General features: G+C 49.7%; 2 protein-coding genes and 1 long non-coding RNA gene across 3 annotated transcripts; all 3 read right to left on the minus strand.

The window, feature by feature from the left end:
- Positions 1 to 56,115: 56,115 nt before the first annotated feature.
- LOC132354979 (uncharacterized) lies at positions 56,116 to 60,679 on the minus strand. Its single transcript, XR_009499483.1, has 3 exons — positions 59,305 to 60,679; positions 57,429 to 57,539; positions 56,116 to 57,227 (listed from the first exon to the last, which is right to left on the minus strand). It is a non-coding gene; the product is annotated as an uncharacterized LOC132354979 (long non-coding RNA).
- Positions 60,680 to 62,289: 1,610 nt separating this feature from the next.
- On the minus strand, positions 62,290 to 67,908 carry MRPS23 (mitochondrial ribosomal protein S23). The gene is made up of 5 exons (XM_059908003.1): positions 67,752 to 67,908; positions 66,767 to 66,937; positions 64,578 to 64,655; positions 64,138 to 64,264; positions 62,290 to 63,776 (listed from the first exon to the last, which is right to left on the minus strand). The coding sequence occupies exons 1-5, from the start codon at positions 67,793 to 67,795 to the stop codon at positions 63,624 to 63,626; spliced, it is 573 nt and encodes a 190-aa protein (XP_059763986.1). The 5' UTR covers positions 67,796 to 67,908; the 3' UTR covers positions 62,290 to 63,623.
- A 9,309-nt stretch (positions 67,909 to 77,217) lies between these two features.
- Positions 77,218 to 97,800, minus strand: CUEDC1 (CUE domain containing 1; the record flags this gene model as incomplete). Its single annotated transcript, XM_059907075.1, has 10 exons — positions 77,218 to 78,784; positions 80,996 to 81,066; positions 81,907 to 81,965; positions 83,062 to 83,155; positions 83,999 to 84,070; positions 85,691 to 85,774; positions 86,714 to 86,906; positions 87,594 to 87,720; positions 92,670 to 92,797; positions 97,489 to 97,800. Coding segments are annotated over 9 exons (1,137 nt in total), but the record flags the coding sequence as incomplete, so codon positions are not given.
- Positions 97,801 to 143,103: the final 45,303 nt, after the last annotated feature.

A 143,103-nucleotide genomic window follows, 5' to 3' on the forward strand; every position in this document is an offset into this window, starting at 1 on the left:
ACTGTATAGTACAGGGAACTATGCTCAATATCTTGTAATAACCTATAAGGGTGAAGAATCGGAAAAGGAATATATATATATAAAAAATTAAATCACTTTGCTGTACACTTGAAACTAACACAACATTGTAAATTAACTATACTTCAATAAAAGAAAACAAAAACGATAAAAACAAAACAAAAGACTGCTAACAATACCTACCTCAGGAGATTGCTGTGAAGATTAAAAGTGACATACAATAGAGCCTGCCACATGGCAAGTGCTCAAAAATTTATCATTATATGTCATCATATTTTATTTCCTCCTCAAAGGTGCCTCATATTGAGACACAACATTGTACGACGTTGAATCTGGAAGGAACCATAGAAACCATTCTAGTTTGTCATACAAAAAAACTGAGGTACAGGGATGGAGAAAAGTTTATTTCCTGCAAGGGGCCCACGGGGGGGGGGGGGGGGGGAAATGCCTTCCCACAGGTGCAGCTCATTTTCCCACCTGCCTAGGCCTGGGCGGACCACTTTAGTTTCCCACTGTGACCTCATTGGAAACAAGAAAAGTTTCTCCTATAAAAGGTTGTAAAGCAAAGCCATCCGAGCCTTCAGGCTCCCAGATCCTTCAACAACGTCAGCAGCGTCAACACCAGAGAGAGTCCCTAGCCCGTGTTCATCACAGAGCGATTTCTGAGACAACTCAGGCCCTATTTGTCCACTGCAAGTTTGCAACCAGCTTCATTTTTAAAAAGGATTGCTCCCCGGGGCAGTTTGTGATCATGAGTGAGAGGGTGAGGCTCAAAGTAATTTCGGTGTTTGGGGAAAGACACTGAGCATTACGGTCAGGATCATTGATCAGCTGTGAAAATTGAACACTTGAACACGTTAACTGCTGACAGAACTTGACAGCTATCATGCCTGCCTTTATTAGGTGATTAATTAAAGGCTGCTAGACGCGCCGGTGTGGCGTGGAACCCGTATTTGGTGCAAGAGACAGAGATTTGGACACAGAGCTTGACTCCTCTAAGGCTGTGAGCTAGTTTCTAAAACTCTCTGAATCTCCAGTTACTCGAGAGTGAAATAAAACCAACTTCGTAGCACTTGGTGAGAATTAAACAGAAAATGCAGGCACTGGGAGCTGGGCGCTCCCTTCCACCTCACCGCGTTCCCTGCAGAAACAGAGCTGCTGCTTCCAGGAAGCCAGGGACGCGTCCCCCGTCCCCCGTCCCCGGTGGACAGGCGTTCCCAGAGCAGCTAGTGTGCAGACCCTTGTAAGTGCTGGATGAATCAGCTCACAGCCACGTTCAGGTTTGTGTCAAACGAGAGGAGAGAACAGTGAGCACATTCATACTTTATGCTTCTGTCCGAGCTTCTGATCCAAAGGCCAGTGGCGGATGTGTTTAACTGAGTTTCCACCCTGCTCAGAGCTGACCTGGGATCTGAAGTTGGAGAAGCGGCTGAGTGTCGGTTCAGGCACGCTGTTTTTGATTTATTGACCTTTCTGCAACTTTCCACCATCCGGAAGCAATCTGCAGAGGGGAAGGAGCCTGGAGGTGCCTCCCTAAGCATCCGGCCGGGCATGAGGGGCTGGGCCTTAGAACACATGCCAGAGGGGACATGCCCTGCAGCCCAGTGGACCTCTGGCTCATTTTTCTTGCTCTGGGGAAGAGTTCCCACAAAGGACCATCTACCCAAGGAGTACAAAGATGATTGATTCCACCGCTAAGTGGGAATCAAGAGAGGATGGGCCTGGAGTCTGCAACCTGAACTAGAGAGAATCAGGGCAGCTAGTGTGGTTTTTGTTTTGGTTTTTTTATGTAGTTAATTTTATTTATTTATTTATTTATTTTAGACAATATCATTAATCACTTTATTTTTCTTATTTTAAAAAATTAACATGCAATAAAATTGACTTTTCTGTGTGTATTTGTATGAATTTTGATGGTATGTGTAAATTTGTGTGACCACACCACAATCAGGATATACATCAGTTCCATCAGCCCAAAAGCCACCTGGAGTTGCCCCTCCGTAGTCACACCCTTCCCCAAACCTATCCCTGGCAACCACTGATCTGCTCTCCATTGCTCTAGTTTTGTCTTTTCAAGAATGTCATATAAAAGGGATCACGTGGGGCTTCCCTGGTGGCGCAGTGGTTAAGAATCCGCCTGCCAGTGCAGGGGACACGGGTTCAAGCCCTGGTCCGGGAAGATCCCACATGCCGCGGAGCAACTAAGCCCGTGCGCCACAACTACTGAGCCTGCACTCTAGAGCCCGAGAGCCACAACTACTGAAGACCACACCTAGAGCCCGTGCTCCGCAACAAGAGAAGCCACCTCAAAGAGAAGCCAGCGCACCGCAACAAAGAGAAGCCCCTGCTCGTCACAACTAGAGAAAGCCCGCGCGCCGCAATGAAGACCCAACGCAGCCAAAAATAAAAAAACAAAAGATAAAATAAAATAAATTTTAAAAAAAAAGGGATCACGTAGTACGTAACCCTCTAAGACTGAGCACAGCCGGTGTTGATCGAGCATCTACTATGAGCTAAGCATGTTGCTTAAAGCTCTCACCAGCATCTCATCCAGTCTTCACATCAGCTCCACGAGGTAGTAATGATTATCATCATAGCTGAGAACACTGAGAAGTTAGGCCTGTTGCCCAGGGCCTCATGGCTTCCATGGCACAGAGCTCAGACGTGAAAGTGCGGCACCCAACTCCTACCTGCTGGCCTCACGGCCTCCCCAAACACATCTGATGCCTTCGATGCTCTGACGGGAGCATCCCAGCAGCCATGCCTGCAACCCATCCCACCTAAGGGCAAAGCCTTCCTTCTGCCTGGCGGACAGCCTTACAAGCAGAGGCCCCTGCATGCTACTTGGGGCCCTTCCCTGCACACTGGGATACTGCAGGTCACCTGGGTCTGGGTTCTAACCCTGCACGATCAACACACGGGTCCGAGAGTACGAATGTAATTCCCGGGCCCTGTCCCGGCTGGGGAGGGGGATGGACAGTCTTTCTTCTCATCCCCCCAACCCTCCACCCCTCCACCCCCAGCCTGCTGGGCTGTTTGTTGGAACCAAGGAGAGATGAGTTTCCGTGCTGCGTCCTTGGCTTCTTTTCCTTACAAAGGCTCTTCCCTAACGTTCTATTTAGGTTTGGGGCTAAGAAGAAAGCAGAGGAATGGCTGAGGCCTAAAGTAAGTATATTAGCGACGAGGGGAGAAACTCCCGGCTCGTAGAAGCAAATGAAGAATCTGTAAGATTTTAGCCTCCTGAAATTGTGGCGCTTTCCCCTGTATGCTTAATGCAAGCTGACAGCCCACATTGTTCCTCCAAGACAAGGTAGCAGAGCCGAGGGACCCCGGCACCGGAGCCGAGGAGGGGGTGGAGGCAGGGGGTGAAAAATAGAGAGGGCCGGGGTGGGGGGGTGACTCTTAATCGGGGGGCCTGGCAGGAGACCCTGGGAACGGCAGCCCACTGACAGTGGAGACCAGGAGCTCCAGATGGCTTTTTGTCTAGATGCAATAAAAAATGTAATCTGACAGGCCCTGGGATGGGACTCGGGAAACAAAAGTCTGCGGGGCGGGGGAGTGGGAGTGGGAGTGGGAGTGGGCCGGGTTAAAAGGATCAGAGTCTGAGAAAGACAAAAAGAAGCGACCGTCTCTTCAAGCAATTATGGCCTTTGCAAATGACATTTAATTCCAGGAGTGCGCAGCAGGGACAAAGCCAGTTGTTTTCTGGCCTCAGCAAGGGGAGAGGAATGGGAAATGCACTGGACATTTAGCCTCTGAAGAAAGGTTATAACTTTGCCAATTAACTACGATGTGAGCTCTTTGTATCCATACCCACCCCCCACCCCAGTCATTAGGGAGTGATATAAAGATATAGGGCTTCCTGGTGCAGTTTAATTGCTCATAGACGGAGAAATGATGAGCTCCGTCGCAGACGTCCTGTAGGAGACCAGCTGCCGTATTAATGGGGCTTCTCAGAGGGGGACACAACCCCACCTGCTTCACCGGGAACATACAGATGCCCAGGGAAACAGTGGCACTTCTGTGGCTTCTGATGGGGCTGTCACTTTTTATTAAGTAATCTCTGCCTTTCAAATCACCGCATGTTTTCTTCCCAAAGGTCTGGGGTGCTGTGTGGGCCCAGCACACGGCAGGCTCCCGATAAATATTAGACAGTGGCTGCTGGCGATGCCTCCAGATGTCATGGTGGGAAACCTTGTCACCCAGACCCCACTCTAGGACTATGGCATGGTCACCATGGCTGGAAAACAGGAAATTTGAGGTATGACGTTTCAAGGGTTCTTCTAAGGCAGGAAAATGAGGCAGGAGAGAGAGTGAATATTAGCAAGAGCCTATTAGACGAAAATGCTAAAGCTGGGAGATGCACAGTTCTGGTGAAGATGGGAAACAGACACGCTAACGCGGAGGCTTTTTCAAAAACCATGTGTCACTATTGATCAAAATGCTAATATCCATACCCAGCAATGCCTGGAGTCCACCCTACAGCAATATGACTGAGGTATGCAAGGTGGTAGGCATAGGGTGTTCATGGCAACACCGTTCATAAAACCTGAGAAACAACCTTACCTGTCCATCATTAGAGAAATCAGTGGTTCATCCGTGCAATGGGACACTCTGCAGTTATTTCAAAATAATGAAGGGAATCTATACCTACTGACGTGGAAAGACCTTTAAGACATTGTTTGTTAAGAGGAAAAAAGAACTGGTCAAAAAGTAATGCCTAAGCATGATAGCATATACGTTTGTTTTAAAAACCCTAGATACCGAAATGTGGGTGCATGAGCAAATATATGTATGTAAATGCAGACAGTGGTTACCTTGGGAGGGTTTAGGCAAAAGGAATGGTGGGGGAGGAGATCTTTAACATTTCACTTTTTAATTTTTATAATGCAAACATCTGTATTGCTCACGTAGTTTAAAAATTAAAATACAAATTTGACAAACATCAATGTTTTTAAAGCACGTTTCAGAGTCCCAGCAATGCCTCTCTCTTGGTGTCTGCCTTCAGGCAAAGTATCCCATTTCTCCACTGGGGACTGGAGGTAGTAACAGTACCTACCCCTCGGGGTTGTTGAAAGATTTAGATGAGATACACATAAAGAGCTCAGCTCCTGTCACATACTCAGCCTCAATGGAGAGTAGCCGTTAGCGTCATAAGCCAAAGGTTTCTCTGATGGGAGAGAGCAACAGAGGAGCCCAAACTGCCTCTTGAGCAAAGTCTCAAAGTCTCCAGGAGCTGGGGACATCGCCAAGCTGAGGAAAAAGGGTTCACCGACTTCCTCTTTGTCTCCGGGCCAACAGGTCTCAGTGATTCTCCTTAGCCCCCTGTCTCCCAAACTCAAGCGATGCAACAGGAGTTGAAAGGCTGGGTCCCCAGGCCAGTGTTAGCTAAGGGTTCCCATTGGCCTTTGGTAATGATGAAGTAGGTGACAGCCAGGGTACCTCTCTTTTCAAGGGCTTTTAGGGCAACTTAGGTCCACGGGCCTCAAGGGGCTTCACTCTCATTTAGTGTGTCTTCCTGTCCCCAAAAGAATATTATCTTGGAAAAGCCACCATGAGAGCCATCAACTGAGCAGACAGAAGGAGTTGACTCTCATAGTTTGTGCTTATTAAAAGTATGTTGAAGGACTGAGTGAAATACAGAGAGAAAGTCCTACGATTCACCCCTAAGAAAACAAGTGTGTCCCTGGCTCTCCTCACATCAGGCCCCTCGGAGTGGACGGGGAGAGAGATGCACGGCAGCCCCTAGGATTGCCACTGTTTTCAGAGGCAATGATCCAGAAAAGGCAACAGTTCTTCTAGAGAACTGGCTCAGGCAGAATGTGACTCTGAGTCTCTAGGCCAGCACTGTTCAAGAGAAGTACAGTGAGAGGCATACATGTGATTTAAAATCATTTAGTCGTGATAAAAGAAATGTTCACATATTAAGATACAGGAAAGTCATTCTGGCTTCTGCACTTAACTTGAATTTGATGCTAACTAAAATAGCCTGTTTGTGGCCTATCAAACATACATTGTAGGGCTTCCCTGGTGGCGCAGTGGTTGAGAATCTGCCTGCCAATGCAGGGGACACGGGTTCAAGCCCTGGTCTGGGAAGATCCCACATGCCGCAGAGCAACTGGGCCCGTGAGCCACAACTACTGAGCCTGCACGTCTGGAGCCTGTGCCCCTCAACAAGAGAGGCCGCGACAGTGAGAGGCCCGCGCACCGCGATGAAGAGTGGCCCCCGCTTGCTGCAACTAGAGAAAGCCCTCGCACAGAAACGAAGACCCAACACAGCCAAAAATAAATAAATAAATAAATAAATTTATTTTAAAAAAAAATACATTGTATATCTGCTTTAATTATTAAAGAAAAAGGCACACTGACCAGAAGTAAATAATGTCCACGTTAAAAATACAGATTAAATGCCCCTCTTCCTGGGATGCCCGTGCTGGTCCTCCTTTGATGATAAGACTTCCCTCCCAGGTGCCAAGGCAATACTGACTTGCTCTGTACGTGCTGGTCTGTTTTTTTTGAAACCTTGAAGAAATGTATCCCTGACTTGTTTAATGTTCTTTGTTCTGACAAGATACAAAACAGTGCTGAAAATCATGCTTCTCCAGAGCAGTTTCCCAGAGTAATCTGGGAAGCTGCCTTCCAGGCTGTGGTCCTCAATTTGGCTCAGATCAAAGTTTTTTCTAGTCTTATTATTGATTGTTTATTGTAGCCACACTATGAAAAGGAAAAAGATGCAGGTGAAATTAATTTTACTAATATATCTTATTTAGCCCAACATATATAAAATACTATTTCCTTTTCGAGTCTATAGATAGTGTCTACTATTAACAATAGTGAACTGTATATTTGAAAGTTGCTAAGAGAATAGATCTTAAAAGTTCTCATCACAAGAAAAAAAATGTGTCACTATGTGTGGTAATGGATGCTACCTAGACTTACTGTGGTGATCATCTCACAATAAATATGTATATCAAATCATTATGTTGTATACCGAAGATTAATACAGTGGTAACGGCGATTATAACTCAATGAAAAAAATGTTTACTAGAAAACGATTGAGATATTTTATATTCTCCTTTTTCATACTAAGTCTGCAAAAATTTGCTGTGTATTTTCTTCTCACAGCACATCTCAACTAGGACTAAGCACATTTCAAGCTTAGTGGAATGGACCAGGAAGCTCAGAAAAGAAATCCGTGCAATTTGGTGGGTGGAAGGCACCTTCATGTGAGGGCAGCCAGCAACAGAAGGCCAGGCCAGACACTGGGTGAGCCCATAGCTTTAGGAACGGATGCAAATGAGCCACGAAGAGCTGCATCCACACCACGGGACAGAGAGAACCCGTGAAGGAGCAGAGAAGCAGCCCAGGGGGTATGAGGCTGTGTCAGCCCTAAAGAAGGCCTGGCCAGCTCTCTGGGCAAGAGCAACTTCCAAATGCCAGCAAGGGGCTCTTCCTTGAGTCAGAGGACCCAGCCCTGTGAGTCCTTGAGCTCTGCTAGGGAAGGACACTGCTGAGTTTGCTTCTTTTTCTGCGTCTAGGCCACCACCTGCAGCACAAGCCTTTATTTGGTCATTCTGAGCCCAAGTGAACACTGCAAGCTTGAGACAGCAATGCAAAGTGAATCGGCATTTAAGAGACGGCCACCACAGGGACCCTAGCTACAAATCCCTGCCCCGCCACTTACTAGCATGTGACTCAAGGAAAGTTGCTCTCTGAGCCCCTGGTTATAAATCGAGGAGGCTAATTGTGCCTATTGCCAACAGGGCAGTTGTCTCATTGTGGGAAATGGCACAAGTCAAGTCTTCCACAAACTGCCTGGCACACAGAATGTCCTCCGCCAATGGCAGCTACATGCAGGCAATCTGCAGTTTCCTGCATTATCCACGTGACCTTGGAGCTGCAGGCAGCCTTTGCAGTCAGCTGGCTGAGAAACAGGAAGAAGGGAGGCCCACTGACTTGCCCAAGCTCCCACAGCTAACCCCTGGCTCCCTTTCTCCCAGCCAGTGCGTTTTCCATGACTTGTTAGAGGACATTTCTGTGGCGTGGGTAAGGTGGGATTCTTCTCGCTTTCTCTTTAGTTTTTCAGTCCTGGTTGTTGCTGTTTGTTTTGGCTTCTAACCAAGAGTTAGAGCAGAGCTTTAAGAAGCTGACATCTACCCATCATTTCTGTTGGTCAAGGTCACCCTCAGAGGGACCCAGACTGTTCAGGGAGACCTGAGGGGACCCAGGGTGCTGGCTGAGCAGCTCAAAAGCCAAGACTGTACAAAGAGTACAGTCTCCACAGGTATGTGGAGTGAGGTCTTAGTCGACAGAAAGGTGGGAAGAGACGCCGGGGTGGGGACGTTTGCAGGATGCTGGGCTGGGCTGCTCGGCCTCCTGGTCCGTAAGGCCTTGTGGGCCGCTGCTTGCTTTGAGGACTCTGTGTGAGCCCAGAAGCCCTGCATCTTCATACCGCCCTGTCCAGAAGAGGGCGGGGGCCTCACTTCCAGGGGCAGGGAGTAGGCAGACCATAGGCAGTGAGGCCACTACAGCAGACCCTTGTGAGGCCGGGAAGAACGTGTTATCTTCCCCTGAATCTGTGTCCTGGAAGCAGCCTAGAAAGTCATCTGGTCCAGACATTTCGTTTTGCAGGAGACAAGACCGGGGCAGAAAGATGCTAAGAAATATGCTCAAAGTCACACAGCCAGAGAGCGGCTGCACAGGTTTTATGCAGCTGATTAAAGAAGGTGGTGGGTGGAGGTGCAGAAGGAAGAGGCCAAGCACAAGGGAGAGGGAAGAAAATGCTTCTTCAGGGGAAGGGACTGCAGGGGCCTGCTCGTGCCACCAGCACAGGGAAGTGGCCCAAGCTCTAGTCCGGCTCATTCAGAACAGTGGGATTGTCGACAAGATGGATGTCTGACTGGACAGGATTCTGGAGTCTCTTACACAGACCAGGAGGCCAGATCCCACAGGGCAGACTCCAGAGGTCCAGCTTCAGTGAAAACAGTTCAATGATTACTAGTTACATATCAGTTAACTTTGGGGAAACAACAGTCTTAAGCACTCATACAACTCCCTTCCTTGGAGGGAGGACTTACATCCCCAAGTCATCTGGGGAGGATGGACTCATACAAATTAGATTGCAGTGGGTAGGACTCAGATTGGAAGAGAAGTAGACAGCCTCAGATGTCACAACTGAGATGCCCAGGGGTCCAAAGGATCAGCAGTCTGTTCCTCCAGGGCTTCAAGGACAGGGCAGGCAAGGGTCTTTGGAGAAAGTATGAAGGCTGCAGACCTTAGGATAGATCTGATGGCCTCTTAGAGTTTCTCTTATCCCGAAGAGTGTTGGTCGAATGGCTGAATGACTCAGTTACTAGAAAACCATCACTGATCCATTCTTCTCAGCCAAGATTCACAGAACCAAGGCCAGGGCCTGCCACTGGGCTGGCAGGTCCCTTCCAACTTGGAACTTGCCCAGCACTGGGGGCAAGGGAGTGAGGGGGGAGTGGGACCCCACAGCCTCTTCCCAGCACTCTGTCTTCCTCTCCACCTGAAGGGAGAGGGGGTGATGGCTCTGAGCAACCCCCACAGTCGTACAGCGAGAGCGTTAATTAATGTGGCTGACATGCTCAGAGATCCCTAAATGAGGGCGTTAGCCCAGGGCCACCATTATTAGAGTGATGATGGCTATTAGTATTACACTATTGTTATTATGTTTGCTCTCTCAACCCTTAAATCACACTCCATCTCGCGATCGCTTGCGCATTTTATGTAATTATAGCTTATATAGGTAACAAATGGATATTTCTGCAAGCCTGGGAGAGAGCCTTCTGCATACATTAATTTGCTTGATTAGTTCTCTATTCGGTAGGCTTTGTTCCCCCAAGCCCCCCTTTCCTGCCCAGCTTCAGGAAAAATTAATGAGTTTTAACACCTTGCAAAAGTGGGCTGTGCCATGGGAATACCTCCAGTGTACTCTGGGTTTTAAATCCACACATTCAGAGGCTTCCTAAAGGTTAGGCAAAGGTTAACAAACAATTAATATGTTGAATCAGTGTGCTAAGTCTGTTTACCCAATCTTTGCGATCTAAAGGCCGTTAGCCATCAGCCTCAACATCTTAGATTGATCTCTCTCTTTCCTAACCCACCCCCACTCTGTCCACTGGATGATCTGGGCGAAAAGGAAAGAAAAAATCTGAATTGAGAGCACCAAATATCTCTGGAAAGTTGGAGTTGTGCTGCTACCTAAGGTTCAAAGCTTCGGGGGTCCTGATAGACTTGATCAAGTGAGTTGAAATTTTTGAGAAGACAATGCAAGTGGGAGGCACCTCTGCCTTTTTAACAAAGAGCAGAACGTGAGTTAGTCTTATAAACAACGCCATGCTGAGTTCCTGTGTGGATCTCCTCCCTTGTTAACAGGGAGAAGGAGGTGGAGGAGAGGTGTGAGGTTGCACCCACGTTGGGAGACTAATAGGAAAGTGGCCCTCCTGCCACTCTGTCCTCTAAGGAGAAAACACTGCAGAGTAGTCAGGGTCCAGAACGTTCCTTCCTTAGGAGGCAAGAGGAAGAGGGTAAGGGACAGTCAAATGTAATCCAGGTGGTCGCCCTAGGGGTCTCCTAATTCCACAAAGAAACTCATTGCTCCCATGTTTAGGATGCTGCTGTTGATGATGATGATAATGAAAACCATGACACCAGTGAAGACAATGACCTTGATCGGCAAGATTTATCATTGGAATCTAGGGTCCATGAGAAAAGCGACATATTGTCCATTCCAGCCTAGCCCCTTGAAAAGAAGCTGTTTTGCCCACACAATCCACCCTTAACCCCAACAGAAACAGTCTCCCATGTTGACCTAGACCCCTTCTGCTTTGCCTGTTCCCAGCTTCTCTGCTTGCCAATCACCTTGTCCCCCTACCTAAAACCCCTTTTTGGATGCATTCCTACACACAGAGTACCAGCATTGGCCCTTGGGGTGCTTTCTTAGATGTGACATTTGTTCTGGGGATCTGGCCTCTGGGGAGCTGGTGTCTCCAAAGGACCCAAAAAAGAAATACCCAAAGGACACCAGCTTACAACTGTTCCAGTCAATCACGACCTAGCTGGCCCCTTAGCCCTCTCCCCCATTCTTCTTCCACACTGGTGAGGCAGAGGCAGTCCACCAAGTGGGGGAGGAGAAGGGCCAGGGAGAAAACAGAGAAGGGGCTGACCCCACTCTGTGCCCACAGGACTAGCTTAGGGAGGGGAGAAGTCACCAGCTGCATGAGAGTTTGCTATAAGCCTGGACTTGACATTTGATTACCGGAAGAAATGAGACTCCTCGTTAATACCTGGGAGTATCCAAAAAGCAAAAGAAAAGGAAAAGGAATCCACAGAGCCAGTGCAGGGGCAGTGGGGGAAGAAGAAAATTGCTTTCTGCTTTCACCCCACCAAACCCAGCTCATTCCATCACCTGGTGATTCCATATTTTCCATTTTTTTATATTTAACTAGGCTGGACTTAGAGAGTGAAAATAAATTCTGTGTTTTAAAAGGAAAGAAAAGAGCTTTGCCCTCTAAATTTCAAAGTGTTAAGATTGATGAGAAAGTGTCCAGAGAGGAGCCCGGATGGACCAGGAGAGGAAGGAGATGAGATGTGCTCTTGCGGAAGTAGGTTTCTCTGAGGTTTTGTGTCTAAATAAGCCTACAGAATTCAGCAAAGACAAGTAAAGTGGCAAGCTCTGAGTATACGCAAGCCACCCTGAACCGTGGGATCCAGGGGTGTGGTCAGAATAGCCGGCATTTTAGAATATTAAAATACTCTTTTAGCATAAGCACATTCTTTTTGGCAAATTCCTTAGAAATGCACACTCAGCCTGCTCCCAGGTTCCTTAGAAGAGAGCTCTCAAGGAGAGAACTCTTTGTAGCCAGAATGACTTGTTCATGAACCCCAAGACGCCCAGGTCTTCTGTCTACAAGTCAAGGTCTCCAAGGCCATGTTTCATGTCCAAAGAAAGAAAATAGTTTTATTATTTAAAGAAATGTCAGGATGATGATGGGAAAGAAGAAGAATAGAGAAGCAGTTCCATGCCCTCTGAGTCATTCAAGTGTTTTATGCATTGATTTTATCCTTAAAAATAGAGGGGGGAATTAGGTTACGTTTGAGGGGGAACTACTGAAACCGTAAGCTCTGGCTTGCCCAGCGGCCAGCTCCCGATGGAGTGTATGTATTGATCGAGGGGGCGGCAGATGGGGGAGAAGATACTGTGAAGACTGATCCAAGGCCACTGGCTCTGCAGAGGTTGCCCGTGGGGCTCAGTACACGTGTTACCTGGGCCTGTTCATGCAGCAATTGTCCTCGGGAAAGAGCAGGCCGGCTCCAAGCTGCCTGGGCCTGGTGGATGGAACCACTTAGCCTCACTCCTGCCCATGAAAGAGACATCCCCCTTGCTGCTGATGGCAAGGAGTGAGCCCGTGCTCCGAGGACCTCTACTCCCCTCCCGAGCCTGAAAGCCCAATTCAGGAGACACAGTCGCCCCTGTTGGATGCTGATGGTTTAACTTGAGCTCCTTCCATCCTAGATTTTACTCTCAGTTTGGGAGGATAAGAGAGGGAGACCTTCTGCAAAGATGATGCTTCCCACTCAGAAGTGGAAACGAGCATTTCAGCCTCCTGCACCCCAGGTTGGTGCAAGAAGGAGGGTGGGCAGATCACCTGCAAGGAGATGGGGAAAGATGCCACCACACCTTCGCCGAGAAGTGCTTCTGCCCCCAGACCCTGCCTGTGCTGGTAGAGGGACAGACTATTCACCAGAAGGGAGTAGTCCTGGCCCCAGATGGATGGGACTGTGCTCACAGCTGTCACCAGCGCCCCAGCCACTCCCGAGGGGCGCACATCCAAGCCTGAACCTTGGCGTGTGGATGTGCCTTCACTATGCTCTCTTTCCCCTTCCCTGTGGCTGGCACCACGGTAGCCCAGCCTCAACACTGTAGCCAGAACCAAGGCCTGATGGCAGGAACTTGGGTCCCTCTAACTGTGTGGAAGTCTCACCTCAAACTGTGACATCACAGAGAAGTAAACTCCTATCTTATACAAGCCACTCAATTACCACTGGGTCTCTTGGTTACAGCAGCCAAGCCTTGCTTCTAACCAATACACCCCTCACGCTGATCACCCAGGAATGCGGCAGCTCTTGCCCCCTTCACACATCCTGGGAGGAAGGACAAGAGAAAGGTCTCTTGGAGGCAGAAACCACAACGCAGGGAAGCGTTTTCTCTGAGACATAACCTAAGTGAGACCAGAGGCGAAGAATCAAACCCCAAACCCCTCTTATTTCTCCTCCGTTCTTAATTATAATCCCATTTGTGAGTCAAACCCTGTCATTCTGTCTCCCTTAATGGCTAGTTTCTATTCTGGGACTCTCTCCACCCTATCATCTTTTGCAATATTCAGGAGCTCAGGCGATGAAGGGGGAAGGCCGCTCCCTGACTGCCGTCCTTCTCTATCTTTTTAAATATTTCAGTTGCTCCCCATCCTTATTTTTGCATTTCGATTTCCTGCGGTACAGGATATTTATCTTGGTCGCTCAATCAAGTTTTGCCCAGCATTCCTCCCTTATCTTTCCTGCTCCGGGCTGGCTGAAAATACCTACATTATCTCTGCAGCTGAGGTGCCAACTGGAGGGAACTCTACAGATGGTCTTGATAGGGAGACATCTGGGGGAATCTGGGAAGTGCTGCACTTGTCAGAGGACAAGGGCAGAGTGTGTGACCTTGGCAGGGACTTTCTCTCAAGGTCAACCAACCTCCCTGCGCAGGCCTCTCCCAAAGGCGTTGCTGAGGATTCCCCTCCCGTGTGGTTCAGTTCGGAACCAAACCTTCCATCGAGTCTTTGTCCTCCCCCGGAATGGGTTTACTGATGCCCTCACCCCTTCACCTAGCCTCAGATGGCCTTGACCATGAGTTCCTTGGCCTTGAGTTCCTGAGCCTCAGAGGTCCCACAGATGATACCAAGCCTCCATTTTTTTTAAATTTTTAATATCTGACAGTTTCTTTTTTTTTTTTTAATTTTTGGCTGTGTTGGGTCTTCATTGCTGGGCGCGGGCTTCCTCTAGTTGCGGCAAGCAGGGGCTACTCCTCGTTGCGGTGCATGGCTTTCTCATTGCGGTGGCTTCTCTCGTTGCAGAGCACAGGCTCTAGGAGTGCGGCCTTCAGTAGTTGTGGCATGCGTGCTCAGTAGTTGTGGCTCGCAGGCTCTAGAGCGCAGGCTCAGTAGTTGTGGCACACGGGCTTAGTTGCTCCATGGCATGTGGGATATTCCTGGACCAGAGATCAAACCCGTGTCTCCTGCATTGGCAGGTGGATTCTTAACCACTGCACCACCAGGGAAGTCCCCCAAGTCGCCATTTTTACATTAATGGGAGATAAGTAGATCTCTCCCAATGGAATCCTAAAACCATGATTTGAGGGAACAGCTCTATCTTTGCTGTCTGGAATCCCAAGGCTCTTCAACTGGAGAATCTCTCCTTTGACTATGCTGGTCCCCCTCAGGAAGACCAAAGCATAGACGTGATAAAAGATGCAAATCTGTTCTTTTAAAGGTGATAGCCTGATCCCGCAACACATCTCTGAGTAGCCGGCCTTACTGAACCACTCTAAGCCCTCACAGGTTTGGTGACATATGGACTTTGCGTGTTGTTCATGTGATGGGAAAGTGCATGCATGTGCCTCAAGTGGGCCTCAGGCTGGGTCAGATTAGACTTAATTTCCACCAAACCGTAACCTCGCTTTTGGGTGCTGGACAGTGGAAAGGAAGGAGGGTGCAAGTCATTGTCAAGCAGCCTTACTGACGGTCAGTCAACCCAGGTGGATCTGTAACACATAAGCAAAGGTCCTTTGTTTCAGGTTCATGGTGTATCATCTGATCTTTTCAGGGTCCACAGATAATTTTGGGTCCAGCTCCTCAGAGGACACAAGGCCTCCAGCCTCAGCTCTTGGCTTTTTGTGGCCACCCTCTCAAAGCTGATAAGGAAAACCTTTCCATCCCCCTTGAGGCTCTTTCTTCTCCTTTTAGCCCATTGCCCTCCCCCTCCTTCTGGGTTCCACTTCTGTTCAGTCCCTGGCACGTATTTCAATCACTGGGTTCCACTGCATTTGATGACTCTGGGACCGAGAGACAGGGTACGAGACACAAGCTTGGATCCTGGCAGATGGACTCTGCTTAGCAAATCTCTTGTGTGTTATAAGAGCAGCTCTGGTTTCTTCTCCGAGGCTTTAACACTTAGGAACTGCATTTATCTTCCTGTAAGAGAGACCTGATCAACGTGGCCTAAACAAGATAGAGATTTATATTTCTCTCGTGTTATTAAAAAAAAAAAAAAAAGCATCAAAAATGAGGCAGCCCAGAGCTGATCTGGTAGCTTCCAGGCTCCTTCTAGGCTTCTGTTCCACCATCCTCAGCACATGGCTTCCCCAGGCAGCTTCACTGCGGCTGCTGGAGCTCCAGGCATCATGTTTGCATTCCAGGCACCAGGAAAGAGAAATAGCCAAAGAGCTTCCACTTACATCCCATTGACCACACGTAGCTGCGAGGGAGACTGGAAACTCATTTGTCAGCTGGACATGTTGTCCAGGATCCTGATACTAAGGAAGATTAGAATGGAGAGAGAATAGAGGGTCTGCTACAGAGACAGTCAGAGCAGTGGTCAATAGAGGAGGTGCTGGAATCAGATGCCACAAGTTCAAATGCTTTGCTCCAGCTGTGAGAGCCTCGGCAAGTTACCTAATCTCTTTGTCTTTCTCTGTCCTCCTGTATATAATGGGAGTAACCGTAGTACGTTAGTAATACTATTATTGTTTGATTACTCGGAGTCAACAGTGCTCTGGTGCATGGGAAGTGCTGGGTATTATTATTCCTCTGCCTGTAGTTACATTACTGATGCTCCGACTGTTACCCTGCCTGGTATGCACCTTGCCTGTCTGACCACAGAGAAGGAATTGTGCTTGGGGTCAGCTGAGAGTGAGGGGGTAGAAAACTCTGAAATGCATCTCTTTAATTTCTCATTCCCAGGGCCGAAGGAACTCAAGGCACCCTTCACTTGCCTCTCTCTCCTCCCACTAGTAGGGCAGAGGTGCAGGGAATACAAGGAAGTCAGGCAAAAGGATGCCTCCCCACCCTTTCTATGCATCTCGAGCCCTAAGTTCAGTATTAAAAATGTCAGCCCCCCCACCTAGTCAGAGTCAAGCCCCTAATCGTGCATAAGCCCATTCTGGGGGCTTGGGGCATCCATCTGACCCTTGCTCCAAGGAATTTACAGTCTAGAACAGGGGTCAGCAAACTACTGCCTGTGGGCCAAATCCAGCCCAACAACTGTTTTGATAAATAAAGTTTTATTGGTACAGAGCCAACATAGCATTTCATCTTCCATATCATCTGTGGCTGCTTTTGCATTACGACAGCAGAGCTGAGTAGCTGCAACAGACACACATACCCCACAAGCCTAAAATTCTTACTATCTGGACTTCTCCAGAAAAAGTTTGCCAACCTCTACCCTAGGAGGAGAAAAGAAACATATTTGTAAAGATACCAGCACGTGTACATAATCAAATATACTTTGAATCAATGTACGTAAAGATACAGAAATAGGCCTGGAAGAACTCAAAGCCAACAGCTAGAACTGGGTACCTACATGGAGACCAGGGCAAGAGCAGAATGAGGATATGGTCCAAGACAACATTAGTCTGATCTGTAACATTTCGTTTTACGAGGAGAATAGACTTGGGTAGTTAAAAACTAATTTTTAACAGAGTACATTGACGGCTGGAAAGAGTGTGCCATGTTTAACACTCAGAGATTCTTAATAAAGTATAAATTAATATAGCACTTTTGGAAATCAATTTGGCAAAATATATCAAGAGCCGTAAACGTGCTCGTATTCTTGGCCTCATAATTTCACTTCTGGGAATCCATCCTAAGGCTATAAATTAAAATGTCGAAAATCTTTATGCACAAATGTGAGCTGACTTATAGTAGCAAAAGGCTAGAGCCATTTAGTCAGTCATATCAGAGTTAAACAAATTATGATACAGCTGTATGATAGAATATCATATAGTAATTAAAATGATGTTCACAAAGAGTTTATAAGTAACTTGGGGAAATGGGAATTGAATGAATAGGACACAAACTTGAGTGTAGTTTCATCACAGCTGTATTAAAAAAAAATCAACATTACCACCTGGGCATCCCCAAATGGCAGAGTAGTTGTCTTTGGAGGAGTGGATGATTCACGTTTCTCTTCTTTATGCTCACATATATATCTTTTTATTCTAGAACGTGTTGGTTTTATTTTCATTATGGGGACATGTATATCATCTTAAGCTACTGGGGCTTTTGAAAGCTTCATTGTGAGCCAAGTGGATCAGAGCTTCCATGGGAGCAGAGGGGAGGAAGTGGGAGTTAATCACCTCGCTTCTATAGAGTCAGGAAAGCAAAGGAGAGGAAGGGGAGAGATTTACACTCCACTCCACCAAACGGACAGGTCAAAAGCGTGCCCTGTGGATGCAGCTCAACCAGATGCCACCTTCCCCTGCCCCGTCCTCTGCTGCTGAGGGCCTGGTGGGTGGGGGCTTAAGCCTCTTCCCACTCCATGGGCTGAGGTTTCCATTTCTTCCAGGAAGAGGAGTCACGCTCATCAAGCATCACCTCCATGGGTACCAGCAGAGAGGGAGGCAGAGGATGGACAGGAGACCTCGGGTGGGGAAGGGGAGGGCCTGTTCGTTTTCCTTCAAGGGGCCTCTAAGGCACAGAGATCCCTGCCTTCTGGATGTTTTCCTCTGGCTCAGACCCTCTGCCCAGTTCGGAGACTCCCAGGCACACTCCTCCTAGTGTTCTGTTTTCTCTCAGCGGTAACTACATCTGTTTGGGCCTCTCTGCCCTTATCCTAAAAAAAGACAGGAAAATAACACCAAAGCTGAGTCCTCAGTCCATGCACAGTTTTAGGAGGGCTCCAAGGGACCAGGTCTTCTTCTTTTTTTTAACATCTTTATTGGAGTATAATTGCTTTACTATGGTGTGTTAGTTTCTGCTTTATAACAAAGTGAATCAGCTATACATATACATATATCCCCATATCTCCTCCCTCTTGCGTCTCCCTCCCACCCTCCCTATCTCACCCCTCTAGGTGGGACCAAGTCTTCTGGAAGGCAGAAAATTAGGCACCCATACGGGAAACCCCTCAGAAAACATTTATAACCTGGGTCCCTCCTGCAAATTACAATCCCCCCGCTTTGGAATCAGATGAAACAGGCCTCAAATCCTAGCTTTCCCTGACTTAGCTACATGACCTTGGGCAAGAGATCTACACTCTGGGCCCCAATTGCTTTGTCTGTAGATTAGGGTAGGGGATGATCTTCCAATGAGTGTTGTTGTAAACATCACAAATAATTTTTTTTAATGTGTCCCAGGCAACAATTGCCATATAGTGGGTGCTCATAAAAGATCATTCTTATTTATCAAATTACATTTTCTAGGTACCCTGAAGATGTGAGGGGGCAGTGCCCTGGACTTAGGTACTAATCTAGAAAGGATGGTTAGTCCTGTACCTTTTCCAAAGCAAAAAAGAATCATGAATTCGTCTAATAATATCCAATGTACTCAGCCTTCAAGAAGCAACTCGAGGGGCTTCCCTTCCCTGGTGGCGCAGTGTTTAAGAATCCGCCTGCCAACGCAGGGGACACGGGTTTGATCCCTGGTCCGGGAAGATCCCACATGCCACAGAGCAACTAGGCCCGTGCGCCACAACTACTGAGCCTGCGCTCTAGAGCCCACGAGCCACAACTACTGACACCCACGTGCCACAAATACTGAAGCCTGCACTCTAGAGCCCGTGCTCTGCAACAAGAGAAGCCACCACAATGAGAAGCCCGTGCACCACAAGGAAGAGTAGCCCCCGCTCGCCACAACTAGAGAAAGCCCGTGCACAGCAACGAAGACCCAACGCAGACAAAAATAAATAAATAAAATAAATAAATTTATTTATTAAAATAACACATTATTAAAAAAAAAGAAGCAACTGGAATAATGCAGGCCTGCACCCCACCTCCCACCCCCACCACTGCCCCAGCACAGCCCTTCCTGAGCACAAGGGTCTGAAACACTCCCTCTCTCCCTTGGACCAGGAGAGCAATTACCGTCAGAGCCATTCATTTGGTAATTAATCACCTAGGGACCTGTGACATCTCTTCTACTGTGGTTGGAAGTGTTGCTCACCCCATTCCCTGGTGCTGCACTTCCCACGTGTCTGTATCTCCTCTCTTCAACTAGACTACAAGCCCCTCAAAGACGAAGCTGCTTCCTCTACATCTTGCTCTGTTTCTCTCTTCAGTCGGAATTGATACTTATCTGTCGCACACTGGATTTTTGTGTTTCTTTAGGTTTAGCCCACAGAAAGTACAGCTGTACTTGGCTGGTGCAGGGTGGAATATTTGCAGCTCTAAACACGTCAGAACAGCTCTGCGATGGGCTACTTCCACAGGGGAGACGCCAGGAATCTGCAGGTAGGGGCTTTCTATGCCCCTCCAAGCGTGGCTTCCTGATTCTGAGGCAGAAGGCTAGGGTGAGGTTGGCGGGGCACAAAGCCAGTGCTGCCAGATCAAGGGCTAGATTTGTGTCTGGGGCGATGCCAGGACACAGCTTGCTTCCTGCCACCCACAGCTGCTTCTGCGGGTCCCGGGGAGCGGCTGCCCCAGGGAAGCCGGACTTAATCAGTAAGCGTGGGGGGAAAGGGGCCACGCGGCCAAGCCAAATCTGGAATCGTTCCGAAAAGGGAGCGTCCGGTTCCTCCTCCTCCTCCCTCTCGTCTCTGCTCCCTGGTCTGGGCTCGTGAGTCCCAGAGGGGGCTGAGGAGTGCCACCCCCAGCGGGAGCAGCTGTGTCACCACCTCCCTCCGCGTCTGGGGCGCCTCTGGTCAGGGCAGGAGCTGTCACGTGCAGCTGACAGCTGTGGTCGCACCAGGGCTCAGGCGCCCACCACATGGCTTCCTTTCTCATCCTGGCCCTCCCCTGGTCTGGCTCCTCCTCCCCTGCCACCAGGGCAGCAAATGGCCAGTGGGGTCCTTGGAGACGTGGCGGAGGAGGGTGGGGAAGGGTTAACAGCACCTGCTCCCTCGTCACCCTTCTTCCTGTGACATTCACTTCAAAGTCACAGGAGGGTGCCTCCCTTTCTTTGTTGCATCCCTGCAGATAGGGCAATCTGTCTTTCCCAACTGGGAATTCATACTTCAGCGGTGCTGGTGGTGGGATCTCAGAAAGGAACCTGGGAAAGAAAGAGGGTATTTGTTGAGTGCCAGCCAAGTATCAGAGGGACACCACCCCAGGCTGGACAAGACACCCATTAGCTGGAGTCCAGGGCAGAGCTGAGGACCTCAGCGTGCTGGTCCCCTCCTCTCTGCCCTCACTCTTTTAACATCAACACCGCCCAGCCAAGGGCCAGCACCTCCCACCTCCATCCCACCCCTGCCCCAGGACCCTTCACCGGGGCAGAGGTTTTTCAAGAATCTCCCCAAAGAGGTTCTTCCTGATCCTGTGAAATGGCGTATAGCAGCAGCAGCAGTGAAGGAGCCGCGGAGGAGGAAAGCCCGGCTGGTCGGGGACGGTGGGTTTTCCTCTCCGCATCTCCGCAGTCTGGAGCGGTGGCCCGTTTTGTTCACCTCTCGTGACGGGAGAGCGCCCCCTGCTGCCCGAGCCCAGCCGGTGTCGCACAGCCCGGAGCGCGTTAGCACCGAGAAGGGCGGCATCCGGGCAGAGCGGGTCATCCGGGGAGCTGCACAGTAGGCGTGGCAGGAGGAGGATGCCAGCTTTTCGTACCGACGTCCGCCTGTAGCGGCCAAGGCCTGGACCAGCCCCTCTTGGGCGGCAGTTGTCTAGGGCAGCGTGATTAAGAGTAGGGGATCTGGGGCTTCCCTGGTGGCGCAGCGGTTGAGAATCTGCCTGCCAATGCAGGGGACGCGGGTTCGAGCCCTGGTCTGGGAGGATCCCACATGCCGCGGAGCAACTGGGCCCGTGAGCCACAGCTACTGAGCCTGCGCGTCTGGAGCCTGTGCTCCGCAACAAGAGAGGCCGCGACGGTGAGAGGCCCGCGCACCGCGATGAAGAGTGGCCCCCGCTCGCCGCAACTGGAGAAAGCCCTCGCGCAGAAACGAAGACCCAACACAGCCATAAATGAATGAATAAATAAATAAATGAATAAATTAAAAAAAAAAAAAAAAAGAGTATGGGATCTGGTTCAGAACCTGGCGCGGCGACACACTGCCTGCCAACCCTGGACATGTGGTTTAACCTCTGAAGCTTCAGTTCCTTCATCGTTAAACTGAGATAATCAATAGTATGTATATCACAGAGATGTTTAAGGAGATAATTAATGTAAAGCACATAGCTTTCAATAACCGTAACTATTATTATTGATTCAGCTGACACCTCTACAACTACGTCATAAGAGAATAACTGACAAGATCCCATGGACAAAAGCCAGGGGATTTGGGGGTTTTGTTTTGTTTTGTTTTGTTTCAAAGCATTTTCATCATTAAATGGATCTGATCTAGCTCCATGGGCATATTTGAGGGAAACAACTTTGCCTAAAGGGGAAATAAATGCCAGAGACATTCGCAGGAACATCAACCACAAACAATTACTAAACACATTGATCAACGCTCCAAGCTGTGCAATAAAGAAACAGGAAAAAAGTTATGTTTGGGGAGACTCTGGCCTGCATTGTCAATTTTTTCCTCCTGGCTGGATTATATCCACTAACTACAGACGTGCTAAAACATCTCCCATAGAGAAAAAAAACCTGACTCCACATCCCCCCCGAAGCTAGCCTCCCCCCAAGATTTTTCCTTCCCGATATAGACAAACTTCTGGAAGTGCGCTCAGTGGTTCTATTTCCTCTCCCTTCTGTTAGCTCTTGAACCCACTCAATCAGGTGTTGTGCCCACCGCTCACTCCACTTTATCTGCCCTTGTCCTGGTCACCAGTGACCCTCATACGGCTCAACAAGTGGCCCATCCTCATCACCCCGCCCATTAGTAACATTGCCATAGCTGATGGACCACTCCCTGCCCCTTGGAACACTTCCTTCCTTCCACCACCCCTGGTTCTCCTACCTCCCTGGCCAGTCCTTCTCAGTTGTCTTTGGCTGGATGCTCATCTTCTCAGCCTCTAAATGTTGGGGCTTCCTGGGCTCAGTGTCTTTATTTACACTTACTTTCTAGGGGACAGCTACCAGCCCCTTGCTTTAACTACTATACACTGGTGATGCCCATCTTTATGTTCCCTCTCCCTGAACTCCAGATCTGCACAGCCAGTGGTCTCTTCACCATCTCCACCTGGAGGTCCTGTAGTCACCTAACTTGACATGTCCAAGTGGAACCCTTGATCCCCTCTTCTCCCGCTTTCCCATCTGAATAAATGGCAACTTCATGCTTTTAGTTGCTCAGGAGAAACACTGTGGCCCTCCTTGTGGTCTCTCTTTCATCCATCAGCAAATACAGTCCGTTTCACCTCTGAATGTATCCAGATGTATCCAGAATCTGACCCCTTCTTGAATTCTCCCCTGCTAACTCCATTCCAAGCCACAATCATCTCCTGGCTGGTCTCCCAGTCTCTACTCCAAATATTTCCACATAGCAGCGGACAGAGTCCTTTATAACAAAAGTTAAATCATGTCACTCCTTTGCTGAAAACTCTCCAAAGTTCTCCCTCCTCACTAAGAATAGAAGACAATGGTCCACGGGGCTACACATGACCATGCCCCTGGCTTCTCTTCTGACTTCATCTCCTTCCCCGAGTTCACTTCACTTGGACCACACTGGCCTCTTGGCTATTGCTGGAGTATGAGGAGCATGGTTCTGCCTCAAGGCCTTTACACTTACTGTTCTCTCTCCCTGGAAGGCTCTGACCCCAGGCCACCACAGAGCTCCTTCCCTCAGTTCATTCAGCCCCTGCTCATCTTAGCAGAGAGGCCTTCCCCGATGACTCTAAATAAGACAGAAACCCCACCCACCCCTTCCTCCTTACTTTGATGTATTCATTGCCTTTATCACCACTTGACATATAAATTTAATAGCTGTTTTCTGTTTCCTCCAACTAGATACTAGCTCCATGGAGCAAGGACTTTGTTTTGTTCACTGCTATATCCCCACTTCCTAGTTCAGTGGCTGGCACATAATAGCTGCTCAGTAAATATGTGTTGACTGCAGAAATGAATTCGTCCACACCAGCTACCCCTCCCTGTGATTAGGAGGCAAAAGACCCAAGGTTAACCTCAGCCCTGATTCCAGAGATAGATTCACAGCCCTGGGCTTTGTCTGTCACCAGTAACCTCCTAGAGAGGCTTTTATCTAGAACAGGAGCAATAACACCTTGGTCTTCTCAGTCTCAAACATATTGATTATGTAAGGCTCGAAGATTCTAAGACAATATGGCCTCTTTCACTTCTGGGTTGGTCAATTAGATTTCTTTTTTTTTCCCTTTTTTCCATCCTAAGAACAGGGACAAACGTGTGAAATAATCCACCCCGGATTTTCTTCTGCTGTATCATGTCATCAGTCTCTGTCCTTCATTGTCCCAATGATACACTCAAAGAAATGAACATTTTGGATAATGCCAACTGGCTTACCTTCTCTGGCTTCAAATTTAATCCCTCTCCTTGGCTTTGACCTTATACTTTCATTCAACAAACCTGTGGCCGTATAGACAACTATATAAAAGACAATTACCATTCATGTGTGAAACACTAAATATAGAGCTTTACAAGGTGCAAGGAAACCTAGAGGAAGATTACTGAGCGGGGGTGGGGGGTGGGGGAGGCTGGGGAAGGGGGTGATATAAAAGGTGGATCGGGGGGGTGCTGAAGTGGCTCATCAGTTGGGAAGTCAATGCAATAGTGCAGGCAAGCCACGGGCAGGGCAGGGGTGGGAGGTGGAGCTGCTGCTGCGGGATGGACCGGACGGAAGAGAGATCACAGGAGTAACGGGAGGGGAGGCAGAGGCGCGAGTCCAGGGAGGCTTCCAGGTTTGGGGCCTGGATGACTGGACAGCCAGGAAGATGGTTTGGCAGCCCTTCCTCCTTCCTCTCCCACACCTTCGGGCTCCATTTAATTGTCTTCAGTTTATGCACAGACCCAACCTATAGGCCTCATCACATACCCATTCTGTACCTCAGTTTCCTCATCCATAAATGGGGACAATAATAGTCATTTCCACGTAAGTCTGTAGTGAGGAATAAACAGTTAATCGACGTAAAGGGTTTTGGGAGGATCTGGGACATAATGAGCACTCAGGGAGTGTTAGCGACAGTCACCACCGTCATCGTTATCATTGCCATCGTCACTGTCGGTAGCAGCAACATCACCGTCGCTGGTCTCCCAACCTCCTACCCTGAACCACTGTGCTCTTTTCTATCTCAAGGAGCCATCACTATGTTCTTGGACCTTCTTCTCTAGACCGATGCACAGTCTAACATCTTTTTCCAGCTTCATTTTTCTGGCATTTTCAAGACGCCCAAATTTCTGTCCTGGAGAAACTTTTTGCCCCAACTTTCACTCATTGTCAAAGTAAGTTGAATTAAAGTTAAGGATCCCTCCCTCAGCCCCACAGCATTCCCTTCATTCTGCAGCCACGGCCACTTTCCTTCTCCCTTGGGCAGAACGAAACAATATAATCAGGACAGAAACTTCATACCTGGGACAGGCGGGCAGGCGGGTGCTGCCGACCACCTGACGGCTCCGGTTGAAACCTGCCTGTTTGGTTTTCTGCTGTCTAAATGCTCACAGATGTCTGTCTGCTTGCCTCTGTTATGTGCCTTCCAAAAGAGGGGGAAGATCAGATACTTGTAAATATTTTAATCTCTCTTTTTTCTTTCTCTCTTCGTATCAAAAGAAGCAGGGGGTGGTGAGGGGATGTGTTCCTCCTTCCGGGTGGAGTTGAAGTTGGCAAAACCTGAAAACAACTTCATTTCCTATCCTTGGGGGATAGGAATGGTGAATTAGCTGACCAGGGAATTAAGAGTGAGCTCTTAACCCCCTCCTCCTGCTCTATAGACTCTGAGAAGCATTAGAAGAAACGCAAACTAGGGAATCACCAGCATGGACCCAGACTGAAGTAAGGCCCAGGCAGGGTCCAGCATGGGCAGGTGGTTTCTGAATTGCTGCAGGAACTTTAGATAAGGGAATTGCCCCGAGGAGGAAAGGGCAGAATGACCACTGGTGGCCTAAGATGAGACTGGGAGAAGGACAAGGACAGACGACAAGCATATATGCAACACGAGGCTGCTTCACAGCGTCTTTCAGAAAGAACCAGAAGGCTTAAAATAGGCAGGGATATTGTCACAGGCGTCAGAACCTTTAAAGTTTATATCTGAGCAGGAAAATATTTATTCTAGAAGGTGTGGTATATGGGACAAAGTCACTCCAGATTTAAAGACTCAAATCAGGACTCCTGTGGGAGTGTAAATTCATGCAAAATCTTCTTTTTTTTTTTTTCATGCAAAATCTTTGAAAAGCAAATTGGCTAAATGATTCAAGAACCATAAAAATATTCAACATCTTTGACTCAGAAATCCCATTTCTGGGGTTGGATCCTAAGGAAATTGCTCCAAATACAGGAAAAAAAAAAAAAAAAGATGTTTGCTATGGTGTTATTTATAATAGCAAAAACAAAACAGCAAAAACGGAAGCATCCCGTCTGCCCATTTACAGGGGAAGAGTGAGAGAAATCTTCTGGAGGAACCATCTGGCAGCATGCCTCTTATGAAAAGCACATGATAACATGGAAGCATTTTATAACAAGTTTGGAAATGACAGTTACATAGAAAATTGTGTAGACTAAACTTTCGACCATCATCACAAAATGATGGGGACTGTGGATTTTTTTTTAAAAACTAGTGGAATAAAATAGACAAAAATGTATTTATGCTTGTGATTTGGTTATGGGACCGTGACTAGATTTTTTCCTTTTTTTTTTTTGTCTGTTTTTTTCCCCCAAGAGTTTTTAAAGGAGTGTTTCATTTTTAAAATGGAAAATAATTATTGGTCTTCAAGTGAGAAAACCCATCAAGAGTTTTTGCCTTACCATCTAAATGAAAAGCTTCACATGGAAGCCATCTTTCCAGAATTTTTTTCATTCCATTGTTAGTGGTGTTAAATTCTGCCACTCCAGGCATATTAACGCATCTTTACTCCCTCAAAATGCCCACATTGCCTTACCTTCCACCTCCAAGCAGGGAGGATATTGGGTGGGGCAGAAGCAATTATGGTGTACACAGTGCAATATAGACCTGCTTACAAAAAAAGACCCAGAAGAAGTTAAGATAAAATCTTGCACTGGGTGACCTGATTTGCCTGAAACACCGCATTCTCCTGGTCAGATCCTGCAGAAGTACCACCTTCTGTGTTTCAGGCTAGCAGCCTGCAGATATGGGGGAATGGCAGAAATGGAGAAGGAGGAGGGTCTGAGTATGAGAAATCATTCCCTTCAGGCCTGCGGAAACAGTCCAAGACCTGTGTACCAGGAGCAGCAGGAGGAACCTGGGCTGGGCCCCCAACATTACTCAGAAGACCCCTCCCAGCAGCTGCTGGCAGGGAATCACTAGGCCGTTATGAGACAGGGAGCCCCAGCGGTGCCATGTGAGCCCCTGCTCTGAGTTCCTGTTTGCAACAGGACCAAGGCTGATACCCTCGGTCAAAGAAGAATCATCAAGTCACCCAGGGGCCCCAGGGTGAGTGGGCTCCTGGCAGGGGGGATTGTTGCTTAAAGGGCACTTTTTTGCATCCTGCTTGAGATAGCCTGTAAGACTTGCCTCTTAATTATGACTGTCCTATTTGTGAAAGTGAAAGGAACTTGTTAATAAATGCATAAGGAAATAAACAAAAAGGGTGCCGCCCTCAGAAGGCCCTCACTTTGTCAGAATCACCCCTGGTTTGGCAGCTTCCACATGGCTTGGAGGGTCCTGGGTCTTTGAACCCTCTGACTTTCTCCCTGCCCACATCCCTCCCATCCTGAACACCCATCCCACCTCTGTTCATGTACCTTTTGTTCAGCCAATCAAAGAGCTGGAATTTTTTTAAAAACAAACTTATAAGGAAACATTTCAGAGTATAATCAACCCTATGTACCCTTTTCCCAGATTCAATAGTTGTTAACTCATGGTCAATCTTATTTCATCTGCACTCCCACCATCTCCTCCTTCTCCATCAATTATTTTGAAGCAAATTCGAAATGTGACATCATTTCATCCATAAAGAATTCATCTGTAAAAGATAAAGTCTCTTCAAAACCATTGTCACTACACCATGCTCAACCTAAAAAAGTTAACAATAATTCTTCAAAATCATCAAATATTCAAGGCAGTGTTTAATTTTTCCTGATTATATCATACTTTTTTTGTCTGTTTGAATCAGGATCCAAATAAGGTCCTTATAATTGTGAATGATTGTCATGTCTCAAGACAAGAGCTGAATTCTGAACTCTGAAACCACAAAATCCAAATTTGGGACAGGTAGCAGATGACGTTCTTAACGGGTGCCAGTCATCAAAGCCAAGCATTCATTCATTAACTCATTCAACAAATATTTATCAAGGACCTCAGGTGTACCAGGCCTGTGCACTCCACTAGGATATAATGGTGGCTATGATCATTTCTAGAATCTGCACCATAGAGGGAGTCTGGTGAGGAAGGCAGACCTTGGTCAAATGTGGTATTTAAAAGGTTGAGAAGTGCTATGAGGAAAGGTCCTACAGGCACCAGTAATCTGGAATTTAAATAATTCGAAAGGACAGAATTAAGATCAACAGATGAAATGTTGGGGAACCAGATTTGGGCGCAGTAGAGGGAAGAATTCAAAAATCACTGAGCATGAAAAGAAGCAAGAACATGCAGTCCAGAGTGAAGAGCAAAACCAAGTACCAGAAACAGATCCAGAAATGACACAGATGATAGAATTAGTAGACAGCGTGCTAAAATAGCTATTACTCAATATGTTCAAGAAGGTAGATGAAAACATGATCATGATAAGGATGGACATGGAAAAAATTTTTTTTAAAAAGACCCAGGTCAAACTTTGCTAACACTAAGCAAAAGAAAGCAGGAGTTGCTATAAAATATCAAAGTGTATTTCAGAGCAAGGATATTTGCAGGGATAAGAGAAGCGTCATTTTATAATGATAAAGGAGTAAATTCATCAAGAGAACATAATATTCATAAAATATTGTCATGGCCAGAAAGTTCATTCGGGCTTTTCTGGAACATGAAAAATCCGAACGAGCTTTTTGACCAACCCTATATTTATACACCAAATAACAGAGCTTCAAGACACATGAAGCATAATGTCATTATTCACAGGCAACATAATTGAGTACATAGAAAATCCAAAAATATATAGAGAAGAAGGATTAAAATTAATAAACAATTTACCAAAGTCACTGAATAAAGGATCAACATACAATCTTTTCTACTTTAGCCATTCTGATGGGTGTATAGTGGTACCACATTGTAGTTTTAATTTGCATTTCCAGGGTGACATTTTAATATATTTATTGACTATTCAGAAATTTCCTGTACAAGTCCTGTGTCCATTTTTCTACTGGGTTGTCTGTCTTTTTTCTTTATTGATTTGTAGGAGTTCCTTATGTATTCTGTATATGAGTCCTTTGATAGATATACACATGGCAAATATTTTCTTCCACTCTCTGTGGTTTGCCTTTTCACTTTTGGTCCAGTTGTAAATTTACTACATCTTTTTGCTTTGCTTTGTGATTCTGGAACTGAACTCTGAAGATGATATTTCTCCTTTGACAGATGGCTTGATGATATGCTTTGTCAGTGGAAGAGACTGGAGGCTCGTTGCAAGGCTGGAAGAAGAGGTACTTTATGCCTTCTGTTGTTCTGTTTTCACATGGAGCTGCAAATGGAGCAGTGTACATGGGTCCCGGCAGTTAACCACAGCAGTGGGCTGCCCTTGTAGTTCAGGGACAAGTACTCTCCAGCCATTTCCTTTGCTGCTGCTGCAGCAGACAGGGCATTCCCGTGGCAACCATGCCTCCTCCTCAGAGGTCTGGATCTCACCCTCTCAGGGCTCCCCTTCTAAGTTTTAAGCTCTTTTCTTTTTCACTTTTCCCTTGGACCCGGGTTAGTAGCTGCTTCCTGTAGTTACTACCTTTATTATATCTTAGCATTCTCCTCACCTTTTAAAATAGTGAACCACCCTTTTCCTTTTCTATATATTATATTTTTATATTAAATTTTCCTGTTCATATTGTTGGTATAATTTGTCTCCCGACTGGATTCTGACTTACACTCTCTTGATAATAGCATTTGGTGAATAAAAGTTCTTAATCTTAATGTGCTTTGACAGCTTTGTTGACAATCAATTGGTCCAACACGTGTTGGTCTAGTTCTGAACTTTCCATTATGTTCCATTGATCTACATAGCTGTCTTTATACCAGTACTACACTGCCTTGATTCTCGTGGCTGTATACTAAGGTGTGAAATCAGATAGTATTAGTTTTACAACTTCATTCTTTTTCAAATTTGTTGTGGCTATTTTAGGTCCTTTGAATTTTCATATAAATTTTAGAAACAGCTTGCCAATTTCTATAAAAATGTCTTCTGGGATTTTAATTGGGATTGTGTTGAATCTATCGATCATTCTGGGTTGAATTAACATCTGAACAATATTGAGTCTTCTGATCCAAGCCCGATGAACTCGGGCTGCCATAAAAAAACACTATACACTGGGTGGCTTAAACAACAGAAATTTCTCACAGTTCTGGAGGCTGGGAAGCCCAAGGTGCCAATTAGGTAGTTTCATTCTGAGGCCTTTTCTCTTAGCTTATAGACAGCTGTCATCTGGCTATGTGCTTACATGACTTCTTTCTGCATATACCAGAGAGAGAGAGAGAGAGCGCTCTGGTGTCTCTTCTCATGTGGACACTAATCCTATCAGATCAGGGCTCTCTAAGCTTATGACCTCATTTAATCTTGACTACCTCCTAGGAGGTCCCATCTACAAATACAGTCACATTGGGGGTTAGAGCTTCAACATATGGATTTGGAGGGTGGGGGGGGGGGAAACAATTTAGTCCATAGCAAACATCATATATCTTCCATTTATTTAATTCTTCTTTGATCTCTCTCAACAATTTAAAAAATTTTTCAGTGTCTGCACATCTTTCGTTAAATATATCCCTATGTATTTAATAGTTTTGATGTTATTATAGATTATGTTTTTAAAGATTTCAGTTTCCAATTGTTTGTTGCTAGTATATAAACATACAATTTGGGAATTCCCTGGCAGTCCAGTGGTTAGGACTCGACACTTTTACTGCCGTGGCCCTAGGTGCAATCCCTGGTTGGGGAACTAAAATCCTGCAAGTTGCGCACCGCAGACGAAAAACACCCATACAATTTATAATATTTTTTTATATAATAGACCTTGTATCCTGAAACCTTCCTAAACTCACTTATTAGTTCTCAGAGCTTTTCTTAGTGTTTTCTATATAAAAATCAGGTCATCTGTGAGCAAAGATGGCTTTATTTCTACTTTTCCATCTGTATGCATGTTTTTCTTTTTGTTTGTTTGGTTTCCCTTATTGCACATGCTAGAACCTCCAGTACAGTGTTGAACAGATGTGGTGAGAGAATTCATCCTTGCCTTTTTCCCTATATTAGGGAGAAAGTATTCAATATTTTACCATTAAGTATGATGTTAGCTATAGGTTTTTCTTAGGTGCCTTTTACCAGGTTGAGGAAGTTTCCTTCTGTTCATAGTTTCTTTTTTTTCTTTCTTTTTCTTTTTAATGGTATCAATTGTTTATTGCTACAATAATGCTGTGTAACAAGGAACCACAGAACCTCAGTGATACACAACAATGCTCATTGCTCACCTGTGTGGGGTCAGATGGAGGCCAGCTAGGCAACCCTGCTGGTCTTAGTGAGGCTCATTCACACACTTGGGGGTAGTTGCCTGTTGGCTAATCTAGACTGGCCTTGGCTTGCTCCAGACTTTTTTTTTTTTTAATTGAAGTATAGATGATTTACAATGTTGTGTTAGTTTCAAGTGTACAGCAAAGTGATTCACTTTTATATATATATATAAACTGTGTATGTGTGTGTGTGTGTGTGTACTCTTTTTCAGTTTCTTTTACATTATAGGCTATTGCAAGATATTGAATATAGTTCCCTGTGCTATACAGTAGGTCCTTTTTGCTTAGTTTATATATAGCAGTGTGTATTTGTTAATCCCAAACTCTAATTTATCCCTCCCTCCTATTCATAGTTTCTTAAGAATATCGATCATAAATGGCGAATTTTTGTCAAATGCATTTTTCTATTGAGATGATTGTATAGTTTTTCTCCTTTACTCTGTTAATAAGGTTAATTACATTAATTGATTTTAAAATATTAAACCAACCATGAGTCCCTGGGATAAACCCCAGTAGGTCATGATGTATTATCCTTTTTTTTTTTTTTTTTTTTTTTTTTTTTTTTATTTTATTTTTTTTTTTTTTAAATTCTTTTTTTTTTTTTAAATTAACTAATTTATTTATTTATTTATTTTTGGCTGTGTTGGGTCTTCGTTTCTGTGCGAGGGCTTTCTCTAGTTGTGGCAAGTGGGGGGCCACTCTTCATCGCGGTGCGCGGGCCTCTCACTGTCGTGGCCTCTCTTGTTGCGGAGCACAGGCTCCAGACGCGCAGGCTCAGTAGTTGTGGCTCACGGGCCTAGCTGCTCCGTGGCATGTGGGATCTTCCCAGACCAGGGCTCGAACCCACGTCCCCTGCATTGGCAGGCAGATTCTCAACCACTGCGCCACCAGGGAAGCCCGTATTATCCTTTTTATATGTTTCTGGATTTGATTTCTTAACGTTTTTGTTTTGTTAAGAATTTTTGCATCGATATTCATGAGGGATACTGTTCTATAGTTTTCTTTCCTTGTAATGTCTTTGGTTTGGGTATCAGGTGTTATCTTTATAAGATGAGTTATGAAGTCTTCTCTATTTTGGAGAAAAATTGTATAACATTGGTATTATTTCTTCCCTACTGTTTGATATAATTCACCAATTAAGCCGTGTGGGCCTTGAGTTTTCTTTATAGAAAGGTTTCTCAAATTATAACTTAAATTTCTTTAATAGAAATAAGGTTATTTGGATTTTCTATTTCTTTTTGAGTCAGTTTTGGTAATTTGTGTCTTTAAAGAAGTTTGTAAATCTCTCTTTTGTTGTTGAATTTCTTGGTGTAAATCTGTTTATATAATTTCCTTTTTATCCTTTACTGTCTCTAGGCTGTATAGTGATGTCTGCTCTTTCATTCTTCGTATCAGTAACTTGTGTCTTCTCAGTTTTTTTCTTGATCATTCTAGCTAGAGGTTTACCACTTTTATTCATTATTTTTTGAAATAGCTTTTATATCCATTCATTTTCTCTACCATTTCTTTTCTATGGCATTTATTTCTGCACTCATCTTTATAATTTCTTCCTTCCACTTATTTTGAGTTTATTTTGCTTTTCTTTTTCTTCTTCTTAAAGTGGAGACTTAAGTCATTCATTTTAAACCTTTCTTCTTTTCTAATATAAGCCTTTAAAACTCTAAGTTTTTCTCTAAGCTTTGTTACAATTGCATTCCAGATATCCTATATTGCTTTCATTATCATTCACTTCAAAATAGATGTGATTTCTTCTCTGATCTAAAAATTATCTAATTGTTGTTTAATTATCAAATATTGGGGTGATATTTTAGATATCTCCGTATTATTGAAATCTGTTTTAATTCCACTGTGGTCGGAGAACACATTCTACATCATGTCAATCCCTTTAAGGTTATTGAACCTTATTTATGGCCCAGTACATGGTCTATCTTGGTGAAGATCCCTGTGCACCTGAAAAGATAATCCATTCTGCCATTGGTCAGGACAGTGTTCTATAAATATGAATTGACAGTGGTTGGCGGTGTTGCTCAAGTTTCTAGAGCGTTACTGATTTTCTATTTTTTCTATCAACTACTGATCATTGCCAATTATTAGTTCTGTAAGTTTTTGGTTCATATATTTTGAAACTGTTATGAGATGCCTTCAGATTTAGAATTGTTAATGTCTTCTGTTGTTAAACTATGTTTTCGCCATACAGCTAAAGTAAAAAACAAAAGACAATAACCAAAAATAGTTGTCACATTTTTTTCATAAATTCCAATTTTTAAATAAATAGTCATAGAACTGAGTAAAAACAGAGAAGAATCAAAATCAAGCATAACCCCACCTCTAGAGAGATAAAGCAACATGATCATTTTAGAACATCTTTCAATACATTTTCCATGAATATGATAATATCTTTTTATAACCAAATAATCATGAACATTTTTCCATATCATTATTATTCTTCAATGTTATTTTTAGCAGCTGTATAATATTCCACATGGATGACCATAATGAAATTTACTTCACATTACATTTACATTAATCTCTTTAATTTTAATCTTATAGCTATCCATTCATTGGAATGTCCTTTCCAACTTTTTTCCTTTGTTCTATTGCCTTTCCTCTCAGTTTAGGGTAATCCACAGATTTACTTGGATAAGTTCACCATCTGCCTCTAAGATGTAGATATAAATGTTTCACAACGCAGGCTCCAGGTGGAGCCCCGCGGTCTGCCCCTAGAGCTAGTCCTCCAACAAACAGCCATTCATTCCATACTCTTCTGTAATGGTTCTTCAACCAACAATGCATCCACCCAAGTGTACTATCACCTTGCTCGTCCAACACCATTCTAAATACCTTGTTGTGGAAGCTAATTCATTTCACTGGTTTTTTGTTAAGGTTGTGCCCTTAGAGAGCCGTTTGTGTACCACACTTGTTGGCATCTGTTACGGACTCCATTGAAACCGATACCTTTCACCAGCTCCGCATGCCCACCGCCCCCTCTGTGTACTTTGCTGCAAATGGCTTGCACTGATGAATTTCAGAAGATTGACCTTGGGCGCTAAAGCAGCTTCATTCTGGGAATTTTACATTTTCCCCTGGGCAGCCTCTAGCCAATAGCTAACTGATCTGAGAACATAAAAGCCCAGCTCTTGGGCTTCCCTGGTGGCACAGTGGTTAAGAATCCGCCTGCCAATGCAGGGGACACAGGTTCAAGCCCTGGTCCAGGAAGATCCCATATGCCTCGGAGCAACTAAGCCCGTACGCCGCAACGACTGAGCCTGTGCTCTAGAGCCCACAAGCCACAACTACTGAAGCCCGCGTGCCACAGCTACTGAAGCCTGTGCGCCTAGAGCCTGTGCTCCGCAGCAAGAGAAGCCACCGCAATGAGAAGCCTGTGCACCTCAACAAAGAGTAGCCCCCGCTCACCGCAACTAGAGAAAGCCCGCGCACAGCAACGAAGACCCAACGCAGCCAAAAATAAATAAATTAAATAAATAATTTTTTTTTAAAATTCAAAAAAAAAAAAAGCCCAGCTCTTTTGATTCAAGGTGGTAAGCTCTGAGTTCCCCGTGGGATCAGGCTGAGTTTGGGACCTGAAATCTGACTTTCATTTGGTTTCCTCCCCTTTCCTATTCTGCTTCTCCTGTTCCCCTACAGGTTTCTCCTGAGAGCAGTCCCTTTATAAATCACTTGCACCCAAATCTGTGGCTCAGGGTCTTCTTTTAGTAGAACCCAACCGAAGACAGCATGCAAATGCCACCCAAAGCATTACTCGAAGTAAGTTCCCCCCAACCAGCTCTCACCCACACTACTAACCCCCACCTTAAAAACCTCAAAAAACTGGTGTGCTGAACTTCAAAACAGCTTGACATCTGACATCTGTGCTTGTACTAAAAGAATCGTAGGGGGTTTTATTCCCTTTATAGAAGAATTCACAGTGGAGTTCTAAATATAGGGAATTCCATTTGTGTGTTTAAAATAAAATTACAAAATTTTACCCAAAAAATTGACCTTTTACGGAAAAAATGTATCCTATATAAAGCAGTGCCCCGTATAGCAACCCAATAATTGAGACTGAAATCCCTCTCTGTGAAAGTGGCTTTCTCCTGGGGCCCCCCGGTAAGTTTCTGACTCTTTTCCTTAACCCTCTCCGTGGTACACTGAAGGGAGTTGCCATGGTGACCGTAGGCCAGTGACCTCCGGAGTAGCTCAGATTCACAAGAAAGGGCTTCTGCCGGCTTTACTAAGAAGCAGGGAGCTGAGATGCAAATGGCATTCTCCTTGATCAATTGGGACAGAGATTTAACGAGTTTAGCCTTGGAGACCTGAGGAAAGTGCTCAAACAACTTCAGAGGTACCTGAGCTGACGCTGGGCTCACCCTGCTACCCAGGGGTAGAAGAGTTAGCAATACACATTGTCCAGAGCCTAGTTCAGACAGATGTGTGCACTCAAAGGAAGGCATCCTCAGGGAAGCGGGGCTGGGACTGAATGGTTCTAATTAATTTATTATTGGAGTTCACTGGTACAAAGAGAGGGTCACTACATATGTAAATGATGCTGTTTTAAATCCCAGGATCTAAACGCACTTAACCAAGGAAATGAAAGCTATCTCACGTTTGTTAAATTAGCTCATTTGAATAGAAGAGAAGCCAAGGAGGGACAAATAGGCCCGCACTCAGGAACCTGCCTGCATGAATCATTCCTCACCCCCTTAACAGAGACCCTGCTGATCTCTCTCCTTAGTACTTTAAAAAAAATGTTATTAATATTTGCAATTACGAAAAGAGTATGTGCTCATTGTAAGGAGGCTTCCATAACTTTCCTGGCGATGATTTAAACAGACACGGCCATTCCCCATTAAGTCTCCCCAACTCCCCCACAGGCTGTAACACTGTTCCTGCCGCTTAACCTTACATCACGGTATCATGGGGATTCCCCCAGGTCAAATATATGGCTCTAATTCATTCTTCAATACCTCCATAATATTCTACACTAGTCTGTCCTATAATTTTCTATAATACTATAATTTATTCAACATTCACCTATTGATGGACAATTCTGATTTTATCCAGCTATTGTTACTATATATATAGTAACAATCTTGTACATTTCCCCAACTACAAGTGGAGCATATTTTCAAATGTTTATCAGCCATTGGTGTTCTCTCATCTGTAAAATGCTTGCTCCTGTCCTTTGTCCATTTTTTTTTTTAAGTTTTGGCTTTTCCTTATCAGGTATGTATTAAGGATATTATTCATTGTCTGTCATAGGTATTATTATTAGCCTTTTGACTTAGTGAGACTTGATCATTTTGGTCCCTTCCTTCCTTGTCAGTTTCACTTGTGAATGTCAGCTTTTACCATTTTTTCCAAGCTCATGGGCAAAGGTGTGGGACTAGGAAAAAGCATATCATGACTACAGACCAGAGAGGAAACTCAAGTGACCAGAGCAGTGAGCCTGTGCTGGGAGGCTGGGGAAACCAAGCTGGACAACATTTAGCATCTATAATACTCACATCTGGTAGAGACAGAGAGATGAGTAGTTTTTCCAGAATTCAATCAATTTCTGTTCTGCTTTAAATATTCCTCCTTCTCTTAGAATAGGATGCTTTTCCCAGATCCCTTTATCTAGCTCACTCCTACTCATCCTTCAAAACTCCACCCAGACATCACCTCCTCTGAAAAGCCTTCCTTGATCCACCCACAAGCTGACCCAGAAGCCCCTCCTATGTGTGATTCTGTTCTAGCTCTTGTCGGACCACATCATAACCCATCAATCTCCCCCTCTAGACTGAGTGCCCCTTTAGAGCAGGACTCCCTTTGGAGCTCATGTCCATCCCCAGGGTCTGGTACCTTTGTGAGTGCCCCATTTGTTCAAAGAATGGCTTGAACAAATTTAGCAAACTTTTCTTCACTGCCACCATTCCAGGTGCTATGGGAGTGACAGAAGAATTATAACACATGATCTCTGATCTCAGAGTGACTGAAATCTAGCTGAGACATAAGAACGCACTAAAATTGAGATAATAGCACATGAAAGTGATCACACTTAGGTGGAACATCGTGTAATTGAGACTATAAGTGTTTTAGAAGCCCTGGGCTGGGGTGAGAGGGTGCAGGGAAGAGTCAGGGAGGACCTGGCACTTGATCTGGATTTTGACGGGTTGGGGGGATTGGGGTAGGGAGTAAGAAGAAACAAGGGCAACCAGGTAGGGGCAGCAATGGGCAAAGGTGTAAACTGGGAAAGTGCACTTGGTGATTATGAAGCAGTGCAGACGCTAAAGTGACCAGGGCAGAGAGTTTGTGCTGGGAGGAGGAGGAAAACAAGTAGGATAGTATCTAGCTTCCCAGAAAGGAATTTCTGGATTATTATGAATATACATGCTGCCTCCCCCAGTCTTGCTGGCTGATTATGGCTCTCTGCCATGTACTCTAAAGATGTGGTCACGTGTCTCTCTCACTAAATGGTAAGCTCCTGGTTTGGACCGTGGTTTGCAGAATAATGGCCCCCCACCAAAAGATGTCCATGTCCTAGACCCCAAACCTATGAATATGGTGCATTACCTGGCAAAGGCGAATTGAGGCGGCAGATGGAATTAAGGTTGCTAATCAGCTGACTTGAAACAAGGAGAATAGCCTGGATTATCACATGAGTCCTTAGAAGAGGTCCAGGGAGGCAGGAGAGGAGGGTCAGAAGGAGCTGGGACCACGGAAGAAGGTCAGAGAGACACAAGGTGAGAAGGATTCAGCCCACTGTTGCTGGCTTTGAAGATGGAGGAAGGAGGGCAGGCTCTCTAAGGTGGAAAAGGAAAGGAAACCAACTCTCCCTAGTGCTTCCAGAAAGAAACACAACGCTACTGACATCTTGATTCTACTCAGTGAGACCCATTCCAGACTTCCCACTCCAGAACTGTAAATAAAAAATATGTATTGTTTAAGCCACTAAGTTGGAGACAATTTGTTGCAGCAGCAATAGGAAACTAACTCGAGAGGGACCGTGTCTTATCTGTATTTACATACACACATAACCTGGCTCTGTTTACTGTGGTGCCCACAAAATGCTTACTTAATGCGACTGCATAAAGAGTTCCTCCTGACACCTGACTCCTGTCCCTCCCAGAAAACACAAAGCAAACTCTATCAACAACACCCCTGGGCTCAGAGCCACTTGCTCTAAGTCCGTTTGTTCCTCAGCACAGATTTTGTTTTTGCTATTATAAATAACACCAAAGCAAACATCTTTCTTCTGTTTCGAAATAATTTGCTTATCCTAAGCAGAATTCCTGAGTCAGATGATGGACATTTTTTATGGCTCTTGACCCATTTTTAACCAACTTACTTTCCAGAGAGTTCGAGCTAATTTACACGTCCACTTGTAATTAAACACCACCCTCTACCACAACTGGACCCAGCGGGGCCCTCATGCACAGCCTCCTACCTGCACATTAAACTTGTTCCTGCTCTGATATCAACTGTATAAGTTCTTGCCCCAGAGACTCAAGGGGGCCTCCCACACTGAGCAGAGATCCTGGCCATTTTGCTACGGTGGCAAGAGTGACTTCTCAGCAGCCATGAGAAACACTCCTTAGGGATAATGCTGGTCCAGGAGGGAGGAACTGGACACATCCTTAGCTTATTTTTAGTCAGCAATGACAACAAAAGATTTTTTTAAGAGTTACAAGAAATGATCTGCCTGTGTTTGGGAAGCTGGTAATTTTCCAATGTCCCCAAATAGGTAGCCTGGGAATTGCGGCTGACTGACCCAGAGGGAGAAGCTAGTTGATTTAAAGGTCTGGTTCTTTCTTCCCCTTTGCAACCTACTGGGTGTTGTGTTTGGGGTTTGATTTTGTTTTTAACAAGTCTTTTGTTGACTATGCTAATAAAAGCATCGCGGAAGCAAGAACAAGATTAGTCATTTTTCCACCCACTTCCATCCACAGGACAGGGACAGACCTGCAGGCTGCATCTTCCCTTAGGAATGACTATCTCCCAGCTTTAGGGAAGAAAAAAAATCCCGTAAAGCAAACTTTGCTTGCCTCTGCTTCCTCACTCACAAAAGTCTTCCTGGGCTTGGGTGTGGGGATAGCATTCAAGCCTGGGGAGGCCACCAGGGAGGGGCGGGGCCACCAAGGCCTCCTAGAGAGTTTAGAATCAGAGGCTCCCGGGAAGGGGGCCATTCCTGTCTCAGGCTCTCTGAGGTGGGCAGGCCACCTGGTGGCTCTCCCCTCCCTTTTCTGTTCGCCCTCTGCTCTTTGCACCCCACTCGGCTGCTATCTCTGGTGTGTCCATGTGAAACAGGGCCCTTGAAGCCTGGCCTAGGAGGGCAGATGACTGTCCAACTGCACCAGAGCCACAGCCTGGGACTGTGTCAGGCCCAAAAGTACCTTGGTTTTGCCTGCATGTGCTTGATCCAAAGAATGGGAAAAACCTTTGGAGTCTGGAGATCTCCGTTGTAGTCTCGGCCCCTCCCCAGGTTCCCCTCGTGACTTTGGGCCTCAGGTTGCCTCTCTGTGAAATGGCCAGATAATCCTGCTTCCCAGGGAGCAAGCACATGCCCTGGGAGAAAAGAGCAGCAAATGTTTATAAATCCATCACTGATGTGGCTGCGGAAACAGCTGACAGAGCAAAGCCCGGGGTCCCAGACCCTCCCCGGGGCCTCTTCCTCCCACTGCCCCCAACCGGCACCCCAACAGAGCGGCCGACCTCCAGCCTCAGGTGGGCCCCAGGCCACTTCCCAGGCTGTGAATTTCCTCTGGCACTTTGAGGCTTCCCCAGGAGGATTCATGAGACCGCAGCAGGAAATGAGGAACATATTTTTAAATCAGAAGGGGAAGCAATGCCTTTGTGTCAGATAAGTGGCCTGGATCCAGGGCTATGAGACAGTGGCGCATTTCCCCTCGCAGGCAGCAGGTGCTCTTCTAGATGTGGTTATGGCAACAAAATAAATGATGGATAATTGCTTTTGTGACAACTTGCCAATTAAATTAGACTCAGCAGAATAACATAATGACAATTTGTTATGCTCCGGTGGGCACTAACATACCAATCATAATTAAATGCTATGACTGAAATAGAATATCGCTCCACGCAGGAATATATAACCCCAATTCCCTCTCCGCGAAACATTATAGGTTGAGGCTTGATTTTAATTTCGGGAAGATAATGGCATTAGCGCATATCCGAGGGGGTGTGTGGAGAGGCCTGCGGTGAGGAGAGATGGGCCTCAGTGGGAAGACTGGGCCTGTGAGGAGACGCCCTGGGGGCTGCACTCCAAGGTCAAGGGGAAGAGGGGAGGGGCCCCCGGTGGTGAAAACAGTGCTTCAGGGCTGGGGCTGTGCCTGGCTCTGTCGGCCCAGCTGCGGAGGCCCCTGCGATGACTCTGCAGTGACAGGAGCTGCGCTGCAGCATCTCCAAGCCCCACTCCAGAATGTTCCAGGGGTGGGGTCTTGAATGAGAAGCCCAAGCTCACAACACTTCGTGATAAAGGGGCGTGGAAGACGTGCCAGGGATGGACCTGGTCCTCTTCATCCATAAGGCATTTTCTCCTTCACAACCCTTAACTAAAATGAGGAGCCAGCCTCAGAGAGGAGGGTTTTACTCAAAATCCCCGTTTGTCCATCCAAACGCAGATTGTCTCCCTTCAAAGCCCCCTCCTCTATGTCTCCACCATGCTCCTCTCTCCACACACTTGCGGGCTGCACAAGGCAGTTAGGTCAAGAAACACAAGGGAAGGAAACTTGGGGGAGAAATAGAAAAGCTGGCTGAGTGGAGATGAGATCTCTGCTCAGCCCACCTACCCTGGCATGTACAGCCCCACCCTCCTAGTTACAGCTGATTGGGCCACGAGGGGACAGCTGACCCAACGTGGGCCAATCACAGTCTCCCTCTGGGAACTTTGCAGTTGGACTACTTCAGTTCCATAAAATGGTCATACATGTATACATCTGTCTCACTCCCTTTGAGCACTATAACAGAACACCATAGACCGGTGGTTTATAAACAACAGAAACTTATTTCTCACAGTTCTAGAGGCTGGGAAGTCCAAGATCAAGGTGCTGGTAGATTTGGTGTCTGGTGAGACCCGCTTCCTGGTTCACTGCCATCTCCTGGATCTTCTGTCTCACATTGCAGAAGGGGCAAGGGCGCTCTCTGGGGTCTCTTTTATGAGGGTACTAATCCCATCCAGGAGGGCTCCACCCTCATGACCTAGTCACCTCCCAAACTTTCTGCCTCCAAATAGCACCATTTTGGGGATTAGGATTTCAACGGATGAATTTTGGGGGACACAAACTTTTTTCAGTCTATAGCAACCTTGACTTTTTTTTTTTTTTTTTTTTTTTTTGACTGCGTTGGGTCTTCGTTGATGCACTCAGGATTTCTCTAGTTGCGGTAAGCGGGGACTACTCTTTGTTGCGGTGCATGGCCTTCTCATTGCAGTGGCTTCTCTTTGTTGTGGAGTATGGGCTCTAGGCACATGTGCTTCAGTAGTTGTGGCACACGGGCTCTAGAGCACAGGCTCAGTAGTTTCGGCACACGGGCTAGGTTGCTCCACGGCATGTGGGATCTTCCCCGGCCAGGGCTCGAACCCGTGTCCCCTGGACTGGCAGGCAGATTCTTTTTTTTTTTTTTTTTTTAATAAATTTATTTATTTATTTTTAGCTGTGTTGGGTCTTCGTCTCTGTGCGAGGGCTTTCTCCAGTTGCAGCGAGCAGGGGCCACTCTTCATCGCGGTGCGCGGGCCTCTCACTATCGCGGCCTCTCTTGTTGCGGAGCACAGGCTCCAGACGCGCAGGCTCAGTAGTTGTGGCTCACGGGCCCAGTTGCTCCGCGGCATGTGGGATCTTCCCAGACCAGGGCTCGAACCCGTGTCCCCTGCATTGGCAGGCAGATTCTTAACCACTGTGCCACCAGGGAAGTCCCAGCAACCTTGATTTTTATAAGAGCTTTGCTATATTATAATATACATACAGTTCATGCAGCACTTAAAGGCTATAATTCAACTATCAAAAATTTGACCTAAACTGGATATTCTGATAGTAATAAGTATTAATTATGTATTCCAATTTTAATATCTTTATTGATGTATTAATCCTAAACCATTCCATCAAAGATTGGAGGTGGCTTTTTTAAATCAAGTAACAATGATTTATTTGCTTTTTTAACTTTTATAAGGGGGTTTTGTAGAGATAAAAAGGATGGTTGAGGTTTCTCTCTTACTCTCTTAAAAATCTTTACTGAGGTTTCTTTTACCGTAATAATGTAAAAACAAATTATACACTACTGAAATGTTAAAAATCAAAATCCACCCCCATGAAGCCTACTCCTCAAGGATGACCACTGACATCAAGTTAGTGTGTCTCCTTTCTTCCCTGCCTGCACCATCCTTTGAGTGTGAACGTGGACCTGATGTACTGGGTAGACCAAAAATCTCGTTCGGGTTTAAACTGGAACGAACTTTTTGGCCCACCCAATACTTATGGATACAGTGATAGGATATTTGGGATTTGCTTCAAATAACCCATGGGTTGGGGAGGCAAGTGAATGGGATGGAAAAAGAATAACCAAGAGGTGAAAATTGTTGCAACAATGCTTTGGGACTAGAGGCGTTCATTACACTCTACTTTTTATGTGCTTGAAAATTTCTACAGTAATAGCTTAAATTTTAAACTATTCTTTTACTTTTTTAACTATTTTAAAAATGGATTCATACTTTAAGTAATAATTTTTAATTTGCTTTTTCCTTTAACTAACAACTTGTTGTGGACATTACTCCAAATCTGTACAACATAGATCAGCCCTATTCTTCTTAGTAGTTTTCCATTGTATGGATATTCCACAATTTATCTAACCTCTCTTACCCTGAACGGTTATCTGCAGTGTTTTTCTATAACAATTAATGCTAACTGAACCTACTTAGCCATATATCTTGTCTCTCTTGAAGGAGGGTTTCCGTATGATAAATTTCTAAAAGTGTAGTTTCTGGGTCAAAGGGCAAATGTATTTTATATTTGACTGATATTGCCAAATGCTTCTTTAAAAATGTTACATCAGCAAAAATCGACAAGTAAGACTATATCAAATGTAAAAGCTTCTGCACAGCAAAAGAAATGATCAGCAAAGGGAAAAAACAACCTACAGAATGGGGGCAAAATTTTGCAAACCAAGTATCAGATAAGGTGTTAATATCCAAAATCTATAAAGAACTCATACTACTCAATAACAGAAAAACAAACAGTCTGGGACTTCCCTGGTGGTCCAGTGGTTAAGAATCCGCCTTCCAATGCAGGAGACGTGGGTTCGATCCCTGGTAGGGGAACTCAGATCCCACATGCCACGGGGCAACTAAGCCCACGTGCTGCAACTACTGTGCCCGTGTACTCTAGAGCCGGAGTGCCACAACTAGAGAGAAGCCCACGCGCGGCAATGAAGAGCCCACGTGTCACAACAAAAGATTCCACATTCCGAAACTAAGACCTGACACAGCCAAGTAAATAAATACATTTTTTTTTAAAATCTGGTTTTAAAATGAGCAGAGGAACTAAATAGACATTCTTCTAGAGAAGACATACAAATGGTACAAGAAAAGGTGCTCAACATCACTAATCTTCAGGGAAATACAAATCAAAACTACAATGAGATATCACCTCACATCTGTGAGAATGGTTATCTTCAAGAAGACAAAAAAAATAACAATTGTTGGCAAGGTTGTGGAGAAAAGGGAACCTTTGTACACTGTTGGTAGGAATGTAAATTGGTTCAGTCACTATGGAAAACAATAGGGATGTTCCTCAAAAAATTAAAAATAAAACTAATGTAAGATCTAGGAATCCCACCTCTGGGTATTTATCCAAAGGAAATGAAAACAGGTCATTGAAGAGACATAAGCACTTCCATGTTTATTGCAGGGGGTGGGGGGAAGTTTTAGCAAGTTTCAATTTCAACTATGTATGCCTTTTTATCTGTATCCTGTCTTGCTAACACAGAGTGTTAGCAATCTTGTTAACTTTTGCCAATTCTGACAGGGAAAATAGACCTTATTTTGCTTTGATTTGTGTTGTTTTCATTGTTTCTGAGGTGGGGCATTTTTTCTTTATGTGCCTCACGTATTCCTTCTTCAGTGAATTGCCAGTTCACAGCGCTAGCTCATTTGTCCATGGTATTTCTCTTTCTTACTGATTTGTAGCAGCGCTTTGTATATGATAGATGTTAACCTTCTGTCTAGCGTATATGTTTAAGATATTTTCTTCCATCCTTTAACTTTTGTTTGTGGTATTTTTCACCTTACAGAAGTTGTTGTCACTGTTTCTTTTATGTAGTCAGAACTGTCACTCTTTCCCTTTTGTCTGCTGAATTTCATGTCATGTTCAAAAAGGTCCTATATTTTCTTCTAGTACTTTTATAGTTTTAATTTTTAGTTCTAGATTTTTAATTCGTGTGGGATCATTTTTGGGTATGGTGCCAGATAGACAACTAAATTAACATTTTCCCTGAAATTCATAACCTATTCCCAACACTGTCTATCTAATAATTCACCCTTTTCTCATTGATGTGAAATGCTTTGTCATATACTTAATACCCATACACAGGGTTTTTTTCTGAACTCTGTTGTACTCCCTTGGTCTAATTGCTTATTTACACCTGTATCATGCTGTTTTAATTATTGTTGCCCTAATACATTTGATAGTTAGTAGGTATATCACATTCTTATATTTCAAATTTCATTGGCTATTCTCATGCATTTATCCTTCCTGATGAACTTTATCTTCAACTTGTTAAGTTAATAATGAAAACTGCAATGGTATCTGATTAGAGTTGCCTTAACTATATGATTGGGAAGGATGCTCTAAGACGCTCTGGGTAAAAAAGAAAAACAAAGACTATCCATCGATGCCCACACATTCCCAGGATGCCATGGCTGGAATCCAGCAGGTTCAGTATCAGTCCCAGAATGATCCTGCCCCATACCCATGTCCTCTTCCACTCAGCCTGCACTGTATTCAACTCTTGCTTTTTTTCCTGTTGGGCTCCAACTCTGATTTCTACTTGTATATGAGTTATGTGTTTCTCTGGTCTTCCAACCACCTCTTGTTCTCCTAGCATGTTATGGTCGTTCTATAATCTGCATTCTCTTGCAGGTGAGTGGTCCCACCCACTGAAGCTGGCCTGTAGGGTCAGGATTAGACAATGCCATCAATGTCATAATAACGGAAGGAAACTGAAATGTTCTGTTCTTCCTTCCTTTGACTTCGTTTCCATAACGCAGAGATCATAGGGTAATGACCATGGGCTTAGACAAATAAAGTCATAGAATAATTGGCACGTTGGAAAGGTGCTCTGAATTTTTTAGCAGTAATTACAGGTAACACCTTCTCCTAGTGTCCACCCTTCCCTGTCCCATGCCGAGAAGTAGAAAGGAAATATTCTAGAATTATGTTGTCCAACGTTCCACCAGTTCCAGAAAGAGGCTGACTTCATGGGGACTGGGAATTTTATTCTGATCAACCTGAAATTTTTACCATTTCCTGATATTAGATTTCCATGGGCATTTGACAGGCCAGGACTAGGGTAAGGCAAGCGCCAAACCTGCGCTGGTATAATCTTGAGAGTGAGGGACTCAAGTCTGGGCCCCGTGTGCCTCACTTGCCTCACCCTAGTGCCAGTCCTGGAATTTGATTCCTGTGGTGGATACTGTGGTCCTCCGCCCAGAACCCCCATGCTCACATCCCAGCAGTGGGAGCTATCAGTTGATGAGGGCTCACAGCTGTATCCCTCACTGGGAATTCCTCTGGCCACACAGAACCGCCTTGCTCAAAATTACATCCCAGGGGGTATATGTATAGCTGATATATATACGCATAGCTGATTCACTTTGCTGTACGGTAGAAACTAAGACAATATTGTAAAGCAGCTATACTCCAATAAAAATTTTAAAAAAAAATTACATCCCTTCCAGGGGGCAGCCTGTGGCCAAGGACCGGCTGAGGCAGGGATGTGAGCCCTGCCTCCTTGTTCCTGAAGAACGATCCCGGCTGCGGAGCCTCAGTTCCCACCGCCTAGCAGGGAGCATAATGCGTGGTAGGCCTCATCGGGTTCTGGAGATACCATAGCCCACGCTTCACCAGGTAACACAGAAGTCTGCCAGCTTAGAGTGCGAACCAGGGCAGGAAAGGGCTCTGATCAAGTTCGGGCAACCCTGCCTCTTGCGCTGTACAACCCGGCAGGCTCCATGGAACCAGAGGATCTGCGGTAGGAAAAGACGCCACGTGGAGCTTCTGGCAAGCCCCAGGAAGAGAATAATATTATAGACGCCTACGGTTCTGAAGCAAGACAGGACATCTGCAGGAAGAACTACGCGCCAGCTCAAAAGCAGTTCCCAGATGCTACAGAACCCGGGAGAGATGGCGTTCCAACCAAGTGACACCAAGTGATCAGACAGGCAACCAGAGATGCCCATCGTGAACTTGGTTTTGTCAGATCCACCCAGTCACAGGCAGGCCCAGCAGCGAGCCATCGTAAGATGGAAGTGGTACATTCAGGATCAGCACGAGTGAGCTTCAGGAACAGGTAGCCCAGACCCCATGTCGTGCACCAGTGTCGCCCCAGCTCCAGGCCTAAGGCTGCACGGGGGTCCTGTATGGCCAGCTGACAGAGCAGGAAAAAAGCCGAGCCAAGTTCATACATGGGTCAGCTCAGTGTATGTCAGTGTGAACCACGGCTGCTGGTTCTCAGTGGAGGCGGAGAAGGATACATTTGACACCCAGATGATCCACCGGGGCACTTCTTGGTGTTATACCCAAGTTTAATGACAAATGGCAGCCAAGGCGTGAAATGAGAGTGGTAACCAAAGCCCCTCAGAATCCTCAGGAACGAGAGTCTGGGTCATCCCACCAAGCAAGCCACTTAGACCAGCAGAGATGCTGGCCAAGAGTAAGAAGAATCTAGTACAGGTGGTGGAGAAGGGGGCATTTGAGTATCAGTTAAGAGTCTTGAGATCAAATGCAGTATCAGGGGCTGCAGTTTGCCCCATCAAGCCTTCTCTTGTCAGTTTCCCTACGAAACAACCCACAGTCCTAGAGAAACCATCAGAGATGGGGCAAACTTACTATGAAAAGCAAGTGGGTCTGAGCAGCTCAATGGATGATCTGTCACGAATACCGTCCGCCAAGATCCCCCTCTTCAGGGCCACCCGCCCGTCTCCCAGCTGCTGAGAATATGGGCTGCTTATGGCTCGGAGCTTCATCCCTCACTGGAAATTGCTTTACCCAAGGTACATCCTCTCCCTGGGGTGGCCCTGGCCAATGACTGGCTGATGGGGGGAAGCAAAGGCCCAGCCCCCTTCCCTAGGGACGACTCTGAAGGACCATCTCATTTGCAGAGCTCCCCATACAATTAGCTGAGGTCTCTAAGGCAACCACATTGGGGGCCTGGTCCTGCCTGCCTTGCCCCCTTATAGGTATATCTCCTGAGAACGCGCCTAACTAAAATTTTGCATGCAGCTCTCCATCTCAGAGTCTGCTCACAGGGGACCCAACCTAAGACATCCCCCAAGTGCATGCTGAGATATTGGAAAACTCAAATGATGCTGACTTAGTTCTCTGAAACAAGGAACCCCAACAGTTTCACAGCGACCTACTGATCAATAGTTAAGCCTTGGATCAATCTTTAGGTTGGTTGTTTGCAACCTGTCCCCTCTCACTGGGGTTTAAGGAAATTATCAAAAATAGGAGAATGCAGGCTGAACCACACTTTATTGGTGACTTCCACTGCTGTGCCCTTCTTCCTCACTTGAAATCATACGACTCAGGAAAAATTTAACTAATAATAGTAAAGCCTTCAACAAGACAAGGACAAACCCAGGGACCTCTGTCAAGGAACACAACCAAGCTTGTCCTTCCAAAGGCAAGGGAAGGGAGATTAGCATTTAGGTTGTTTACAGGGGGTTCAGTGCTATACAGGAATATTTTTAGTAAATGACAGAGAAAAAGGTAGAAAACAGGATGATTGATTGACAAACAACTCGATTTTTAATCTGGACATCTTTAATAAGTTTCTGCAATGCAGGATTATCAATCTTATCTCACCTGGATTTCTACCCTTCACAAGGAGATGGCCTTGATTTTAGAGGCCAGAATAAGTGGCTTCTTTATCAAAAGGTTCCCTGCAAACGGCCAAGCCTGAGCAGCCCTGAGCCGGTCCCCAGGAGCCAAGTCTCATCAGCTTTTCATGGTAAGAGAGTTTTTCTTAGTAGTTACACATAAGGAATCAGTCTCTTTACGTAAAGCCTTCCTAGATTTAAACGCAAGCAAAATGCAAATGCCAGCTTCCCCTGGTGTGGTAGTGCTATTCCAGGAAGTTAAAGTCACGATGGCAAGTTTCCTGGGTCAGCAGAGTGCAAAGCTCTTTCCATCCTGCATCTCTTTTGACTCTTTCAACACCTTGAAGCAGATGCAGTGCTATTATTATCCCCATTTCGCAGATGACCAAACTGAGGCTCTGGGAAATTAACTAATTTGCCCTAGATTACAAAATGTTGTTAATTGTCAGAACTGGAGCTTCAACCCAGTCTGTCTGAGGTGGAGCCCATGTTTTTAACTCTTGATTCCTAAGGATTTTTAGCAATGTCATCTATACATCATAGCATCATAGCCACTTACATTTCAGATTTTAACACTTACAGATCAAATTTAATAGTATATTTTCTATGATGATTTAAAAAGGTGAGGTTGTATACCCCCCTTTATTTGTGGGAGAGGGCTGTGGTATATTGTTGGTTGTCTATTTTCAAGATTTTTCAGTCAATTTGTCTCTAAGTATTTCTTACTTCCAAACAAATAAAAATTCAAATTATATTTTTTTTAAGTCACAAATAAGAGCCAAAGGGAAGTTCTATATTTGACATTCTTTATTGAAAATAAACATACTGAGAATAAGACAATGTCCTTCCTAGTTTTCCTGGTACCAAGCTAAGTGAGATTTCCATACTGAATCCTGCTGCCCAGAATTTCTTCCTTCTTTGAGGGACGAGGGTTGAGGGTGGAATGGGAGGGGAGAGCGGTGGATAGACAGCTGAGTATTTGTCCTATAACAACTTCTCATTTATTGTCTTCTGTTCTCTAAGAGATCTTCAAGCTCATGTTTTATTTATTTAAACATAATAAGGAAGAAAAGTCATTTATTGTCTGTAGTCTGATGGTTTCAGTAACTAAAGTCTTTATAGATCTGTTTCTATTGCCTGTTTTTGCTGGGTCTCACGGGGTCGAGTTTCCTTGTGTGCCTGGTTCTCATCGACCATAGTCCAGTATTTTTTAAATTATTTATAGGAGTAATATGAGGCCAGATGTCCAGAGATCTGCTTCTGTAATGTGTTGGAGCCATAGCAGTCTGGGCCCACCTTTTTTTTTTTTGATGTGGACCTTTTTTTTTTTTTTTTTTTGTCTTTGTTGAATCTGTTACAATATTGCTTCTGTTTTTTATGTTTTTGGTATTTTTTCTTTTGGCCACGAGGCATGTGGGATCTTAGCTCCCCGACCAGGGATTGAACCTGCACCCCCTGCATTGGAAGGCAAAGTCTTAACCCCTGGACATCCAGGGAAGTCCCAAGGGCCCACCTTAAACCACATTCAAGGCTGAGATTTCCTGGACCTGGACAATCTGGGTAATTGGAACCTGGGTTGTAATTCTGCGTGAAGGCTGCTCCACTTCCAGGTCACCTCCCCCAGGGGTATAGCCCTGGGGGTGCCCACATACTGTGGAGAGGGTTGCCTTCCGGCCTCCATCGCCCTCTCTCTTCCAGTAGCTGTAGGGCCATCAGGATCAGTAACCCTCCGGGTGAAAGCAGCCTCTGTGCTCATTCACCTCTCTGGTTCCTATTCTTCCATCTCTGTCAACCTAGTCATTCTTACTCTCCTATCAGCAATTTAATACTATTTAAGAATATTTCAAAAAATATTTTATGCATCTATTGTAGTTGTCTCCCGGGAGAGCTGGGCCAAAGAGTTTCACCTACAATTGCTAGAAGTCTCATCCTACAAGCTTTTCAAGAAATAACCAACTCAGACCAAATTTGAGGCCCCACTAATACCGAATGTTTGATTTATGTGTCTTAAAATAAAATAATTACTTTTTCGGGGCTTCCCTGGTGGCGCAGTGGTTGAGAATCTGCCTGCTAGTGCAGGGGACACGGGTTCACGCCCTGGTCTGGGAAGATCCCACATGCCGCGGAGCAACTAGACCCGTGAGCCACAACTACTGAGCCTGCGTGTCTGGAGCCTGTGCTCCGCAACAAGAGAGGCCACGATAGTGAGAGGCCCGCGCACCACAGTGAAGAGTGGCCCCCGCTTGCCGCAACTAGAGAAAGCCCTCGCACAGAAACAAAGACCCAACATAGCAGTCAAGCAATCAATCAATCAATAAATTAAAACTTTAAAAAAAATAATAATAATAATTACTTTTTCAACAAATGCATCTTGAATTGTGCTCACTGAGGTCTGTGGTCCACAGAGCGCTGGTTTAGGGTTCTCAAGGGAAGGCGGTGGGGGATCTAGAGGTGGGAGGGGAGAGGGTAAGAGTCACCTGCAGCACCAGGCCCACCGGCTCTGCCCCCGAGCAGCTGTGCAACCTTGGCTGGTAATGCCAGCTCTTGGCTGGTTTCCTCATCTGGAAAATGAGAAGAAGAATAATAATGCCTGTCTCACAATGTTGTCGTATGGATTAAATGAGATTAAATAACACATGCAAAGCCTTTAGCACAATGTTAAGTGTCCGATAAACATGATTATTATTATTATCCCTGAGATGCTAATGTTCTCAGACACATGCACACACATACTTGCCAGACTGCCCTCTTCCCCACACGTGCACACAGACTGAGTCGAGAACCACTGCCTTAGTTAATGATGATTTGAATAAATCACGCAATTCCAACGGTCTGCTTGCTAAGAACGTCATTCTGAAGGCCTTAAAGGCAGGCCTCCTGGATTTTATCTCCCCTTAACTCATTCTGTGGCCTACAAATTTAAAGGACGACAGTAACTCAGATGTGGAAAGGGCCTGGAGATTCCCCCCAATAAAAGGTACCCCTGCAGCCACGTGGCAAGTTGTGCTGTTGTGATAAAGCGGAGGGCTGTTTGAAAATAATCAAAAATTCTCTCAGAAAAAAAAAAAAAAAAAAAAAAAAAAATTCTCTCAGGAAGCCCAATTATATTTTTACATCAAGAATCAAAATGCTGGTGCTGTAGACTTCAACCTATCATTCACAAACCTTTTATCCTGTAATTAAGCCAGATCTGCTGCTGGGCTAATTCTTCCCTGAATGACACCACCCTTTGAGCCAGGCCGTATGTCGGCAGAAGACTTCACTCTGATGATCTGTTACACCAATACATCACCGCGGTGAGCTGCCTCCTTAATGATTTATCTATAACACATCATCAAAGTGAGGCACGCTCATAATATATTGCTCAATAAGTCTGTGGTGGCCAAGGGGGGAAGCCACAAACAGCGGCCGAGTCCATGCCCTTACATGGTTGGTGTCAGTGCACGGGGCCCACGCTGGGCACTCCCTTCCTAAACAAATGTTTATGTAGGTGGGAGGGCTTCCACACCAATAGGCTTTTAAAACATGAAGAACCATGACCTTAAGAAAGTCCTATAAATCCAAAACAGAAAAGCCTCTCAGTGGGTAGTGAGATCTACCCTCCTAAGCCTGTCAAATAGGTAGAAAGCATTTTCCTTAAGCTCTTACTTAGTAGGAGGCCAGGGCCACTGCACTGCACAACTCCAGGGGGCGCCATTCACAAGGCGGTCTGTGCAAATGGTGTCCCCTGGGGTTGTGTGACGTGCAGCCTGAGCCACCCCACGCGGCAGCCCTGTTGGAGGCCTTGGTTAAGAGCAGAGACTCTGGCATCACTGCCTCCTTTGAATCAAGGTTCTGGGAATAATGGTTATATTTCATGGGGTTGCTATGAGATTGAACAAGATAATGTAACCAGGGCACCTATTATGTAGTGAGCACTGAACATATATTAGCCACAACTGATAGCAACCTTAACAAATCCCGAGAGCCAGGACACCTGCAGGACCAGGGCTGGGGTAGCAGGCAGCCCCTGTGTATTGTGACCTCCATTCTGTGGGGCCCTGTCTAATTCTTATGTATTTAGATCCTGCTTCATTCAAAAGAAAAAAGGAGGGCGAATGGACGAAAGAATGCTTACGGAAAGTATACGAGGATAAAATTGAGTAGATGGGGACGTTTGGACAAAGGGAAAGAAAGATCAAGCAAAGTTTAAGCAAAAGTAGCACACAAAACACCACCAAGAATGGGCCAGGGTGGGAGAAATGGGCACACTCGCCTACTCAGCACAACTGTTCTAGAAGAGCAATTTGGCAAGATGGTTAATGACATTCCTACAGAAAAAAGTGGGGGAGCATCATGCAATTTTGCTAGCATCCCCCAATGCGTGCCAGTGTTTCATGTCAAAACAGGACTCAGAAGAAGCTGCTCTGTGAGGACCCATCTTCAGAGCCGGCGTCTGGAACCTTTCCAGAGGAACAGGCCTGTGATAAGCAAGAGGGAAGCAGGCAGACTCTGGGGGCTGATGCCTGGAGGCACATGAGATAGCATCAGCTCTGGGCAGGGCCCTCCCTCACGCTCCTGCTGCCGGCGGTGCTGGGACCCTCTACAGCCTTCGAGCTGGAGCAGCTGTGGCCCCGGATCAGAAGCATCCGCCCTTTGCCTGGCGCAGCTCAGGATCCCTCCGACTTCTCGGACCCCGGGTCCATTCAGTTGTCTGTTGAAACCTTTGGTTCTTATCCCCATTTCACAAAGTAGAGAATCGAGGTAGTTGACGGAACAAGAAATACAGACATAAGCATTTTACGTAATTGTGATATTGTGATTTGTAACAAGAAATATGCATTGGTCTCTGCCCCCAGCTCCTGACACAGGGCTCTTGAAACCCCTGTAATTTCCAGGGTGATAGGAGTGTTTTTTGTTCCAATGAGGTGACTCTAGGTGGGCTCTTAGATAGCTGCTGGATGAGGGCTGGTCACCAGAAAGACCAAGCTACGATTAGAAGCTTGGAATTTTTAGCCCCGCCCCTCATTCTCCTGAGGAGGGAGAAGAGCTGAAAATGCAGTTAATGATTGATAATGCCTATATGACGAAGCTTCCGTAAAATCCCAAAAGTATGGTGTTCGGAATGCTTCCAGGTTGGTGAACATGTGGAGGTGCTGGGAGCGTGGCGCCCTGGGGAGGGTATGGAAGCTCCACGTCCCTTCCCCATACCGTGTCCTAGGCATCTCCTCCATCTGGCCGTTCATCTGATCCTTTGTCACATATAAACTGGTAAACGTTAAGTGTTTCCCTGAGTTCTGTGAGTCTCCCTAGCAAATTAATGAAACCCAAGGAGGGGGTCGTTGGAAGCTCTGATCTACAGCTGGTTGGTCCGAAGCACAGATGATGACCTGGGCTTGTGACTGGCATCCGAAGTATGTGTGTGTGTATGCGGGGTGAGGGTGGGCAGTCTTATATGACTGGGAGGCTGGGCTCTTAACCTGTGGGATCTGATGCTATCTCTGGGTAGATAGTGTCAGAACTGAATTAAATTGTAGGATACTCAGCTGGTGTCTCAGAGAATCGCTTGTTGTAGGGGGAAACCTCCACCTATTTGGTGACCAGAAGTGAAGTGTTTTATGTGAGCAGTGAAGGAAACTGACAAGAAGAAACACCCAGGGGGGAAGAACTGGGTTTTTCTCTACATAGGAATGTGGAAAACTGAGTTTTTCCCCTACAGTAATGCTCCAAAGATAGAGGAACCATATTAGTTTCCAAGGGCTGCCATAACAAACTGCCACAAATTGAGTGGCCTAGAACACCAGGAATTTATTCTTTCACAGTTCTGGAGGCCAGAAGTCTGAGATCAGGTTGCCTGCAGGGCCATGCTCCCTCTGAGGGCTGGAAGGGAGAACCCCTCCTTGCCTCTTCCAGCTCCTGGTGGTTGCCGGCAAAACTCAGCGCTCTTTGGCTTGTGGTTGCATCTCTCCAATCTCTGCCTCCGTCCTCACATGGCTGTCTTCCTTCTTTGTGTGTGTCTGTTTCCAAATATCCCTCTCCTTACAAGGGTGCCAGCCATTGGATTTAGGGCTCACTCTAATGCAGTATAACCGCATGTTAATTTGATTACATCTGCAAAGACCTTATTGCCAAATAAGGTCACAGTCACAGGCACCGGAAATTAGGACTTCAACATACCTTTTTGGGGGGGGAACACAATTCAACCCAAAGTAGAACCTTAGTAGGTGTTACTATACAGAAGAACTAGGTGGAAATACACCCCAATGGAAGGAAGAGAGAATCTAAGTTAGCTTAACGCTCATCTATCATAGCAGGAAGCCCAGACACTGTGACTGCAGTTGGTAAACAACAAGTGGTGGTATAAACTATGATTTCTGGGAAGGTAATCACCAGAGGCACTAAAGCCGGAAGTAGTTAACAGTGGTTGACCCCGGGGACAGACCTGGGGTAGGAGGAGGCTAAGAGCCTATTCAGGGAACTCTGGGGAAATCTGAATATGGACTGGGTATTAGGTGATATTAAATTAATTTTTTTGGCTGCACCGCGCGGCATGTGGGATCTTAGTTCCCCGACCGGGGATCGAACCCGCACCACCTCCAGTGGAAGCACAGAGTCTTAACCACTGGACCACCAGGGAAGTCCTTAAATTACTTTTAATTACCATCTTATTAGGCTTAATGATGGTATTGTGTTGATGTAAGAAAAGGTCTTTTTTTCAGAGAAGCAGGCTGAAGCCTTGGGTGAGGGAGGTCATGTCTGGACTTGCTTTAAGATACTTCAGAAAAAATATAGGCAAGCAAATACGGCAAAATATTAATAAGGGTTAAGTCTACACGATGAACACATGGAGGATCATTACACTATTTTCTCTACCTTTACGAGTGCTTCCATAATCAAAATTGAAAAAGTGAAAAGATTTTAAATAAGTATTTAGTAAGTCTTGGAAGGTGCTTGCTCGTCCCATCTTTGTGGCTCTTCTCGGACCCACAGACCCAAAGAATAGGCCTTCTGAGGTCTTGTAGTTCAACCCCTTATTTTACAGATGGCTGAAAAGGTTTAATGACTTTCCAAAGTCACAGCCAATTAGTAGATGAGCGGGGGCCGGGCCGGGGTCTCCAGGAGCCTCAGCCTGTGCTCCATCTACTGTCTCAAGTCTTCTCCTGCGTCGGTTTTGGGCTTAAGGGAGCTATTTTTAAACGTCAGTAAGAAGTGGCAGCACACTCAGTTCTTTCTGTTTCGTCTTGTGTTGTGTTGTTAAGGCAGACATCGCCTGTGAGTTCTCATACATACGAAATTTTGACTATACCCTGAAAGTTTTATTCTCTTCAACGTGACAGTAAAGTACATTCAAGTCCTTTAGATCTTAAAGTAACCCCTTTGGGGTTTGGCAACGCATGCTAGTTGAGCAGTGAGCATCTGTCATCTATCTTTCATTAATATTAATTATAAGTGGCCAACAGCTCAGGGGAACAAAGTCCTGTGGATGTGAGTTTCCTAAATTCGACCTTCTTGACTTCACAGGTATCCAAAGTGGTTCTTTTCAGAAGCCAGTCTGAATTTGATTTTGATTACTTCAGCAATCAAAAGGGAAGGAATAAACAGGTCCAACCTTAAGAACATGCTGGATTGGAGGTTAGGTTGCCCAGGCCAGGAGAGACCCGGCTGGAATGCTGTAAGACTATGGAATATTCTGGTGCCCTTTATCTGCCTGGAGCTCAGGTTACCAGACCGTTCCTACTCACCCGGCCTGTCTCCCAGGGCCCCTTCCTCTTCTCACACATCCAAAATTGGGAAAGTGAGGGATGGGGCAACGTTACCAAAGACAAGTTTGCCTTCTTAGGATTTAATTTGGAATTTTTCGGACATTAAGCCTCTTGTTCTAACCTCAGGGGCCCCATGAGTGTGGCTGGACAGCGAAACCGGGAGCCAGGGCTCAGGCACAGTCACTGAGGTAAGCCAGGCACTGGGCTTGGACCCTTCCTCTGCCCGGTCTGAACTGGAGACCCTGCCTCGCTGTGAGAGGTGACAGCCCAAGGCTGGCAGCAGTGACAGCACAAGCCCATTGTTCCTTGAATTATACCCTCAGGGGGCTGGAAGCCTTGAGGAGCCAAAGTGACACATATGCCATGGCAGGGGGATGGGTCCCAGCAGGAAGCCAGGCCTTGGGAAGAGGATGAGCTCCAGCAGGGCGAGGAGGCCGTGACCCTGCCATGAGCTGGAGCAGGGCCGTTTCACCTCACTTGGCAGGAGCCGGGCGAAGCTGGTGATAAAGCCCAGGATCCTCCTCTCCCCATGTTTAATATTCTAGAGATAATCCTGAGCACGTCTAGAGTTTAAACTGAGCACCCCGGGAGGGGGTTTGAGGAACAGTGGGCATTTCCTGCAGAATTCTTTAGCAGGAGAGATGGGACCATCATCCTCTCTGGCTGCTCTGCACCTCTCCTGAGGCCACAGTCTCCGGCTCTGCTCTCCTGGGAGAAGCCCAGCCCTGCGGCTCCACACCCATTTCCATCTTCCCACACCTTTATCTCACGTAACTGTAGAAGGCTTGAGAGTTTACAAAGTTCTGCCACACCAGCATCTTGTTGGCATTCTGCCCCCCAAAGCATCCTTGGTGCCAATTCGATTATCCCCACAATAGAGATGGGGAAGCATTCCTTTGTTCATTCGTTCACTCAACAAATACACTTTCAAGGACCTATTAGGCTCCAGACCCTGTGCTGGGACTGAATGTGGCTTAGAAGGGTTAAATGACCTGCCCAAAGCCACAGTCACACAGGGAGCCATCAGGATTTGAACACAATTCTTTTGACTGAGACCTCGAGAGGAAAGAAGGCAGAGAGCTCCTCCTCCCAACGCACCTGGGTGGCACCCTAAGCCCTGTGCTCCCCTGACCTAGCATCCTGGGTGACCAGAGGCAGAGGGGTCCCACGACCCACCTGCAGACCAGCCAGGGTCAAATGGAGGGAGAGGGGCACTGGACAGGGGGAAGGACAATGAACAGAACTTTCTGGCTCTCCGGACCGCACTCCCATCCGACCTACCATTTCCGCCCTGGCACCCACGACCTCCTGCCCTTCACTGGGAGGAGGACCAGAGGGAGTTCCAGAAACTCCTGCCCCAATTGCTGAGCAGCCCCGGGTTCCAGAAACAATGTCTCTGAGGTTTTCTTCTGCTGGGCCTCTAGGTTGTGACCCTCTGGCTTCCCTCCACAATCTGGGGTGCAGGGGGGAGAAAGAAAGGAGAAAAGTTTAACACAAGGAGGTCAGGGGAGCAACAATGAGGAAGGAAAGAAGGGACAGAAGGAATGCCATTAAGGCACCGGTTTCTATGCACACACGCAAACACACACACGTACACACACACTATCTGCCTAAGAAATAACTAAAGAAAAGCAAGTTTTTCAGTGAAACCTACCAGCATTGGGTAAGTTCCAATAGTGGACAAGTTCGCAGGATGGTGTTTGGTTTTCTCCTTTGTCTTTTTTGATTGATTGATTGACTGATTGACTGATTGGGTGCTAGAAGGCTGGAAGAAGATAAAGGAGATGGTAACTATTAGGGGGGAAGGGTTGAGAAAAGATAAATGGTTAAACAGGCGGCTGGTGAAAAGGTACACAACACCATTGTTTGGTTTCTTCTGCATTTTGATCTAAAGCACATTCGTCTCCACCCAGTGGGAATCAACAGTTGCTGAGGCCTTCAAGCAGGGAGAGCGAAGACACATCTGATTTGTTCACGCTCATTTGCTCACAACTCCAAGAGGTAGATGTGAGTATTCCTGTTTTACAGATAAGGAAACTGAGGCACAAGCTATTCATTCACTCACTCCCCTAATGTCACAAGACAAAGCCATCTATCTGGGTTTCAAACCCAGGTCTGTCTCTCCAAAGGCCTGGGTTTTTTCCACTGCTCCGCGTTGCCCCCCTGCCTGCACCGTTCTCTCTCTCCCTCCATCCTCCGCAGCAAATTCGCAGATGTGTCACTGACTGGAGGAGGTTAGAGAACACTGCTCTGGGCAGGGTCCCCAGGGGCTCAGCACCAGTTAGGTCCTTCCCCTTCTGCTATGAGGCAGAGAGTGCTGGGTCCCCCGCCCCCTGCCCGGTAAGTCTTTGTCATCTGCCCGGAGGCCCATCCGCTCCCATCTCTACCCTATCCCGGGCGCCCCAGGACCTCAGCTTCCTAAATCTCAGGCAGAACACCATTTTACAAGGACACTCGCCAACCTTGAAAGGCAAGGTACCCCGAGGCAAGGAAATGAAATGATTGTGGCCGATCAGCATGAGAGTGCAGCGCCATCTAGCGGTGCTGGGGCCAAGGTCCCAGGCGGTGACATTTTCAAACAATCAATATCTCATTATTAACCATAATCACAACCTGATGTTTACTTTTGGAGAAATGTTCGGCAGCAAGGGATGCAAGTGCACTTTTCTGCATGTTTCAAGAGGTCTGCGATCCTAAATGCCACAATGACTATTAAACAGTGTCCTGCCCATGAGCAAACAGGAGGGAGCCGAGATTGATTGTATATCTTTTCATCTAAGCTGCTCACCAAAAACAAAGCATCCATTGAAGCGACTGACCTTTCACTAACTGCTGGAAAGAAAATGCTTGATAAATAATAAATAGACCACTACTGGATGTTACTTAGAATCATCTTTTAATTAAAAGAACTGAGCAACTAGAAGGTCAGGTGACTGACATTTAAGTTCCAGTCCAGGAAAAGCATCAATCAAGGGTAAAACTATACCCCAAATGTAATTTCATTGTCAGCTAACATTTAACGAAAATCCCTTCTCTGTAATCTGCCCCGATGGTGGGGGGTAAGGGGTGGGCCATGGAGGCGGCATTTGTAGGGAACATAGCACTTAACTTCCGGCCTCCTTTGCCTTCCCCTAGCAACCTTTTCATTTTCATGCTGCAGCAATAAACACTTGTCTGGTTCAGCGTCTCCACAGAAACTGCTCCAGTGATGGCCTCATCCAATCGGAGACCCACTTGCCACACTGAGCGCTACCCTAGGAGTGACAGGAAAACCATTTCCTGCCTTTTCCACAGGAGGGCAGGTGCCCTTCCTCCATCAGCTAAGGTGACCTCAACCAAGCTGCTCACTGAACATGCTCAGGCATCCATCTCATCGAGCACCATCAAAGGCTCAAAACACATGATTAACCCAGCCAGCCGGTCCTCCACCTTTTGGCTGTTCTGGAATAGCACGCAGGAACACAGGGACCAGGAACAAAGTAATAAACTTGCCCCCTCCCACCCCCACCCCCCAAACACACACGACTCACCTTTCCTTGTTCCTAGCTCCACAGTGCCAGTCTGCTTCCATTATCAGAGCCACACCATGTCACATGCCCCAGGTCCCAGGTAGTCAGGGAAACAGACAGCCTGGCTCTGAGCAAGGCTTGGTCAGAGCTGAGAGCCTAGAAGGATGGATAAGGCCACACAAGGCTAGCGTGCCTCAACTGGATGCCCAAGAACGGAGGCAGGCACCAGTGCTAGCCTCAGAGAAAATCTTATCATCCCACCTGAATGACTTTGTTTAAAAAAAGAATCTGTTGAATGTTTTCAAGTGGCAAGCCATCATTGATTTAGGGGGAAGGGTATCATTCTAACAAAATCAGGAATCCTTTGGAGGCACAGGTTTTCTGTAATACCACTTTCACTATCAGGAAAACAGGACATTAAATATTATATAGACAGTCCCCGACTTAACGATGGTTTGACTGACGATTTTTAGATTTTACAGTGGTGCGAAAACACGCATTCAGTAGACACCGCACTTTGATTTTTGAATTTTGATCTTCTCCCAACCTAGTAATATGCACTGTGATACTCTTTTGTGATGCTGGGCAAGGCAGCTCCGAGTCAACCATGAAATCACGAGGGTAAACAACTGACACACTGACAACCATTCCGTCTTTCACTTTCAGTACAGTACTCAACAAATTACATGAGATATTTGACACTTTATATAAAAATAGGCTTTGTGTTAGATGATTTTGCCCAAGTGTAGGCTAATGGAAGTGTTCTGAGCATGTTTAAGGTAGGTTGGGCTAAGCTCTTATGTTCAGTAGGTTAGGTGTATTAAATGCATTTTTAACTTATGATATTTTCAACTTATGATGTGTTTATTGGGACTTAACCCCATCTTAAGTTGAGGAAGACTACACAAAATTACAAAAAGACTTGTGCTTGCCTTTTAAGGACACACAATCAAGGATCGGTTCTACCCAACAAAAGCAAAAGGAGAACTCTGTAAAACCTGGTGATTCTGGGACCACTTAAACAAGCCTCTCTATTTAAATGATGGATGATGCAGGACCTGTTTCATCTGCTGACTTTCTTGTTCCCCCATCCTGGCTCAGTCCCCACACACTGTGTCTCTCTACCCTCCCCCTGGAGAGCTCGTTCATTCTCCTGGCTCCAACCCTTACCTGTGCTAAGGTTTCCTCCGCATCTCCCAGACACCCAACCCATCTCTGTCTGCCACTTGAACATTGAGCCATGACCTCTAACTCAGTACGTTGAGAACTGAAGTTCTCTTCCCCACCTTGCTGTCTGTTAGTGATACCGCTATTCTTCTGGTCACTCAGGTTTGCAACCTTGAAATCCCTGCCTTCAAGTGGGATGGCTACAGAGACCAAAGTCTTTCTGACATGTCTCTTCTTCCCTCCCTCCCTGCCCACTCCCCCAACCCTATTCTTTATGTCACATCTGGGTGAACCTTCCTCTGACCTGACAGTTTTCACTATGCGTTACTTCCTTGCTCAAACTTCCTTATACCCACTCAAGTCCGCTGTGTAGTTATCGAGGTCACCATGATCTGATCCCATCCTATCTGCTCAAACCTGTTTTCCACTGCTCCTCAAGAGAGTAATAAAGGCACCTGTCACACATGCTACAAGTGAGTTTTGCATTCATTATCTCAAGTAATTCTCACAGTACTAACTGGAAGCCAAAGAGGCAAACGTCATCCCTATTTTGTAGTCAGAGAGACGGTGACAGGCACAAGGTCACACCAGTAAAAACTGGAACAACCAGAACTAGAACCCAGACCTTCAGACTTGCCTGGTGCAAACTTCACTGTCACCTGGTCACATGCCTTCCTCGGCTTCAGCTCAGCAAACCCACGTGGAGGGTCTACTCCCGATTTAATGATTTAGTGCATACAAATAAGAATTTCTGCTGTTGTTCACACTCTCAACAGGGAGAGGATAGTTACCTCTGGCGTGGAAGACCAGGGTCAGCCAGGCAGGAGTACAAATAGTGGACCCAGGGTGCCGACTGCAGTGAGCGCAGCCTGCAAGTGTCTCGACAGGGACTTGAGACTCAATTTGGATGCTGGTAAATCTTGCGAGCAGAGATCGCTTTTGAAAGGGCTGTGAAGGTATGGTTTCTAAAGACTGTGGTGGCAGGGAGGTGCTCCGGGCAAAAGAAACAGCACGCACACTTCACGTCCCACCTGCCCTTCAAGGCTCTGGTCCAGGCAGTGGTCCTAGACTAGTCCAGGGCTGATCCCTCTCCCCGACTCTCTACACTTCCGTAATATAAAAGGATTCCTGTTCATCTTGTTTTGAAAGTCACTCTTATCTTCCCAACTAGATTTTAAGCTCCTTAAAGCCAAGAATGAGGTCACACCTCCATTCTCTCCAAACACTAGAGGGACCTGGTGATGGCTTTTACCCACACTGACCATGGGAAGAGTTCTGAATTCCCCAAGGAAGCTTCACACCTTTGACAATGTTTTATTTTTTTCTTTTTAAAGATTTCCCATCCTGGCTTTCTCAGAAGCCTAGACGTTGGTCACCCACCGCCCTAGCAGCTGCCAGTGGGGAGGGGGGTGGCTGTTCAGGGATCCTTCTATTTGGGGCGCTGGGGCTCCTGGGTTCTCTCTCTGGCTCGGGGTTGGGGACAGGGAAGGCGGGAGCACGCTCCCAACCCAGCCCCGCAGCACGCAGACCTCTCCTCGTATCGTGCAGCCCAACCCGGCTGTGTGTGAACTGGCACCCGCCACTCAGCTGCTCACAATGACGTTCCCTTTGACTATGCTTTGATCACTGAGGTTCAACCTCAAGGTTTGCTACGTGTCCATACGAAGGATCTCTGAGACATTAACTGGAAAACAAGGTACAGAACAGTATACGTTGTGTCCCCCTGTACACACTCAAAATTATTTCTGGAAAGAAAGGTGATAGTGGTGGCCCCAGGGAAGGGAAAATGGGAGGGCCAGGGGACAGGAGTGGAAAGGAGATTGACTTTTCACCTTCAAATTCTGAACCATGAGCATGTATAACTTTTTAATTATGCAACAAATAATTTTTTTAAACGTTTTCATTACTCTGACAAAGAAACCACCTTTTAAATCCCAGAAAGATGAGGTTTCTGAGAATGAGGGAGCCACGATCGTTCCTCTGAGACAGAGCCAACCCCTCCACCTGCCGAAGTCTTCCTCCCAAGGCCAGGCCCAGTGTCCGGCACCCAGTGGTTGCCTAATGTTGAATGGATGTAATTTACTTCCCCATCTAAATGTAAAGCATTCCCTAAACAAGAGGAATTGTACAACAGTGATAAAGGTGGGGGGGAGAAGCAGCATCGCTGAGAATGGCTTTTGCCTCATGTACTCACTGACCTTCCATTACCTGAGCACCATGTGCAAGGTGTACAGTCTGTGGGGCGTGGGCCCCGCCCTTGACGTGCCAGGAGACAGAAGAGACTGCACACAGGAACAGGGGGGAAAAGCTACACAAGTTTTAAAGTAAGAAGTTTCTGGAGCAGCAAATTACTGATAGCTGAAAACTAATAGCTGAAGGGTGTTTTACTTATTCAGTAAAAGATAAGGAAATGAAGAAAGCAGGAGAGTCGGTAAAAACTCGTAAGCACACCCTGACACCAGGGAGGAAGGTGGACGCCGGTGAAGAGCGTCATCCCTCTTGGCAACCCAGTTACCTACAGAGAAGTCATCTGAATTCAGTCTTCAGCTGGATGTAATCATTCATTCACTCAACAAATCTTTCCTGAGCAGCCTACTACCTGCAGGTCTATGCTAACCATCTCCAGCACTCAATCCATGAGATTAAAGTCATAGTTTTGGCCTTGGTCCATCATCAATGATAGGTCCTCATGCTTACTGCAAAGCACAAGTCAGCCTGGCCTCTCAAGCAAAAAGTACAAAGATTAGCTGCAGACACAGTTGGCCAGGGAACCACACCTGATGTGCAAGTAAAAGCCTGATGGATGAAGAGAAGAGAAACATACCAGAGAATCAAATGTGAACACAAAACTCCAAGCAAACCTACTCAGAATGAGTCCCATTCAAACAATACTTACAAAGGTTTCCTCATGCTATTTACAATTTTAAAGTAAATTTACTTTATAAGCACCAAGGAATTCTTTGTTTAATACCGCCCTAACAAAAAAGTTCACCTAACTGCTTCTTCAAACCATGATACAGAGCTTTATGACAACCTAGAAGTGGGAACCAAAAGAAGGCAAACATGATGCCTTAGAGATCAAGAAACATTTACACAGTTCAACTGTTAAAAATAGTACAACATTCATGTAGTGAATCCAGTTTGGATGTCAGTATACACAGCATACAAGTTCTTCAGGGAGGTGAGAGGCCTGTCGACTGTTCTCCAGGTGCCCCCAAATGCTGGGCCTGTGGATCTTCTTTCAGAGACTGGTTCTCCTCCAACGCAGTATGGGGCTCGATACCCATGGGTTCAGGTTTCCAAGAAATGTGACTACCATCCTGTTGCTTAAAAGACCAGATATAAGTATGTCACACAGATGTTATGACTTTCACTCAATTAATCAGCTGAAGCTATATGACTAGCACATTCTATCACCGACTCAAAAATCTAACATTAATATCTCAGGTCAAATTTGATTACAACAAATAATAAACATGATAAAAGTCTCTACAGAACCACGATTTTAAAAGCCCTCATGACGACTCACTTGTTCCAAGCAGCAGTCCTTACCACAAAATTCTAGTCTATTCAATCTAACAGTATTTGACCTGGAGCCACGGTTGGGGAAAGAAAACCTAGTCTTCCTTTAACCTCTGACAAACAGACAACCAATCCTAGTAACAGTTTTGCTAATAAAATACTCACAGTCCTTGCTTCTCCTACTCGTCTTAAAATGACACCTTCTGCCAATAAAGCCTTCCCTGCTTCCACAAATAACTTCTCTTCATCTGTTTCTCCAAGTTTCTGTAGCTCAATGTACTTCTCCACAAACCTAGAATTCCAAGCAGTCACATCTTCAGTCTGTATATTGAGAGTTGTCAAGACATGCTATTACAGAGTCCCGAGTATTCCCTTAAGAGAACTTCCTGGGGAGTCTGGGATTGACACGTACACACTGCTCTATTTAAAACAGATAACCAACAAGGACCTATGGTTTAAAAAAAGAAAAAAGAGTTAATTAAAAAAAAAAAGAGATCTTCCTATAGGAACATCTTTTTCCTCAAGTGGAATGCAACAAAACTCCTCAAATTGACAATTAAATCCTAAAAAAAGAAAGGTAACCAAAGACTTGTGGAATGGCTTACCGTTGACAGGTAGACTTGAAGTTTGGATTGAACAGATCAAAAGCTTTTTGACCAGATCCATAGGTTGAATAAAATTTCCTAGAAAGTACAAAACACCACCATATAAATCTCCAGTTATAGATCATGGCCAAGAATGGAGGGAAGAATAACTGCTGGGCCCTGAGTAATTGAGTATAACGTGACCTACAGACCTTTTTTGTTCGTTTTAAATAAGCAATGCATGCACATGGTAAATACATCAAATGTTACAGAAAGGTATCCAGTGAAAAGTAACACTCCTCCTCACCTCTGTACCCTAAACGCCCAGTTCCCGTCCCCTTAAGCAACACTAACCTGCTTCTTGTGTATCCACCCAGGAATGTTCTATCACTATACAACCAAACAGGCATCTATCATTCCCTGTCCCCAGCCACACTGTTTAACCCCAAGGATGGTAAACACATCTTGCCTTTTTACTATTTCTCAGAGATCATTTCAAATCAGGGCACGTAGATTGTTTCTAGTCCTTTGCTACTTTAGACAGTGTTGCAATGATTACCTTTATCTATATTTCTTAGTGTACCGTGCAAATAAGCCTGTGGAATAATTTCATAAAAATGGCATTGCTGGGTCAAGGTATGTGCCTTTGTAATTTGGCCTTGCAAATTGCCAGAATGCTTGCCAAAGGGGCTGTGCCAACTTACACCTACACTGGGAAGGCAGGAGACCGCCTATTTCTCCATACCCGCACCTAATTACATCTTTCGACTTTCTGATCTTTGTCCATTTGACAGGTGAAATATTATAATTCACTGTAGTTTTGCTTTTCTTATGAAACAGGTTGAACATCTTTTCATGTTTAAAAGCAAATGAATTTCCTTTTCTGTGACCTGTCCACGTTCTTTGCCTATTTTTCCTTTTGGTCTTTCTCTTATTGACTCATAAGCAAACTTTATAGCAATATAAACAGGAAATTAGCCCTCTGTCATACATGTTGCAAAATTTTTTCCCAGTATGTCACCTGACTTTTGATTTTGCTTATGGTAGTTTTTGTGTGCAGAAATTTTAATATTTTCATCTATGGCTTCTGGGTTTTTATATCATGCTTAGGTAGGCTTTTACCACTGAGATTATTTTTTAAATTATCCCATAGTTTCTTCTAGAACTTTTACGACTTCACTTTTTACATTTAGGTTTTGATAAACCTGAAATTTATTTTGTTGTTATAAGTTCTTAAAAATATCAAAAACACCAAAAAAAAAAAAAAAAAAAGGCCAAAAAGATAAAGGTTCAAAAAACTATTTAAGTATAAGGTGTTATTATTTTGGTCTTAACAGCAATAAAAGAGGAAGCAGTAAAATATTCCACATTCTCCAGTGACCATCACCCAGTTCCACTGCTACACACACAGTAGAAGCACAAATGATTTTAATGTGTAAATGACCTTGAAAGCATCCTGACCGAGAGCATGCAATAGACCTGAGCAGAAAAGTACTGAAAAAGTATTTAATGCCCCAAAGATCTCTGAAAATTTCCAAGTACAGCCAGAACATACTTGTTCTCCTACCTCAAAGGAGTGTTCTGGGAGGGAAAAAAAAAAAAAAGATTCCTCAAGTGAAAGGTGCCTGGACCTCAATAGAGAAAATGACTTTATAAATTGTTTTCTTACATCCAGGAATAGGGGTAAGAATAAGGGATGTGTATTAATTTCAATTAGGCACAATCTCTGATCTTAACATTTAAAGAGAAAAGAAACTGCACACACTCTGGATACTAAAAACTAACTGACATCCGTATTTGAGGGAAAGGGCTTTGTCAGTGAATTCCCAGTAAGTTGACCTTGAGCCTCATTGTTCTCATGACTAAAATGCAGACGAGGATACCGACCTTGCAGGGCTGAAGTAAGACCTAAATGGGATAACGTTGGTTAAGGGCTTAGCATGGTGCCAGCACCAAACAGATGTGCAGAAACAGGTAGCTATCATTGCAATGATCAGTCAGTTGCTGGGCTCCAGATTCTACTTCTCTGAACTTCTGCTTCTCTCACATGGGGGAGGGGCTCTGATTCCCTAATCCGGCTAGATAGACAAGACCGGGGCTCCACAGAGCAAGCCCAGACTCAATTCCTATTTAAGTTGCCAGACTGCTGGCTAAACCTTTCCTTCTCAAGTTCTGCAGCCTCCGGTCCACCATACGGGCCCGGCACTCACGCTCTAATCCGATCCTCGTGGTAGAAGATATCCTGGATGTGAGCTTTAGCTTTGCCGTATCGCAAGCGGGGCCTTCGGAAGACTGGCTCCCTCAGTGGGGGGAAAGCATTATATATGTCAAACCAGAGGGGCTTCTCCTTCAACACACCAGCCCGAATCAGGTCCCGCGTCCTGAAGGAAGGGTAAAGAACGAAGGTCAGAGGACTTCCCTGGTGGCACAGTGGTTAAGAATCCGCCTGCCAATGAAGGAGACACCCGTTCGAGCCCTGGTCCGGGAAGATCCCACATGCCACGGAGCAACTAAGCCCGTGTGCCACAACTACTGAGCCCACGTGCCACACTACTGAAGCCCGGGCGCCTAGAGCCCGTGCTCCGCCAACAAGAGAAGCCGCCGCAATGAGAAGCCCGCGCACCACAACGAAGAACAGCCCCCGCTCGCCGCAACTAGAAAAAAACCAGCGCACAGCAATAAGACCCACTGCAGCCAAAAATAAATTAATTAATTTTAAAAAAAGAACCAAGGTCAGTCAGAGAATCAGTGTAGCCGCAGCCTGGGACACCGGCGGGGTCACAGAGTCCGGAAGACAACCGGAAGGAGGGCAGAGCAGGAGGTCCCCTACCTACAGGTAAGATGTTTCCATCATTCCAAACCAACCTAACAGTGCTCGGGAGTTAATCCTTCCACCTTCTTATGTGCGTCCCACCCCCCTCGCCCCATCCCCGTCCCGTCAAGGAAAATGCAAAGACGGTCCCGCCAGGCCCATCAGCCCCTTCCTCCCATCTTCTTCCTAGAGACCTCCACTCGGGGAGCGGAGAGGTGCGATCTTGAACGTGAGAGGTAAGAAATTCAAGGGGTGACGCAGTCAAGCACAATTCTTCAGAAACAGGAGAGAGCACAAGAGAGGCCTGGCCGGACTCAGACCCACCCAAGAAACGGCGTAAAAAGGAGAGGCGCCCACGGCCCACCCCGGCTCCGAGCACGCACCGCGAGAAAATGCTCCCCACGGTTTCCAGGCGGCTCCCCGCCATGCCCGGCGCCTCGGATCCCGTGCGGCTCCTCGTACCGGAACCGGAAGCGCCCGCAACAAGAAAAGTGACTGTAAGTCGCGGGCCGAGCCGCGGATCTCTGGGCTACCGCCCCGGCCCCAACGGGAGGGCGGAGCCAGGCAGAAGCAAAGGATGGCCGCATCGGCACGCCATCGGCTACATGCCAGGTTCAGACAGGAGCACTCGATAGCCGAGCCTCCAGGGAGGGAGCGAGCCAAAGCCCGGCAGAAGCAATAAATGACCGATCCAGGGGAGGGGTTAATTGTGGTGGTTGCTTTACCCTTTCTAGCCTTACTGAGCCAACTCCGCCCGAGAAGAGCGGGCCGTGCGGAGGGAAGATGATGGGGAGGGAGGAGGGAGGCGCAGCCTACGTCGTGGGAGAGCCAACTAGTCTAGGAATTCGTAAGGCAGAGATAAGAGGTCACCAGCTCTAGGTCAGGGCTGCACCTAATTTTGGTTGGAGTCAAAGACTGCGCGGAAGGAAACTGAGGTCCAGGGAGGAACGTCGCCTGCCCAGGGTCACCCTAGAGCCCAAGCCTCCGTCCTCCGTCTCCTACTGTTTAGCGCTCCCCACTAAACCCTTTGGCCCTGGAGCGCCACCTGCACGCGCTCTAATAGGGATGCTGCGGGCAGCTAGTGTTTTCTCCCCGGGAGGCGTCGCTAGCTAGCTGTTCCTTTGAGCTTGAAGAGTGAAAGTGTCCGGAACAAACAAATTCCGGGAAGGAAACTCAAAAGTCTGGGGAAGTATCCTCTCAGGATAACCTTTTGGCCCAACAGTCATACTTTGGGTAAAGTACCCCATAGAAATTAAAACACAATTTCATGAGGATATTTGTGCAGAGAGCGTCATTGCAGCATTGTTTGTAATGCACCCTCCCATCCATCGAATGGGAGATGGCTGGAAAATTATGCTTCATATAATCTATGGAGTCCTATGCAGCTATTGAAATGAACGAGCTAGATCCATACGTATTGACCTAGATGAATGCCTACGACTTATTGTTAAATGAAATCGCAGAGAAGCGTCTTTAATCGAAAGAAAAAAGAAATCTTTTAGACGTGTTTGTATGAGGATAGAAACTATGTGGAAAGGCACCCACGGCTGTGAACATTGATCATCTCCAGTGAGATTGCAGGAGGGGAAGGGAGAATTTTTTTTTCTTTATGTATCCCTCAGAGTTTGACCTGTGAAGAGTTTGTATTCATTTTTGAACTGTTTAATCCAGTGAAATGTTCTGAATCACATACACACACAATATCTTCCGGGAGCCCATTATCTTTGTCATCAAGAAAGAATGTCAAGTCATCCCAGAGTCCTCCCTGCTCTCTGGGAGGCTGGTGAGGTGGAGGGGGGGATGTCTGACGAGCAGTTAACGCTTGCTTGTGTTCTCTCACCGAATCCACACACCTACCCACAACTGGCTGTTGTTATCCCCATTATAGATGAGAATGTGAGGCCACAGGGGGTTAAGTAACTTGTCTGATAGGTAACTGACAGAGCCAGGCTTCCAGCCCCACCTGGGCACTTTCTAGGACCCCACAATGCCTCCTCAGCCGTGCCTCTGGCTGGAGACTGATGGGCTGAGGAAGTCAGGCACAACTGGCCCCAGGGGCAGGGGACAGGGTGATCTGAGGCCGAGGGCCGACAGGTGGGTTTCACTGCTGCCTCAGGACCCTCTGGAGCAGGGAAGAGAGAGCACAGCTCTGGCCGCTGGGCCAAGCGTGGAGTCCTAGGCAGGTCTACAAGACTTTGCTCTAGGGAGAGCAAACATACTAGCAGCTAAATATAGTCTTCCCAGGCTTCAAAACAAGTTTCTAATTCCGTCCAAGTAAGAACTAGCTGCCAGCCCAGACCACAGACACACTTCCCTTCTCCCACTCAGGCCTGCCCTGTAGGCCACTGCTGTTACCCAGTTACCGCTGCTAAAGAATTGGAAGGGCTTATTCCAAGTTCAGGGAGGGGAGCCAAAGACCCAAACGCTCGATGGGGGAGGAATTGCAAGGCGGCAGTTTTCTCTCTAGATCTTCTTGGGGAAGTCCCTTCCTCTTCTGAGCCTTTCAAGTTTCCCCTCCAGCATCCTATTTCATGCTTCTGTGACTGAGAACGGAACGTTGGTGGGTAGTGTAAGGAGCCATGGAGATGTGGGAGCAAAGATGGATTGGGAACCCTCAACCTGCAACAGGAAGTTGCATCCCAGGGAGCATTCATTCATCACGTAGGAGGGAGCTGGGGGCCGGCAGAATGGACAGTAGAGGTTTTCTGTCTTCTCACCCGGGTCTCTCAAAGCTGCAAGAAGCTGATGCACTCATGCCATGCACCGCACCAGGGACCTGGATTATCTCCTTCAATAGTTCAGCTACCTGAGGCCATAGATCATGTCCTGACAATCTTACAGATAAAGGAATAGAGCTTGTAAACTCTCCAGAAGGTCATATTCCTTCCACACTACCGCTTGGCCCCATTTTGTCCCACTGCATCACACTGTAGATGTGCCCACTAATCCTGTCATGTTGGGCACTTATGTAACTTTTCAAGCCTCTCTTTCCCCATGTAACATCTGGCAGTGTCTGCTCATTGTCAGAGTAAAAGCGATCATTCATGTAAAGCACGCATCACAGTGCCTATCACATAGTATGTGCTTGTAACGGGCAAGTCTAGTGGCTGTTACAGCATCACTTCTGCTGTTGTGTCCTGTAATCCACTGATTGCCACCTGAGACTGCACCATTTTGATGATATTTCATAGATCGCCTTAATGTTTTATTTTCTTGCTAAATGATCCATTCATCCCACAAACATTTCGGCACCTACCTGACCCTGTGCTGAGTCCTGGAGAAGCTGGCTGTCCAGAGGGGGAGACAGAGAGGCAAATGCATAATTGATAAGTTCCGTGCTGAATAGCTTATTGACTATTGGGTAGCTAGGGCTGCCATAACAAAATACCACAGACTGAATGGCTTAAACAACAGAAATCTATTGTCTCACAGTTCTGGAGGCTGGAAGTCAGAGAGAGATCAAGGTGTTGGCAGGGCTAGTTTCTTCAGAGGCCTCTCTCCCCGGTTTGTAGATGGCTGTCTTCTCCGTGTGTCTTCACACGGTCTTCCCTCTGTGTGTGTCCATGTCCTCTTCTTATGACTCCAGTCATATTGGATTTGGGCCCAAACTAATGACCTCATTTTTACTTAAATACCTCTTTAAAGATGCTATCTCCAAACACAGTCACATCCTGAGGTACTGGGGGTTAGGACCTCAATGTATGGATTTTGGAGGGACACCATTCAGCCCACAACATTGATCAATAAGAACTGACAGTGAATAGCTTCCATTTGCCTGCCCAGAGCCACACCCACTCTGTGCCCTTCTTCACCCAGCTCTGCTTCCGCCCCCCGGAGGCTGACTTCTAGGACTGCATCCTCCAGCCCCTTGCCCTCTGTTTCACCAATGGGAGGCATTGGCCGGGGACTGGGAAGAAGGAGGAGACAGAAGTCATTCCCACCCCTCCTCCCTATACAATCCAGGACCGTAAAGTCTTAGATCTGCAGGGCGGCCTCTTCACACCCAGCTCTCTCCCCAGGTTCCAGTCTCCTCCCTTCTCTTCAGGCCTAGAGACGGCCAACTGTGCCCCGCTGTACCACCCGTAGGGTCTAGGCCAACCCTTGCGGCTTCCCTACGGTCTGCCCACATCTTTGTAATTAGTGCCCAGGAGTCTGTCTGACAAAAAGAACAAGAGCATCTCCAATAGCAGAAGAGCTTTGGCAAGTGAACCCCCCAGCATGCTGATGAAATCATGAATACTGCTACTCGCCTTTGGCAGAGAGCCAGGACCAGAGAGCAGTTAGATGTTGCTTTAAAAGGGGAGGAAAGCAGTAATATATATTCAATCCACAGGACAGGGCCCAAGAAGAGGAAGGGCACGGAGGGGGGAGTTCTTCAAGGAAGAGGCAGGAGTGCCTCCTCTCACCTCCATGCTGTTTGTCCCCTGGCCCAGACCCTCCCTCCTTGGAGGCCCACACCTCCACTTCCTTTCAACAGTCAGTCGGGAAGGCGCTTCAGCCCCAGCACACACTCAGCCAGACTGCATGCATGTGCCCCCGGGACCTGCTGGCTCCCTCAGCTTCTCTCTCTCACTTTGCAGGCCTGCTGTTGTAACTGTCTGCTTGTCTGAGTCTGTCTAGCTGGGCCTCTTTGAGGCAGCAACCAGGACTCTTATCTCTGCCTCCCCACACCCAGCCTGGTGCTTGGCCCAGAGCTGGCTCATAGAAAGAATTTTCTAGTTGAACAGCATGGAGAAATAAAACCAAGTTAGAGCAAATGAGGATGCAGTGACCTCAGCCCTCCTTTGCTGCCTTCCTTCCTGGAGGCCTTCCCTGGATACACCCATACGGAGAAAGCTGTGGTTGAATGGAAGCAATCCTCCACCCCATCAGGCCCCTGGTCACTTCCCGTTCTGGCTGTCCTCTGTGCCTCACTGATAGGATAGATCCCTTTTATAAACCTCTGAGCCTCAGCTTGTCTTCTGTGAAATGGGCATCATCATAGCACCCACCACATAGCCTTGTTAATACCTATAGTTAACCAGTGAGTTAACCAGTGTAGTTAGTACCAGTGGGTTAATACTTGTAGAGTGCTCAAAACTGTGCCTGGTGTATAGTAATTGCTCAATAAATAGGAGTAATGATGATAATTTCTGACCATTCCATGCCTAAGAGCAACAGATCACAATGTATTCAATCACACCTACAATTAAATCTCATCTAACAATTTTCAAGGCATTTTCTTTCTTTCTTTTTTCAGGGATTGAACGCAGGCCCTCAGCAGCGAAAATGTGGAATCCTATCCACTGGACCACCAGGGAATTCCCTCAAGGCATTTTCACATGACTGCCCATTCATTTCTTCAGCAAACAGCAGCCTTGCCCCCAAGGAGAATCCAGTTCAGGCAGAGGAGAGAGAAGCACTTTGTGCCTACCTGCCCTGGGTGGTCTGTATCACTGTGGCTCCTGTTGTAGCCAAGGAAACAGGAGCCAGCTAGGTCCGGCCTTTTGTTATCAGAATTAAAGTCCAGTGGGAACCACGCTGTGGAGTTTTCCCAGCAGAAGATGAGACCCTTGCAGGCACACATTTCAGGGCTGGGGTAGGCCCTTCTTTTCTTGGGGGAGGCAGAGCCCTCCATCTTTAATGTGTACCTGAAGCTCATGGGGTTCTTGGAAAATGCAGATTCTGACCCAGTAGTTCTGGGGTGAGGGCTGAAACTGCATTCTAAAAAAACTTCCAGGCTGACGCCAGCACTGCTGGTCTGCAGATAGAGTAATTGACTCACCCAAGTTTGCCACGGGCTTTCCTGGTTTTAGCATTGAAAGTTCCACATCCCAGGAAACCACTCAGTCCTGGAAAACCAGAACAGTTGGTCACTGTATCCACAGACCACGCTTTGAATGGCAAGGTCAGAGCAAGGCAGGCTCGTGCTGAGTTTGTACTGAGCTTCACAACTCCTCCCTGCAGAGTCCCTGGAATAATCCTCCTGGCCTGATAAAGAACTGTGACTCTTTATAGAAATGACAGGCCAGGTAGATGCTGGTTTTGTGGGGCCTGAAGCTTATGTAATCTCAATGGCCCTTTTAAGAAAAAAGGTACAAAAATATCCTTGCTTTGCAAATTTTACCAAACAGAAGACCATGTGAACAGAGCGAACTTCCTCTGTCTGGCTTCAGGCCACACAGGTGCTCGGGTCTTCCTTCGGGGAACATGGTGTTTGGGCCTCTTGGTGACCAGCAACTGCCACTTCTGAGAGATCACCACCAGGTGGCAGTAGATCTACACAGCCCCCTTCAACACCCCAACCCGCCCCCCCTCACCCCACCATCAACTCCAGAAACTTCCAAATCTTTCTCCAGCTGGTCTAGCCAACTAATCCAATGAATATTAATCTATGCTGTGATAATGGGCAAAAGGGGTTCATGTGCGTCTCTCAGTAGCATATTTGCCATTTAATGGAAATGCTAAGAGATTGTTTTTAAAATCAGATAAAGAATGCTAATAGGTGACTTCTGGGCAAGCTGTTGAAGATGTTTTTAAGCAGGTGGACCTTTCCATGCTCTACAAATTGCATTTATGCAGGGGTTCTAAGTCTTATCACCTGTTCCCCCCACCCCAATATATAGCTTAGTGTTTAGGCACCAGCTCTGGAGTTCAGCTGCCTGGGTTCAAACTGAGGTACTACTGCTTACTGATGGTGTTACTGAGTAAGGACCTTAACATCTCTGGGCCTCAGTTTCCTGATCTGGGAAATGGGAGTATAAATACTGATTTCATATAATAGTTGTGGGATAAAATAATGTTTGTAAAGCACCCCAGAAAAGTGACTGACATACAGTAAGCACTGGTAAGCAGCTCTCAGCATCATCGTCCCACACCTTACCTGCCTGCTTCAAACCAAGCTCTCCTGTGTTTCCTCCAACCTCAACCCCTTACCAGTTGCTTCAGGAGAACAGAGGGAGGGTTGAGACCCCAGCATGGTAATAACCAGGCCAGTTCTTCTGGGCACAGCATTCCCCAGACCCATGAGCTCCTCTCAAGCTGGGACTGAGCCCTGAGGTCACCAAAGCATACAAAGGGGGAGGGGCATTGGCTGGACCAGACTTCAGTTAGCCCAGCTCAGCATTTTTGCAGAAGATAAATCTGCAAGTATCACCTTGTGGATACCAAGAGCCCAGGATTTGCAGATGAGCATGGTGTGAAGGTGGGTGGCTGAGGCAGTCACCTGACTCAGCCCGACTCCTTCCTGGGTCCTCTACACACTGTTCAACTGGGAGGGACTCATCATGGAGCAGGGGCTTCATCTTCTGCACTCCCGTTGGACCTGGTAAGCTTTCTTTGCCTTCTTTCCCCACACCCACCTCTCTGGTTCCAGTCACCTTCAGCCTCATCTACACTAATAGGCATAATAGTGAGTGGTGCTCAAACTTTGCCACATATTAGAATCACCTGAGGAGCTTTTAATAAATTTTATTTATTTATGTATATATGTATGTATGTATTGGCTGCGTCGGGTCTTCCTTGCTGCGCGCAGGCTTTCTCTAGTTGTGGCGAGCGGGGGCTACTCTTCGTTGTGGTGCGCAGGCTTCTCATTGCGGTGGCTTCTTTTGTTGCGGAGCACGTGCTCTAGGCGCACAGGCTTCAGTAGTTGTGGCGCGTGGGCTCAGTAGTTGTGGCTCGTGGGCTCTAGAGTGCAGGCTCGGTAGTTGTGGCGCACGGGCTTAGTTGCTCCGCGGCATGTGGGATCATCCCGGACCAGGGCTCGAACCCGTGTCTCCTGCATTGGCAGGCGGATTCTTAACCACTGCGCCATCAGGGAAGCCCACCTGAGGAGCTTTTACAATCTGATTCCCAGGCTAAATCCCAAATCAATTAAACCAGAATCTCTGGGAATGGGACCCAAGCATCAGAGATGATTCCAGTGTGCAGCAAGTTTGAGAACCAGTGTTTCTCAAGCCTTATTGTGCATACAAGACAACTGAGGATTTTTTTAAAATGCACATTCTGGTTCAGTAGGTCTGGAGCAGAGCCGGAAATTCTGTTTCTAACAAGCTCCCGGATATCAAGATGCTGCTGGTCCGCAGACCAAACTTTGAGTAGCAAGGTAGTAGAACTGTGGTTCTCAAACGTATCAGAATCATCTGGAAGCCTTGTTCAAATACACCCCAGGTTCGGATTCAGGAGGTCTGGAGTAGGGCCTGGTAACATGCATTTCTAATAAGCTCACGAGCGATGCCAATGCTGCTGGTCCCTAGAGCACACTTTGAGCAGCAGGGATATAGAGGATGGAGCACAGGTTTTGAAGTCAGGCAGCCCTGACCCCTTTTCTGACTTCACACCTTGCTAGCTGTTAGGTAAGTTACTTAACCTTTCTGAATTGTCATTTCATCACCTGTAAAGTGTCCATTATTGGGCAAGATTAATTGGGCTAATATGAAACACCTAACAGACTGCTTAGTGTATTGGTCCTCAAACTTGATTGCAAACTTGAGTGTGAACTTGAATTACCTGAGGCGCTTTCAAAGAAACCAACCTATAACTGCTGATTAAATTGGTGTAGGGTACTGAGCATCAAGACTTTTAAAACTACTCTGGTCATTCTACTCTGCAGCCAGTACTAGGTACTGACCTAGCACCATGGCTCCCGAACTTCAGTGCATAGCAGAAGCACAGACTGCTGGGCTGCACCCCCAGAGTTTCTGACTCAGTTTGGGGTGGGGTTGAGAATTGGCATTTCTAACAAGGTCCCAGGTGCTGGTGCTATGCTGGCGGTGGGGGGATTTACACTGATCAACAGCTATCAGTAAAGAATGCACAGAGCAGGGGTGAGAGGATAATCTTGGGTTGCTGAGGTCCAAACACCAGGTCTGGAGCATCACCAGATGTCCAGGTACGTCAACTTACAAGCCCACCTCCGTCTGCCTGGGCTGGGGGCAGGGCAGGGGTGGGGGCAGAACATTTTTGTAGGGGAGGCAGGAAGAACCTGCATTGTTTATCCAGAAGGAGAAAGGCCACTGAACTCAAACATAGCATGGGGGGGGGGGGGGACTTCCCTGGCGGTCCAGTGGCTAAGACTCCATGCTCCCTTTGCAAGGGGCCCAGCTTCGATCCCTGGTCAGGGAACTAGATCCCACATGCTGCAACTAAGAGTTCACATGCCGCAACTAAAGATCCCTCATGCCACCACAAAGATCCCGCGTGCCGTGACTAAGACCCGGTGCAGCCAAATAAATGATAAAATAAATAAATAAACATTCAAAACAAAAACAAAAAAACATGGCATCAGGGGAAGAGCAGTGACTTGGCCTGGGTGACTCGGAGCCCAGAAACAAGTTGTGTGGGTTGAAGCCACAAGGAGGCCCACAGCTCAACACCAGGAAGAACTTTTTAACCTTGAAAACCGCCCTGTCTGAAAAGGGCACCAGCCTCCTCCTTTGGCAGTGAGCTCCCTGGCGCGGGAGGTAGTTCACCGAAGCCTGGGAGTAGGGAAAGCGAGAGAGGTTTGAACTGGAAGATGTCTGCGGGCCCTTTGAAGCCTGAGACTACACATCCCCGCAGCTCCAGGCGAGACGTTATTCCGGCAGCTTTCTGTTTATTTAGGAAGGTGACCGGCTGGAGCTCTCGCAACAGACTGGCGTTTCCCTGGCCTGTCAGCAAGCGGTTTACTTTCCCAGGCAAACAGGAAGGCGGGCAGCGCCAGCAGGTGGGCGAGGCTGCGGTGCGGCACAGGTGCCACCTGAGGGGCGCTGCGGGGATGCCGAGCCCCGGGTCCCCGCGTGCACGGCAGCTGGGCCAGGCAGGCGGCCCGCGGGCGCGGGGTGCCGGGGGGAGGGGGAGGAGAAGAGGAGGGTCAGCCCACGCGCCGCCACGTCAGAGCACCAAGAGAACACCAAGTCTTTATTACACGAATTCCTATGAAACTGCTCCAAGAAAAAACCCACACGTAGGAGAAAAAACAAAAACAAGAAAACTGACAAAGCCACACACACAGACGGGGGTGGGGGTGGGGGGCGACTGGCGCTCCCCCTCTGCTGTGCCCGGTCATCAGGGGCCCTTGCGGGGCGGTGGGGATGGGAGGGCGGCAGCACTTCCGCACTCGCTCGGGATGCTGAGCCGGGGCAGGGTCCCCCTCCGGCACCTCGGGGAGCCCGCCACGCCCTCATTATCTCGAGGTGGCCCGCCAGGCTTGGCGCCTGCTCCCACCGCCCCACCGCTGTGCCGCTGGGCTGGCTCCCCGCTCGGGCCCTAGCCTCGCGCCTGCCCTGGCTCGCCGGTTCTCCCGAGGTCGGCGCCTTCCCATCTCCAGCTGGGCCACAGGAGGCGAGCTGCCCCTCCCTTCCTCCCTCCCTCCCTCCCGTTGGCAGTGGTTGGTGCCGGGTCAGGTTCGTAGGACCCTTGTTTTCCTCCTGGCCATTTGCCTTCTCACTCTTGGCAAGGGGCACCCAGTAAGCCCTTCCGCCCCAGGGGCTCTGGCCCGGCTGGCAGCCTCTCCTTCTTGCCCCTCAGTCCTGCACCTGCTCAGGGTTACTAAAGAACTGGCCGCTGCCCACCCTTAACGACAGCAGAACTTCTAGGCCAACTGGGGAGTCAGAGCCCCTGGAGCCCCCCGTGTCGTGGGACTACAGGATCCCATCCAGAACTGACTTTTGTCTTCCGTCAGAGTAAAGACTACCCCTGCCTAGCTAGAATCCGCCAGCTCCGGGGTGGCCAGCCTCCCCATCCCTGCTGGGGGCCCTTGCCAGCCCCTAACAGAGGCAGCCCGAGGGGCCCAGGCAGGGTACTCAGCAGATACCTCTCTGCCGTGGCCCATCACTCCTCAGAGCGGGCCCGAGTGACTGCCAGGGCTCTCTCACCCAGAGCTCCGTGCAGGGGTGTGCCAAGGACCAGCACCCCTGGGGAAAGACTGAGATGCAGAAGGCCATGGGAATAAAGGACCCTAGGTGCCCAGAAGGGAGCTGGGGATGGGGGTAGGGGATCAGGCAGTGTCTGTGGCCCGACAGGAGAGACCAGGGCAAGACGGGGGCAGGGGCTCCACCTTCAGGCCAACGAGCCTCTGGTAGGATCACCCTCCCCTTTTGGGTACTCCAACGTTTGACAGTTTTCTGGGTGGTTTTTTTTTTTTTTTAAGAAGAGGGGTTCGATCCTACATTTCCACTCGTTCCCCATAGAACAGCCTGGCTACAAAAGGGACTGTGGTTGGCTGTTGCCTCCACCCTCAGGCCCTTCCTCCAATGACAGCATGCAACTCCGAAGTTCTAAGTCCCTTGGGAAGTGGCAGTGGCAGTGGCTGGGCTGGACTGTGGCCGGAGAACCACTGGGCCTCAGAACTCAAGCACCATCCGTCCGGCTGCAGCTGGGCTCTTCAGCGGAGGGCCGGTTTGCTCTCTGGCTGCCTCTACCGGGTCAGATGGTCTCCGGCGAGGAGAAACTGCTGCATCTGGCAGGAAAAAGGGATGGGAGAAGTCTTTTTCAGTGGAGCCCAGGGGTCTCTCCTCACCACTGGTTCCTGGAGAGATGGTTCTGGGCAGAAGCTTCTAAAGACAGGAGCCTTCTCCTTCCCCCAGGGACTCTATGTGAGCCTTGGAACTCTGCCTGCGGTCACACCCACCAATCCAAGCTCCTAGGAACATTCCAACTTGCAAAACACCAGGGACTGTGGCAGCTAGAGATGGAGTGGGGGGGGGGGGCGGTGAAGCAGCTGTCTGTGAAGGGCTGAGAGGTGTGCCTGGGTGCCTGGCCTGTTCTGTGATACAGCGGTAGCCCAGCTGAGCTACACCAAGGGCACCTGTAGGGGCAGAAAAGTAAAATGGGATCGGAATTTGGTGGGATCCCCACACCAAGCTGAGGAGCCTTCACTTGGAAGACCCATTCAGAGAGCAAGGGAGAAATGGAACTAAAGTGGTGTCCTGGTGATGATGGGTGAACAGAGCAGGGGCAGTGAAGAGACCAGCAGCTGTTAACCAGGTGATGAGAGTCTGCCAGGGCAGTGATGCAAGGAATAAGGAAGAGAAATGAACTGGGGACATCAGAAGTGGGACTGTCTAGCTTTCAGCGAGTTGACAGCCAGGGCTAGAAAGACCATCGTGGGCACAGCTGGGGCTATGGAGTGGATTTGGAGAACTAAGATGGAGATTCAGATTTGGGAGCCAACTGCGCATAAGTATTGCTGATGCTGTAAGAGAGGCTGGTGGCACCGCTAGGGAGAGGGAGTAAGGAGACTTTGAAGAGGGTCAAGCCCAGAGCTACGGGGAGAGCGGGGATTGAGGGAGTGGAAGGAGCAACGGGAGCCCAAAAGCGCACAGAGAATCCACGGCAGAGAGAAATGGGATCCAGGATTCCTGGGGCCACAGGAGCCAAGGGAGGGCAGTTTCAGGGGAGGCGATGGGCATGGCGTGCAGAGACAGCACCAGAGGATGCGGAACAGGAAAAGGCCCAGGACCTGGCAGGTGATCTTGAGTCAATCTGGGGGTGGGGGTGGGGGGGCGGCCAGCTGGCAATGGGTGAAGGAGAATGCACTTTTCTGCAAACTGGGTGATGATGGAAAATATTGAGGACTCTTGGTTTTTAAGATGGGACGAGGAGGATGTAGACTTGAGGAAGGAGCTGGAAAGGGAAAAGCTGGAAGATTTAGGAAAGAAAGAAATGATAAGGAAGGTCCTGATAAGGGGTGGCTTTGGGCCAGCACGTTTCCCGGGGGAACAGTGGGAAGGAGGTGGCAGCGACACTGCATGGGAGGCGGGGGTCCTCCCCCCGGCTGGCTTTATTTCAGCATTCCGGATACCTGGGAAGCATGGGTGCAGGTGAGGAGAGCCTGAGAGAACAGAAGAGGTCTGGAAGGGCCTGGTGGAGGGTGGCGAGTCAACCAGAGGTGACGTGAAGGCCAGCCGCCCAGGCTGAGAGGAGAGGGTGCCTGTACTCCTCCTGGCTGTGTCCTCCCCACCCTGGTCTCTCCCCTCCACTACAGCTACCCTGAGGGTAGCAAGTATTTCTCCATAGCCTGAAACAGCCATACCTGCCACACCATGAGCTCAAGAAAGCCCTGTAGATAGCTGACCACTGGGACCAGGACAGCGGCTGGGGGCAGGGTAGGCAGGCAGCTTCCTGATGGGGGAGGGGCTGGAAGAGGGGCAGGTTCCCCTGAGCCCTGGAGGAGGTGTTGACGTTCCCTGTTTCTTCCCCAGGGATGCACAGGGAAAGAGGAGGAAAAGCAGCCTGGAGGCCCATGGCTCCAGCCAGAAACAGAGCTGTCTTGAGAGGGGCCGTTCCCTCATCTTCCCCACCACCAAAACCCAAGAGGCAATGGCAGAGTTCTGTGTGGACATGGCCGGGTGAGGCCATCTCAGTTTTTCTTAAATTGTTCTTAGTGTGCTGTGTGTATCCTGGACTCTCTTCTCAACTGTGCTGTAAACTATTCAAGGTCAAAGCTGATTTTTCTTTTCCTGTTCCTAGCATCTGGCACAGGCAGGTGTGATTATCTTTTGTCAAATGAATAAATAATGCAAAACACGAGTTCCCCCATGCACACGTCCCCCGCCATAACAACAAGGGAAAAAACCCCGGACCTGCGCCATCTAGTTGCCTGAGCCTGATGCCTCTGGACCTCGGGGAAGACAGCTGGGGTGTGGGGCAGGGCAGTCCTGCGCCTTACCTCTTACCGTCCTTCCCTTAGTGCTTCCTCCACCTTGGGCACCTCCTGTCGCCTTCCCCGGAAGTCTTCGTCTGAAAAGCAGAGGAAAGCACCTCACCCTCCACCCTGCAGGGCCTCACTCAGGCACGTCCCCCAGGCTGGGCAAGACAGCTCACCCAACTCTCTCCACCCTTGTTTGCCAGGGCACACGCTGATCCCCGGGGGCGATGCGTGGGTCTGGTGAGGGGCAACTGGGCATGGTGCGGGGTTAGGACCCCTGGCTGCTGCTCTGTCTCTATCGATGAGCCCTGAGGCCTTGGACAAGTTCTTCCCTCAGTTTCCTCATCTATAAAATGAGATGGGGAAGTTGGGCTGTCCAGATGACCTCCAAGGCCCTTCTAGCCCTTGTTTCTGGATGTCTCCTGACCATCAAAGGGCTCCTCTGCTCTGAGGCCTGAGGATGAGGGTTCAGCTGTGGGCCTGGGAAGGTCTGAGGCAGTGTCTGCTGGCCCACATGCCTTTGGGAGGGACTGAATGAACACTGAAAGGCCTCTGGGCCCCAGACACTGAAACTGCCCAGCGCTTGGTTCTCAAGGGGAGGCCCTTCCATGTGGGTGGGCCTGTCAGTCCCCTCACACCCCAGAGAATATTCCCCAGAAACAGCACTCGGCACTTTGTGCTCCAGGTAAAGATTTAGGTGGAGATGTGGCTGGGCCCCTTTCAGGAGTGGAAGGGAGAGGCAATATGGACCAAGTGGGTGGGGGGACCCATTTCCTTGGGTCACCTGCCCACCAACCCTGATATGTCCCCCAGGTTGGGTGTCCCCTCCTTTACAGTCTGGGTTCACCTGTGAAATACCCAGGTCCTCCTCTTGGAGGACCACCCATCACAGGCAACTCAGAGCCTCGACTTCCCTGCCCTCCCCGCCTCACCACAAGTGTGGCCCTCCACGTCGTCCAGGAGATTGGCTGTTGATGCCGCAGCCCCCAGTCTGCCGGGCCATTCAGGAAAACTGTCCCAGGGGTGGGTGGGGACTCCCTGTCCCTGGACTTCTACCCCCGCTCCAAGCTCAGGAGGCCTTCACCACACCAGCCTTATCCCCCCAAACTCCCCAATACCTCCCGCAGGCTCCTTTTCTTGGGGTCACCTGAGCAGCCAGGCCCTGACTCTCTCACCCAGCTCCCATCTCTAGGGACAGAGAAGGAACCTTCTCCCTGTTCTCCTTTGGCTGCTCAGCTTCTATAATAATATCCTGGGCCCTGTTTGACAAGCACGGATGGAAGTCTGGGTAAAATTGTGGAAAACCACATTTTTACTGGAGGAACTAAGAGTGAGAAGGCAGGGCCAACACATGAAATGAGGAGGTGGAAAGGTCTGTGGATCAATTCAACTTAAGAAATTAGGGGTGCTTCCCTGGTGGCGCAGTGGTTAAGAATCCACCTGCCAAAGCAGGGGACACAGGTTCGGGCCCTGGTCCAGGAAGATCCCACATGCCGTGGGGCAGCTAAGCCCGTGCGCCACAACTACTGAGCCTGTGCTCTAGAGCCCACAAGCCACAACTACTGAAGCCCGTGCGCCTAGAGCCCGTGCTGTGCAACAAGAGAAGCCACTGCAGTGAGAAGGCCGCACACGGCAACGAAGAGTGGCCCCTGTTCTCCGCGACTAGACAAAAACCCGCGTGCAGCAACGAAGACCCAACGCAGCCAAAAAATGAATAAAATAAAATAAATAAATTTATATAAAAAAAAAAAGAAATTAGGAAAAGGTTTGCTGATTTCCATGGAAGGACGAAGTTTTCTCTCAAGATGCAGATTACCCCAAACAAAAAGTTAAAAAGTGGTAGGACAACTTCTGAGCCTACAGGGGGCCTACACTGGCCTGTTCCCCATGCCTGGTGATGGGGGTCAACATTGGCGTCAAGAGATAGGGCAGCGCCAGGCTGGCAGCAGGGCCCACGGCAGGAGAGGGGAGAGTCACACGGCCCGGTCCCACTCCGGGGGAGGACGCAGCCTCAGGGAGTCCAGCCCAGGGTTTTCAGCACCCTTAGCATCCACCGCTGCCACCCAGTGCCAGGCTGGAAAGGATACGACTGATGCTTCAACAAGTGTTTCCTCTTTGACTTCCTCATCTTGGTCTTCTCCGAGAAGGCCCTGGCCAGTTCAAACAGCTTCCTCCGGGTGGCTAGGGGCAGAGAGACCTGTGAGCCGGCAGCCAGAGCAGCAGGTAGCTGCCCCCCAGGACTGGGGCAGATGGGCAGGCTGGTGGGGGAGGGGAAGAGGTGACAGCAATCGCAGACCGGGGTCAGGCTGGTGCCCTGGCGGAGTGAGGCTGCCATCCCAGGTCGGCCGGCAGAGGCAGCACAGGCCACCGAGAGCTTGGCCAGGGACCGCAGCCAGCAGCTGAGATCCGGGTATTCCTCCTTCCCCAGCTGTGACAGACGGCTTCGCATCTTGGCTTTCTTCCTGCCACCTCCCCTTCTCCCCTCTCCACCTCCAGGGTTGGTTCTGGGATTTCCATGACTAATCCGAGATTTTCTCTGAAATGGAGCCTGAAAGGATGGCAGCCTCATTCATGCATGGTTGTGTGTCTGGCGGGTGGGGTGGAGGGGAAGGCGCGACCCGGCTGGCGGGACTTTGTGGGAAGGGGCCACTGACCCGGTGGACTGCCCACCCACAGAACGTGGACTTAGCTTGGGCCTCCCCACTCAGGCCCGGCCGGGCCAAGCCCCCTCAAGCCACAGAGAATGTGAACTCTAAAACGGCGGGGGGCAGGGGGGCGCGGTGTCCGGCACATTATTATTTTTCTGCAGACAGATGGCTCAAGAGGATTTAAAACTTAATTTGTATCCAGACTCAGCTGCACAGGGAAGTGAGGCAGGAAAGCTGAGGGAGCCAGCCCGTGATTAAAATGTCACTTTGGTTCACCAAGAGTCAGCTGCATTAAAATTCCGGGTGGCTCCCTCCCTCCCAGGAGGCCACAGGCCTGTGTTAGAAGAGCTGGGGAGGGGGCGTGGGCTGGACTCACATTTTCCCATGTGTTTCAACTTGTCCCTGAATAAGGCATCTTCAGACACAGCGGGGTTGTTGTCGCTGGTTCCTGGAAGGGGGAAGACACCTCTGAGGGCCAGTGGCTGCCCAAGGCCCGGGGGGGTGGGTCAGGGCTGTCCCCACAGGACAGGGGCTCAGCCCACCCTTCCACTTGAGGAAGGGAGCAAAGAGAAGGCTTCTGCGCTAACCAGAAGGTAGCTTAAAGCAAGGAGGACACCGGGGTTCAAGGAGCATTTCTTTCCCCACCCAAGCCTCACTCTCCCCTTTTCTGTAAAAAGGGTCAGTGGTCTGGTCTGTACGTGTGGAGGGCCGGCTCCCGCAGGCTCCCAACTGTCCACTCCTCTGACCACTCTGCATTCCGGGAAGGCCCTTTGGTAGCTTGAAATCAGCCATGATGGGAGTGTTTGCACCATGGAAGCTACCAGATGCTAAGCACTGGGGCTCCCCCTGCACCCCGACAGGCTGTTAAACATTCACCAGCACGTGGCCAGCCTGCCTGCATCCCGACATGGTGCGCCGAGTCTCCCCGTTCACTCAGCACCCACTTGGGTCCCTCACTGCCCTTCTAAAGCTCCCACGCTAATCCCGAGTCACCTTGCCTGCTAAGTCCCTGTGAGTCACTCTGATCCACCTCAGCGGTCCCGGTGTCTATGGTTAATTTGGGATCAAGGACAAGAGGCTGCTGTTAAACCCCCAGATGCATATCTGGTGGGACCTAAGCTCCCAGCCTGTCGCTTATGAATCAGTTCGACAGGATTTTCTCTCTTCAAGCTGGGAACAGCTGAGCTCCCCATCCTTCTGCCCCCCTCCCCCATTCTACCACGCGATGTAAGATCTGTTTCGGGCAAGAGCTGCGGATTCTTCCTCTGAGGCGGGCAGCCTGTGTGTGTGTGGCAGGCACTGGCTGACCAGGGGCCACTGTGCACACACACAGGCAGAGTCCAGATGTCGAGCATGGAACCGGGGCCTTCAGGGTGTCCCCAGCTCCAGCTTGACCCTCGTCCGTGCAGCCCAGCAGCCTGCTGTCCACCCCTGGCCCTCCTTCAGCCACTGAGGCAATTCTTGCTTCTCACCAGCTTGGACATGAAGCTTCCAATTCTATTCCTCCAACACTAAGGCAGAACCTGGCCTGTGGCAGATATTCCCCAGCTACTGAATGAATGAATGAATGAATGAACTCTTCCCAGATTGATCCTGCCCTTCCCCGCCAACATGCTTTTGCCATAATTAACAAGTGTGTCCTCAGCCTTGCTGCTTCATTCTGCCTGTTTCTTGGATGCATCTCCAGTGTTCGTTCCCAGTAAAACCATAAGCTCCCCCGGGGCAGTGACCCAGTCTCTGAGTCCCTTGCCACCCCACCTCCGACACCCCGTGGGACATTACGTGGTGTGGTGTGTCCCCTTCTTGCCCGTGCTCCAGGCACCTCCAAGGAGTTCAGCCAGCCCGTTGGCCAATCCCGGGTGTGGGTTGCAGCAGCCGCTGGGTTGGTAAGAACCCGGGGCTGCTGAGTGGAGGGGCCATCTCCCTCTCGGCGAGTATGGAGAAGAAGGAGAAACCTCCCCACCAGCCTGTTTCCTCAGCCTACCCCCAAACTCCAAATATGCAAACCACAGCTAGGGTGTGAGCCCCCTACACCCTCCAGGCCTCTCTCTTAGGAAGGCAAGGTTACCTGGGACAGGAGCGGGAAAGTCAAAGTCATTTCCCACAGCTACGCTGCTGGATGTAGATTTCTGGGACTCGTATTTCAATCGATCTGGAAAAGGACCACATTCTGGTCAGGGAAGTTAGCTCCCACCCAGGGGCAGCCTGCGCTGAGATGCAGGAGGTTGTTAGAGGCCAAACCCCCAGAATCACACAGGCACACATGCACACACACGCACACACGGAATATGTGCACACACGACGCCTTCGGGCTCTGAAAGAACCAGAACCCTCAAAGATACAGAAACTACTGCCCTGACAACCACCTGCAGTGTCAGAATGCCAAAATTAGAAGGTCCCTGGGAAATCGGATAGTCCAGCCCTTCATTGAAAAGGAAAGACCCCGAGACCCCCAGCACCTTTAATGCAGAGCCGGGACCAGCCTTGGGCCTCCTGTGTCTCAGGCCAGACTTTTCCCTGCACACTGTGCTCCCTCCCCCAAAACACAGTCAGGCACACACACGCACGCACACACACGCACGCACACACACATACCCCTCTCCCACAGGCCCCTCGCTGTACCCCCGTCAAACACTCCCACCCTGAAGGGGGAAGGCAGCCAGGCTGGGGAGAGTAGAGTGCTGGGCCCAAGGACAACTCAAACACCCAAAAAACTCAAGAGCCCCTGCTCTAACGTCCTCTGCTCAGGGAGGCACCCTCTCTGGCACCCACGGACCCAATCACTCTATTCCTGGAGCTCCAGACACATGGTGCCGAAGCCAGTGCCTGGCACAGAGCAGACAGGCAGGGGAGCAAGGGAAGGGCACCCCTCTCTCTCTCTGGGTTCCAGAGGGGGGAAGGGGTGGCTGGGGATTCAGGTCCCTGTTGGCAGAATTCTGGGGCTCCCACCAGAATAACTCAACAGCACAGAGGCCACCCCGACCTCCAGCTCTGTGCCTCTCCTGAGCCCCAAGGCTAAAGCCAACATCAGCCCCTCCTTAGCCATGGAGCAGCGGCCGCAACGCCCCACCCGCCCCACCCGGGGCACCACCTCTCTCCAGGGCGAGGAGGAAATCGCGGTTGCGCTGCAGCTCCTTCATGAACTCCTCGTTCTGCAGGAAGAGCGCGATCCTCTCGTCCTCCAGGTATTGCTTCCAGCGGTTCTCCTGGTCCCGGGGTCCGGGCCCGGCTGTGAGGGGCAGGCCTCCCTCTGTGCTCGCAGGCTTGGAGCCCCCGGAGTTAGCCTGAGGAAGGGAGCGAGCATGTGGACCGCCTACTCACAAGGACGCGCGCTGCACAAACATCCACGCGCACCTGGGGGGACACGTGTCCGTCCCAGGATGCTGTGGCCGCACCCTGCGGCCAGCACCTCCTATCTAACTCAACAGGCCAGAGCCCTCTCTACTGAGGAAGTAGCAAGGGCTTAAAAACTACTCCCCACCTACTCCACCTTGGACCCCCCCCTTCCTTTATCAAAACCTGAATAGTCCTGAAGAGTGATCTGCGAACTGCTCAGGGTCCCCAAACTCAAAGCTCTCCCTGTCTAAGCTGTCTCAGGGGAGACCCCTTGCAAAGGGCCAGCCTCTGGGGAGAAGCACCCTGGCCCTTTCCCAGGGGAGGGGAGGAAGGTGCTCTGGTCCTCTGCCGTTGACAGCTCCCCACCCCCCGCCCCTGCCCACCTCCCTCCAGCCTGGGGTGATGGCTGCAGCCAGGGAGCGTCCTCAGGACTGTCACCTTCCTGGGTGGAAGAGGAAACCTCTAGGCCCAGACAGGAAATGAGGCTTTTGGTTCAGTGTTCTTTCCCTACAAACCCAGGACAACAGAAATATCTCCGCCTGGGCTTAAACAGCAGGGAGTGACGCTGGCTGGCATGAACGGTGTGGGCAAGCAGAGCTACTGCACAGGCCAGGGGCGGCGGAATCCTCCGTTACCTGTATGCTGTCCAGCTGCTGGGGCAGGATGCGGAGAAAGTCTTCGGGGAGGTTGCCTAGCAGTGGGGGGTTCCAGTTCCGATAGCGCCTCTGGCCGGAAGGGGGCGCGGAGCCCAGCACGTCGATGCTGCAGGGCGAGAGGTGACGATGAGGAGGGAACAGTCAGGCCCAAACACAGGTGTCCTGGCCCATCACACCAAGATCCTGCTCAGACTGGCACTCCTGCTGCAGAGCCTCCCGTGGCCTCCGCCGCCCCTGGCACAAAGCCCCAGCACGCTAGCTCCCCTTCTCAACCAGGCTTCGGCTGACCCCCAGCCTCTGGGCCTGGGCTCCGCTGCACTGGATGTTCAACTACTCAGCGCCTTCAAGGTCTCTGGGCCTAGAGAGCTCTGTGTTGCCGGCGCTCATGTTGAGCGTTGTGGATTTTGACATGGATGGCGGTCATGGCCCTTCATCATGCTTCTATCCCTAGCACCTAGCATGACGCGAGCTCCTCCTGGCTGCTGAGTGCCAGGCGTGCTCCGAGTGAACAGACACAGAGCTGCCAGCAGCCCAGCCCGCCCCAGTGCTGGTTTGCTAGGGTTGGAGGACATGGGGACACCAGGATCCCCAGAGGGTAAGCGGATCTAGGCTCCAGTTCTGGCGCAGCCACAAGCCAGCCACGCGGTCCTGGGTGAGACCCTGTCCCCTCTGGGGCTCAGTCTCCTACAAGCTGCTGTCTCCCTGCCCAGGTGCGTGGGAGCCCCTCGGGAGGCTGTCTTGAACAACGTGCTGAAAAGGCACATGGAGGTGTGGGATTGGAAGGGTCCTTGTTCCAAGTGGCGCTGGGGAACCGCTCTCCTGGGCCAAGGCAGAGGCCAACAGCGAGGCGGAGAGGAGAGGAAGGAGACCATGGCACGTGGCCTCCCTGACCCCCAGCCTCCCGCCCTGCCGTCCTGGCCTGAGGGCGGCCTGGGGCCTGGCCAGGAGCTCCCCACAGCTCCTCGGCAGCCTGCAGCGTGGCAACCGCAGGACACGTGTTCTGCTGAATCAGGGAAATGACACACAGAGAAGGCAGCCGAGGGCCGGGAGCCACTCTCTCTCGGGCCTGGCTCTGATTTGGTCTCAAGCTCCAGGAATCCCGCCCGCCCCCTCACTGGAGGGGAGCTTTTCCGGGCTGCCCCTGACTATGGAAATAACTTCCTTTCCTTTTCTATTTTGGGCGGGTGGCCTGGCTGCCGAGGGGGAAGGGCGGGGGCGGCAGCAGACAGGATAACAAGCCGCTAAGTGCCTGGTGGGAGCTCAGCGCTCAGACAGGAGCCAAGGAACCCCAGGGCCCCCCTCGCTGTACAGATGCGGGAATGGTCCTGAGAAGAGCCTGCATTAGAGCCCGGGACTCCCATTCCTGGGCGCCTTTCCTTCTCCATCGCTCATCCACCTCCTATCACTGTTGGCGGCTTCATTTTTCTCCAAGGGCCAGAGAGTCAAGGGGGTGGATACCCCATCCCTCTGGGACTCGAGGACCTTCTTTGGTCGACCCCGGCACCCTTCCTCCAGCTTCAGGGTCTTCATCTGGGACATGGGTGCCCACCCCAACTCAATCACACCCACAGCTACCCAGGAAAGCCATGGAGAGAGAGCCCCGGAGTTGCAGCTGGACCCCTCTAGCCATTTGTTACTGAGAACCCAAGTCGGGAGGGGGACGAGGAGCAGGAGGCTGAGTGTCCCTCGCTGCTGGGCCCGCGGTCCTGGAGGAGGGGCAGGCCAGCCCCCTGCCCTGGCACCGGCTGAGATGAGGTCAGCCCACAGCTGTGAGAGCCAGGGGGACCCTGAGCACAGGCGGCCCAGGCAACTCCACTGTGGTCAGAAAGGAATGTCAGAAATGAGCTGAGAGGCAAATAAAAAACTTCCAAGGCTGTAATTTCAATGGAAGAACAGCAGGTGGCCTGTGAGGAGGGGCGCCTCTGGGCTTCAGAGCCTGTCTTTCATTCAGGAAAGGACAGGCTGGGCGAGGGGAAGGAGAGAGGCTGGGGAGGCTCTCCTGGCCCAGAGCCTCTGCCTCTGGACCCCAGAACTAGAACTGCATGCCCCATCAGACCCCCAGGCTTACCCAAAGAATATCAGAGCCCAGAAGGATTTCAGCAACAAGCCTTCCAGGCAAGATTTTTGGTAAAGACTAGACATGGAGGCCCAGATGGGGTCAGGCCTGTCCTGGAACACACAGATCATCCTGCGAAAACCCGGGCCCAGGAATCCTGGCATTCCAGGCACGCTCCTGGGATCAGCCTGCCTCTCTGTGCCCCGGCAGGGCCAGCTCCCCAACCCTCTTCCATCTTCACTCTCAAAGGCACCCCAGGGACTGGAGGTGGCAGAAGGGAGCCAGGCCATTCCTGCCCCCAACCCCCCCACTTGAATCTGATTGCCCCCAGCAGCCAGAGAGAGATTCCTCAAACACTAACCTTACCCCGTCACTCTCCAGCTTAAACCCCTGGCTGGAGGATAAGGTCAAAGCTCCTTGGAGGACCCTCAAGGGCTTCCATGATCTTCTCACCCCTCCAGCCTCACCCAACCATTCCATACTTCCTGGAGTTCCCTCAGATGGTGCCCTCTTTCCTGCCTCCAGGCCCTTGCACATGCTGTTTCCTTTGCCTGGAACGCCCTACTGTCCTCTGCTTTACCAGGTCACTGCTTGGACATCAGTTCCTCTAGGCTGCCTTCCCTGTACCCTGCCGTGCGTCTGTGCCTCCCCCAGACCCTGATCTCCTTGGGAGGTCAAGGCGGGGCTGTGTTCATCTCTGTATCACACATGGTTCAGCACCTGCATGCTTCAGGTGACTCCATAAATGCTGGAAATGCATGTCCTGGATGGAGAGACTGAATGAGGCCCTGGAAGTGGGCTGGGGGTGGATCTGGGCCTAGCAGGGCCATCCCGGGGCAAAGGGGCATGTGCTCAGAGGCTGGCCCTGCCTCTTCTGAGCACTGGCCTCTGAGGGCCGCCTTACCCCTGGTCTCAATGTTCACTGTCAGAGCTGACCCCAGAGGCCCACTGTGCAGCCAGGGGCAGGAGGGAGCAGTAAAGCACTGGTGACAGGTCTGGTTCATACTCGGCATTGTGCTAAGGGCCCCCCACACAATATCTCATTCAACCCTCACAAGAGTGCTGAGGCGGGGATTAGTCTTCCCATTTCACAGATGAGGCAAATGAAGCTCAGAGAGGTTAAGCAGTGAGCCAAAGGCACCTCAAGAATCAGAAGTTAGGCAGCTAAAGGAGGCGGGGTGGGGAGAACACTCTGCCTCTGTCGGACTTCACAACTAAGTTCTCTTCCCTGTATCCACCCCCAGGCCAGCAAAGCCTTCATTTCCGGGTCAGGCCCCTGAACCTGAGGCAAGGGCAGTAACTTGTCCAAAGGTATGAGCAAGACCCCCTGAGCCTTGGTCTAGTGCCGAGGTCATTTTGCCCCCAACTGGGGCTCCCATCACTGGGCCTCCCATCACTGGGCTACACTACCCCTGCCCTACTTCACCCCACCATACCCAGAGGAGGGGAGGGAGGATGCGGCCAGGATATCCATGCCAGGTTTACAATGGGATTCTGTCTCTTATGGGCTCAGTTTTCCCTTCTGAAAAATAGGTAGAACTATTCTGCCTAATAGAAACTGAACTTTTTGCAAAAGCATCTTGGGATATTAAAAAAATGTCAAAGGAAAATCATTTAGCCATGGGCATCATGACCCATCCTGGGCTGCAAGTCCTGCCAAGATCTCACCCAGACCTATCCACTTACCCCCTGCTTTGTCCCATTACAGCCTCTGGTATCACTTGTGATGGAGGACCTCAGCTCTGCTCCTGTCCCTGACTTGAAACAATGCTTCCTCCTCCCCCCATAACTTTCTGGGCCTCTATCAGCTCCCTGAGCTGCAATCACAGAGGTTTTTCTCATTAGGGGGATGACAGGACACAGCAGGGAAGAGCATTTGTTGGCTTTGGAGTCAGAAATGACCTGGCTTCAAATCCCAGCTCTGTAGTCTTAGGGAAGTTATGAAACCTCTCTGAGGCTCAGTTTCCTCATCTGTAAAGTGAGGAAGACAACAGTGCCTACCTCACAAATTGTTAGATGGTTTGAATGCGATGGCGTAGGTAAAGAACCTTGTCAGTTTCAGGCATTTGAAGGGCACTTAGTAAATGGTAGGTGTTATTATCATCTATACCTGTATGATCACAGAGTTCTCCACCACCACTGTCTGGGGCTCCCAAGATCCCCAGAAGGGAAGATCCACTGGAACAAGTTCCCCGTCCTATCCTGTCCCCCCACCCCTCCCCACCCCAGGCCTGAGTTATTCTCAGGACCAGCAGCTCCAGGAAAAAGAGGCACCTGGGCTCCAACGGCCCTCCTCAAACACAGAGCCCAGAAAAACAAGCACTTCAGAGACCCAGGGACCCAGCTGGCAACCAGCTTCATTTTAAACTTCCAAATTACAGAGTCCCTGATCTGGACGAAGTCTCCAGGGACCTAACTCTTCTGCTTCCAATTATCGAATTACCCCAGAAAAAGAGACTTACTTGCTCCCATTGCTTAAAAATCCCCACAACATCCCTAGAACAGGGATAGCAAATAGAAATCCATTCCATCAATTACTGATGACTGTCTGGGAGTGCTGTTTTGAGGAGGATTCTGGGGTTCTGTCTCAACTTCGCAGGAAAGAGCACAGTGACCAATTAGTAATGTTTGCCATGGGCTCAGGAGGGGAAGTGTCAGTACACATTCCATGTGCTCGTCATCCCCACTCTGCATCTCCCTTGACTATAAACTTCCAGAAAGCAAAGGCTGAGAGTCGTTTATCTCTATGTCCTGTCCGGTGTTCAGCATAGCACCTAGTCTGGAGCAGGAATTTAGTGGATGTCTGCTCTTGCAATCCTTACAGTTTGAAAGTTCTCTTTGGTATCTAGCTAAAATGCCTCTTGCTGCAGTAGAAGCCTGTTCTTGGTGGAATAGTATACTGAAGGGTCCAGTCAAGTTTCCCACTGTGTTTGTACTCAATCCCAACCCCTGATCCCCTTCCCCATTGCCTTGCGTTCTGAGAGGAGACAGATTCTTACCGGGGAGGTGGAGTGGGGGGAGCCAGAGGGTAAGGCCTGTCGAACATGTGCATGTGGTAGGCTGGAGGGGAGTACACAGGCGGGGGCTCCTCATCAGAGCTATCAGGTTCCAAGGTCCTTTCCAAAATCTGTATCAGAGACGACAAAGAAAGAAATATTAACAATCCTTCCTTGAATTTAAATAACATTTAGACAAAATCAAGTGTGGGCGAGGATGTGTAGTAAGGGAACTCTGCTGCTGCTGGTGGGAGTGTAAAGTGATATAACCAGCACTCTGCAAAACCATTTGGTTTCCTGTACTAACGCTCAGCACATGGGCTACTCCTGAGCCCACGATTTCAACATACACAGCAGACGTGAAAGCACTTCTCCCCAGAGGAACACTCCATGCAGCATTAGCCATCCAAGTAAGGTTCAAAACCAGGCAAAACATGGGACTTCCCTGGTGGCACAGTGGTCAGGACTCCACGCTCCCAATGCAGGGGGCCTGGGTTCGAGCTAGATCCCACATGCATGCCGCAACTAAGAGCTCGCAGGCAACAACTAAGGAGCCCAAGTGTCTCAACTAAGGAGCCGGCGAGCCGCAACTAAGGAGCCCACCTGTCGTGACTAAGACCCGGCGCAACCAAATAAATAAATAAATATTTGGGGGGATAAAACAGGCAAAACAAATTCACTGGGATTGCAGTTGGAGCAGTGTGACCTCTGGGGGTGGGGAAGGCTAAGAAGGGGCACAACGGGGATTCCAGGCTCTGTTGATGTTTCTTTTTTTTTTTTTTTTTTGATTTGTACAAAATTTGAATTTATTGTCAGAACTGAAACATGATTCAATTTCCATTTTTGATTTTCTATACTTATTTGAAAACTAGAGTTCTACCATTACTGTCTCTTCCTGGACTCAGCTAGCAAAATAACTTATATAGTATATTAAATATAATAATATTTATCTAGATGATTTTATATCATCTGTCAAGACTATGACTAAAATTAAACCTTTAATAGAAATCAAAAAAACAATCACATACAAAGTGATGTAGAGGAAGCAAAAACATCTGTGAACTCTTAAGTAAAACTCATCTGTCCCTACAAATTCCTTTAGGGTACATAATTCTTTAAGAAATATAAAGCACACCTCCATCTGTGTGTTGATGTTTCTTGATCCAGGTGCTGATGAAACTTCACCGAGCTGCATATGTGTGACTCATGGACTCTTCTGTCCCTGTGTTACTTTTGATAAATAACTTTAACATCATTCCTACCCTCTCTCAAAGCACTTCCACATCGATTATCTCACCTTAAGCTCAAACAACTTGGCAAAGTAGGCTATGGATCATTACCCCCATTTTACAGATGAGGAAACTGAGGCCCAGGCTGACTGATTAACATGGCAAGAGCCACACAGTTTCTAGAACTGAGTCTTTAACTTAGATGTGGTCTCTACAGCAAGAATGCCTCCTTCAGACACAATGCCTGCACACCCAGGTTGGATTCTCAGGGCAGACAGCAGCAAAGGGAGAGCCCAGGCTCTTTCTTGGCCTCCTCTCCTCATCCAGGAGCCAGAAAAAGGGGCAGGAGAGGCCAAGGCTGGGCAAAGGCCAGGCTTCCTGCCATATGGACTGACCTGAACCCTTCTGCAAAGGCGTCTGGAGCAGGCTTCCTCCTCTCCAACCTGGAGAGCCCAGGTCACACAACCCCACCCCCGCGCCCTCCTCTCCAGCTCTGTGCCCATCTCCTCCAAGACCAAAGAACGTGGGAAGGGTTCAGAGGCTGTCAACTGGCCCACAAATTGAACCCCAAGTGAATTTGCAGAAATCACTGCTAAGATGCCTCTGCACATCTCTGCCCGAGCCCAGCCATGCCCAGGCACCCAGTCTCAAAGGGACATCACACAGCGGGTGGGCAGGTGGGTGAGTAAGTGCACACACACACACACACACACACACTGCCGTGCTTTGGAAGGCAGCTGTGCTCTCCACTATACCACCAGCACACACACACTGCCATGCTTTGTACACACACAGCCAGCCTGACCCAAGGAGGCCTCCTGCTCTGGAATGCACTAACGTTCTTTCCTTTGAGGCAGAAAGTACTTAAACAGATGCTTTTGCAGAAAAAGAAGAATGCAGCTGCTTCTCGGGCCACTGCTCTCCTTACCCCAAATTTCCACAAGTAAAAGAGAGAGAGAGAGAACACTGTCAACTCCAGCCCTGCTCACTGGCACACACCTGCACAACCTCCGGTGCCCGGCACACAACCGCTCTAAGGGACAGGTTCCACGCTGGGGCCTGTAGGCCGAGCCCCTCCCCCTCAGTGGCTGGCCTGGACCGTCCCCCCCCCCCCCCAAGCCGGTCTGCGCGAGACGGGCGAGGAGGGGAAGGCTCAGGAGGAATTTCTCCCAGAAGGAAGCCGCTTGGGGCTCCTCTGACTGGGGCCCATAGCGGCCGCCCCTCAGGCTCAGAGAGATCGGGCCTCCACAGCCACGCAGGGGGGCTTTCCTCCCCTCTCAGCCGCTCCTGGTCCTCAGCGCGGCCTCCTGGGGCTACAGGAGCCAGACGCTCATCAGAGGCTCCTGGAGCAGAATGAGGAAACACCAAGGAGGCAGACAGCAGGCCAGGCACGCTCCGGAAAGGCTGATCCCCAGTCTCCAGGGAGAAGTAACCCCAGCCATGTTTCTGGTCTCCCCACCCCGCCCGCCCCGCCCCGCCCCCTCCCCCACCAGCCACAGTGAGGCTGTTCTTCTGGCTCTAAAGGTGCTGAAGTTTTTGGTTCTGTGGCTTCCTGGCTTAACTCCATGTGGGTGATGGATGCCTGCCAGGTGCTCTGGGGGCCAAGGTCTGGGCCATTTATCTGACAGGAGATATTTCTCTGTGGCAAGGATACCCCTCGGGCCAGCCCACCATCCATCAGCCCCCAGAGAGGGGGCTTTCTCCAGTCATCAGTTATCGTCAGCCCAGCTGCTGCTCATAAATTTTCCGCAGCACTTTCTGCAGGCTCAGGAACCGCCTGCCGATGGGCCCACGCAGAGCTCCAAAGATGGGGGGTTGGGGAAACAGCCAAGGAGGGGTGCTGAGAAGGGGCTCAATCTGGAAAGCAAGATTCTTGGGAAAACAGAAGTGCACACAGTGCAGGCCCATCTAGGGCATCAGGCAAGCTTTGCGGAGGGTCACAGGGCTGTGGGTGCCACGAACAGAGAAGGAAATATGATCCTACCTGCCAGACTGTCAGAACAAATGAGACTGTGGAAGGGGTCAGCGTTTGCAGAGAACTTTCCTTCCAGCTCACGCTTAAAGGATGTATCTGCACACACATACACACACCTCCCTTTCACAAAGAAGATCTGGTTTTTCCAAAACTCCCTCCACTGGCTAATCCAGGCAGAGCCAAGGAGTGCTCTCCCAGGGAAAGAGACTAAAGAAAGCCGTGCACAGACAGCAGCAACATTCATTCATTCAACAAATACTCCCCGAGTGCCTGCTATGTGCAGTGACTGTCCTGGGTGCTGCACGTGACACAGGGATGAGCCAGATGCCATTGCCCACAGAGCTTCTCCTCCATCCGGAGGGAGAACTCCCAGGCAGCAGCCCTATAGGAGGAAGAGCAAGCGGGCTTTGCCCTGCAGGATGACTCTGATTAACGGAGAATGGCCACCTGCAGGGCTGTGTTGAGAAGGACTCTGAGACCACATCTGGGTCTAGGTTTCCCACTGTAAACGGGGGTAATAATAACGCCACCTCACAAAGTTTATGAAGATTCGAAGAGATGATACACCTAAAGCATGTAGGATGGTGCCTGGCCCAGGCTGGGACTCAGTGAAGAACAGAGCTGAATCCGATCTGCTGGGTCCTTCCGTCCTGTCCGTGGCTGCATGTCCCAGATGCCCCTGTGGGCAGTGACCCTCTCGTTGAAAGACTCTGAGTGCCCCTTCTGCACCCAGCACTGCAGGTCCTGCTGAGACTGGGGGCTCAGACATCTACTGAGCTCTTGGAGGGGCCGAGGAGGCCTGGCCACACCCAGCAAGTGGGCCTTGATGCACTGGGGTGGTCCCTTCGCCCTCAGCCACCTTCCTGGAGAGAGGAGGGAACTGCTTGGATATCGCTCGCGCCTCGGTCAGAGGAACTGAACTCGCAAGCTCTCTTGCACGGGTCCCTGCGCTCCAGAACACACCACACTCTTTCTCAGCCGCAAGGCCTCCTGGTCTCTGCTCACTCTAGGATCCTGACAGAAGGTCCTGCTGCCATTTCCCTGACGACTCCTGCTCTATTTCACCCCTGAGCCTTTGCACAAGCTGTTCCCTCTGCCCACACACCTTTCCCTCACTCTTCACTCTTCCTCTGGGAAGCCATCCCTTCCTCTCTGCTGCTTTCATCTCTCCCATCCTAGCGCTCACCCCTCCGGGCTGCCATTGCCTGGAGTCCTCACTGGACTGTGAACTCTGTGAGGGCAGAAACTCTGACTTGGCCTTAGCGGGTACCTGGAGGTTCAGAAAATACAGACCAGACAGCTCCAGCCTGGAAGTGGGGTTTGGGACGCTGCGGTGGGGGCCAGGTGTCTACACTGTGAACAGGCTCCTTCATTCTGATGACCCCTGACCCAGGGTCTAGTACCGAGCCTGGCACAGCCCCAGCGTAGTGCTCAGTGTTGTTTAGTGACCGCATGATTTTTGCCCATAAATTAAGGCCACGGGCTGACTTGGGTACGTTTCCCTGGGAGAAATAAGGCTGCTTGCTAGGTAGAACCCAGACAGGAGTATAACCCAAGTCCTCTAAGAGGTTCAAACAGTTGTTGGAGCTCCTGGGAATCATCGGGGCCGTGCCCCTACCTCCGGGGGGATGCTGTCCTCCGAGTCCGAGCTGTCCTCGTAGACGCTGCCGCCACCCGCCTCCAGGTTCATCTGCAGCAGCTGGTCGATGGTGGCGTCCACGGCGCCGCTGTTGGCACGCAGCACGCACTCGATGATGTCGTAATCCATGTTGGGGAACATGGTCTTGAAGTCGTCCATGGCCTGGTTGAACTCGAGGCGGCGCACCTGGCGGGCGGGCCGGCTGTTGTTGAGCTCCTGCGAGGCGGCCGCGCTGCCCCCAGCCCCGCGCGCCGCCGCCGAGCCGCCCCCGCCGCCGCCGCCGCCGCCGCCGCCGCCGCCGCCGCCGCCGCCGCCGCCGCCGCTGCTCCGGCGGAACAGGCTGGTCATCTTGCCGAGCCGCTGGGGGAAAATGTTTCCCGCCGGCGCCGAGCCCCTTCCCCCGGGTCCCTGTGCCGTCGCCGCTCGCTCGGCGGCTTCGGGAAGCTCAGTCCCGCGACGGGCGGGGTCCCCGGGTCAGGAGACAAGGGCGCGGCATCCGGGCCTGGGCCGTGCGGGGTTGGGCGGCTGGTCATCCACACCCCGGGAGCATCCTGGGTCCGGCTCCACGGACCATCCCACCTGAAACCGAGGGAGACAAGAGTCAGGGGCAGAATGCAACGAACTCGGGCGACCCCCGCCAAGCCCACGGGGGAACAGCTTCTTTCTGCTTTCTCTCCAGCTGCGGTCACAGCTCTTTACCAGTTAGTAAGGGCTTACATCCTGACACCACTATGAGGCAGGCGCTATTATCCCCCTTATGCAGAGGCACAGACCTGAGAAAGTGGACGAGGCGGGGATTTGAACCCAGCACTATGGCCCCTGAGCCACTGGTCTCAACCACTACACACACTGCCAAGGACTCCTAGAGACTTGACTGGGGCAGGAGGGGCTCTGTATAGGCAATGTCCTCCCCCTCTGGTCTCCAGCCCCATCCGGTCTCTGCTTTCCTTAGCTCCCTCACCTCAGGGCCCCACCATCATGGCATCCACTTGTGCAGAGCTCCAGTAAATCTGCAACAGAACACGGTGCAGCCCACTCAGAACCAGGCCTGTAAATCACTTCCAAGGTAGCACTTCTGCTAGTGCAGGTAACTGAGAGTTGAATGTGTCTAAAAACATCAAGTTCGGACCTTCTCATGCTTATCCCAGGATGTATGGTAATTTTGCTAATTGTAGAAAAGCGGCAGCTTTATTTTTAAGGGACTGTTCCAGCAAAGGATATTCTTAAGTCCTTTTCTAGTACTTGGGGTCATCATCTTAACAGATGATAGAGAAAAGCTGGTGTGAGCAAATCAGCATGATGATCTTCCTTGCCATGATCTCCACAGTTAACTGATGATGAAAGGAAGATCAGACCAGAGGGTGTGGAAGGTGCAGTGGAAGCGCCCTCCCTCACCCTGAGGCCAGAAGACACATCACTACCACTGATTCCTTCTGTCCCTAAAGGTTAGTCCCCTCACAGGTAAAAATGGGGCTTCATACTGTCCCCCAGTGCCTTCCAGTGTCACCATGCTGAGATTCTTATCTCCTTCAAACCTCCACCTCCTTCGAGGGACGTGGAAATTGTCCGGGGCTCATGCTCTGGGGCTTGCTGCGTGGGTGTCTGCCTAGTCCCAGGGAGGCGGGCTGTGTTCAAGGGCAGGAAACCAGAAGCACATGGGCCCCATGCAGCCTCCGGACACTGATGTTACAAAACTATAATCCCCTCCCACCCCCAGAGAAAACCTCTTAACACTGGAATATCTACATGCAGATACATTTATCTATGCACATACTACCATATGTATGAATTCATTTTACTGAAATGTGATCAGACCATAAATTCTACTATGCAACTTCCTTTTTTCCACTTATTGATTGTAGCCATCTTCTCATGTCAGAACATAGAGATCTCCTTTGTGGTCTTTAATGCCTGAGTAGTATTCTGATGACTGGGTGAAGTATGATTTATTATCCAACCTCCTCCACCCCATCGCTTCCCAGATGAGTGAGTCACAGCTCAGAGAGGCCAAAGCCAGTGCACAAGGAAGCACAGAGGAGTGACCTCAAATGATCAGTCCAAGAAATGTGTTATGAGGATGAACACGGGAGGGGAGTCAAGTGTGACGTGGCCTCCCGCAGCTGGCTTTAGACACCCCAACTCCCCTCACCCACACCTTCCACCCGCCCTGACACACTGTAAGGTCAGAGGATGCTGCCAAAACACCCTCCAAAGTGGGGCTCCACCCTGGTGTCTGCCTTTGTCCTGCGTTCTGGAAACTTGCCCTGAGGCTTCTAACAAGGACCTCAGGGCCAGGAGGCCCCAGAAGCCGTGCCCTGGGCTGCAATCTCCTGTCCTGGTGTCATCACACATGGGGGTCAGTGCCTTGTGCTAACGCCTCTGGAGTCGGCCACCTTCACCACCTTCGCCCTCGCCCTCGAGTAATTTCGTAAGAGAGATTGAGGGACCTGGCCCTCACTTTGCCAAGGGCAGCCCCTTGGAGAAAGAGGCCAGGACCTGATCCACCCCTGACAGAGGAAGATGGAAGATGATGGGGTCCACGTTTTCCCCATTAACAGCCCTCTTTACAGGTCCCTCGGGCCCCGGGCCTGAGTGTCGGGAAGCCCCCAAGAAACCTTCTTGCCCTCCTACCATTTAAGTAAGTGCCCTGATTCAGCCCCAGGCTGCAACTCCTGCTCTGCCGCTCCAGCTGTGGGACCTGGTACCCGTCCCCTGTCCTCTCTGTGCCCAATCCCTCACCTATACGAATGGGGCTTCCATGAGACTTAAACAGGATAATCCTCAGCACAGTGCCTGGAACGTGGTTAGCTGCGTGACTGTTGTTCCCACTGCCCCACAAGGCCGGCAGAGAGCCAGGGGCAGTTGGTATGCCAGCCAAGCTGCTCCTGGAGTGGATGGGGCGGGGGATTCTAGGCAATCCTTCCCCAGCATCAACCCCCAAAATTCTGTCAGCCCTCGGGAAGGAGATACTGATCCTCACGGCCCCAGGGGAGGCTGGGCCGCAGCAGCTGCTTCCATTTACCCCAGGTGCAAAGCCTTGAAAAAGAGCACGTTGTGTGTCTGCCGCGACATGAAAACGGCCGACAACTCTACAGCCTGCTCCACATTACAGATGAAGAGACGAGACCCAGGACCAGAGGAGATGCCCAGGACACAGGGCAGGAGCGGTAAAGCCTTGACTTCTCCATCAGGGAGCGTTTCTGTGGATGAGGAGAAAGTGGCTCAGAAACGGTAATGGGAAACAGGATTCAGTGTAGAGAAATGCCATTTTCATAGGACTCTGCAAGGACCCACGGACTCCCAAAGCCAGGCTGCCTACAATTAACACCAGGAGGGGCCGCTGTGAGGGCCCCCACTTCTCAGAGGACCATCTCCACAGCCCTCGCTGAGCTCAAGTGCAGAGGCTGAGGCCAGGGCTGAGGTTTGGCCAGCGTGGCTGGGAGCAGGGAGAAGGACTGTCCTCAGGGTCAGAGTCATCCGTGCCAGGCTGCCTTCTACAACCGGCACAGCTCAAATGAAAAAAAATTTAAAACACATGAAAAAATGAAGCAGGCAGCTTAGGTGTACGAGCTTGTGCCAGGCGCTTTCACATTTAATCTTTTTTTACAACTCCAGAGATAGATGTTATTGTCCCCACTTTATAGCTGTGGAAACCAGTTCAGAGAAGTTAGGTAACTTGTACAAAGTCACACAGCCAGTGTGTAGAGAAGCCAGAATTAGGAACCCATTTCCTAAGAGCCAAAAATGCCAAGTCAGGTTTGCAGGGCTAGGAGCCGAGGAACCTCAGAAAGGCTCAGGAGACGGCACAGCCTGGCTGACATTCCAGCAGAGGAAGTGTGACCCAGACGGCACTGGGGGAGGGAGGGCAGGGAGGGGGTCTGTTGGCTCTGCCCCAGAACTGGCTCTGTGACCTTGGGGAAATCACTCCGCTGCCTCTCTGAACGCTGGCTGCTGGGCACTGGCAGGGAAACAGAGGGAGATAACCCCTGACTTCTGAAAAAGGAAGTGAATCTAACCTGCTGAGCCCATTAGACATCTTGGAGGCAGACTCAGAGGCTCTCCTGAACTCACAGGTAGTGAGCAACCTGGGGACTGGGAAGCAGAAACCCCACACCTGTCCTCCCCCAGGTCCCAGGGAGCCAGGCCTTCCGCCTCCCCAGAAAGGAATCCAGGCCTGGCAGGGGCGGCAGACAGCCAAGCTTCCCTCCAAGCGTGCGTAGACAGCCAAGGCCTGAGTCACTCCCGGCCTGGCCCAGGGAGGTGGGCCAGCTGCCCGAGAGTTGGAGAGTCATTCTCCCGACTTTGTCCAAGGTCATCCCAGCCAGTCTCCTGCAGGGCCAGGTAGGGCCCACATGGGGGATGTGAGAGCCCAGGAGCCAGAATGGATTCCCATTCTGCCTGGGCCTGGTAAGGCTGTGTGACTTGGAGAAATTACTTCATTTCTCTGAACCTCAGCTTCCTCGTCTGTCAAACTTGGGATCATACCTACGTGGAAGGGGTGTTGTGACAGAATTTATACGGCTGCCTCAGCATAGGAAGCACCCAACGAGACAGGTTGGTGCGGTCTCCGGCCCAGGTCTTGGCCCTTTTCCTGAGCTATACTCAAACCTTGAGTGATCTTATCCAGTCCCACAGCTTTAATACTGTCTACACGCCGAATATTGGCTCCCACATGTCTCTCGCCCTGAGGTCTCCCGGGAACACGCCCTTCAACTCCACATTTGCACAGCCGACCTGCTGCCTCCACATGGGTGTCCAACAGCAGCTCCAACGTAACTTATCAGGCGGATAAGTAAGGAAGGGAAGGAAAGAAGTTGGAGCGCAGCACCTGTGGGTTCCCTTCCCCTCTCTTCCTTCTCCGGCTCATATTAACGGTGGGGACGGGGTGCTTTCTTCATTTCCCTGTGAAGCCCTGTCTTCTCTGCATTCTCATTTAGTCCTCACAACAAACCTATCATTTATACAGGGTGTGCATTATTACCCCGCTTCACAGATGAAGCGACCAAGGCCAAGGCTGCTCAGTGACACGGTTAAGGTGCCTGAGCCCTCTGCCACCTGGCCTGAGGGCCTCCTCCCTGGCACACAAGGCTGGTCTGCTGGTCTTCTTTCCAAGCCAGCGACAGCTCCAGCGGGCAGGAGGTCGACCCCCTCCATCACCTGAATTGATACTCTGCTGCCTCCCAGGAGGACCAGGACTCAACCCCAAAAGGTGGGGATTAGAAGAGGAGGCCTCAGGAGGAAGTATGGGGCTGGGAGGCCAGAGGTCCCAATTGCCAGCACTTTTCTGCACGGCCCCCCCATCCCCATTCTTCTGGAGTGACTACCCGAGGCCAGCTCTGTCCCTGCACACCCCAGGCTCCCTCCTCTGAAAACTCCCAGGGACAGGGACAGACCAGGGTCTTGTGATCTATCTGTAATTGCTGTGATCACAGCCTGCAGAGGGACTCGCTGTGCCTTCTTGCATAAGATCTGGGCCCAGCCCAATGGCACTACCACTCCAGGCCACTAGGTGGTGTCCCAGGGCTCAGGCCACAGCTGCTCCCAGGAAAGGGCATACAGATCAGCTTCTCTCCAAGAACTCAAAAAGCAGCCCCACCCCCACTCTCAGGCTGACTAAAAGGAAGAGGAGCCACCCAGCCACTCCAGGGATCTTAGAATCCAAGACTGGAAGAGTTTCAAAATAATTTATTCCCAAGGTGCGAAATACAAGGCACACACGCCACTAATTTATATCCTGTGTCCTTGGCAGGCATCACTAATCCATCTAGGTATTGTCCTATGGAACCCACACAGCCTCAGAAGCCTTTTCAACCCAGCGCTCTGGGCAAGCCACTACCAAGTGATTAGAACTGGCAAGCAAGATACACCCTGCTTGCCAGCCCTTTCATTTCCCGTATGAGAAGACCAGGCCCAGGCTTATTTTGTCTCATTAGGAATCCAGGCTGCAAAAGCCAGCAGGGCCAGAATGAGGTCATATGACCCCTGGGATGCTTGTGTAACCATGGTTAAGTCCTGGGGAAACCTCAAGTGGGTAATGGCAGTGTTAATGGAGAGGCTGCTGGGCCTGGGGCAGCTGCATCCTTGTCCAATTGTCACCTCAGACGTGATGGGGGCAGGGCACAGGGAAGTCTGCCTGAGCTTCTTGGCTTCTGAGCTGGAGAGGCCCCAAAAGGGGAGAAAGGAGGGCGGGACAAGAGACAGAGAGAGGCTGTCAGGGTCTGTGTGTGTGTGTGTGTGTGTCCGAGTGTGTAAGTGTGTGTGTATGCGCGTGAGCACCCAGCGGGGGAGGGGGGGCAGGGGGGGAGCCCTGACAGAGGCGCCTTGTCCTCCGGTCCCCGCACAGTCTTGTTTTCTTCCCAAGCTATTAATGTCACTGCAGCTTCAAAAGCCGGGTGACCTTTAAATGCCGAGCCTCCTGCTCCAGACCAAGGCGCGGAAACGGCTTAATGGAAACTCAAACGGCCACAGCTGCTGGGGCCGCAACAAAGCCGGCCTCATTCCCGAGGCACCGGGAGCTGGTGGGCAGCCGCACCTGTGCCCACTCCCGGGGGGGGGGGTGTCAGGAAGGGCAGAGAGGACCCTCGGGCACAGCCATTGGGAAAAGGAGGCCTTATTGGACCTAAGAGAAGAGGAGGAGGAAGAGAGGGAGAGGCAGACTCAGTTCTGCCATGCCCGGCTGTGTGACCTTGGGTTACCCACTTACCTCTCTGGGCCATCCCCCATCAATTAGTCCAATCTAAGGCTGGGGCAGAAAAGAAATCCACCTACCCCAGTAATATCTTTTAAAAATCTATAGAAGAAAAAAACCGAAAAAAGATATTTTCTTTCCTAATTTTTCTCTCTCTTGCTTCAACTTCTGTGGGCAGGTCTATAGCTGATGGGGGCTGTTGGGTGTGGATTAGGGCAAGAAGTTTCAAAGGAAATTAATACGGTTCCTACCCTATGAAAGGACTGGCCCCAGATATTCAGTTCTAAGGACACCATTGTTCATCTTTGTTCCTGAGGCCCAGACATTGGGCTTGGCTGCTGTAAAAGGGCTGAGAAGTCAACTCTGCCTTCCAGTTGAAAAGAGCCAAGATGAAGCTCCTCAGGCATGAGTAACATGTCATTTGTTCGGCTCATCTTGGTAGAATGATGGTAATAATAGCAATAATGCTAACATAACACTTATCGCCTGCTTCTTTATGTACCAACCACTATTCCAAGTGCCTTATGCATGTTAATAACTCTTTTCATCCTCTCTACAGCCCTAAGAGGTACATATTACTAATGCTATTTCCACTTTATAGATAGAAAAATGAGGCACAGAGGAGTCGAGGAATTTGTTCAAGGTCACACAGCTAAGCAGCCAAACTGATCTGACTCCAGATCTGACACTCTTAATCCGTCAGGCCTGACCCCCTTTCTGCATTCCCGAAGCTGAGCATAGAGCCAGGCACACAGCAATAACTCAGTAACTGTGAACTGAATTGACTCCTAACGGGGCAGAGTCGCCCCTGGAGAGCCTGGGGGTGCCTGATGCTCATGTCCAGGGAAGAAGGGAGGAGGAAGGAGTCTAGGCAAAGCCTACCAGAAGGAAAGACAGAACCATGGCAGTTTCCTTACAAATACCTTTTCTCTACTCCACCAAGGTTGTCAGTTGCCTGGGCAACCAACTGTTTTCCATCTCTACCTGAACTGGTTGGGACTATTTCCACAACAATCCCTCTCTCCATCAACAAGCATTACCAGCTCAGCCAAGACACTCAACCCAGGTGCCTGGGAGGAGATCAGACCTCAGTTGACAGAGGGGAAGCTGCTCCCCGCTGCCCCACCCAGGGGCTGCAGCCTTGGGGAGCCCCTCTGGGCTGGCAGGAATGTGTTTGTACCTGGGACCAAGTGCAATGGCCCAAACTGGGAGAAGGGGGCACTGGCAGCTCAGGTGCAAGGCAGTGAGGCTGGGCTGGCTCCAGGCATGAGCTCTTGCTGACCCAGGTCCAGCTCCTTGGCAAAGAGGGGCCAGCTGCCCCTCCCCGGGCATGTCCTTCAGGCAGTTAAGCTGAAGGCCCCTCCACAGGCTGGGCCTGCATGGTCTGGTGCTGAGCCCTGAAGTCTGGGCAGAAACAGGAGATGTCTCTGGGCCTCTGGGACAGGTGGTCAGTCAGTGATGCCACATAATTCAGTATCTGAGCATGCCCAGGGAGTCCAGGCCAAGGAACCAAGATTAGGGAGGGGTGCTCAGAGCAGAGGAGGGTCCTGGGAACAGAAGTCCCAACTCCTGTCCCCTTACCCCACACTAGCACACACTTTGCACCCACCCACTGTTCCATGAATTCCACTTCTATGGAATTCATATAACATATTTAATGGAACACTATACAATGGTAAACAGAAATGAGGCATCTCTGTATGTCTCTATGCCCAAGACCTATTGCTTAGGGGAACAATGCAAGGCACAGAAAAGTAAGTATAGTCTCTGTACTATAGTGCATTATGGTATGTGTATGTCTACATATGGAGAGGGTGAGGGAAAGGGCTCTGAAAGGATTCATAAGAAACTGATAATATAGGCTTCCACTGGGGAGAATTAGGTCATAAGAGACAGATCAAGGAAACTTTTCTCTGTAAATCCTTTTGTATCTTTTAAATTTTGATTCATGTTCATTAATTTAAAAATTATAAAATAAGCAGATAACCTATAAAGAATATCAAAATGATAGCTCTGCCAGTGATTTTCTATATTCTCTTTGCATATGCATATTATCTATAATTGACATGAATTACTTTTTAATAATAGTCATAGCAAATATCTATGAGCACATACTATGTGCCACACACTTTCTAAGCACGTGGCATGCATTATCTCATCAAAGCCCCACAGTAAAGCAAGTATCATACTCATTTTGCAGATGAGGAAACTAAGACTCAGAGAGTTTAAATAACTTATGTAGGGTCACACAGTCAGTGACAGAGCCAAAACGTGAATCCAAACAATCTGTCCCCAGAGTCCATGCTCTTCTTAACCTCCGTCTTATACTGTTCTCTGATTTTAAAAAACCAAATCAAACCAAACCAAAAACAACTGAATGATGATAGAAAAAAAATCTTAAAAGCACAGAGCCTCCAGGGCTTTAAAACTTCTGTAATCCTTAGAATCCCAACTCCATCCTTCCTACCCGGACTATTTGGCAAGCCCTCCCCAATCCTGCCTCGCACGTGCTTCCAGAGCCTCAGCCTCAGGGCCAGGGCCCCGGCTAGCTCCTGGTAGGGTTGCAGGGTACACAAAGGTTCCCGGTGGGCAAGGTGATGGCTGATGCCACAGCTGTTTCAGAGGTCAGACCACAGTGTGGAGGGCCCACCGGAGCCGCGCAGTGGGGCGGGGTCTAGCCAGGAAGCTCCCCGTGGAGGGGAAACCACAAGTTGGTTTTTACTAGCGCTGTGTCTGGGGTAAGAACGCAGTCTGGGCTTGAGCTCCGGGCTAACCCCGGCTTCCATCCTGATCACTGCTGCTTGGGTGAGTGGAACATCTCTGAGTGCGTTTCCTCATGTGTAGAACGGGGACACCTGTATCTCCTCAGACAGGTTCCTGAGGGGGATCACGTTCTCTCAGTCGGGGCAGCTGTCAGTAAGACTGCCTGTGTCTAGAGCCTGGCCCAGGAGTCAGGCCTGGGGTTATGATCTTTTTTTTTTTTTTTTTTTTTGGCTGCGTTGGGTCTTCGTTGCTGCTCGCGGGCTTTCTCTAGTTGCAGTGAGCGGAGGCTACTCTTTGTTGCAGTGCGCGGGCTTCTCATTACGGTGGCTTCTCTTGTTGCGGAGCACGGGCTCTAGGCACGCAGGCTTCAGTAGTTGTGGCACGTGGGCTCAGTAGTTGTGGCTCGCGGGCTCTAGAGCACAGGCTCAGTAGTTGTGGTGCACGGGCTTAGCTGCTCCGCGGCATGTGGATCTTCCCGGACCAGGGCTCGAACCCGTGTCTCCTGCATTGGCAGGTGGATTCTTAACCACTGCGCCACCAGGCAAGCCCCTGGGGTTATGATCTTGAATCTGGCCCTGAGCAGGGAGAGTATGCAGCATGAAGGCTCTTCTCAGGGGCCTCCAGGACCTCAGGCTGGGGTGCTCTGGGACCCCTGCGTGGAGCTCCCGCTGTTGCTGGGGGCTGGGCTAGTTTGACAGGGGCCTGCCCCCGGGGAGGGGCTCCAGGCTGGGCAGCAGGAGCACAGGCTCACCGAGTGCCCTTCTCAGAAGTGCTTCCTATAGCAGCTGGGGAATGCAGGCCCCAGGCTGGGGAGCAGGGGCTTGGGGAGGGGCCCAGCTTCAAACAGCAGGAGGCAGCTGCAGCTGGAGGGCCATCACCCCCCTCAGGCAGGCAGCCTGGACACCATCAGAAATTCCACCCGGCCCAGACAGCAGATGGGATTGTTTAGAGCCACTTACCAGGCCCGCTACTCTCCCCAGCCATAGGCTGCTCCCTCCCCCGTGCCCCTCCTCTGCCACTGCTGGGCTAGGCATCCCTCCCCACCTGTGGCCCTCCCTCACCCACACTGCTCAACTCCAGTACCCACGTGCCCACATATGCCCTCAGGAAGAAACCCCGTGCTCTCCCTGCCAGATGGTGTGTGTTGCCTGAGGTCAGAGCTCAGTGGCCACAGAGCTGGGATCTGAACCCAGATTGGGGCGTCCTGGGCCAGTGCCCTGTCCCCGTGTGGGCGTGCACCCCAGCGCAGCAACTCACAGCTCATGCGCCTGCGTGTGCCACATACACCAGCTCCCTCAAAGCCTTCACTGCGGGGCGGGTGCCACAGATGCCGCAGGCCCTCACAGCCAGGGGCCACGCTCCCCTCCTTTAGATTTTCCTGAACCCTCCCGCCCAGCCCAGGCACTCAGTCCACTCCTCTCTTCACCCAACTTGGAAGCTGTGTTCTTCCAGCCAGACTGTCCTACACACACGCTAACGTGCACTGACCGCACCCTCAGCCTTCCCACGGCCCACCCTGCAAGCCCCTCCCTTCGCTAGGCTGACAGCAGGGCCAGATGAGGCCCTGATCCCTCTCTCTCTTCCCCAAATGTGCCCAGAATGGTTTTTACAGCGTCAGGTGCATCAGTGGTGAGGGGTGAGGTCAGGCTGACCTGATTTGCAGCAAATCTGGCCAGAACCAGAACTGGGAAGCGGCACACCCTGGCCAAGGCATCAGCTTCCTGGTTCCCTGCAGAACCAACTCCCAGATGGGAGTGCAAGGAGGGCTGCAGGCCCGCTGGGGCTGGTAGTCCTGGCCCTCAAATCTGACAGTCAGGGGAAGGGGCAGGAGCTCCTGGCGGTCCTAGAACCAGCCTTCTTTGCCTCCAGGGGGCCTCAGTCTCCATCCCTAGAAAATGGAGAGAAAGAGTCCCTATTCAGTCTGACCTTCCCCATCACTGAAACCTCCCAGAGATGCAAGGACATGAGTTGGGGTGGGGGACGGATCAGAGCCAGAGAAAGGCACCACCAAGCTAGGTACAAACCATGATGACACCTCTGCAGAAGGGGTTGGCTGCATCCCAGTCCCACAGGGCTGGAAGGACCTGTACCCTTTCTTCAGCTACAGAACCAGAACCCTTGTCCTCAAATGACATCCTGAGCAGAAATCCATTCCATAAAGACATTAAGCAGAGGCCTGCCCTCCCCTCCCTCCCCCAGCAATTAGTAATCAGAGAACCTGCCATTTACTGAGTGCTGGGCTGTGTTTCCCGTGCACTGTGTTAATCCTCACGATAATCTAGAACTGCAGATTATTACCTTCTACCGTTATCAGAGCCATTTTACAGATAGGGACAAGGAGTCGTCATGTGTGACCTAAAGGTCGTCCAGGGCTGCACCACATCCAAATTGCATGGCCTCACAGGAAAGAAACCAGCGTGCTGTCAAGTCTTCTGACAACACCAGTTTCTTGCAACCTGCTTTAAAGCCTAGGTTTAACCAGAGCTGTTTGCATCTCTGCCTGTTCCCGGCACTGCTACCGGCCTGCTCATGTGGCTTTGGGAAGTGCAAATGTGCTTTTCTATCAGTCTAAAAGCAAATGCCCTTTGCATTATAGCAGTGTATCTCAGAGGATGGTGGAGACCACCTTCACCAGACTCCTCTGAGGGGTTTGCTAAGAACATATATTCTTCTCCCCACTATGAAATCAGAATTTCTGGGGATACAGCCTGGGAATCTGTATGTTAACAAGTTCCCCAGATCTTTTGGATGTCCAGTAAAGTGTGAGGACCACTACCTTACAGAGCGATGCAGTTTGGAGCCCCAGATTCTGACTTTAGCTCCATCACTGACCAGCCAAGTGACCTTGAGCAAGTCATTTTGCTGCCTGAGCCTTCAGGTACCCATCTGAAAAATGGGCAAGGAGGACTAAATGATCTTCAAGATCCCTTTCATTCTTGGCATCCTCTGTGTCTGCCCTGAGTCCCCAGATGGTCCACAGCTGTCTGAGCTGAGTTTCATGGACGGTTCAGTCCCTGGAGCAGCCGATGTACACTGTAGGCACACATTAAAAAGAATTCCTATCTGGCTGATTTAGGGAGATCGGCAAAAATACCTTATCTCTGGCTCCAAGCCCTGAACAAATGGCTTTTGGATTATCCATGCCACCTCCCTACTCCCCTGAATATCCATTTTTTTCATTCCAGCCTGAGCCAATCAGGATTCTGTAAACATTAGGCCCACACACCTGGGCTTAATCAACAGTCATCAAACAAATGCTCTGCCAAATCGCCCCACAAGTCCAAACTCGTAGCCGCTCTGTCCCTCCCGGGGAAGCCGCCAGCCGGGGATGTGTGGACCCTGCACTCCCTTCCTTCCAGTGTGGGATGGGCACGAGGGCTGGGTTGGAGAGAGGCTGTAGCCGGAATGGCCCCAGCCTACAAGTGGGTTGCAAGTCACCCAGACTTAAGGGGTATGAGGCGACAATGGGGACAGTCCAGCAATTGCTGGGACCTTTCCAAAGCAGCTGGACACTCCTTAGTCCCATGGCTCCTTGATGAGCACCGTTAAAACACGAGGTATTCAGCTAGTGCTCAAGCACTTCTTGCTGGTGGCAAACAGGACTGACTCATCCTTCAAAGTTTATGAATCTTTGCCAGAGGAGCCGTGGTGCTTTTCAGACCCACAGCCCACAGACACGGAGTGAATTCGGATTCATGCCCCCTTGGTGTGGCACAAAGGGGGAACCCGTGTGCGTGTGCAAAATAACCAAAGAGGAAAGACCGACAGGAAAGGCAGGAGTGAAAACCCAGCTTCCACAGTGGGAAACATCTGTGAATTGTAGCCAAGGTCTGCTGATCCCAGCCGTTTAAAAATCCTGAAATAGATCATTCTCTCACTCTGAACGTGATGACTTTCCTCAAATGACTGTGCTTTACATGTGCACAGCACTTGACAGTTTCCAGTGCCGGGGGCAAGTTCCACAAGCCAGGCTCTAGGCTGGGCCTGTTCCCCGAGAGCAGGGGCTCAGCTGGCACCATGCTGGGCACTTCACCTCCATGAAATCCTAGCAACAACCCTTCGAGGTAGGAGGTGTTATCTTGCAGATGGGGAAACTGAGGCACAGAGGAATTAAATAACAAGCGGCTAAGTCAGGATTCTACCCCAAAGCCCATGTTCCCAACCACTCACTGCACTGTCACCCCACTTATAATGGGGAGCCTCTGATCTCTGCATGGGGCACAAAGGGAAACTGAGGCTCCAGAAGGGTTGGGAACGTGCGGTCACCCTGGGGCAGGAGAGAAGCGGCTGCATGAATTGGCCAGGAGCAGGGAGATAGAAAAGAAGGGGTGCACCCCAGCTCAGAGCTGAGCAGGCCAGTCCTGCCATACGCCTCCTCTGCCACAGGGGTCCCAGGGCCAACAGGACCCTGCCAGGCTCCGGTTCCCACCCCCAGCAGGGCCCCCCTGTCCGTCCCTGGGCTCTTCAAGTTGGGTTTCCATCCCAACCACAGCGGGCAGCAGCTGAGTGAGTCAGGCCCAGCAGGAGGAAGTGGCCACACTTGAAAATCATTAACATGCAGGGCTGAGCTCAAGCCTTTGTTCTTGAGCAAGGACTGTAGCATTTCACTTTCAGGAAGGAGCTGGGAGGGTGGGGCAGGATCAGAATTGCACAACCAAATGCACAGGCTCAGACACACAGAGGTCCCACGTGGAAAGTCTGCTTAGACAGCCCCTGCGGAAAAGTACAAGCAGACCCACAACCCTCACATACGGCAGGTCCACACAGAGAGCACAGGCCAACTCATCCCCTCTGCTTTTTAAATCAGAGAGGCCTTTCAACAGGGGTAAATCAGGGCTATGTGGTCAATCGGCTTCTAAGTCAGGGACGCCAAGCAAAGGGAGGATGCACACAGGCAGCAGAGGGAGGGTGGGAACTCAGGCCTCCGACCCCGGCCCGACCACAGCGGGAGCCCTGGGTCAGAGAGGGACAGTTCGCCCCACGTCTGGCTGGCAGGGGCAGCCCCAGCTCTGGGCGACTGCTTTCCTACATGCCCCTCTTCCCAAAACACAGCATCCCTCTTCCAACCATGTGCCCCCCGCACCCACCCTGCCCATGTCTCCCAGATGCAAGGAAAGCACAGCAAACAGCCCTCACGGGCACCCCCGGCCGTGAGTGTCCAGGTGAACGTCTCAGGGCTGTAGCTCTTCCCTGAAAGAGTCACATCTCAGCCACCAGCAGTGGTGGGAAACGCTTTGAAGTGAATTAGTTAATTCTGGGACAGGGTGGATGAAGGTTGGGGAGGTGAGAGGAAGGGAAGGGAGAAAACTCAGTCAACAAGGAGAAACCTGTTTATAAAAATGTAATACAGGGGCTTCCCTGGTGGTGCAGTGGTTGAGAATCCACCTGCAAAGGCAGGGGACACGGGTTCGAGCCCTGGTCCGGGAAGATCCCACATGCCGTGGAGCAACTAAGCTCATGCACCACGAGTACTGAGTCTGCTCTCTAGAGCCCGCGAGCCACAGCTACTGAGCCCGAGTGCCACAACTACTGAGCCTGTGCTCTAGAGCCCGCGAGCCACAGCTACTGAGCCCGAGTGCCACAACTACTGAGCCTGCGTGCCTAGAGCCTGTGCTCCGCAACAAGAGAAGCCACCGCAGTGAGAAGCACGTGCACCGCAATGAAGAGTAGCTCCTGCTCGCCGCAACTAGAGAAAGCCCACGCGCAGCAACGAAGACCCAACACAGCCAAAAATAAGTAAATAAAAAATAAATAAATTTGTTTAAAAAAATGTAATACAGGGGAATTCCCTGGTGGTCCAGTGGTTAGGACTCTGAACTCTCACTGCCAAGGACGCGGGTTCAGTTCCTGGTTGGGGAACTAAGATCCCGCAAGTCGCGCAGCATGGCCAAAAAGAAAAAAAAATGTAATACAAACAAGAAAACAGCTTTGAGCGAGTCCCACTGCCCTTGGAACAGGACCATCCCTAGATCCCAGGGAACAGACCCCCTGCTCCCCTCCCCACCTCACAGGGGTCAGTCAGAGGCTAAGGTTTTACCCTGCTCCCCTCCTGCACCTCATTAGAGCTTAACCTCCAGGCCTTCAAGGAAATTGGTAGAAATGAGACCCTTGTCCTTTGTCAGTTAGGGCCCTCTCACACTCTTGGACAACCCCCTGTTCCCTTTGGGGGTGGCAGAGAGAAGTGGAAAGGAAAGTGGACTTGTTTAGGGAAGCTGCCAGCTCCCAGAGTTGTGGGACGTCTGGCAGGGGCAGGCCACCCACCAGGTCCAGCTCACCCCCCTCAAAGCCCCTCTGTTTGTAAAGGGCTTTCGGGGACAGGAAGCAATAAACAGAGTCAAGCGTCCAAGATGCAGGGGCTGATTATGCAGTTTGTGGATTTTCCAGGCCTCTTTGTACTCTCCCACCAGCTGCCTGGGGCTCTGCAGAAAAAGGTGCTGGCAAAAGATAGGCTGGTCCCTGGCTTGAAAGGTGGCCTCTTGCCAGGCCTAAGCTGGGTCTTTCCAAGTGTGTGAGAGCACAGCACGCCTTGATGGTCCCACAGGCTCCTTCTCAGAGCCCCGAAGAGAAACCCCGCCCGCCCCATGCTGCGAGAGTCTGGACTCTCTCTCTCTCCAGCAGCAGCTCACCTCTCCGCCCAGCTCTAAGTTACTTCCTCACTTCAAAGGAGGCTGATTCCCAGAATTCCCAGAGGGGAGGGTGTACCACGCCAGGCTGCAGCTCGATAAGGCCAGGTGGGTGGCCCTCCTTCACAAAACACAGCTCAGCTAGTTTAGCTGCCCCAAGCGTAGAGCAACTTGGGAAAAGCTGAGACTGATGGGGAAGGTGGTTCTGGGCTGCATGGCCTCCCAAGTGCCAAGGTCAGCTCTGGCAGCCAACGTGTGCGAAGCTGTGAGTGCATAGGGTTTGTGAGAATTGTCTCTCACTACCCAGGAACCGATACATGACACAAGGTGCATCCACAGAACAGAGAGGCACACAGTCGAGAACTTCAGGTGCAACATGGGATGACATGGAAAAAAACCAAGTGGCAGGGCCAGGTGTCCCGTGCACTACTTTTGCTGAAATGTCTGAGTGTATGCTTGTATATTTGGAGATGTACAGGGAGGGGTCCAAGTGGATACACACCAAACACTAAGTAGCAGTTGTCTGAAAGGGAGGGTTGCATCGTTACTTCACGTACCTCTGCATCCTTTGAAGTTTTTACAACAAACATGCATTGTTTTTGTAGTTAAAAATTAAGAATTATTTTAAAAGGTACACTGCAACATAAAATGTACGGCCGCTGTGGAAAACAGTTTGGTGGTTCCTTGAAAAGTTAAACACAGAATTACTATACGATCCAGCAGTTCCACTCCCAGGTATATTCCCAAAAGAACTGAAGGCAGAGATACAGACATTTGAACACCAGTGTTCATAACAATATTATCACTATAGGGACTTCCCTGGTGGCACAGTGGTTAAGAATCCGCCTGCCAATGCAGGGGACATAGGTTCGAGCCCTGGCCCAGGAAGATCCCACATGCCACGGAGCAACTAAGCCCGTGTGCCACAACTACTGAGCCTGTGCTCTAGAGCCCGTGAGCCACAACTACTGAGCCAGCGGGCCACAGCTACTGAAGCCCGTGTGCCTAGAGCCCGTGCTCTGCAACAAGAGAAGCCACCGCAATGAGAAGCCCACGCACTGCAATGAAGGGTAGCCCCCACTCGCCACAACTAGAGAAAGCCCGCGTGCAGCAACAAAGACCCAACGCAGCCAAAAATTAATTAATTATTTTAAAAAAGGACATTGTATCCAGGGCCTTCCTGAAATGTGTAATGTGTGTATGTGTGCGCAGAGGCAAGAGGGGAGCTGGCAGTATAGCCTTCTCAGACACCCGCTCCTTCCAGAACTGTACTGCCCAAGAAGGTAGCCACTAGTCACGTGTGGCCAGATAAATTTAAATTTTAATTATTTAAAATTAAATAAAATTTAAAATCGGTTCCTCGGTCACGCGACCACATTTCAAGTGTTCAATGGCCATCACGTTGAACAGCACATATATTAGAACATTTCCAACATCACAGGAAGTTCTATCAGACAGTGCTGTTCCAGAATCTAAGGGGAGCCCTCCTCCTCAGCAGCATGAAGTCCTGGTGTACCGTAATTGGGGGGCTTCATTACAATGATCTGGGGGGTGACCAAGGACTGTGGACAATTGATCCCCAACAGAAAAGCCCTTCCACAACCTTCTGGGAAGGGCAGGCAAGTGCAAAGACCCCCTTCTCCTGGGCAGGCAGAGCTAGGGTGAGTACTAGGCACACTCCCCACTGGTGTCCTTGGCCTCATCCAAGATCAAAGCTTTGGCCCAGTTCCCGTGGTGAAACTTGACACCCAGGCAGGGAGAAGCAGGAATCCAGCTAGGAGCCCAAGTCTGGTTTCAGAACCAGCAGGGCCCTGGGCTCAAGGACCTGATTCAGAAAAGTCTCTCCCGCTTGCTCTGCCAGGACGAAGGGGGTGCTTAGCATCGGCAGGGCTCATCCATTGTCCCCTCTCCTGGGTGTGCCCCATGGTGGCCCTTGCATTGCCTCCTTGGGCTTCTGGGAAGGAGTCAGAGGAAAAGGGCAGCTGAGGCAGGGTGTGTGGTGATGGGGTATGGGAGGGATAGTGCTTATTAAAGAAAAAAAAAAACATTTGTTTCCAGGAACCCAATGCGCCAGACTAAGGAAATGAATGAAAAGGGAGTCTGAAAGCACACAGAAGCCTGGGTGCTTGAGCCTGTATCTTTGAACTAACCAGAGAGAGAGAAATTGTTAAGGCACCTCCTGCCCCTGCAACACACAACACCGCACACAATGATAGAAACGGCTGAGACAGCTTCACTCCTGACTTAACTGATCTCCTCAAGAATTTCCCCATTTGAGTCAAAGGGGAATCCCTGTTCTCCCCCCAGGCTGTCTCAGCTTGGCCCTGAAAGTCAACCAAAATGAGCTGTAAATCTGCAGTTTTTCCTGCAAGCTGCAGATTGGGAGCTAGGGGCTGGGAGGTGGGTGAGCAGACAACCCACAAAGTGTGGGAACAGTTGGAAATGAAGCCCAAGGGAGGACCGGTGAACAGGGGTTCTGGTCCTGACTCTGCCACACAGATCCTTGAGCAAGCTCCTTTTTCCTTTCAACCTTTTTTAAAAAATAAAACAGATACAGAAAACTGCACAAAATACATGTAAGTTGAATGAATTATCATAAGGCAAACACCTTTCAACCACTCATGTCAAGAAATGAAACTCTGCCAGGTGCTCCAAAACCCTCTCCACGTGCCACAAACTGTTTGCATGGTAATCACTTCCTTGCATTTCTTAACCCTCAAATGTGCATGCCTGAACACTATACTTAAGTCTTGCACATTGTCTTTAAAGTCTATTTTAATCTACAGGTTCCCCCTTCATCCCTTTTTTTCCTTGTAATTTATGAGCTGAACAACCCAGGCTGTTTAACTTCAGACTTCCCTACTATCTGAAGTTCATGGAGCAAGTTTCCTTTTCTCCCTGAGCCTAAGTAACTGCTTCCTTACCAGTGCCACCCTGCCCATCTTATGGCCCTCCTGTCAACAACAAAAAGAGACAGCCTCAAAGCACATCAGGAAATGCTTACGCTATTTTGTTAAGCAAAGGATGCAGGATGCAAACTGATACATATGGTATGCTTTCAACTACATAAAGGAAAGATGCATAGGAAAAAGGAGTAGAAGGAAATACTCCAATGTATTAATAGTTGTCCTGGATGGTGGTGGAATTCTGTACCCCCCTTTTTCTTTCTTGTATTTTCCACAATTAGCATATAACAATGTGATAGGGGACAAATCATTTTTAAACATTTTCAAGAAAAGAGTGCTCTGAAAGTGTGGCACGAGATCAAATCTGTGACCAGGCTTGTCTACTCTCCTGTCATAGGACCACTTGGCTTTGCTCTCTGCTCCCACGGCCACCACCAACCCAGCTGGGATCCTCTGCACCCCAAGCCTGCTTCCCTTGATGTCTCCTGGCTGGTCAGCCTGTCTCCTTCCTGTCTCTTCTCTGTGCTGCCAAAAGAAGAACTCATCTAAAACGCGCCAGGTCACTTCCCAGCTCCTCAGTCTCTTGTGTAAAGATCAGACCCCTTCCTTTTTCTGCATCAGCTGTCACCACACTCAGTGAGCATCAGGGTCACCTGCAGGGCTTGCCAAACACACACTGCTGGGCCCTACCCCCAATGCCACTGGTTCAGGGACCACAGAGCACAGCCGTCTGCACCTCTCCTCTGTCCTCATAAACAAGGCCTGTCCAGCTTTCAAGAGCCTCTCAGGTTCCCCTTTTCCATGAGGCAGTCTCTGGAAACTTCGGCCAATATTGATCCCCCTCTGCTCTTCCAGATCGGCCACAGCACTCAAAGCGGTCTGGTGGCCTGGAAGAGGGGAGAGAGCACTGAGTGGCCGTAATGACGGGCAAGGTGGCACCTCATCATTTGCTGTCTCCCGCTATCAGACCAGCTCCTCAGGGCAGACTCAGGGAGGGATGCTTCTTCAGCGCCCCCATGCCACCCAGGGGGTGTTCTGCATGTACCAGGCAAACTGGGTCTGTTTCATTCACAGACACCCCAGTGACATTTACACATGGGCTTCTAATTATTCACTCATTCATTCACTGGCAGGCAAAAAACACTTAGGGAGGACCTACTGTATGCCAGGATACACAAGATAAAAATCTCTTTTCATAAAGAACAAGATTTACAGTAGCGTGGGTTACAGCAGAAAGGGCTCTGTGAGGAGCCCTTCCAACTGCAGCCCCGGAGACCGCTGCGCACACACAACCTTGGCCTGAGAGGCAGGTGTTGGTGCCGCCAGTAAGCACACACAGGTGTGGACGCGCCCTCGTGCAGCCATGGGAAAAGCTTGGCTGCCAGTCACAGGCTTCGTTGTCCCCCAGCGAAGCCACCCTGGAGTCGGGGACAGGATTTATGGGTAGATATTGTTAGGAGAACAGATGTCCAGGCAGGCGGGCAGAGCAACTGGGAACAATGGTCGTGATTGTGCCAGCCTGGAACCCAGCAGAGGGAGGCAAGAAAACACTACGGTGTCTGAGGAGCAGACCCCCTTCCCCGCTTCTTCAAACACCCGGGGCTCGGGACCCTTAGGCCCTCTGCCCAGCAAGACATTCAGCAGGCTGAAGACACCGTGGACTCTGTAAGGCAGGTTCTGGCTTCTCCATGACCTTGGACAACGTTTACTTCCTTGTGCCCCAGTTTCCCTATCTAATAATACCTTTTAAAAAGTAGTAAAGCCAAAAAACAAGATGATAGAGATCACTGTCGGAAGAATAAAAGGAGAGATTAAAAACAAACAACAACAATGCCACTTCGTAAAAGTAAGAGTAAGTGCAAGGAGATTGGGCAGGGACGATCCATCAGCGCCTCAGTGTGGAAACCCTAAAGGTACTCGGGCATCCCTGAAGCCAGGATTCTCAGGTGGAGGGGTGCAGCAGGATCTCAGGGAGCTTCTGAAAGGCAAAGGTCCAGGACCCTCTACTGAACCAGAATCTCCTGAGGTGCACACAATCCTTGTCCCCCAAACCCCAAGCAAGTCAAAGAGGCTCAGGGGTATTCTGGGCCCCTCCCAGTGTATCTGGGATAGATACACTATCTCAGAGGTGAGTGGCAAATCATTATCTCAAAGAGGGGGAGGGAGGGACAGCGGCTGCAGGGAAAACATCAAGGGAGCTCAGAGATAAGCTGGAGGCGAGAAGGAATGTCAATATTGAGGTGCCCTTCCTTTCTGTTCCCCACTCCAGAAATCTGATCCTGGAGAGGAGATAACCTCCTTTTCGCACAGATTGACCAATCCTCTAGGGACCTGCTGCTTCAGCCACGTGTGGCCGAGTCCTGGGCTGCTCCTTCCTCTGGCCACCATACCATCCCAGCACTTTTCCCTAGTCCTGCGCTCTTAACGCCTCGGCCCTAACAGCCTCACCCTGACCAACTGCAATTTTAGGATTCAGAACACAGACCTCCTCCTCCAGGAAGCCTTCCCAGATGCACTCCTTGGCTCTCCCCCACATGGCCTGGGCCTGTTAGATTCTTGCTGCACCATCAAAATGGCAGCACTAGTCACATGATATCAAAGTTACCAATGTGCCAGTTGGTGGCCCTGACAGAGCACGCATTTTTTGGTCTCATTCAGCTCTCTGTCCCCAACGCCTAGTTCAGTGCCCAGCATAAAGCAGGTAAGCAATATGTACAGGCAGACCTCGTTTCATTGCCATTCACCTGAGTTTTTTACAAACTGAAGGTTTGTGGCAACTCTGCAACGAGCAAGTCTATTGGTGCCATTTTTCCAACAGCACTGGCTCAGTTTGTGTCTTGGTGTCACATTTTGGTAATTCTCACCATATTTCAAACTTTTTCATTATTATTATATTTGAGATGGTGATCTGTGATCAGTGATCTTTGATGTTACTACTGTGACTGGCTGAAGGCTCAGATGATGGTTAGCATTTTTTTCTCAGTGAAGTATTTTTTAATTAAGGCATGTACATTGTTTTTTTTTAAGACATAATGCTATTACAGACTTAATAGACCACAGTATAGTGTAAACATAATTTTTATATGCACTAGGAAACCGAAAAACGTGTGTGACTCACTTTGCTGCGATATTCACTTTATTGCGGCGGTCTGGAACCGAACCTACAACATCTCTGAGGTCTGCCTGTATATGTATGCTGATCAGGAGAAAGGGAGGGGAGGAAATTTTAAATCAAACAACGGCACACTTTTCAAAACTCTAGGGAAATTATAGCAAATATTTTCTTTAGCGCTGCCTATGTGCCACAGAGAAGCCTGAGACACAGGGAGGGAAGGGCGGCCACGGTGGCAGAGCTGGGTGAGAACCCAGGCAGTTTGGCTCCAGAGTCGCTGCTCTCAACCACTCTGCCATGGTACCTGTGGTTCAAAGGGAAAAGAAAAAAGAGTAAAACCTGGAAAAAATAGCTCCCTCTGCAGTCCTTGCTCCTGTGGCTTGGGGGTCACCCTTCGGACAAAGCAGAGATTCAGGCTGCTGTCCACGGGCCAATTGGTGAAGGCCTCTCTCAGTGAGGTACCAGGGACCCTGCTGCAGCCCCTGGGAGAGCCCGGGAGTTGGCAGTCCCAACTGGGAGCTCCTGGAGGTCAGTTTAGAAACAGGGACAGGGATGGTGCCATCCAGGGCCTTTTTGCTCTGGGCCAGTGAGAGGATGTCCCACCAGCCCAGGGGGCTTCGTTCAGGAGCGGCTATGAGGAAAAGCAGGGACCCTGGGTGGCATAAAAGTAGGCAGGAAAGAAAATGCATTCAGAGTTAACCGGAATGATGGAAAATGGACCATACGCCAGGCACTTGGTGACGTGCGTCCCCACGGGATTTAATTTTCACACCAACCCAATGAGGCAGCTGCCACTCTCCTTGTCTTACCAACAGGAAACTCGGGCATTGTTCTGCTGGAACAAGAGAGAGCAGGGAGGCGACCCTCCCAGATCAGGTGTGTTTGGCCAAGGCTGAGTAGAGCTGTACGGGTCTTTGGGTAAAGCATTAAGGCTACTTGCTCTCTGTTCTCTTTCTTAAAGACAGACCAAATAAAATGGGATTTAGGTGAGACTCCAGAAGAAACTTTCTTGACTGTAAAGAGGTGTTAGAAAGAGCACTTCCCAGGAGAGACCCCCGAACAGTGCATCACTCCAGCAAGTGCCTGTTCTGCGGCAGGAGACTGGACCGCCTGACCTCTATCACCATGAGAGCATCACCTGACACACTCGGAGTTCCCCTCAGACATCTTGGCTCCAGCTCCAGTCTCAAGGGAGGCTTTTGGACAACACAAATCTGAGGTTAAACACATCCTTTGCTAAATTTGACAAGCAGATGGGTGGAGAGTTCCGATATTGAAATGAAGCGTGGAGGTGGCGTATTTGATCAGTGAGTAAAGCTGGCACGAGCGTGGTACTGAGTGATAAAAGCCTACTGTTTCGCCTGTTGGATAACATAGCTTGTCAAGCCAGCAGTGCCCGAGATGACCACAGGAAGTGTGGCTGGCAACCCGCTCAGGCAGAAAACTGCTCGGGAAGCCCGGTCCTGCCTGGGCCATCCTCGCCTACTCGCTACTGAGCTGCTGGGAGGTCCGTGAGGACACAGAGCAGATCTGCTGTTGCCCTGCCCTGGGCTGCTCGGGCCAACACTTTTGCCTTGGCCTGGAACAGCAGTCTCCCTGCCGTGATCAGCCCGGGAATGCAGGACACCCTGGGCAGGAGGAGGGGGCACCTGGGAGCCTGGATCACATGCAAAATGCTCAGTCTAGTCTAAAGAGAGGCTCCCAATTCTGAAGTTTCATTTCAAACCAGGCAACTCACTGGTTTGAGTCAAACACAGAATTTACTATTTACCATAGAACAATCATATGACAATGATTTTGCAGTTTACCCAGATGTGGGGCTTCCTTAAGGTAAAAGGGGTCACAGTATCAAAGAGGTTCAAAACGTCTCCACCCTCCCCGGAGAAACCAAGGCCTGGAAAGGTTAAAGGCCTCGTGCAAAGTTCCTGCCAGAGGATCAGCAGGTGCCAGCTCTCCCACCAGCCTGCCGCCCCAAGTGGCCAGCAGCTGCCTCTGCGAGTATGGGGGTGGGGGGTGGGGCCCGAGGGGGCTGAGTGTCTATAAACCATGGCGCACCTGCTCCACCCATGGCCTCATGACGCACGAGGCTCCACCACACAGACCGGGCCCAGGCACGGGTCCCCAGCTGGAGGACTGACTATGGCTCCCCCAACCTGGGAGCTCCAGGCCACTGCAAGTCTTCCTGTGCGGTCCCCACCTTCCCCTTTGATCCCAAAGAGGGGAAGAGGGTGGAGAGCAAAGAAAAATCCCCAGTCGGCAGGCATCAGTTTGCCCAAAGCAAAGGCAACATAAAGGCTGCGCCTGTTTCCATGGAGACGCGATGGGCGAAGCAAGGGAACAAAACAGAGCGAGAAACACAAACCGTCACCACCTTCTGGGCCAGTGTGATCCATGTTGTCGGGCCAGAGCCCTGACAGGAAGACATCGGAAGGATTACAGGTAACCAGAACAGCAGCAGCCAAACCGGGAGTCCTTTCAGTAGGTAGAGAGGGAGGCAGCGCCCATCCCCCCAGCCCCCAGCCTACAAATTAGCCTGGCCCCCACTCTTGAGAAAGACCCTGAACAAAAAAAACCCAAACTGAAGTCCAAAGTGAATCATTATTCACTTTACAAAAGGATTCTTTGCTTGACAAAGGGATTCCTTGAAAGGGCCAGAGCCCAAGGTAGACTGGAGCTTTGCTTTGTTTCACTATTTACTTCTGTGGGCCAGAGGAGGAGGAGGAGAAGGGAGTAACTTCCAGCTGAAAGTTTGTTAGAAAAGATGACAAAATTCCTAAGGGGAAGGCATAGAAGGGTGGAGACAAGACTGTGCTTCTAAAACATTTGCCGGGAGAGGCCCTCGAGAAATCGAGCCAGGGCAGCTTTCAAACAGAAGGCAAGAGAGCTCGAGTGCCTGTGGCCCGTCCCCCAGGAAGGGCACAGCACAGGAGGCGGGCAGCAGAGTTTCCAACAGGTCCCCACGGGGTGGACCCCAGAGCCATCAGGCTGCGAGGAAAAGCAGGGAGCAGTAAGGGGCAGCCTTGTGCCCTGGGGCAGCAGGAAGGCAGGAGGCCAGCAGCAGGCTCAGCAGGTGGCAGGGGTGTCACCCTTTATCAGCTGACATTTATGAAGCATCTCTTTGCATGTGCTTGCCATCCTGGGGAGGGATGCCCTGCCCTTGGAGAGTCTCAACCAGGCCTTCACTCCACTGGGTCTTTTTCATAATTCCTACGAGGAACAAGAAACAAGCGTAGCAACAGCAAGAATATTTCCTGAGCATGCTAACTAGCCATTGTCTCCTGTATCTCCTCAACCACCCCATGAGGGAGACATTATTCTTATTCCCATTTACCCATGTGGAGACAGGCACAGAGAGGTAAGTAACTTGCCCAAGGTCACGCAGCTAGTAAGTAGCAGAGCCAGGATTCAGATACAAGTCTGCCCAACTTCAAAGCCTGTGAACACTAGGCTAAATGCCTGCCACATCAGCCCATTTCACAGACAGAGATGCCGAGGAGGAGAGAATGCAAGCGAGTTGCACTGAAGCGGGGGATGGACTCTGAGGACCAGCTCTCCTGACACACCCAAGGCTTGTTTGACTTGTGATACCTCCGCTGGGAAGGCCAGCCAGCTTTCCTGGTGGGGTACGTGGACCGCTCTGTGGCCATTAAGTCACTCACCGGGTCTTGGCCTCAGTTTACCTCTCTGCCATTCATCAGTATAGTGTAAGTCCCCCACTACCTCGCTGAGAGAGAGGAACGGGGAAGAAACGTGGGGCAAGGTTCAGGGTTGTCACCAGGGAGCCCACGGGAGGAACAGGCTCAGTCCCAGCTCCAAAGATTCACAGAGATCCACAGGCTCTGGGTTGAGCAACGTGACGTTCACAGAGCAAAAGCCTAGGCAGCATCTCCAGGAGGCATCTGGTTCAATGGTCTGCCCACCAAGGTACACCTGGGAAACTCGGGGACTTCCTGACATGGTTGGCCTTCAGGGAATCAATTTCCAAAACCTCCACTTCCCCGTGGTGTCCTTCCACAATGTGCTGGGAACCATCGGAACCCACCAGCTCTCTTTCGAGGTGGCCCTCCTCAACACTTCCCCGAAGAAAGGCCCATTCCCCCAGCCACCCCAACTTTACCCTGGTGCTTTGCCCTGGTAAAAGCCACCAGACAAAGGGACAACTCAAGAATGCAGCATTCCTGGGAGAAGTCTCCTGAGGATGGACATTGAGAAGGGAGCTGGCCTTATTTTACCAAGACCTTCTCTAGCTTATCTACCCATCTGTTTATTTTAGAATTAGGAAGGAAGGAAGCTGACACAGGGACACCTGTTTAACACATTTATTTGAATCAAAAAATGGAGTCAGAGTTTTTCCAACACAAAGCATGATTTGGCTGACGGTCTAACAAGGAGGTCCAGCTTTGCCAGTTAGGAATTACGGCAGACATTTTCCATAACTGTGTGGGCTGAGTTTGCCATTCTAGGCTTTGACAAAATAAGCCTGGAAATACGCTCTGCTTAAAGTTATGAGAAAAAAATTTTCTATGTGAATTTTTAAATGTGTAAGGAGATACAGTTTTTCAAAATTCTTTTGGCAGGTGTGGGAGCAAAAAAAGTTTGAAGCCTGTGTCTTTACTTCCCTGGAGCCACACTCAGAGGCTGTAGCTTCCACACCACCCACTGGGCCATGAAAGTAATAAGTTCTCAAGAGAAGGCAGCTGCAGCGCATATGACAAGCATTCGACCTGGACCCAGGGTGTAAGTTTATTTCTGCTACTTCTTAGCTGTGTGGATCTGGTTAAGTCACCCAAACTCCCTGAGACTCAGCTTCCCCATAACCAAATGGGAATAATACCATATGAGACATATTAAAAATCCTGATGTGGGGCTTCCCTGGTGGCGCAGTAGTTAAGAATCCACCTGCCAATGCAGGGGACATGGGTTCAAGCCCTGGCCCGGGAAGATCCCACATGCTGCAGAGCAACTAAGCCCATGCGCCACAACTACTGAGCCTGCGCTCTAGAGCCCGCGAGCCACAACTACTGAAGCCCGTGCACCTAGAGCCTGTGCTCCGCAACAAGAGAAGCCACCTCAATGAGAAGCCCGTGCACCACAATGAAGAGTAGCCCCCGCTCTCCGCAACTAGAGAAAAGTCCACACGCAGCAATGAATACCCAACACAGCCAAAAAAAAAAAAAAAAAATCCTGATGTGATGATGATAACATTAAATGAATAATGGAGAAGTGCACGGCACGAACAGCACCAAACAGTAGCCAACCAGCAAGTGTTTTCTGTTTGGCTTGGACAACTTGATGGTCTCTGTCTCCAGATGATACTAATAACTGATACTTACTGAGCACTTACTATGTGCCAGGCACTGGACTAGGTGCTTCACAGGCCCCAGTTCATTTTGTCTTCACATCAATCCTATTGGTAAGGTGTCATTCTTATTCCTCGATTTATAAGCACAGAAAGCTTACACACTTGCCCAGCTCAGTCGGCTAGAGATTAAAGGCCCAGTGGGTCTGTTCAGTTCCAGAGGCCTTGCTCTAAACCCTCCCTATTCAAAGTGCGGCCTCTGACTGGCAGCATCTGCACCAACTGGGACCTTATTAGAAATGCAGGATCCCAGGGCCTACTCCATACCTACTGAATCAGAATCTGCATTCTAGCAACATCTACGGTTGATTCCCATGCACATCCCCGTTGGAGAACCCCTGCTCTAGACCACCAGTCCAGCTGATTTACAACCTGGTTTTATCTTGCTGAAGGTAATAATAGAATGTTTGCTTTCTCCACACGTGCACACACACAGCTGGCAAGTAAAGCAAGCAAGGTGGTTAGGGGTTACAATAATCCATCAGTGACACATGCAAAAGGCATATTTTAAAAAGGGCTGGGAGGACTCACGTCAAACACTCATCAGTGGTTACCTCTGAGGAGTGGTATGGGATGGGGAGAAGGGGTGGTAGAAGCGGGGGGCCATTTGTTTATTTTTTTCGTTTTTAATATTTATTTATTTATTTATTTGGCGGCACCGGGTCTTAGTTGCGGCACGCGGGATCTTTAGTTACGGCATGTGGACTCTTAGTCGCAGCATGTGGGATCTAGTTCCCTGACCAGGGATCGAACCCGGGCCCCCTGCCTTGGGAGCATGGAGTCTTAGCCTCTGGACCACCAGGGAAGTCCCAGGCCATTTGTATTATTTGAAATTTTTAATAAAAAGAATGGAGTTGTTTATTGGTTACACAATTTTTCAAAAAAAGAATGACAGTTCCCCGGAAGGCCAGGAAGGGGGTCCCTAGGGAAGTGTTGGTAGAAGAAAAGGGTTGCTGGGCTTGTAGTCATAAGACCTGGATTCAAGGCCAGGCTCTGCCCCTAATTTGCCTAGGGACAGCAGGGCTCTCACTTGGCATCTGTGGGCCTGTGTTTCCCCCACTATAAAGGGGGGTCACCCCACGCACCCTTCCAAGCCCCACAGCATGGGTGCAGGGACCAACCACGCAGCGAAATGCACCAGAGGCCCGTGTGAAGGGCAGGGTGTTGTGTTTCTTGAAAGGAAAAGCGACGAAAGAAAGCAGTGAAACATTCCCCCTCACTCATTCCATTCCCCAAACACAGACAGTCCATGACTTTATAAGGAAGACACACACAGCAACCTGGATTTAGAGTCCGTGGGAGCCCCAGGCTGATTTTCAAATCCTTATTCGAACTTAAAAGTTAGGTTTGGACGTGGTTCAAAACACAGAAAGAAAGGGCTGTTTCTCAGCATCTTGCCCATTCTCTTTGCTCCTCTCCGGGTTTCTCTGCAGGCTCAGGACTCGGGGATGCTGTGTTGGGGCACAGATGCTCCCCTCTGTGTGCTTTCCATGCCTCCCCACACACGGCCCCGGCCCCGGCGCTGCCTCCCAGCTGCTCTGAGGGTCCACAGTTTGGCTCACTCTGGCCGAGGCCTCAGTTTCCCCACTTTTATCTTAGAACTGGAAAGAGCAGCAAGTCCTCCCCTAGCTTGTCTCGGGGGAGGGGTGGAGTCTGGGTCCACAGGGATAAAGGCACTCGCTCAAACACACAAAGCTAGCTTAAAATACATAGAGCTGGGTCGGGTTCTCTATGACCTTTGGAAATACCTCCTTTTCCTTAAGATTTTTCCATCATTCCTTTGCAACTTGTCCCCTCATTCTGAGAGGCACACAGATCTGAAGACTAAAAGCTGCTGTGCTTGTCCTCAAACTGAATGATCCTAAAACCACACAGTCTGAAGGTATCATTGAAACTGAGCCAGAAAAGAATCCCCTGTCAGATTTTCCAATGAGAACCAGGCCCTTCGAAACCATTATGAGCTTCAGCTACAGTGAAGTAATGGCAAAAGAAGCCTCCAGGCAGGCAGTTCCAGCCCCAATATACTTACGTGGCCTTAGGCACCTAACTTCACCTCTCTGAGCCTCAGTTTTCTCATATGCAAGACAGTGAGAGAACCGGCACCTTTCGGGTTTAAAAAGAAGATCCTAGATAAGAATAAAGCCTTTCATGCAGAGTAGGAGCTCAGTAAATAGCAACTATTACCATCATGATCATCTCATTCAGGACCATCCATCCCAAAGACAGGGGTCTGTCTGAATCAGTTCTCCACTCCAGTCACACATTAGAATCACCTAAGGAAAGTTTTTTCCTTTTATAAAAATACCCGTGCCCAGATCTTATCCCCAGTGATTCTGATTCAGTGGAGTGGATTAGGCCCGAGGGAATCCGTACATTTTTTTCCAGCTCTCCAGGTGATTCTAATGTGCACCTGTGATTGAGAACTGTGCTCTAAATCCTTGCTTCTCAACCTTTAACGTGCACACGAATCTCCTAGGGGTCTTGCTAAAATGCAAGTTCTGACTCAGTAGGGTTAGCATGAGGCCTGAGATTCTGCATTTTCAACTAGCCCCCACGTGATGCCAGTGCTGTGGTTCATGGCCTCAGGAGGAATGGAACCCAAAACTCAAGGTCTTGGGCAGATGGCTGGCAAGTTTATAAGATTCTTCTCTGGAAGTCTCAAAGGCCGGCTCTGTCTAGCCAGGCTAGAGCTCACTGCCTCCTGGAAGTAGACAGCCAACTATATGCCCTCAGACTGGGGCACAAGGATCCAGAACCAGAGCTTGTCCTCTGATGACTCTCTCTTTGGCTTCATGTTGTTGTTTTTTGGCGGTGGTGGGTGAGGCGGGGAGGGGTGGTCTAGCAAGAGCCTGCAGACAAGCGTGGCCACAAAGGCACACTAGCAAGTTAATCACGACACCGCATCCTGCATTCCCGTGGAGTTGCCTTCTCAACACCATCTAAGACAAAAGCCAGAAGGAAAGGGTCCTAGTTACTTTCACTCAGACTGGCGGGGTGTAGGAGGGCATGGCCCGACCTGGCACCATGTCCCATCCAGAAGGAGCTGAAAACAACTGCACCTCTGGTCAGCCTGCCTCCTCTGATCAGCCAAGCAGGAAAGCTTCCTGCCTGGATCTGGCTAGGTAAGTGCACAGTTGAAGGGACTCCAGGGAAACGTGAGCTGGGAAGGGGCTGGACCGGCAAGTCCCTCCGGCTTGGAGGGTGGTGTATTTTGTGACCCTAAACAACATCAACAACACACCACTGACTGGGCACCTATTCTGTGCCAGAGAATTTTACAGAAATACGCTAATTTGATCCTCACGTCAACTTTGCAAGTCAGGCATCACTGCTTTCATTGTACACATGAGGAGACTGAGGCTCAGTGGATAAGTAACGGAACTTACAGAGGACAGAGTCAGGATCGGAAGCCACGCTCAAAACTCTTAAATCTCTCGATGCCTCAACTTACCCTTTCACAAGAAAGGGAAAAGGGTATAAATCAACAGAACTGAAAGTGGCTTTGGGTCTCCAAGCACAAAGGCTGATGCTTGTTAGCATTGTTATTAATCATTATCTTCATCAGAAGTGTAGTTAAGAGATACTGGGAGAAAAGGTTGGTGTCTGTCCTGACGTTCAGGTGGCTAAGCCCAGACCCCTGCGGTCCCCAGGCCCTCGAGGGGAGGGTGAAATGCACCTGACGACTCCAGGGTGAGTACAGGAGCCTTCAGGGGAAGGCCTGGCTGTGGGATACAGCTAGGGTCCAAAAACCCAACAGCTCAAGGAAGGAGACAGAGCTGAGCCACAGCTGCATGTTCCTGGCACCTGGGCCACCATGCCAGGCCCAAGGCTGGAAATGATACTCAACTTATGCGCCCATGGGTCCTGAGGGCCAACCTGAACCTGTGCCCCATCACCTCACCCCTGCATAAGTCACGGAGGCTTCCTGAAACAGCCATGGGCCGTTCAAGGACTACGGCACCAAGGGCCAAAGAGGCCATGCTGGGAGCTTCTGTCCCATCGGGCCCCAGGCCCCTCCTCCCAGCACCCTGGCAGCTCTGGATTAATATTACACCCATACAACCCCGACAGTGGCTCCTGACCATCCAGCTCCAGGGAACAGGGAATGCACAAGGAAGCAACAGTGTAGCCACTGAAAATGTTTTAAAACCACACCATTTCATTAAGAATGCTCATTCTACAGTGCTACATGAAAAAGCTACATACAGAAGTATGTAATCAGTAAGATTACAACTAATTTTTTTTTTTTTTTAAACTTTGGGTTTATTTTATTTATTTATTTATTTATTTATTTATGGCTGTGTTGGGTCTTCGTTTCTGTGCAAGGGCTTTCTCTAGTTGCGGCAAGTGGGGGCCACTCTTCATCGCGGTGCGCGGGCCTCTCACTATCGTGGCCTCTCTTGTTGCGGAGCACAGGCTCCAGACGCGCAGGCTCAGTAATTGTGGCTCACGGGCCTAGTTGCTCCGCGGCATGTGGGATCTTCCCAGACCAGGGCTCGAACCCGTGTCCCCTGCATTGGCAGGCAGATTCTCAACCACTGCGCCACCAGGGCAGCCCACAACTAATTTTTTTAAGAATCTATGCATATTAAAATAAAGAACAGAGGGAAATACAGTCAAATGTTATTGGTGGCACTATTTAAATGATCAGAATGATCATTTTTGTTGGAAATTGAGCATTTTCCAGTTTTTCTGGAATGTAATGTAGAATGTAAACTACACAGGGGCCAAAGGAGCACATTCTTTTTTTTTTTTTTTTTAATTGAAGGACAGTTGATTTACAAGAGGAGCACATTCTGACTAAAGTCCATGTGTCTGAGGAGTCAGGATGAAGACTTGCGGAGACGGCATAGCCCAGGCGAGGCAGCTCACAGCAATGAGACGGAACAGGCACGTCTGCAGTCCAAGGCCACGGGGCTATGGTGCTCAGACCTGGGCCAGTGGGGGACCCTTCCCAAGGGGCTGGAATTCTCCAGGGAACATAACAAAAAGCCCCTTAACCCTTAAAGCGCTCTAAAGGACTCTGGTGAAAGGCGCCTACTGAAAGAGTGCAGTCAGGTGCTCTGCCCCAGGCTGGGGGCAGCAGACAGCTGCCACTGCAGGCTCCAGGGTCCCTCGAGACTCCCGGCCGATGAGGATTCCTGCCTGTGCTGCAAAGCCCCACCAGCACAAGGACAGAAGAGAGCCAAGCTTCACCATACGGGGCTCAGGAGCCTCCTGGGAATGCCGGCGGGAGGGGGAATGGCAGGTCCCTAAGCCCTGTGCAAATGTGAAGGAGGGAAGAGGTTTAAAGTGAAGGAACGGCACCAGCTGTCACGAAAACAACACTAATTACAGGGGCTGTGCCGCCTGAACCAGGCCGGGTTCTGCAAGCAAAGATCCTCCCAGGGGCCCGGCAGTCACCCAGCCGCCTGTGCTTTGCTGCCTTGTGACTGGGCTGCAGGCCTGTCACCCAACTGGGCAGGGAAGCCCAGGTCCAGAAAGCGGCTTCCACACGTCCTGCTTACTGAGACGTCCCAATCGCAGGGTCAGTTGCCTGGGCTGCGGGCCAGGGCCAGGAGACCCTGGAATGTGGACAGGACTAGAGAAGCTCCTTCTCTGGAGATTTTTTTTTTTTTAATTTTTGGCTGCGTTGGGTCTTCGTTGCTGCTCGCGGGCTTTCTCCAGTTGCAGTGAGCAGGAGTTACTCTTCATTGCAGTGCGCAGGCTTCTCATTGCGGTGGCTTCTCTTGCTGCAGAGCACGGGCTCTAGGCGCGCAGGCTTCAGTAGTTGTGGCACGCAGGCTCAGTAGTTGTGGCACACGGGCTTAGCTGCTCCGTGGCATGTGGGATCTTCCCGGACCAGGGCTCGAACCCATGTCCCCTGCGTTGGCAGGAGGATTCTTAACCACTGCGCCACCAGGGAAGCCCTCTGGAGCTTTTAAAGACCTAAGTATCTGGAATAGCAACAGTAAAATAGGAAAAAATTGATGTCCTTGTCCCTTGAAGCTGGGGAAGGGGCAGAGTCAAGTGGAGAGACCAGAAATGCCAGTTCTCGGGGGTCCCTCACTCGCAGCTCACAGCTCATCCGGCAAGGAGCTCAAGTTCACCATCACTGACGGGGGGCGGGGTGGGGGTGGCCCTGGACGTCCTCCTGCCCAAGGCGTTTCTGCTGAGACCCTGGGGTGGACTGAAAAAGGCCCACACTCAGGAAGCCAAGGGGGTAGGAAGGGCCCGGGTCCAGACCCGGGTTTTGTCCCTGTTCTGTGGCTTCCTAGCCATGGGGCTGGTGCCAAGCCGCTTCACTCCCCTAAATTAGGTGTAAGCGGTACCCATCCTCGCTACTGCATCAAAACGTGTGCGGATCCACGAGAAACGCATGCGATGGTATTTCTAAGACTATCAAATTCTAAACAAATGGAAGGCGTCATTATGACTAGTGGGGCGTCATTATAAAGTGGGGGCATTTTACTTCTCTCTCATGACAACATGCAAATTAGAAGCAAAAACAGACACATGCATTTTTTTTCACACCCTTCACCCACACACCCTAAAACAGGACTGGATGGGGCTGCCTCAGGAACATAGCAAGGGAAAGGGAAAGGGAGAAAGGAGTAAACAAAACCAGCGAGACTAGGGAAGAAGTAAGAAGGTTAGAACCCAGATTCTGGCCTCCTGGGAACGAGCCCCGCGTCCCTGGGAAAGAGGCCGAGATGAAAGAGAGGCGCAGCTGGGGGAAAACAGGCCGTGAGAACAGGATGCGACTGTTCACCAGGACAGGCTGAGCAGCCACCCCGGCTTTGTGCGTTGATGTAATTAAGGCCCGGTAGGTGGGGGCCGAGGTTTGGAATCCTTTAGCTCCTTGCTATTCTCCCGGGACAGCTGAGCCCAAATGTGGGGCTGGAACTGGGGGTGGCTCAGCTAAAAGGGGGCAGTGGCCCAGGCGGCCAGAGGCAAAGCCCTCATTCCTGCCTGAGAGGCACTTCCTTCTCCCCAGTACTGTCCCTGGGAGTTCCCTGAAGGCCAGCCTCTGCCCTGACCCCAGTTAACACTCCCACTAATTGCTGGGGCTGCTGAGAGCCCAAAAGCCCAGGGAGCAAAAGAGCCAGAGTTAATTAAGGAGAGAAAAAAAGTCCCCTCCTCCCTGCTCCTCTGGGTCGGGCGTCTAGTTTCAGGGAAGCTCCAGAGGCAGGGATCTTCAGCCTGGAGCCAAAACCAACAATGGCACATGGAAATTACTGAATGGGAGCAGCTGGGCTGCGAGGGCTTCTAGGAGCCTTGCTCCAAAGCTGTCCAACTTTCCAAATTTCCCAGAGGTATGTCAGGGGGCCACTCCTCACCCATCCAAAGGAAAGCCTCGTGGTCTCAGTCCAAATACTGTTTGCTCTCAAATAAGCACAGCACAAGTTCTTGCTACCAAGGTGGGATTCCTCCAGAGGGCAATGGGGCATTCTGTAAGCTAAACAGTAATAATGCAACACAGGCATTTGACAAATATTACCTCATCTAATTTCACAACTACCCTATGAGGTAAGTAATATCCTTGTCCCGACTTTAGAGATGGGGAAACTGAGGCTTAGAGGAGATAATTAATTTACCCAAGTTCAACAAGCCAGCAAGCAGCAGAGGAACGATTCAGACCCCCGCACTCTGACTCCAAAACCTGCCACTTGGATATTCTAGTACACTAGTAACAAGCCTTGTGGAGCTTCTTAGCCAAGGGTCCTTGAGATTTTGATGAGGTCCAGGGATCTCCCCCCAACGACATCAAATGCACAATTTAATGTGTTTGGGTGTGCATACACTCTTCAGGGTGAAGGAGGGTGTCAAAGTTCTCTTTAGATTATCAGAGGGGTCTGGAACCCAAAAAGAGGTTAACAAACATGGGCCAGTGAGGTGATACCCTAATCAATGCTTGCTAAGTTGACTCCAGAACACAGATCTTCTAACTTGAGTCCTCTACTTTTTCACTTCACCTCCCTGTTCTGATGAAACATCCAAGAGGGAAGCTGAATTTCTCCGCAAAGAGACGATGCACTGGCAGTTTAGAATTAGGCAACTTAGCACTGAAAATCCACCCAGCCTGCTTGGGAGAGGGTATCCAAGAGATACACTGTGGGCGAGGAGAGGGAAGAGTTAACAGTCCGGCCCTGCAGGTGAAAGGGCTTTCCTACCCACTGCTTATTACTTCTTTCCACTGCTGCAAAACAAGTTCCAACATTGTCCCAATTCTGATCCTTGGTTTTGCTCGGATTCACATAGAGGAAAATACATTACCAGCAGCCCCAAACTATCAGAAATTCACAGGGGGAAGAAAGTCTCTGTTCCAAACTGATTTGCTACACTTTTAAAGACAGCTGTCTATCTAAAAGCAATGGTATTCCTTAAGTGGAGCCACTGTCCTCATTTTCAGATGCTCCAAGACAGCAAACAGTAACGATGCTGCTGCTACCCACAGCCGACAGCCAGTATTATCAAGCACGCGTTCTGTGCTTCACCCACGCTTGCCTCATTTAACCCTAACTCCAACCCTATGAGGCAGAGGCATTATTATCTCCGACTTACAGATGACAAAATTAAGACTCAGAGAGGCTAAACAGCTGCCCAAGAACACACAGCAAGTTCAGTGACAGAGCCAGGATTCAAACCCAAGTCTATCTGACCCAAAGATGGGGCCCTAGACCAGGGCCACTTAAAGCAGGTCTGCAGACCATTCAGGATCTGTTAGTCGTGGGTCCTTGGCAAGATAAGCACAGGAAAAGAGAGTAAGGATTTAGAGACGTTTCTAGCAATTTGATATTGCTACCACATTCAAGCACGCGACGGCAGACTTGTCTCTTTGAACAGGGAAAGCATACAGACCAGTTAAGACTTGTGCAGAGGGTCATGCTCATCGGGCCACGTATCCGTCCCCAAAAGAATGAAATAAACCACCTGTCCTTCACCTCAGAGTTTGAGAAGCACTGTCCTAAAGCGCTCTGCAAAGACGGGCATCTATGCCACCCAAATGAGGTCACCCCCTCAGTTGCCCCCCTCAGCGAGCAGTCTTCTAGCAAGGCACTCCTCAGGCTTTTACGTGCCCACAAACCACCTGGGCATCTTGTTAAAATGCAGACTGACTTGGGCAGCCCAAGGTGGGGCCCAAGACTCTCCATTTCTAACCAGGTGCCGTGGGTGCTGCTGGTCTGGGGACCCGACTTCGAGGAGCAAGTTTCTAACTGCACATCACACAGGGACAGATAAGGCTGGTTCCAGAAACTCCACCGGACAAAGCCAGCCAGAGCCCAGCAAAGGGCCCAAGAACAGGCCCTCCCCCCGGGACTGGCTGTGAGGGGGCAGAAGGCCCTGCATGGGACCGGGTTCCCATCACAGGCAGCCCTAGCAACACACCTTTCCCACCCCAACCTGAGCCTGGGACACCAGGGGCCCTTTTTTCCGGAGTTGCAGAAACAAGGCCTTAAGGGCAGAGAAGAGCGGCTCTGAAGCATTTGCTACCTATAACCAGACCCAAGAAGAGGAGGTATTCTGATTAAACTGTGCTTCCTGCCTCAGCTCTGCTCATGCCACCCTGCAGCTGGATCTCGGACACTGATGCCCTGGGAGGATTACCACACACGCGTGTTTGGGTCATCCCAGGAGGGCAGAAATGGCTCCTCAGTGGCCACTCCCGTGGCCAGAAAGGGCCACAAGCAGGGGAACTCCAAGGGGAAATGGTTCCCACTTCCTTCAGGTTACCTGTCCTATTCCCTGGAAGTTCTTGACCGTAGAGACTTTCCTCCTTATTACCAATCTCTCTCTCCTAATTCAACTTCTGGCGCAAGGACTGAAGGACTATGTACTTATTAAAGGGGCAATTCACAGTAAAATGCTCAGATCTCCCACTCATTCAGGGATTCACTCTTTCATTCAAAAATATTTATGGGGCAACTGCCACGTGTCAGGTACCATGATGGACGCGAAAGACGAGGGACACTTCCTCACTCTTCTCTAAGAAGTAGGGAATAAATGACCGAAGGGGCCATGAAGCCAAGCCATTAACTAAGGCAAGGGGCACTGCGTCTTCCTGGAGCCAGAGGGAAGGCGAGCTTCTGCACAGTAGCTTTCACATATGCACGGACTTAGGGAAAGTCAGTCCGAGGATGGGGCTGGGCACTTGAGGCCGATGGTACCTGATAGGGGCTCCTTGACTTGGCTCACAACAGGGCGCAGAAAGGCCTGAGGGCTACTGACACACACAGCAAACACAGTCAGAGGGGCTTGACATCCGAACCAAAAGTGTCTGGACAAGACACAGACCCAACTCTGGGGAAAATCAGGCTGAAAAAACCAACTCCGGATCTCAGCTGACTCTCATGAAACCACGAGGCTCCTTCTTTTTTGCGAAAGCAAACAACATTCTCCTACCTCCAAACCCTGCCATGTGCTATTTCCGTACAAGATGCTCTCACCAATGTCAGTAGTACTACCACCCCTAATTGTGATAGCCAAAAACGTCCCCAGACACTGCCAATGTCTCCCAGGGGACAAAATCATCCCCATTTGCGAACACTGTACTGGAGGAATGGCCAGAAACCCTGGCTGTGCATGAGAAACACCTGGGGAGCTTCTAAAACTCACCCATGCCTGGGTCCCACCCCACACACATTCTGATTCTGGTCTAAGATTCTATACGTAAACAAGAATGTCTGTCACTCTACAGGCCCTAGTGTTGCTTTAATGTGCTGGCTGACTCATCCATTAGACTGACTCTCTCCAGAAGCATGAACTACATCTTTTCTTCCCCTCTCTCCACAAAGCTCCAGACAATGCTCCATGCAGTGTCTATTTTATGCTAATCAGAAGAGTCTGGAAAGTTCTTGAGCCCTCTCCACCCCCACTTCAAAGGAAGAAGCCACTTCAAATGGCACCATCTCCCCCAGATGCAATAGTAGATGACAAGAAGAATCTACAACCTCCAAACCTCAAAAGCAGGAGGGGACAGAGGAGATGGGGGCCGATGAGAACGCAGCCACCTGATTTTGGTCTCAGTGTCCAACCTCTGAATGAGTCCCCCTTCATGCTCTCCTGTGTGTGTGAGGACCATTTGCTAAATGGCCAAGACGCCCACCTATGTATACTCAAGTTTATTGATCCCCCACTTTTCTTGACCAGAATGGGGGCAGCAGCAGCAGTAGAAACTCCAGTCTACCTGATTGAACGCTGTTTTCCTCAGGCTGACGGTGACTTGAAAATAATTGCAGGCCCAGAATCAGCTCCTTTCTGAGCTGGAAAGGTTAGGATCTTTCCCCACACCTCGCTCAAGGATCCCCAGGGGGATCTGGAGAGCTGATTGACAGAGGCCTGGCCAGTGTTAACAGTTAACTGATGTAGTCAAGTTCATGTCCTGCCTCCCCATCTCCCCACACCTGAGGCTGCCCCTGCTGGCCACCTCTTCGGACAAGGCCAAAGAGGGATGGAGTGTCAAGGGAGAAGATCTGGCTATTAACCCCTAGCCGCCCTAAGTGGAAATGCATTCATCATTCACACATTCATTAACAAATGTATAGAGAATACCTTAAAAGTGATATAGGTGCTTAGAGAGCAGACATGCCATTCTTCCCAATTTTTATACTTGAGTTAAAGACAAAATGAAGGGAGGGAAATCCAGCGGCCAAGCTCCCCCAAAGACAGCAAAGGCTATTCAAGCTCCCAAGATCAGCTTTCTCACTAAAATTCACTGGCTAATACATAAGAATATAAATTGCCATTTGGTTACATTACACTTAATGAATGACTTAGTATTTTCTCTGATATTTTCTCATTTGGTATTCATTGCCCAAAGGATGAGTGAGTCTTAAAGATCTGCTTCAGGTGGCCCTGGCTAGCTTGCTAAAATCCGTCTAGGGCAGGGGTCCGCAACCCCTGGGCCGCGGATCGGTAGCCATCCACGGCCTGTTAGGCACCAGGCGGCACAGCAGGAGGTGAGCGGCGGGCGAGACGGCGGAGCTTCATCTGCGGCTCCCCATCGCTCGCACGACCGCCTGAACCATCCCCCAACCCCCCCAACCGTCTGTGGAAAAACTGCCTTCCACAAAACCGGTCCCTGGTGCCAAAAAGGTTGGGGACCGCTGGTCTAAGACACCGAGGCCTTCCATTCTAGGATGCCAGCAGGATAGTGATTTTTTTTTTTTCTCCAAGCTTCCTTCCCTCCCCTCAATTACACACAGACACACACACCCTGTTGCCTGGAGACTGAACACATTCCTCATGCTTATGTTTCTTTTCATTCTCCAGAAGCAGGAGCTGTGGAAACTGGGGCCTCCAGGAAACAAGCCCGGGGCCGGGGAGGGGGGGACCCGGAGTGACACTTCCTCACCAACAGGCCACCCCCTCCCCGCTGCCCCCCTTTCCTCCCCGGGTCTGAAAAGCCCGCTGGCTGGAACTGAAGGGCTCCCACAGGGAACAAGGCCCCCTTTGAAAGCCCGTGTTGACCGCAGCCCGGCCGGGGTTGCCATGGCCACGGTCCTCCTGGCAGCCCGGAGCCGGCGCAGCGCCGGGACACCCGTCCTGACCCCCTCCCCGGGGCCCCCGACACCCCTCTCCTGCACCCCGCAGCTGCTGGAAGCGCCGATTTTCCTCAGATCAGAAAACATCCTCCTAAAGGGGACGAAAGGGGATTAAGGCTCCCCCGGGAGCAGGCCGGCGGCGCCTCCCCGCCCGGCCGTCCGCTCACGGGGACAGGGACCCGCACGACCTCTTTCTGTCATTCATTCTCGCCGTGCCCGGGGCCCAGCGGCCGGGGAGGTCGGGAGGGGCCGGCTCGGGCTCGGCCTCGGCCTGAAGCCGCGGGCCGCCGGGACCCCGGGCCTGACGGCGGCAGCCGGGCAGCTCCAGCCTCGCCAGGCCCACGTTCCTCCCGGTCCCTCCCACCACCACCCCCCCGCCCCCACTCCGAGAAGCCAGAGGGAGCGGGGCCTCTGAATAATTCAGCCCTCAAATTGCTCTGTGGTCGGAAGGGTTTCTTCATTTATTTTTTAACTCTCCAGGATCTGCAGTTTCACCACGGGAAGCACTTTAATCCCAAACCTGGATCTGGTTTGAGACCCAGGGCCTCCCAGGACTGCAGGGAAGGGGTCACTGAACTTCCAGAATCCAGCCAACCGCCCACCCAGCGCCAGGGCTGGGAAGCGGCTGCAGGTCGGGAGGAGGGCGCAGGCCTCCAGGGAGGAACTGAATTACTAGAAAGCCCTGAGCATCAGCCCCCTAGACTGCCTCTAGTGGGCGATGCCCAGCCCCCTCCAGCTTCCCACCCTCCCTCCCCACAGTCCTCTTGTTCACTCTGACTCAAGAGGCCTGGAGCACACAGTGTTACCACACGGCCACAGGTCCCTGGCATCGGCCAGCTTTGGCTTTCGTTAATCATATTAGCTAATATTTTACTGAGCTTTCATTTCATATAACCCTCACAATAACCCAATGAGGTAGGTACTATGCATATCCTCATTTCACAAGTGAGGAAACAGACTGGAGGAGGTTAGGAAATGTCCCCAGGTCATATAGCTAGCAAGTGAAGAAGGCGGATTCACACCCAGCTGTCTCATTCCAGACTCCAAGCCGGAATCCCCACGTTACATGGCCTATGCATATGCCGCACACAGCATCCTCAAGGAGCAGAACTAACTCAGCCCAAAGAGGTGAAGAGCCTTGCTCATCGTCACACAGCCCACTGGGGCAGTGTCGGACGAGGACTGAAATGCCATAATCTGGGCTAACATCCTTTCCACAATCACAGTTTCAACTACCGAGGCATCCGTATTTACACAGGTGAAAGCACACTCAAAGTACTCCCTCTTTTACAATGTTACGGTCTAATGGCCTATAAACGTAGCTTGACCCCTGGCAATGCCCCATGCTAGTCCTGTCCACTCCCTCCAGTCTCTGCTCCGTGACCTTCCAATAAACAGCTCCCCTGCCTCCACCAAAACTTAAATCCTCTCCCACAGCATTATAATCTCTCCCACCCCCCTTCAGGGCAGTGCGATCTCCAAGATTCCTAACGAGAAATCCCACACCACCCCGCCAGCTCATATTTATGCAGCACTTTATAGTTCTCAAAGCTCTCTTACAGACATTATCCAATCAACTCGACAACCCTTGAACTAGGTAAGCACCAGCACCTTTCTGAGGACTGCTCCCACCCCCATTCACAGGGGAAAGCCCCCAAGCCAGGTGGTACCAATGACCATGTGTTCCTGATCTTCACTGCTTGGACCAGCAGGAGACAGCTGACACAAAGGAACAATCAGATTCTTTCCTCAGGAATTTGAATCAAGGTTCTGAGATACAATTCAGTCTGATGGTTACTGGAAGGAGGATGGGTATATTTGGGGGCCGAGGACCCATGACATCTGGCACACATCCACAGACGCAGTGGCATCCTGCAGTTCCAGGCACTTGGGAGGCCAGCTGTATTTCCTGCCCTTGATTCCTCCATTCCCCTGTGGCTTCAAATAGCTCAAGCTGGTTTCTGTTACTTGCAATCAGTAGAGTCTGAACTAACAGATGGGTGGATAATTATCCTCCTTTTGCAGATGAGGAAAGAGGTTCACAGAGGTGGAGTGACTAAATGAATATCACATGACCAAAATGTAGTAAAGGAGAGGTTAAAATCCCTGCGATGTGACTCTCCTTCAGTGCCATCTCTTGCCTCCTTCCTTGGATTAAAGAAAGTGGCAGGTGCTCCCTTCTCGTTAGTGTTAAAAAAAAAAAAAAAAAAGATAACTGAGGATAAGTGATTAGGCTGGAGGCACTCCAGTGGATTAAAGCCAGAGACAAGAAACACAAAATCCTCTCCTTTGAAACCATGAAGACAACCCTTTGCCCCTCTACATTTCCCAGCCTCCTTTGCAGTTAGGTTGGAGCCATGTGACTAGTTCTGGCCAAATTAAATACACACAGAAGTAACAGGTGTCAGTTCCTTGCTAAGGCAGTTAAAAGCCAGGGGCTGGGGAACTGTGATGGCCCCATATTCCAGATGGTGTGGCTACAGGTGGGGGAGGGCTGTCTAACCCACGTCAGACGTTCCATGAGCACAAATGAACCCTAGATGGTGTCAAGCCACTGGGATGTCAGGGTTTGATTATTACTGTAGCACAATCTAGCTTCTCTCCTGGCTGAAACACACGAATCATTCAACCGGGGCCCTTCAGCACATTTCTCTGGTCTGCAGGATGCTGTATTTGTTTGTCTAACATTCATTTGTTCAACAAATATTTCTAGAACACCAAGTCTAGATGCTGTAACACGTACATATAGCCAAGAGCATAGTAGTGAAAAAGACCCAATCCCTCTCCTCAAGATGCTCCCTATCTGGTGACCCACAGGCCCTACCTTGGGACTAAAAGGCACAGTCCTACAGGTGTGAAAGCAGGACCTCCCACCCAGCCACTGGCTAAACTGAGCCCCAAGAAAAGGTAAGCTTCCAGGAGGCAAAGACAGCTTGTCCCAGCGACTCCAGGAGGGTAGCAGCCAAGACTGAGTTCGCACCAGGTTTTCATACCCTGGGCTCTACCAGCTCCCCTCCTGCCAGCCATGCGGCCACACACAAGTGCCTCCCTTGCCCTGGGCACAGAACAGAGGGGAGAAGGCATCAAGGAGGAGTCATCAAGAGAGCAGGTGGCTGGTAGAAAACAGCAGCAAAAGACACAGTTCATCTGCCCTCACCCTCCTCTGCAGCAAGAGTTATCTCCTCTGGGAATTACACCCCTGCTTAATTTATTTTAGCCCCCAAAGTCCCCAACAGCTGAGCTCTTTTCCCCTGACCCCATGTAGTTGAGGGCCAACCAGAGAAATCATCACTCTGTCTCTTTCTGCCAAAAGCTAGATGAGGAGAGCAGTGAGGCAGGTAGGGCCACCACATACAGTTGTGCGGGCTGTTCACTGCACAAGGTGCCCATCCAAAGGGGCAAATGGGGCTGGAATCCAGCCTATGCTCTGCTTACCAAGCTGCATACCCTGAAGAAAGGGTCCCTTCTTCTAATTCACACAAAGGTGTCTGCTCTGTGCCGCAGCCCCAGAAGCACTGGAGCAGGGGCTTCTCCACAAGGAGCGAACAAGTTTGGTGATGGGTCGGTGGGAATGTACTGTACTAGCCTCTCTAAGTTTGGAGTATATTTGAAAATTTTTACAATAAAGTTTAAAAAAAAAACCACATCCCACTCAGTAAGTGGCTGTATTACTTAGGCATGTCACTTTACCCCGTAGCCCTCAGCCTTGGTTCCCACATCTAAAAAGACAATAATCCTTGGCTCATAGTTTGGTACAGGACTAAATTAAATGACTGAAGTGAAATGCTTGAAACGAGTGAGTCCTCTTACACATGGGAGCTGTTAACAGTAGCTACTGCTGATGGCTGGGGCAAGAAGGAAAACGAGGCAAAATGGGGGCAGCGGGGCCTGGCGGAGAAAAGCAACCGCTCTGGGGAAAGTTCGCCATGAAGCCAGAGGGTGTCTGAAAACACAGCTGCCCTATTACCATTCCTAAACTGGGCTTCCAGGGGGCTTATCTGAGGGAGTTTTCTTGCAATCCCTCCCTCCCAGGTGGACTTCGAATTCCTCTGGGGACTCCAGCCTCGGCTGACAATCCAAATGACAGTCCACAGAAAGGTCACAAAGAGTGGCTCAGAAAAGGATGTGCCCCCCAGCTTCCTCGCAAACTCAGAGACAAACAGGGTGGCTTCTGGGTGAGGCGGGGCAGACAGGGACTACTCACACCTGGAAGGCTCCTATCTGAGTTCTAAAGAGAACAAGATGTCCCCAAAGATGTCCCAGGGGAGTCAGGTGTTAGCACAGGGAGGGCCCCACCCGGGAGGGCCCCACCCCCCTTCATGGGGTGGAGTCCAAGTGGCCATTCACGTCCCTAAAGGTCAAAAACTATGTTTGCACTGTCTAGTTGTATGTATGAATTTTTACATTATTATCTTCAAAATTATCACTGCTATGTATGAATTTCACCAGTGGTTTGCCATTTAAAAATGACACACCCCCCAATTTACTTCCCCTTAAGGCCTATTCCTTCCCCAGCGCCTCACGGGGATGGAGAGGGCTGGAGGTGGCAGTGGCACAAAGCTGGGAGCCCTTCCCAAAGCCCCTGGGGGAATCTCACCCTTGGCTCGAGCCACCAAGACCCTGTGTGTCGGCCCGGCCTCTACCTTGGGATACCCACACAGAAGGCCTCTGGTTTCAGTCAAATGCCATCTCACTCACTCGTGCTTTCTTTTCTTTCTTCTTTTGCAAGATGAAAGCTAATAGGATGATTCATTCTCTTAAGTCAACTCATGAGAAGAAAGGAAGTCACCCAAGTTCCCAATTCTCTCTCCTTTGAACACCAGCCATTCCATGGCTCACCCCCATATGCATTTCACAGAAATGCAATAACAAAGAAGAATTTCCACTAAAAAGCCCATCCTTCACCTTGCCTTTCATGTCTCAAGAATTTGCTATCTGTATCCATGGCAGTTAGTTCTAAGTTTCTGAAGCTGTCACAGCTGAGGGCTGAGTTGGGATGTAAAGACAGGCTTCCAAATAAAATGTGATAGGAGAGCAAAGAGACACATGGCCCTTAAATCCACAGCGCAGCCCCTCACGGCAGGGAGTAAAAGTCCACCCAGAAAATGTCCTTCTCTGTCCCTGTCGGCTCTTTTCAGCTCTGTCCCAAACTTAGAAACAGCTGTTTCCCTATAACTCCAAAAAAAGCTCTCATATGCTCCATCTCCTCATTCTTTCCAACACTGTGATCTGTACACTTAATCTACCTCCAGGCTCAGCTTATCCCTCCCTCAGCTTGTCAAATAAGAAGAGGAACAGTCAAGGAGTAAGAAGTACAACACAACAGCAAAGCCCTCTTGGAAACACCGTCTACAGACTCAGCAGCCTGGCTTTCTGAGTTCAGATCCCAGCTCCTCAGTTACCTAATTGTGTGACCTTGGGCAGGTTGACTTAACCCTCTGAGCCTCCGTCTCCTCATATGGAAAGTGGTAAATAATACTATACTCATACGGAGCTGAGTAAATAAATATATACTCCCAAAATGTATAGGATGGTGACTGGCATGCAATAAATACGTAATAAAAATGTTATCATTATTAGACCATCACAACCATCTAGTGCAGTAGGGATTATTATTAA

This window comes from Balaenoptera ricei, chromosome 20 (assembly GCF_028023285.1).
Source record: "Balaenoptera ricei isolate mBalRic1 chromosome 20, mBalRic1.hap2, whole genome shotgun sequence".
NCBI lineage: Eukaryota > Metazoa > Chordata > Mammalia > Artiodactyla > Balaenopteridae > Balaenoptera > Balaenoptera ricei.

Excerpts from the sequence above, each read along its gene's own strand:
- MRPS23 (XM_059908003.1), bottom strand. The coding sequence starts at position 67,795 with ATGGCGGGGAGCCGCCTGGAAACCGTGGGGAGCATTTTCTCGCG. Across the intron at positions 64,656-66,766 it reads CACGAGGATCGGATTAGAGC|GAAATTTTATTCAACCTATG; the intron begins GTGAGTGCCGGG and ends TGTACTTTCTAG. Across the intron at positions 63,777-64,137 it reads GAGTAGGAGAAGCAAGGACT|CAACAGGATGGTAGTCACAT; the intron begins GTGAGTATTTTA and ends TGGTCTTTTAAG.